Consider the following 144,179-nt stretch of genomic DNA (forward strand, 5'->3'; position numbering starts at 1 on the left):
CCACATTTTCTTTATCCATTGTTCTCTTTCCTGGGATATTTAAGGTGTACTGAAGTTGAGGTTCTTGTAAACAGAGTAGCCCTAAACTGTGGTGTGCTTGTGTCTTGTTGATTTTTAGACTTCCCTAGATATACTCCCGTGATTGGAAGTGCCCTATGCTCTGTCGCTCTGTTTTTTAGATGATTTAGGAACCACCATACACTTCTCCAGAGTGGCTCTCGGCAGTTCACACACTGTCCATCAGCGTATAAAGGCTCCCTGTTCTCCATGGCCTGTCCTGCATTTCTGGTGTTTACAATTTTTTCGGATGGCCCTTTTGACCGGTGGGAAATGAGACTTCTTTGTTGTGCACATTTGCATTGCTTGCTTGCTTGGTTGCCCATAAAGTGCGTATGCGTTTTTTCCTGGATATATTCAGGAAATAACGCATACTCCCTTTTGGGCCAACTGCATCATTGTCGAAATTCTGCCGCTTTTCATGTGCTTTAAAGGCGAGTCCAATCTATCTCTTGAAATCTGTTTCTTGCAATTCTGTCTTGCATTCAGATCCTCTTCTTTGCCTTACCTCAACATATTTTTGGACATTAGTTTTCATTTATAACTCTGCAGGTTTGTGAATTGCAGTGACCCTGAGCTCCATTTTTTAAGTTGCTCTTTTGTGAGCTGGCCTCAAAACCGCAGGATTGCTTCAGGCCCTATTTTGGCTCCGGCGAGGCGGGCTGAGCCTTTTTTTAATTCTTATTCTTAATGGGAAATTAGAGTGACATGTGCCCGTCCAAACCCCTACAACTATTCTCTCATTGTTTCCCCCTCTTCCCGTTCATCCTCCTCACAATTTGCAAAATGTGTGAAACAGAAGTTTAAATGTGCTGATTCTCTAAGTGGGGAGATTCTAAGTAACGTGGCTGGAATGATGAACAGGAGCACCAGGAGAGGATAAATGAGGTGCATTTTAGACACATCTCCCGATCACATGGTGTACAGTCCTCTGGGTTTTCCATGCATGTTTTAGCTGTAGGAAGATTCCTTGAACCTGCAGATTTGGGACCCATTGAATGGGTACCAGGTAGTATTACTTTAAAGGGTGTGCATTTCCTCACCCAACCTCACATTTCTCTTAGCGCGAACAGTTTCCAGCCTTATGTCTCATCCTGCTGTGGGTCTAGATGTGTTCAATCCATGTTGCATCACCGTCCCTGAGGAAAAGTTGTAAGAGGTTTTCTCTGTCTCTCTGTCGTTTATTTTTTTCAATTTATTACTATATTGGTTACAGCTGATTTTCAAAGCTCTGTTTCTTGCTGCTGTACATCCACTTGATTCACGTACAGAGAGACATCAATAAATTCTTTTTCAGATTCTTACCAGTCATAGATATTCTTTTCCGGTGACTTGAGTGTGCTGAGTGCAGTTCTTTTAGCTACCGTGTAGGCCTTGTTGATTATCAGTTTGGTATTTGGAATGGTATCTTTGCTAATTTCAACCTCCTGGATGATGCCTCACCCCTCCCCACCTTTCCCGTTTAGCAGCCTTACGCGTGTTTTCTACATATTTGACTATGTTTTTGTTTTGTAATTTATTTCATGTGTAGCCATTTTGGATTCCACCTTTAAGTGATATCTTATGATATGTGTCTTTTTCTTTTTGAATTATGTCACTTAGAATGATCATACGTAACTCCTCCGGAGTTGTTACAACTGGCCATATTTCATTGATTTCCAGGCTGAGTAATATTCCACTCTACATAAGTACCACATCTCTATCCATTTTTTCCCTCCAGAGACATTTAAGTTATATCCTAGTCGAGGATCTTTTAAACAGAGAGGCAGTAAACATTGGGGTGCCTGTGTCCTCTCGATTTTTGTTTTTCCCAAGATATACGCCCATGAGTGCAAGTGCCCTATGCTCTGTAGCTCATTTTTTAGATGCTTTAGTAAACACAATACACTTCTCCAGAATGGCCGTTGGCAATATACATTTCCACTATAAGCCTCACAGGGCTCCCTCTTCTCCTTGCCCTGTCCTGCATTTCTGGCGTTTACACTTTATGAGGATGGCTCTTCTGACTGATGCGAAGTGATATCTTTTGTAGTATTGATTTCCAGTGCCCACCTGTTTGGTTGGCTAAAAAAGTGTATGCCCTTTTCTTGAATATATACAGAAAAAAACGCATACAGCCTTTTTGGCCAACTGCAATGTCGGAAATGTTCAGCCCCTTTTCTTGTGCTTAATGGCGAATCCTTTCTACCTCCTCAAATCCCTTTCCTGCCATTCTCCCTTGCTTGCCAATCCTTTTCTTTGACTTTCCTCAAGACATTTTTCAGTGATAGATATTTTCAACTCTGCAGTTTCGTGAATTTTACTGCCCCTGAGTTCCATTGTTCAACTTGTGTTTATGGGAACTGGCCACAAAGCAGTGGGATTTCCTCAAGCCCTATACTGTTTCCATGGGCAACCCTAGCCTTTGGTCAATTCATCTTCCTGATTGGAAATTAGAGTGACATGTGCCTGTCTGAACACCTAGGACTTGTCTCTCATTGTTCCTCATCCTTCCGCTTCATCCTCTGGACAAATTCCAAACTGTACGCAACAGGATGTTGACAGTGTTGACATCTCCAAGTGGGGAGACTGTTAGTAAAGACGCTGGAGGGGTGAACCCGAGCACCAGGAGATGAGGAGATGAGATGCCTTTTCCAAACTCTTCCCGATCAGACGGTATACCATCCTCTGGGTGTGACAGACATGTTTTAGCAGTAGGAAGAGTCCCATTCATGTAAGGAGAACACCAGGGCTTTTTCAAAATCAGTGTCTCCCCGAAACCCAAACTGGGGAGTTTTTTAAGCTACGGCTACACATATGTTCATTAAGGGCCTTGGGAAGTAGGCAGAGTCCAAACTTTAGATGACTGAAGTCTTCAGGGTCAGAAGCACTCACCACCGGCTTCCCTTAGGTTACACTTTAACTGTCATTGATAGATGATGTCAATAAAAATATCTATTCTTTTTCCGATTATTTCCCCTTATAGGTTATTGCACAATATTGAGTGTAGTTCCCTGTGCTATACAGTAGTTCCTTGTTGATGATCTATTTTATACATAGCAGTGTGTATGTGTTAATTCCAAACTGTTAATTTATCCCTCCTCCCACCTTTCCCCTTTGGTAATAATAAATTATAAGATTTTATACTTCTCAGAAATGGGGGAGCTGAAAGAGAGGTATCATTTTCAATGGAAAAGCATTTAAAACAAGATTGAAGCTTTAACCAAGATTATTAGATGTACATCCTTGGAAAGAAATCACTTCATTTCTCTAATATTGACCTGACAAATAAGACAAACCTTTTCACTGAACTTGCTTATAATAAAGTGATGGAAATATCAAATGGAAGTGTTAGAAACATCTTATTTTACCCGAGCCTTATAAACTGTTCTATGTTAACTACAGTTTGGCTCACACATCTGTTCATTGAAGTTACAATAGTCTCAATTTCTGTTACTGATCCTCCAGAGTGGACCCCAACAAGGGTCCCCCTGCCCAGTGTCATTGGGGCCAACAGATCGAGACTGAGTTTGGTTCCCAAGCAAAGGAAACTTTATATTTTGATCAGAGAATGGAGAGGTGAGAGCATGCACTACCCCGTGGGCTGTGGGCTGGGCTGCTGTGTAGAGATCCTGTCAGAGTCAGTGAGAGGGAGGGGGCGGAGCTCTCAAGGGCCGGGTTGGCTGCAGCTCAGGCTCTATATCTCGGAGTCTGCACTGGGCCCCAGGAGCTGAGGTGTCGACCCAGCCATTCTGCACCAGGAAATCTGGTCTGAAGTGCCGGGTGTGGAACCTCTGCATGCGGGACCCTAGGAGCACGTGAAATTAGACAAAGCACAAAGGATAAAAAAGGTCAGACTTGACTTTATTGCCCACATTCTATTTTTATCTCCCAGGGATTTTTAATGGGCTTTGCTGGGGACAAACCCCTCCTCTGCCTTTTGTCCCGTTCCTCATTCTTGGAGTGCTGAGGGTGCAGACCCTTCTTCTGTAACTGCTGAGTGCTGAGTTGGGAGCCCTCATACCAGGGGACGAGGGTCAGAACTTCTCCCCAGCAGCCTCCAGGTGACGTTGATTGGCCCCAGGACCCCTGCCTCCCTGCTCGTCCGCCTGAGCACCAGCATTGGAAGTGTTATAGATTCTAATGACCTTTAAGGGTCCAGGAAAGAGATGTGCAGAGACGCTGTGGGGGCCGGTTTCACCCCACCCCACATTTGTTCGGCCACCTTAGGCTGACCGTTTCTGCCAGCCTAGATGCTCTGACCAGTAGTCTGCTCTTTCTTCAATTAGGCCCCTGAATTAACGTAAAAACAGCACCAGGTGTCAGAGCCCTGCCCGCTCAACTCCCAGACAGTCCAGGGTCAGTGGTGATCAAGGACCATGATGGCCACTGAGTCAACAGCCTTTTGAAGTAAACAGGAGTCCAGCCGGTCTTATTGGCCACCATCATCACGGTGTCTGTAGGCTTTTCTATGGTGACAGTGTGATATACGGTTCCCCCGCCAAGATTATTAGCTCCCCTCCGGGTGCAGGAAGTCCTGCAAGCAGTAGTCTACTCCTTCGGGACACACTATTGTTGTTTTATGAGAGAAACTCCAGGTCAAGTGATGTTCACACGAGTCGTCATGGTGCCCTGTTGCCCCCGGTTATCTCTCTGGATGTTGGAGTTGGAGGGCCTCCTCACTCGAGGTCGGTGTGCCCACGGAGCGAACCCTGCAACTTCAGGGCATGGTTGGTGATTAGGATCACCACGTGGGGTCCTTTTCCCTTAGGAGGGAGGTGGCCTTTTGGGCTGCTGATTTCCAGGTTTTTAGATACCGCCAGTATCTTGGCCAGATGTGGCAGTGGGCCAAGCCCCTTGGTGACTGTAGTTTATCCTACCTGGATGGCATTCTTGCGTTGTTCCATTTCAAGTGGTCCCAGTTTTTGCACTAATTCTCCAATGGCGATTCACCTTTCACCGGGAATGGAAAGGTCAAAGGGTTTAGCTCAATTAGGGAGTTCCAGGGCAAGGGTCTGAATTGACTGCTCTTTCCATTCTTGAAAGGCCACTTCTGGATTCTGTTCAAAAGGATCATCATCTTTTCCTTTCAGTGTTTCATATAGAGGCCCAGCTAGTAGACTGTAGTTAGGGATCCAGAAGCAGCAAACCCTGGCCTCCCCAGGAACCCCTAAGCTGTCTTCTAGTTTTAGAAAGGGGTAAGGCTGCAAATGGTTTCTTCCCTTTCCTGGGATGGGCTTCTCTGACCTTGTGTGAGAATGAAGCCCAGGCAGGTCACTGCAGTCTGTGATATTTGAGCTTTTTCTTGGACAACTTCTATCCTTTATTGGCTTGGTAGTTCAGAGGCCTCCTTAGTAGGGCTGGCGATCAGAATGTCGTCTGCATATTGAAGGAGGGTTTCCTTTTCCAGAGGTAGAACTTTTCGGTCTTTAGCTAAGCTTTCCCCAAAGATGGTGTGGGAATTTTTGAACCCTTGGGGCAAGACGGCCTGGAAGTATTGTTTTAGTTGTATGTTGAGTCCTGCCACTCACAAGCCAAAATTTCTTGTGACTCTGGGACTAATGGAATACAAAAGAAGGCATCATTGAAGACTAATACAGAATACCATGTCCTGGTGGTTGGTAGAATGACCAGCAGGGTGTAGGAATCAGGAGCAACTGGAGGTATATCCTCGGTGGCTTCACTGACTGTCCTGACATCCTTTACCAGGTCCCCAGCAGCCCATGGGGCTCTCGTGGTCAGGCCAATCCCAGGATATGGAGCTCTCCTGGGCAGGTACCCCACCCCCAACCCAGCCCACGGGGCTCTCATGGTCAGGCCCCTCCCAGGATACAGAGCTACCCTTGCAGGTACCGTGGCAGGGCTGGGCACACAGGAACCGTGCACATAGCCCTCATTGAAGAGCACCCCCAGCTCACCTGTCGCTCAGAGCTGACACAGAGCACCTCAGAGCAGGACTTGAACTAACAAACAGCAGCTCCGACAGGTCTGTGACCCTGGGCATCACTCTGTGTGGCCTCCCTCCACCTGGTCTTCCAGAGACTTCCACTGCACCCAGGGCACCAGGCCTCTGTCTCCAACCACCACCCACCCCTCCTCTCCCTGACTCCTGGGTTCCTCTCATTAGGAGAGGGTTTTCTTGAAGTTGTCTCCCACTCATGGGCCAGATAAAATGATTAGAAAACAAGCCAAAGCTGCAGCCCCTTGTCTATCCTGACTCTCAGGAGCCCACACCTGTTCCTTGGACCTGGCCGGTTCAGCAAGTTCCATTTTCTGCAACTGTGAGCCCCTGAGGGGTGATGATTGGCTGACCTGGGCAACCTTACCATGCCGGCCAGCCCTCCCCAGGTGTGCCTGGGTTGAGATCAATATAAATACCACTCCAGGCAGCAAAAGCCCCTGCAGCTGTGCCTGACGCCATTTTCTCTGCCCTGTCAGCAGTCTCGGGGCTGGGCTGGTGGGAGGGAGTGAGAGGCCACGGCTTTGTGGGTGGCCCAGTGTGAGTGGGGCTCTGCTGGACTTTCTGCAGCAGTTGCCAGGCTGCCACCTGCTAAAGAAGAGGATGTGTCACCCATACCTGCTGCTGGAATTTCTCCCTGGGCAGAGGTGAGGAAGGAAAAAAGCAGTGGGGGCAGGGACAGGACGGGTATCTCAGGCAGGGAAATGGAAATCTTCCAGAAGAGCACCCAGGGCCAGGACCATCCTGGCTGGCCTGCAGGCACCAAGTCAGCTGGCATGCTGTCACTCGTGTGGCTCCATGGCCCTTCCTCTAGGCTTTCAAGTCCTTGTATATATTCAGGTGTTTTACCTGGGAAGGGCGGGAACAGTTCAGCAGCAACTGGCCTGGGGCTCAGCTCACGTTTACTCACAGATGTCTCGGCACGGTGCCCCAGCTTTGCAATGAGGACGCTTGTTGTGTGGGGGCTGCTGGCTGAATGGGAGACGATTCCCCACCACTGACCAACTTCAGAATTGTTTACAACTGGAGCAAGTGCCCTGATACGGTTTTCCTCTGAGTAACTGGTGGGTTCTGTTTTTTTTTTTCTCTTTTTTGTTTTTGGTTCAAGGTAGATTTTATTCCTCTTTTTTGTATTTACAGATATAAGCATGGAAATAATTTATTCATATAAATGTATGTGAAGGGAATAATTGTTTTTTCTGTTTTATTTTTTAAATTTTATTTCTTTTTAATTTTGAATTTTATTTTATATTTTTATACAGCAGGTTCTCATTGGTTATCTATTTTATACATATAAATGTTTACATGCCAATCCCAATCTCTCAACTCCTCCCACCACCACCCCTCCAAGAGCTTTCCCCCCTTGTTGTCCATACGATTGTTGTCTACATCTGTTGCTCTATTTATGCCTTGCAAAACGGTTAATCTGTACAGTTTTTCTAGGTTCCACATATATGCATGAATATACAAGATTTGTTTTTCTCTTTCTGACTTACTTCACTCTGTATGACAGTCTCTAGATCCATCGACGTCTCTACAAATGACCCAATTTCATTCCTTTCATGGCTTAGTAATATTCCATTTTATATATGTACCACATCTTTATGCATTCGTCTGTCTGTGGGCATTTAGGTTGCTTCCATTACCTCGATATTGTAAATAGTGATGCAATGAACATTGCGGTGAATGTCTCTTTTTGATTTATGGTTTTGTCTGGGTATATGTCCAGTCCTGGGATCGCTGTATCATATGGTAATTCTATTATTAGTTTCTTAAGAAACTCCATATTGTTCTCCATAGTGACTGTATCAACTTATATTCCCAACAATAGTGGAAGAGGGTTCCTTTTCTCCACACCCTTTCCAGCATTTGTTGTTTGTAGATTTTCAGATGATGCCCATTCTAACAGGTGTGAGGTGATACCTCATTGTTGAGTCCATTTCGTTGAGCAGGGGGTAGGTCTTGTCTATTACATATTTGGCTTATGGAACGGTATCTGTGCTAATTTCAATCTCTGGTTTTATGCAGCACCCCCTTAACTCACCTTTCCCTTTAAGCAAGCATAAGTTGGTTTTCTAATCTTGAGACCCTGTTCTGTTTTGTAATTCAGTTCATGTGTAGCCAAGTTTACATTCCGTGCATTAGTGATACCTTATGATGTTTCTTTTTCTGTGTGACTTATTTCACTTAGAATCATCATGCCTCAATCCACTCATTATGCTGGTACAGGCCTGGTGACACAGATTTCATTGCTGAGTGGTATTCTGTTGTACGTAAGTACCGCAACTTCTTTATCAATTATTTGTTCTCTGGGATATTTAACTCGTACTGTAGAAGAGGTTCCTGTAAACAGAGCCGTCCCAAATTTTGGGGTGGCTGTGTCTTTTTGATTTTAATTTCCCTAAGCTATAGGACCATAAGTGGAAATGCCCTAGACTCTGTTGCTTTGTTTTTCAGATGTATCAGGAAACACCATACACTTCTCCAGAGTGGCTGTTGGCAATTTACATCCCGCCCATCAGCATAACAAGGCTCCTTTTTCCCCATGGCCTGTCTTGCCTTTCTGGATTTTACACTTTTCTCAGATGGCCCTTTAGACCGGGGGGAAGTGACACTTCATAGTAGTTCGGATTTCCATTGCAAGCTTGCTTGGTTTGCCAAAAAGGGCATATGTGTTTTTTCCTGAATATATTCAGGAACAAACTCATACGCCCTTTGTTGCCAAGTGCATCATTGTCGATGTTCTGCCTCTTTTCCTATGCTTTAAATGCAATTCCAGTCTACCTCCTGAAATCGGTTTCCTGAAATTCTGCCCCGCTTTCAAGTCCTCTTCGCAGCCTTACTTCAATATATTTTTGGACGTTATCTGTTATTTATAACTCTCCAGGTTTGTGAATTACAGGGCCCCTGAGCTCCTTTCTTCAACTCGCTTTCTTGTGAGCTGGCCGCAAACCCGCAAGACTGCTTCAGGCCCTAATCTGCTTCTGGCAGGGCACGCTGAGCCTTTGGTTAATTTCTCTTCCTGGTGGGAAATGAGTGTTAAATATACCCGTCCAGACACCTACCTCACTCTCAACCCCTTGGTGATGTGGGTCCTCTGGTTTGTGGCCACCTTTGCTGGGTTCCTCACCTTTCGATGATGTGGCCCCACTAGTGTGAGGACACTCCTGCTTGGTTCTCATCCACGTGGTTATGTGGACCCCCTGGTGAGAGTCTGTTCCTGGCTTTGTTCCTCACCCACCTGTGAGGGAGACCCTCTGCTGATAGGTCACTCCTGCATGGCTGGCACACATTGCCTTGGTGAAGTCAGCCGTGTGGTGGCAGTTGGAGCGTGCTGGGAATCTCCTCCCCCCGGTGATGAGGACCCTCTTGCGTCAGGCCCTAACTGCTGGACTCACCAACTTTTCTTAGGGAGCCCGGTGATGCTTTGGCACTCCTCTTAGGATCCCATCTCCATGGGGTTGTGGGCCTTCTGCTCTGAGGTCCCAACGGCTGGGTTGTTCACATTTTCATGATGTGGGCTCTCTGGTGTTCACAGAAGCCTGGATCCCATAGCCTCTGTGCTCTTGGCCGCCTGCTGGGAGGTTCCAACTGCTGGATTCCTCACTTTTTTAATTTTTTGGGCCCTCTGTTGTGAGGATCCTCCTGCCTGCCTCACTCCCATCCCCTTCGTGATGTGTGTCGTCTGGTTTGAGGCCACATGTGCTGGGTTCCTCACCTTTCGATGATGTGGGACCAATGGTCTTAGGAGACTCCTGCCTGGTTCACATCCCCTTGGTGATGTGGGCCCTCTGTTGAGAGTCTGATCCTGGCTGGGTTCCTCACCCATCTGTGAGGTGGGCCGTCTGATGTGAGGTCACTCCTGCCTGGCTTGCTCACCTCGCCTTGTGGACATGAGCCCTCTGGTGGCACTTGGAGCCTGCTGGGAGCCTCCTCTCCTCGGTGATGAGGGCCCTCTGGCATCAGGCCTTAACTGCTGGGCTCCCCACATTTTGTGATGTGCGCCCAGTGGTGCGAGGACACTCCAGCCAGGTTCACATCCCCATTGGGGTGTGGGCCTTCTGCTCTGAGGTCCCAAAGCCTGGGTTGCTCACAGTTTCATGATGTGGGCTCTCTGGTATTAGTTCACTCCTGCCTGCATCCCATAGCTTCTGTGCTCTGGGCCGCCTGCTGGGAGGTTCCAACTGCTGGATTCCTCACCTTTCTTATTCTTTGGGCCCTCTGATTTTAGGCTACTCCTGCCTGCCTCACTCCCATTCCCTTTGTGATATGTGTCCTCTGATTTGAGGCCACATGTGCTGGGTTCCGCACCTTTCGATGATGTGACCCCACTGGAGGGAAGACAGTCCTGACTGGTTCCCATCCCCTTGCTGATGTGGGCCCTCAGGTGAGAGTCTGATCCTGGCTGGGTTCCTCACCCTTCTGTGAGGTGGGCCCTCTGCTGTGAGGTCAATCATGCCTGTCTGGCACAGGTCACCTTGGCGACGTGGGCCCTCTGGTGGCAGTTGGAGTGTGCTGGGATCCTCCTTCCCTCAGTGATGAGGGCCCTCTTGCCTTAGGCCATAACTGCAGGGCTCCCCACATTTTCTGATGTGCGCCAAGTGAGTGAGGAGACTCTTGCCAGGTTCCCATCCCCATGGCGATATGGGCCTTCTGCTCTGAGGTCAAAACGGCTGGCTTGCTCACAGGTTCATGATGTGGGCCCTCTGCTGTGAGTTCACTGCGGCCTGGATCCCATAGCCTCGGTGCTCTGGGCCACTTGCTGGGAGGTTCCAACTGCTGGATTCCTCAACTTTTATATTCTATGGACCCTGTGTTGTGAGGCCAGTCCTGCCAGCCTCATTCCGAACCCCTTGGTGATGTGGTTCCTCTGGTTTGAGGACACATGTGCTGGGATCCTCACCTTTCGATGATGTTGTCCCACTGGTGTGGGGACACTCCTGCCTGGTTCCCATCCCCTTGGTGATGTGGGCCCTCTGGTGAGAGTCTGATCCTGGCTGTGTTCCTCACCCTTCTGTGAGGTGGGCCCTCTGCTGTGAGGTCACTCCTGCCAGGCTGGCACACATCACCTTGGCGACGTTGGCCCTCTGGTGGCAGCTGGAGCCTGCTGGGAGCCTCCTCCTCTCGGTGATGAGTGCCCTCTAGCGTCAGGCCCTAACTTCTGAGCACCCCACGTTTTCTGATGTGAGCCCAGTGATGCCAGGACACTCCTGTCATGTTCCCATCACCATGGGGATGTGGGCCTTCTGCTCTGAGGTCCCAATGTCTGGGTTGCTCACAGTTTCATGATGTGGGCTGTCTGGTGTTAGTTCACTCTGGCCTGGTTCCTCTAGCCTCTGTGCTCTGGGCCGCCTGCTGGGAGGTTCCAACTGCTGGATTCCTCACCTTTCTTATTTTTGGGCCCTCTGTTATGAGGCTCCTCCTGCCTGCCTCACTCCCAGCCCCTTGGTGATGGGTGTCCTATGGTTTGAAGCCACATGTTCTGGGTTCCTCACCTTTAGATGATGTGGCCCTACTCATGTGAGGACACTCCTGCCTGGTTCCAATCCATTTGGTGATGTGGGCCCTCTGGTGCGAGTCTGATCCTGACTGGGTTCGTCACACTTCTCTGAGGTGGGCCCTCTGCTGTGAGGTCATTCGTGCCTGGTTGGCACACATCGCCTTGGCGACGTCAGCCCTCTGGTGGCAGTTGGAGCCTGCTGGGAGCCTCCTTCCCTTGGTGATGAGGGTCCTCTGGCGTCAGGCCCTAACTGCTGGTCGCCCCAAATTTTCTGATACGTTCTCAGTGGTGCGAGGACACTCCTACCAGAATTCCATCCCCATGGGGATGTGGGCCTCCTACTCTGAGGTTCCAATGGCTGGGTTGCTCAGTTTCATGACATGGGCCCTCTTCTGTGAGTTCACTGTGGCCTGGATCTCATGGCCTCGGTGCTCTGGGCCGCCTGCTGGGAGGTTCCAACTGCTGGATTCCTCACTTTTTTATTCTATGTGCCCAGTGTTGTGAGGTTACTCCTGCCTGCCTCACTCCGAGGTCCTTGGTGATGTGGGTCCTCTGGTTTGAGGACACATGTGCTGAGTACCTCAGCTTTTGATGATGTGACCCCACTGATGTGAAGACACTCCTGCCTGGTTCCCATCCCCTTGGTGATGTGGGCCCTCTGGTGAGAGTCTGATGTTGGCTGGGTTTCTCACCCTTCTGTGAGGTGGGACCTCTGCTGTGAGGTAACTCCTGCCTGGCATGCTCACGTTGCCTTGGCAATGTGAGCCCTCAGGTGGCAGTTGGAGCCTGCTGGGAATCTCCTCCCCTCAGTTATGAGAGCTCTGGATAAAACACATATGCCCTTTTTTGCCAAGTGCATTATTTTCCAAGTTCTGTCTCTTTTCCTATGCTTTAAGAACTACTCCCGTGTACGTTCTGAAATCAGTTTCCAGCAATTCTGCCCGGCATTCAAGTCCTCATCGCAGCCTTACTTCAGTATAATTTTGGATGATAGCTGTCATATATAACTCCGCAGGTTTCTGAATTACAGTGCCCCTGAGCTGCTTTCTTCAACTCGCTTTCTTGTGAGCTGGCCGCAACACCGCAGGATCTCCTCAGGCCCTAATCTAGTTCCAGCATGGCACGCAGAGCCTTTGGTTCATTTATCTTCCTGGTGGGAAATGAGAGTTAAATTTGCCCGTCCAGACACCTACAGATAGTCTCCCATTGCTTCTCCTTATTCCTGTTCATCTTCCGAAGAAATTGCAAACTGGGCCAAACAGGAGGTTAAAGGCACTGACTCTCCAAGTGGGGAGAGTGTTAGTAAAGCGTCTGGAATGTTGCACCCGAGTACCAGGGGACGAAAACTGAGACACATTTGAACACGTTTCCCGATCACACGGTGGATCATACTCTTGGTTCCACATGCATGTTTCAGCTGAAGGAAGAATCCCTTAAACATGGAGAGTTGAGACCCATGGAATGGGTACCATGCAATATGACTTCAAAGGGTCTGCATTTGCTCACCAAACCTCACCAATCCTATCACTGCTGCGTTTATGCCACTGTACACACGCTTCATTCTCTTCCGGAGACATATAAATCCATAGGTTTTAAGATTCTTACTAGTCAGGTATATTGTTAGGCGTTTAATATGGGGTGTTGAGTCCACTTCGTTGAGCAAGGAGTAGCTCTTGTCTATTACATATTTGGCTTATGGAACGGTATCTGTGCTAATTTCAATCTCTGGTTTTATGCAGCACCCCAACTCACCTTTCCCCTTAAGCAAGTATAAGTTGGTTTTCTACATTTGACACCCTGTTCTGTTTTGTAATTCAGTTCCTGTGTAGCCAAGTTTACATTCCATGTAGTAGTGATATCTTATGATGTTTCTTTTTCTGTGTGACTTATTTCACTTATAATCATCGTACCTGAATCCACTCATTATGCTGCTACGGGCCTGATGACATAGATTTCATTGCTGAGTGATATTGCATTGTACGTAATTACCACAACTTCTTTATCCATTTTTCGCTTTCTGTGATATTGAACTTGTACCGTAAACGAGGTTCTTGTAAACAGAGCCGGCCCAAACTTTGGGGTGGCTGTGTCTTTTTGATTTTAATTTCCCTAAGCTATAGGACCATAAGTGGAAGTGCCCTAGGCTCTGTTGCTTTGTTTTTTAGATGTTTCAGGAAACACCATACACTTCTCCAGAGTGGCTGCTGGCAATTTACATCCCGCCCATCAGCATAACAAGGCTCCCAGTTCTCCATGACCTATCCTGCCTTTCTGGATTTTACACTTTTTTCAGATGGCCCTTTTGACTGGGGGGCAGTGAGACTTCATTGTAGTGCAGATTTCCTTTGCAAACTTGCTTGGTTGGCCAAAAAGTGCGTATGCGTTTTTTCCTGAATATATTCAGGAAAAAACGCATACGCCCTTTTTGGCCAAGTGCATCATTGTGGACGTTCTGCCTCTTTTCCTATGCTTTACATGCAATTCCAGTCTACCTCCTGAAATCGGTTTCCTGCAATTCTGCCCCGCTTTCAAGTCCTCTTGTCAGCCTTCCTTCAATATATTTTTGGACGATAGCTGTCATTTATAACTCTGCAGGTTTGTGAATTACAGTGCCCCTGAGCTCCTTTCTTCAACTCGCTTTCTTGTGAGCTGGCCGCAACACCGCAGGAATGCTTCGGGCCCTAGTTTGGTTCCGGCATGGCATGCTGATCCTTTGGTTAATTCCTCTTCCTGGTGGGAAATGAGAGTTAAATTTGCCCGTCCAGACACCTCCACCTAGTCTCTCATTGGTTCTCCCTATTCCTGTTCATTTTCCACAGAGATTGCAAACTGGGCCAAACAGGAGGTTAAAGTCACTGACTCTCCAAGTGGGCAGAGTGTTAGTAAAGCGTCTTGAATGTTGAACACGAGTACCAGGGGACGAAAACTGAGACACATTTGAACACGTTTCCCGATCACATGGTGGATCATACTCTGGGTTCCACATGCATGTTTTAGCTGAAGGAAGAATCCCTTAAACCTGGAGAGTTGAGACCCATGGAATGGGTACCATGCAATATGACTTCAAAGGGTCTGCATTTGCTCACCAAACTTCACCAATCCTATCACTGCTGTGTTTATGCCGCTGTACACACGCTTGATTCTCTTTCGGAGACATATAAATCCTTAGGTATTAAGATTATTACTAGTCAGGTATATTCTTAGGTGTTTAATGTGGGGTGTTGAGTCCACTTCGTTGAGCAAGGAGTAGCTCTTGTCTATTACATATTTGGCTTATGGAACGGTATCTGTGCTAATTTCAATCTCTGGTTTTATGCAGCACCCCAACTAACCTTTCCACTTAAGCAAGCATAAGTTGGTTTTCTACATTTGACACCCTGTTCTGTTTTGTAATTCAGTTCTTGTGTAGCCAAGTTTACATTCCGTGTAGTAGTGATATCTTATGATGTTTCTTTTTCTGTGTGACTTATTTCACTTAGAATCATCGTACCTGAATCCACTCATTATGCTGCTACGGGCCTGATGACATAGATTTCATTGCTGAGTGATATTGCATTGTACGTAAGTACCACAACTTCTTTATCCATTTTTCGCTTTCTGTGATATTGAACTTGTACCGTAAACGAGGTTCTTGTAAACAGAGCCGGCCGAAACTTTGGGGTGGCTGAGTCTTTTTGATTTTAATTTCCCTAAGCTATAGGACCATAAGTGGAAGTGCCCTAGGCTCTGTTGCTTTGTTTTTTTGATGTTTCAGGAAACACCATACACTTGTTCAGAGTGGCTGTTGGCAATTTATATCCCGCCCATCAGCTTAACAAGGCTCCCAGTTCTCTATGGTCTGTCCTGCCTTTCTGGATTTTACACTTTTTTCAGATAGCCCTTTTGACCGGGGGCAGTGAGACTTCACTGTAGTGCAGATTTCCTTTGCAAGCTTGCTTGGTTGGCCAAAAAGGGCGTATGCGTTTTTTCCTGAATATATTCAGGGAAAAACGCATACGCCCTTTTTGGCCAAGTGCATCATTGTGGACGTTCTGCCTCTTTTCCTATGCTTTACATGCAATTCCAGTCTACCTCCTGAAATCGGTTTCCTGCAATTCTGCCCCGCTTTCAAGTCCTCTTGGCAGCCTTCCTTCAATATATTTTTGGAAGATAGCTGTCATTTATAACTCTGCAGGATTGTGAATTACAGTGCCCCTGAGCTACTTTCTTCAACTCGCTTTCTTGTGAGCTGTCCGCAACACCGCAGGATTGCTTCAGGCCCTAGTTTGGTTCCGGCATTGCATGCTGAGCCTTTGGTTAATTCCTCTTCCTGGTTGGAAATGAGAGTTAAATTTGCCCGTCCTCACAGCTCCAGCTAGTCTCTCATTGGTTCTCCCTATTCCTGTTCATCCTACGCAGAAATTGCAAACTGGGCCAAACAGGAGGTTAAAGGCACTGACTCTCCAAGTGGGGAGAGTGTTAGTAAAGCGTCTTGAATGTTGCACCCGAGTACCAGGGGACGAAAACTGAGACACATTTGAACACGTTTCCTGATCACACGGTGGATCATACTCTGTGTTCCACATGCATGTTTCAGCTGAAGGAAGAATCCCTTAAACCTGGAGAGTTGAGACCCATGGAATGGGTACCATGCAGTATGACTTCAAAGGGTCTACATTTGCTCACCGAACCTCACCAATCCTATCACTGCTGCGTTTATGCCGCCGTACACACGCTTGATTCTCTTTCGGAGACATATAAATCCATAGGTTTTAAGATTATTTCTAGTCAGGTATATTCTTAGGCGTTTAATATGGGGTGTTGAGTCCACTTCGTTTAGCAAGGAGTAGCTCTTGTCTATTGCATATTTGGCTTATGGAACGGTATCTGTGCTAATTTCAATCTCTGGTTTCATGCAGCACCCCAACTCACCTTTCCCTTTAAGCAAGCATAAGTTGGTTTTCTACATTTGAGACCCTGTTCTGTTTTGTAATTCAGTTCCTGTGTAGCCAAGTTTACATTCCGTGTAGTATGATACCTTATGATGTTTCTTTTTCTGTGTGATTTATTTCACTTAGAATCATCGTACCTGCATCCACTCATTATGCTGCTACGGGCCTGATGACATTGATTTCATTGCTGAGTGATATTGCATTGTACGTAAGTACCACAACTTCTTTATCCATTTTTCGCTTTCTGTGATATTGAACTTGTACCGTAAACGAGGTTCTTGTCAACAGAGCCGGCCCAAACTTTTGGGTGGCTGTGTCTTTCTGATTTTAATTTCCCTAAGCTATAGGACCATAAGTTCAAGTGCCCTAGGCTCTGTTGCTTTGTTTTTTAGATGTTTCAGGAAACACCGTACACTTCTCCAGAGTGGCTGTTGGCAATTTACATCCCGCCCACCAGCCTAACAAGGCTCCCAGTTCTCCATGGCCTGTCCTGCCTTCTGGATTTTACACTTTTTTCAGATGGCCCTTTTGACCGTGGGGCAGTGAGACTTCATTGTAGTGCAGATTTCCTTTGCAAGCTTGCTTGGTTGGCCAAAAAGGGCGTATCCGTTTTTTCCTGAATATATTCAGGGAAAAACGCATACGCCCTTTTTGGCCAAGTGCATCATTGTGGACGTTCTGCCTCTTTTCCTATGCTGTACATGCAATTCCCGTCTACCTCCTGAAATCGGTTTCCTGCAATTCTGCCCCGCTTTCAAGTCCTCTTGGCAGCCTTACTTCAATATATTTTTGGACGATAGCTGTCCTTTATAACTCTGCAGGTTTGTGAATTACAGTGCCCCTGAGCTCCTTTCTTCAACTCGCTTTCTTGTGAGCTGGCCGCAACACCGCAGGATTGCTTCAGGCCCGAGTGTGGTTCCGGCACGGCACGCTGAGCCTTTGGTTAATTCCTCTTCCTGGTGGGAAATGAGAGTTAAATTTGCCCGTCCAGACACCTCCAGCTAGTTTCTCATTGGTTCTCCCTATTCCTGTACATTTTCCGCAGAAATTGCAAACTGGGCCAAACAGGAGTTTAAAGACACTGACTCTCCAAGTTGGGAGAGAGTTAGTAAAGCGTCTTGTATGTTGCACCCGAGTACCAGGGGATGAAAACTGAGACACATTTGAACACGTTTCCTGATCACACGGTGGATCATACTCTGTGTTCCACATGCATGTTTCAGCTGAAGGAAGAATCCCTTAAACCTGGAGAGTTGAGACCCATGGAATGGGTACCATGCAATATGACTTCAAAGGGTCTGCATTTGCTCACCGAACCTCACCAATCCTATCACTGCTGCGTTTATGGCGCCGTACACACGCTTGATTCTCTTTCGGAGACATATAAATCGGTAGGTTTTAATATTCTTACTAGTCAGGTATATTCTTAGGCATTTAATATGGGGTGTTGAGTCCACTTCGTTGAGCAAGGAGTAGCTCTTGTCTATTACATATTTGGCTTATGGAACGGTATCTGTGCTAATTTCAATCTCTGGTTTCATGCAGCACCCCAACTCACCTTTCCCCTCAAGCAAGCATAAGTTGGTTTTCTACATTTGAGACCCTGTTCTGTTTTGTAATTCAGTTCTTGTGTAGCCAAGTTTACCTTCCTTGTAGTAGTGATATCTTATGGTGTTTCTTTTTCTGTGTGACTTATTTCACTTAGAATCATCATACCTGAATCCACTCATTATGCTGCTACGGGCCTGATGACATAGATTTCATTGCTGAGTGATATTGCATTGTACGTAAGTACCACAACTTCTTTATCCATTTTTCGCTTTCTGTGATATTGAACATGTACCGTAAACGAGGTTCTTGTCAACAGAGCCGTCCCAAACTTTGGGGTGGCTGTGTCTTTTTGATTTTAATTTCCCTAAGCTATAGGACCATAAGTGGAAGTGCCCTAGGCTCTGTTGCTTAGTTTTTTAGATGTTTCAGGAAACACCATACACTTCCCCAGAGTGGTTGTTGGCAATTTACATCCCGCCCATCAGCATAACAAGGCTCCCAGTTCTGCATGGCCTGTCCTGCCTTTCTGGATTTTACACTTTTTTCAGATGGCCCTTTCGACTGGGGGGCAGTGAGACTTCATTGTAGTGCAGATTTCCTTTGCAAGCTTGCTTGGTTGGCCAAAAAGGGCGTATGCGTTTTTTCCTGAATATATTCAGGAAAAAACGCATACGCCCTTTTTGGCCAAGTGCATCATTGTGGACGTTCTGCCTCTTTTCCTATGCTTTACATGAAATTCCTGTCTACCTCCTGAAATCGGTTTCCTGCAATCCTGCCCCGCTTTCATGTCCTCTTGGCAGCCTTACTTCAATATATTTTTGGACGATAGCTGTCATTTATAACTCTGCTGGTTTGTGAATTACAGTGCCCCTGAGCTCCTTTCTTCAACTCGCTTTCTTGTGAGCTGTCCGCAACACCGCAGGATTGCTTCAGGCCCTAGTGTGGTTCCGGCACGGCATGCTGAGCCTTTGGTTAATTCCTCTTTCTGGTGGGAAATGAGAGTTAAATTTGCCCGTCCAGACACCTCCAGCTAGTTTCTCATTGGTTCTCCCTATTCCTGTACATTTTCCGCAGAAATTGCAAACTGGGCCAAACAGGAGTTTAAAGACACTGACTCTCCAAGTGGGGAGAGAGTTAGTAAAGCGTCTTGAATGTTGCACCCGAGTACCAGGGGATGAAAACTGAGACACATTTGAACACGTTTCCTGATCACACGGTGGATCATACTCTGTGTTCCACATGCATGTTTCAGCTGAAGGAATTATCCCTTAAACCTGGAGAGTTGAGACCCATGGAATGGGTACCATGCAGTATGACTTCAAAGGGTCTGCATTTGCTCACCGAACCTCACCAATCCTATCACTGCTGCGTTTATGCCGCTGTACACACGCTTGATTCTCTTTCGGAGACATATAAATCCACAGGTTTTAAGATTATTTCTAGTCAGGTATATTCTTAGGCGTTTAATATGGGGTGTTGAGTCCACTTCGTTGAGCAAGGAGTAGCTCTTGTCTATTACATATTTGGCTTATGGAACGGTATCTGTGCTAATTTCAATCTCTGGTTTCATGCAGCACCCCAACTCACCTTTCCCCTCAAGCAAGCATAAGTTGGTTTTCTACATTTGAGACCCTGTTCTGTTTTGTAATTCAGTTCTTGTGTAGCCAAGTTTACCTTCCGTGTAGTAGTGATATCTTATGGTGTTTCTTTTTCTGTGTGACTTATTTCACTTAGAATCATCATACCTGAATCCACTCATTATGCTGCTACGGGCCTGATGACATAGATTTCATTGCTGAGTGATATTGCATTGTACGTAAGTACCACAACTTCTTTATCCATTTTTCGCTTTCTGTGATATTGAACTTGTACCGTAAACGAGGTTCTTGTAAACAGAGCCGTCCCAAACTTTGGGGTGGCTGTGTCTTTTTGATTTTAATTTCCCTAAGCTATAGGACCATAAGTGGAAGTGCCCTAGGCTCTGTTGCTTTGTTTTTTAGATGTTTCAGGAAACACCATACACTTCTCCAGAGTGGCTGTTGGCAATTTACATCCCGCCCACCAGCATAACAAGGCTCCCAGTTCTCCATGGCCTGTCCTGCCTTTCTGGATTTTACACGTTTTTCAGATGGCCCTTTTGACCGGGGGGCAGTGAGACTTCATTGTAGTGCAGATTTCCTTTGCAAGCTTTCTTGGTTGGCCAAAAAGGGCGTATGCGTTTTTTCCTGAATATATTCAGGAAAAAACGCATACGCCCTTTTTGGCCAAGTGCATCATTGTGGACGTTCTGCCTCTTTTCCTATGCTTTACATGCAATTCCGGTCTACCTCCTGAAATCGGTTTCCTGCAATTCTGCCCCGCTTTCAAGTCCTCTTGGCAGCCTTACTTCAATATATTTTTGGACGATAGCTGTCATTTATAACTCTGCAGGTTTGTGAATTACAGTGCCCCTGAGCTCCTTTCTTCAACTCGCTTTCTTGTGAGCTGGCCGCAACACCGCAGGATTGCTTCAGGCCCTAGTGTGGTTCCGGCACGGCACGCTGAGCCTTTGGTTAATTCCTCTTTCTGGTGGGAAATGAGAGTTAAATTTGCCCGTCCAGACACCTCCGCTAGTTTCTCATTGGTTCTCCCTATTCCTGTACATTTTCCGCAGAAATTGCAAACTGGGCCATACAGGAGGTTAAAGGCACTGACTCTCCAAGTGGGGAGAGTGTTAGTAAAGCGTCTGGAGTGTTGCACCCGAGTACGAGGGGACGAAAACTGAGACACATTTGAACACGTTTCCTGATCACACGGTGGATCATAATCTGTGTTCCACATGCATGTTTTAGCTGAAGGAAGAATCCCTTATACTTGGAGAGTTGAGACCCATGGAATGGGTACCATGCAATATGACTTCAAAGGGTCTGCATTTGCTCACCGAACCTCACCAATCCTATCACTGCTGCGTTTATGCCGCTGTACACACGCTTGATTCTCTTTCGGAGACATATAAATCCGTAGTTTTTAAGATTATTTCTAGTCAGGTGTATTCTTAAGCGTTTAATATGGGGTGTTGAGTCCACTTCGTTGAGCAAGGAGTAGCTCTTGTCTATTACATATTTGGCTTATGGAACGGTATCTGTGCTAATTTCAATCTCTGGTTTCATGCAGCACCCCAACTCACCTTTCCCCTTAAGCAAGCATAAGTTGGTTTTCTACATTTGAGACCCTTTTCTGTTTTGTAATTCAGTTCTTGTGTAGCCAAGTTTTCCTTCCGTGTAGTAGTGATATCTTATGGTGTTTCTTTTCCTGTGTGACTTATTTCACTTAGAATCATCATACCTGAATCCACTCATTATGCTGCTACGGGCCTGATGACATAAATTTCATTGCTGAGTGATATTGCATTGTACGTAAGTACCACAACTTCTGTATCCATTTTTCACTTTCTGTGATATTGAACTTGTACAGTAAACGAGGTTCTTGTAAACAGAGCCGTCCCAACCTTTGGGGTGGCTGTGTCTTTTTGATTTTAATTTCCCTAAGCTATAGGACCATAAGTGGAAGTGCCCTAGGCTCTGTTGCTTTGTTTTTTAGATGTTTCAGGAAACACCATACACTTCTCCAGAGTGGCTGTTGGCAATTTACATCCCGCCCATCAGCATAACAAGGCTCCCAGTTCTCCATGCCAAGTCCTGCCTTTCTGGATATTACACTTTCTTCAGATGGCCCTTTTGACCGGGGGGCAGTGAGACTTCATTGTAGTGTAGATTTCCTTTGCAAGCCTGCTTGGTTGGCGAAAAAGGGCGTATGCGTTTTTTCCTGAATATATTCAGGAAAGAACACATACGCCCTTTTTGGCCAAGTGCATCATTGTGGACGTTCTGCCTCTTTTCCTATGCTTTACATGCAATTCCCGTCTACCTCCTGAAATCGGTTTCCTGCAATTCTGCCCCGCTTTCAAGTCCTCTTGGCAGCCTTACTTCAATATATTTTTGGACGATAGCTGTCATTTATAACTCTGCAGGTTTGTGAATTACAGTGCCCCTGAGCTCCTTTCTTCAACTCGCTTTCTTGTGAGCTGGCCGCAACACCGCAGGATTGCTTCAGGCCCTAGTGTGGTTCCGGCACGGCATGCTGAGCCTTTGGTTAATTCCTCTTTCTGGTGGGAAATGAGAGTTAAATTTGCCCGTCCAGACACCTCCAGCTAGTTTCTCATTGGTTCTCCCTATTCCTGTACATTTTCCGCAGAAATTGCAAACTTGGCCAAACAGTAGTTTAAAGACACTGACTCTCCAAGTGGGGAGAGTGTTAGTAAAGCGTCTTGAATGTTGCACCCGAGTACGAGGGGATGAAAACTGAGACACATTTGAACACGTTTCCTGATCACACGGTGGATCATACTCTGTGTTCCACATGCATGTTTCAGCTGAAGGAAGAATCCCTTAAACCTGGAGATTTGAGACCCATGGAATGGGTACCATGCAGTATGACTTCAAAGGGTCTGCATTTGCTCACCGAACCTCACCAATCCTATCACTGCTGCGTTTATGCCGCTGTACACACGCTTGATTCTCTTTCGGAGACATATAAATCCGTAGGTTTTAAGATTATTTCTAGTCAGGTATATTCTTAGGCGTTTAATATGGGGTGTTGAGTCCACTGCGTTGAGCAAGGAGTAGCTCTTGTCTATTACATATTTGGCTTATGGAACGGTATCTGTGCTAATTTCAATCTCTGGTTTTATGCAGCACCCCAACTCACCTTTCCCCTTAAGCAAGCATAAGTTGGTTTTCTACATTTGAGACCCTGTTCTGTTTTGTAATTCAGTTCTTGTGTAGCCAAGTTTACATTCCGTGTAGTAGTGATATCTTATGGTGTTTCTTTTTCTGTGTGACTTATTTCACTTAGAATCATCATACCTGAATCCACTCATTATGCTGCTACGGGCCTGATGACATAGATTTCATTACTGAGTGATATTGCATTGTACGTAAGTACCACAACTTCTTTATCCATTTTTCGCTTTCTGTGATATTGAACTTGTACCGTAAACGAGGTTCTTGTAAACAGAGCCGTCCCAAATTTGGGGTGACTGTGTCTTTTTGAATTTAATTTCCCTAAGCTATAGGACCATAAGTGGAAGTGCCCTAGGCTCTGTTGCTTTGTTTTTTAGATGTTTCAGGAAACACCATACACTTCTCCAGAGTGGCTGTTGGCAATTTACATCCCGCCCATCAGCATAACAATGCTCCCAGTTCTCCATGGCCTGTCCTGCCTTTCTGTATTTTACACTTTTTTCAGATGGCCCTTTTGACCGGGGGGCAGTGAGACTTCATTGTAGTGCAGATATCCTTTGCAAGCTTGCTTGGTTGGCCAAAAAGGGCGTATGCGTTTTTTCCTGAATATATTCAGGAAAAAACGCATACGCCCTTTTTGGCCAAGTGCATCATTGTGGACGTTCTGCCTCTTTTCCTATGCTTTACATGCAATTCCAGTCTACCTCCTGAAATCGATTTCCTGCAATTCTGCCCCGCTTTCAAGTCCTCTTGGCAGCCTTACTTCAATATATTTTTGGACGATAGCTGTCATTTATAACTCTGCAGGTTTGTGAATTACAGTGACCCTGAGCTCCTTTCTTCAACTCGCTTTCTTGTGAGCTGGCCGCAACACCGCAGGATTGCTTCAGGCCCTAGTGTGGTTCCGGCACGGCACGATGAGCCTTTGGTTAATTCCTCTTCCTGGTGGGAAATGAGAGTTAAATTTGCCCGTCCAGACACCTCCAGCTAGTCTCTCTTTCGTTCTCCCTATTCCTGTTCATTTTCCACAGAAATTACAAACTGGGCCAAACAGGAGGTTAAAGGCACTGACTCTCCAAGTGGGGAGAGTGTTAGTAAAGCATCTGGAATGTTGCACCCGAGTACCAGGGGACGAAAACGAGACACATTTGAACACGTTTCCCGATCACACGGTGGATCATACTCTGGGTTCCACATGCATGTTTTAGCTGAAGGAAGAATCCCTTAAACCTAGAGAGTTGAGACCCATGGAATGGGTACCATGCAATATGACTTCAAAGGGTCTGCATTTGCTCACTGAACCTCACCAATCCTATCACTGCTGCGTTTATGCCGCTGTACACACGCTTGATTCTCTTTCGGAGACAAATAAATCCGTAGGTTTTAAGATTATTTCTAGTCAGGTATATTCTTAGGCGTTTAATATGGGGTGTTGAGTCCACTTCGTTCAGCAAGGAGTAGCTCTTGTCTATTGCATATTTGGCTTATGGAACGGTATCTGTGCTAATTTCAATCTCTGGTTTCATGCAGCACCCCAACTCACCTTTCCCCTTAAGCAAGCATAAGTTGGTTTTCTACATTTGAGACCCTGTTCTGTTTTGTAATTCAGTTCCTTTGTAGCCAAGTTTACATTCCGTGTATTGGTGATATCTTATGATGTTTCTTTTTCTGTGTGACTTATTTCACTTAGAATCATCGTACCTGAATCCACTCATTATGCTGCTACGGGCCTGATGACATAAATTTCATTGCTGAGTGATATTGCATTGTACGTAAGTACCACAACTTCTTTATCCATTTTTCGCTTTCTGTGATATTGAACTTGTACCATAAACGAGGTTCTTGTAAACAGAGCCGTCCCAAACTTTGGGGTGGCTGTGTCTTTTTGATTTTAATTTCCCTAAGCTATAGGACCATAAGTGCAAGTGCCCTAGGCTCTGTTGCTTTGTTTTTTAGATGTTTCAGGAAACACCATACACTTCTCCAGAGTGGCTGCTGGCAATTTACATCCCGCCCATCAGCATAACAAGGCTCCCAGTTCTCCATGGCCTGTCCTGCCTTTCTGGATTTTACACTTTTTTCAGATGGCCCTTTGACCGGGGTGAAGTGAGACTTCATTGTAGTGCAGATTTCCTTTGAGAGCTTGCTTGGTTGGCCAGAAAGGGCGTATGCGTTTCTTCCTGAATATATTCAGGAAAAAACGCATACGCCCTTTTTGGCCAAGTGCATCATTGTCGACGTTCTGAGTGTTTTCATATGTTTTCAGTGCAATTCCTGTCTACCTCCTGAAATCGGTTTCCTGCAGTTCTGCCTTGCTCTCAGTGCCTCTTCATAGCCTTACCTCAATATACTTTTGGAGAATAGTTGGCCTTTATAACTCTGCAGGTTTTTGAATTGCAGTGGCCCTTAGCTCCATTTTTCAGCTCTTATTTTTGTGATCTTGCCTCATATCCACAGGATTTCTTCAGGCCCTATTCTTCTTCTGGGGTGCCTTGCTCTGCCTTTGGTTAATTCTTCTTCCTGATGTGAAATTAGAGTGACATGTGCCCATTGAAACCGCTACAGCTATTTTCTCACTGGTTCCCCCTATTCCCATTCATCCTCCGCACTAACTGCAGACTGTGCGATACCGGAACTTAAAGGCATTGACTCTCCATGTGGAGATGTTGTTAGTAAAGTGGCTGGAATGTTGATCCGGAGCCCCAGGAGAGGAAAATGAGGTGCATTTTAGAAACCTTTCCCGATCATATGGTATACCATCCGCTGGATTTCCCATGCATGGTTTAGCTGTAGGAAGATTCCCTTCAACTTGGAGTGTTGGGACCCTTGGAATAAGTAGCATGAAGTATTGCATTAAACTTTCGGCAGTTGCTCACCAAAGCTCTCCAATCCTTTCAGCCCCAAGTGTCCAGCCTTATGTCTTATCCAGCTGTGGGTTTATATGTGGTCATTCCAGGTTGCATCACAGCCCCTGAGCGAATTTTGTAAGAATTTTTCTCTCTTTCATTGTTTCTGCGTTTTGGTTTTAAAATTTATTTCTATAATGGGGTTTAGCTCATTTTCACTGCTGTGTTTGTGCTGCTCTGCGCACACTTGATTCCCTTATGGAGATATATCAATACATGGGTTTTAAGATTCTTATTACTCAGATATATTTCTCTGCGGTGTATAGGGTGTGTTGAGGCCAGTTCATTGAGCGAGGTGTAGATCTTGTCTGATACCTATTTGGTTTATTGAACGGTATCTGTGCTAATTTCAAACTCTGGTTTTATGCATCACCCCACCTCTCCTTTCCCCTTAAGCTGACATAAGTGTGTTTTCTAAATGTGAGACACTGTTCTGTTTTGTAATTCATTTTTTGTGCAGCCATATTTATCCTCCCTCTATAAGTGATATCTTATGATATGTTTCTTTTTCTGTTTGACTTATTTCAAGTAGTATTATCGGACCTCAATCCACTCTTTATCCTTCTACTAGCCTTATTACATTGATTTCATGGTGAAGAGATATTCCATTGTACATAAGTACCATATTTTCTTTATCCATTGTTCTCTTTCCTGGGATATTTAAGGTGTACTGAAGTTGAGGTTCTTGTAAACAGAGTAGCCCTAAACTGTGGTGTGCTTGTGTCTTGTTGATTTTTAGACTTCCCTAGATATACTCCCGTGATTGGAAGTGCCCTATGCTCTGTCGCTCTGTTTTTTAGATGATTTAGGAACCACCATACACTTCTCCAGAGTGGCTCTCGGCAGTTCACACACTGTCCATCAGCGTATAAAGGCTCCCTGTTCTCCATGGCCTGTCCTGCATTTCTGGTGTTTACAATTTTTTCGGATGGCCCTTTTGACCGGTGGGAAATGAGACTTCTTTGTTGTGCACATTTGCATTGCTTGCTTGCTTGGTTGCCCATAAAGTGCGTATGCGTTTTTTCCTGGATATATTCAGGAAATAACGCATACTCCCTTTTGGGCCAACTGCATCATTGTCGAAATTCTGCCGCTTTTCATGTGCTTTAAAGGCGAGTCCAATCTATCTCTTGAAATCTGTTTCTTGCAATTCTGTCTTGCATTCAGATCCTCTTCTTTGCCTTACCTCAACATATTTTTGGACGTTAGTTTTCATTTATAACTCTGCAGGTTTGTGAATTGCAGTGACCCTGAGCTCCATTTTTTAAGTTGCTCTTTTGTGAGCTGGCCTCAAAACCGCAGGATTGCTTCAGGCCCTATTTTGGCTCCGGCGAGGCGGGCTGAGCCTTTTTTTAATTCTTATTCTTAATGGGAAATTAGAGTGACATGTGCCCGTCCAAACCCCTACAACTATTCTCTCATTGTTTCCCCCTCTTCCCGTTCATCCTCCTCACAATTTGCAAAATGTGTGAAACAGAAGTTTAAATGTGCTGATTCTCTAAGTGGGGAGATTCTAAGTAACGTGGCTGGAATGATGAACAGGAGCACCAGGAGAGGATAAATGAGGTGCATTTTAGACACATCTCCCGATCACATGGTGTACAGTCCTCTGGGTTTTCCATGCATGTTTTAGCTGTAGGAAGATTCCTTGAACCTGCAGATTTGGGACCCATTGAATGGGTACCAGGTAGTATTACTTTAAAGGGTGTGCATTTCCTCACCCAACCTCACATTTCTCTTAGCGCGAACAGTTTCCAGCCTTATGTCTCATCCTGCTGTGGGTCTAGATGTGTTCAATCCATGTTGCATCACCGTCCCTGAGGAAAAGTTGTAAGAGGTTTTCTCTGTCTCTCTGTCGTTTATTTTTTTCAATTTATTACTATATTGGTTACAGCTGATTTTCAAAGCTCTGTTTCTTGCTGCTGTACATCCACTTGATTCACGTACAGAGAGACATCAATAAATTCTTTTTCAGATTCTTACCAGTCATAGATATTCTTTTCCGGTGACTTGAGTGTGCTGAGTGCAGTTCTTTTAGCTACCGTGTAGGCCTTGTTGATTATCAGTTTGGTATTTGGAATGGTATCTTTGCTAATTTCAACCTCCTGGATGATGCCTCACCCCTCCCCACCTTTCCCGTTTAGCAGCCTTACGCGTGTTTTCTACATATTTGACTATGTTTTTGTTTTGTAATTTATTTCATGTGTAGCCATTTTGGATTCCACCTTTAAGTGATATCTTATGATATGTGTCTTTTTCTTTTTGAATTATGTCACTTAGAATGATCATACGTAACTCCTCCGGAGTTGTTACAACTGGCCATATTTCATTGATTTCCAGGCTGAGTAATATTCCACTCTACATAAGTACCACATCTCTATCCATTTTTTCCCTCCAGAGACATTTAAGTTATATCCTAGTCGAGGATCTTTTAAACAGAGAGGCAGTAAACATTGGGGTGCCTGTGTCCTCTCGATTTTTGTTTTTCCCAAGATATACGCCCATGAGTGCAAGTGCCCTATGCTCTGTAGCTCATTTATTAGATGCTTTAGTAAACACAATACACTTCTCCAGAATGGCCGTTGGCAATATACATTTCCACTATAAGCCTCACAGGGCTCCCTCTTCTCCTTGCCCTGTCCTGCATTTCTGGCGTTTACACTTTATGAGGATGGCTCTTCTGACTGATGCGAAGTGATATCTTTTGTAGTATTGATTTCCAGTGCCCACCTGTTTGGTTGGCTAAAAAAGTGTATGCCCTTTTCTTGAATATATACAGAAAAAAACGCATACAGCCTTTTTGGCCAACTGCAATGTCGGAAATGTTCAGCCCCTTTTCTTGTGCTTAATGGCGAATCCTTTCTACCTCCTCAAATCCCTTTCTTGCCATTCTCCCTTGCTTGCCAATCCTTTTCTTTGACTTTCCTCAAGACATTTTTCAGTGATAGATATTTTCAACTCTGCAGTTTCGTGAATTTTACTGCCCCTGAGTTCCATTGTTCAACTTGTGTTTATGGGAACTGGCCACAAAGCAGTGGGATTTCCTCAAGCCCTATACTGTTTCCATGGGCAACCCTAGCCTTTGGTCAATTCATCTTCCTGATTGGAAATTAGAGTGACATGTGCCTGTCTGAACACCTAGGACTTGTCTCTCATTGTTCCTCATCCTTCCGCTTCATCCTCTGGACAAATTCCAAACTGTACGCAACAGGATGTTGACAGTGTTGACATCTCCAAGTGGGGAGACTGTTAGTAAAGACGCTGGAGGGGTGAACCCGAGCACCAGGAGATGAGGAGATGAGATGCCTTTTCCAAACTCTTCCCGATCAGACGGTATACCATCCTCTGGGTGTGACAGACATGTTTTAGCAGTAGGAAGAGTCCCATTCATGTAAGGAGAACACCAGGGCTTTTTCAAAATCAGTGTCTCCCCGAAACCCAAACTGGGGAGTTTTTTAAGCTACGGCTACACATATGTTCATTAAGGGCCTTGGGAAGTAGGCAGAGTCCAAACTTTAGATGACTGAAGTCTTCAGGGTCAGAAGCACTCACCACCGGCTTCCCTTAGGTTACACTTTAACTGTCATTGATAGATGATGTCAATAAAAATATCTATTCTTTTTCCGATTATTTCCCCTTATAGGTTATTGCACAATATTGAGTGTAGTTCCCTGTGCTATACAGTAGTTCCTTGTTGATGATCTATTTTATACATAGCAGTGTGTATGTGTTAATTCCAAACTGTTAATTTATCCCTCCTCCCACCTTTCCCCTTTGGTAATAATAAATTATAAGATTTTATACTTCTCAGAAATGGGGGAGCTGAAAGAGAGGTATCATTTTCAATGGAAAAGCATTTAAAACAAGATTGAAGCTTTAACCAAGATTATTAGATGTACATCCTTGGAAAGAAATCACTTCATTTCTCTAATATTGACCTGACAAATAAGACAAACCTTTTCACTGAACTTGCTTATAATAAAGTGATGGAAATATCAAATGGAAGTGTTAGAAACATCTTATTTTACCCGAGCCTTATAAACTGTTCTATGTTAACTACAGTTTGGCTCACACATCTGTTCATTGAAGTTACAATAGTCTCAATTTCTGTTACTGATCCTCCAGAGTGGACCCCAACAAGGGTCCCCCTGCCCAGTGTCATTGGGGCCAACAGATAGAGACTGAGTTTGGTTCCCAAGCAAAGGAAACTTTATATTTTCATCAGAGAATGGAGAGGTGAGAGCATGCACTACCCCGTGGGCTGTGGGCTGGGCTGCTGTGTAGAGATCCTGTCAGAGTCAGTGGGAGGGAGGGGGCGGAGCTCTCAAGGGCCGGGTTGGCTGCAGCTCAGGCTCTATATCTCGGAGTCTGCACTGGGCCCCAGGAGCTGAGGTGTCGACCCAGCCATTCTGCACCAGGAAATCTGGTCTGAAGTGCCGGGTGTGGAACCTCTGCATGTGGGACCCTAGGAGCACGTGAAATTAGACAAAGCACAAAGGATAAAAAAGGTCAGACTTGACTTTATTGCCCACATTCTATTTTTATCTCCCAGGGATTTTTAATGGGCTTTGCTGGGGACAAACCCCTCCTCTGCCTTTTGTCCCGTTCCTCATTCTTGGAGTGCTGAGGGTGCAGACCCTTCTTCTGTAACTGCTGAGTGCTGAGTTGGGAGCCCTCATACCAGGGGACGAGGGTCAGAACTTCTCCCCAGCAGCCTCCAGGTGACGTTGATTGGCCCCAGGACCCCTGCCTCCCTGCTCGTCCGCCTGAGCACCAGCATTGGAAGTGTTATAGATTCTAATGACCTTTAAGGGTCCAGGAAAGAGATGTGCAGAGACGCTGTGGGGGCCGGTTTCACCCCGCCCCACATTTGTTCGGCCACCTTAGGCTGACCGTTTCTGCCAGCCTAGATGCTCTGACCAGTAGTCTGCTCTTTCTTCAATTAGGCCCCTGAATTAACGTAAAAACAGCACCAGGTGTCAGAGCCCTGCCCGCTCAACTCCCAGACAGTCCAGGGTCAGTGGTGATCAAGGACCATGATGGCCACTGAGTCAACAGCCTTTTGAAGTAAACAGGAGTCCAGCCGGTCTTATTGGCCACCATCATCACGGTGTCTGTAGGCTTTTCTATGGTGACAGTGTGATATACGGTTCCCCCGCCAAGATTATTAGCTCCCCTCCGGGTGCAGGAAGTCCTGCAAGCAGTAGTCTACTCCTTCGGGACACACTATTGTTGTTTTATGAGAGAAACTCCAGGTCAAGTGATGTTCACACGAGTCGTCATGGTGCCCTGTTGCCCCCGGTTATCTCTCTGGATGTTGGAGTTGGAGGGCCTCCTCACTCGAGGTCGGTGTGCCCACGGAGCGAACCCTGCAACTTCAGGGCATGGTTGGTGATTAGGATCACCACGTGGGGTCCTTTTCCCTTAGGAGGGAGGTGGCCTTTTGGGCTGCTGATTTCCAGGTTTTTAGATACCGCCAGTATCTTGGCCAGATGTGGCAGTGGGCCAAGCCCCTTGGTGACTGTAGTTTATCCTACCTGGATGGCATTCTTGCGTTGTTCCATTTCAAGTGGTCCCAGTTTTTGCACTAATTCTCCAATGGCGATTCACCTTTCACCGGGAATGGAAAGGTCAAAGGGTTTAGCTCAATTAGGGAGTTCCAGGGCAAGGGTCTGAATTGACTGCTCTTTCCATTCTTGAAAGGCCACTTCTGGATTCTGTTCAAAAGGATCATCATCTTTTCCTTTCAGTGTTTCATATAGAGGCCCAGCTAGTAGACTGTAGTTAGGGATCCAGAAGCAGCAAACCCTGGCCTCCCCAGGAACCCCTAAGCTGTCTTCTAGTTTTAGAAAGGGGTAAGGCTGCAAATGGTTTCTTCCCTTTCCTGGGATGGGCTTCTCTGACCTTGTGTGAGAATGAAGCCCAGGCAGGTCACTGCAGTCTGTGATATTTGAGCTTTTTCTTGGACAACTTCTATCCTTTATTGGCTTGGTAGTTCAGAGGCCTCCTTAGTAGGGCTGGCGATCAGAATGTCGTCTGCATATTGAAGGAGGGTTTCCTTTTCCAGAGGTAGAACTTTTCGGTCTTTAGCTAAGCTTTCCCCAAAGATGGTGTGGGAATTTTTGAACCCTTGGGGCAAGACGGCCCGGAAGTATTGTTTTAGTTGTATGTTGAGTCCTGCCACTCACAAGCCAAAATTTCTTGTGACTCTGGGACTAATGGAATACAAAAGAAGGCATCATTGAAGACTAATACAGAATACCATGTCCTGGTGGTTGGTAGAATGACCAGCAGGGTGTAGGAATCAGGAGCAACTGGAGGTATATCCTCGGTGGCTTCACTGACTGTCCTGACATCCTTTACCAGGTCCCCAGCAGCCCATGGGGCTCTCGTGGTCAGGCCAATCCCAGGATATGGAGCTCTCCTGGGCAGGTACCCCACCCCCAACCCAGCCCACGGGGCTCTCATGGTCAGGCCCCTCCCAGGATACAGAGCTACCCTTGCAGGTACCGTGGCAGGGCTGGGCACACAGGAACCGTGCACATAGCCCTCATTGAAGAGCACCCCCAGCTCACCTGTCGCTCAGAGCTGACACAGAGCACCTCAGAGCAGGACTTGAACTAACAAACAGCAGCTCCGACAGGTCTGTGACCCTGGGCATCACTCTGTGTGGCCTCCCTCCACCTGGTCTTCCAGAGACTTCCACTGCACCCAGGGCACCAGGCCTCTGTCTCCAACCACCACCCACCCCTCCTCTCCCTGACTCCTGGGTTCCTCTCATTAGGAGAGGGTTTTCTTGAAGTTGTCTCCCACTCATGGGCCAGATAAAATGATTAGAAAACAAGCCAAAGCTGCAGCCCCTTGTCTATCCTGACTCTCAGGAGCCCACACCTGTTCCTTGGACCTGGCCGGTTCAGCAAGTTCCATTTTCTGCAACTGTGAGCCCCTGAGGGGTGATGATTGGCTGACCTGGGCAACCTTACCATGCCGGCCAGCCCTCCCCAGGTGTGCCTGGGTTGAGATCAATATAAATACCACTCCAGGCAGCAAAAGCCCCTGCAGCTGTGCCTGACGCCATTTTCTCTGCCCTGTCAGCAGTCTCGGGGCTGGGCTGGTGGGAGGGAGTGAGAGGCCACGGCTTTGTGGGTGGCCCAGTGTGAGTGGGGCTCTGCTGGACTTTCTGCAGCAGTTGCCAGGCTGCCACCTGCTAAAGAAGAGGATGTGTCACCCATACCTGCTGCTGGAATTTCTCCCTGGGCAGAGGTGAGGAAGGAAAAAAGCAGTGGGGGCAGGGACAGGACGGGTATCTCAGGCAGGGAAATGGAAATCTTCCAGAAGAGCACCCAGGGCCAGGACCATCCTGGCTGGCCTGCAGGCACCAAGTCAGCTGGCATGCTGTCACTCGTGTGGCTCCATGGCCCTTCCTCTAGGCTTTCAAGTCCTTGTATATATTCAGGTGTTTTACCTGGGAAGGGCGGGAACAGTTCAGCAGCAACTGGCCTGGGGCTCAGCTCACGTTTACTCACAGATGCCTCGGCACGGTGCCCCAGCTTTGCAATGAGGACGCTTGTTGTGTGGGGGCTGCTGGCTGAATGGGAGACGATTCCCCACCACTGACCAACTTCAGAATTGTTTACAACTGGAGCAAGTGCCCTGATACGGTTTTCCTCTGAGTAACTGGTGGGTTCTGTTTTTTTTTTTCTCTTTTTTGTTTTTGGTTCAAGGTAGATTTTATTCCTCTTTTTTGTATTTACAGATATAAGCATGGAAATAATTTATTCATATAAATGTATGTGAAGGGAATAATTGTTTTTTCTGTTTTATTTTTTAAATTTTATTTCTTTTTAATTTTGAATTTTATTTTATATTTTTATACAGCAGGTTCTCATTGGTTATCTATTTTATACATATAAATGTTTACATGCCAATCCCAATCTCTCAACTCCTCCCACCACCACCCCTCCAAGAGCTTTCCCCCCTTGTTGTCCATACGATTGTTGTCTACATCTGTTGCTCTATTTATGCCTTGCAAAACGGTTAATCTGTACAGTTTTTCTAGGTTCCACATATATGCATGAATATACAAGATTTGTTTTTCTCTTTCTGACTTACTTCACTCTGTATGACAGTCTCTAGATCCATCGACGTCTCTACAAATGACCCAATTTCATTCCTTTCATGGCTTAGTAATATTCCATTTTATATATGTACCACATCTTTATGCATTCGTCTGTCTGTGGGCATTTAGGTTGCTTCCATTACCTCGATATTGTAAATAGTGATGCAATGAACATTGCGGTGAATGTCTCTTTTTGATTTATGGTTTTGTCTGGGTATATGTCCAGTCCTGGGATCGCTGTATCATATGGTAATTCTATTATTAGTTTCTTAAGAAACTCCATATTGTTCTCCATAGTGACTGTATCAACTTATATTCCCAACAATAGTGGAAGAGGGTTCCTTTTCTCCACACCCTTTCCAGCATTTGTTGTTTGTAGATTTTCAGGTGATGCCCATTCTAACAGGTGTGAGGTGATACCTCATTGTTGAGTCCATTTCGTTGAGCAGGGGGTAGGTCTTGTCTATTACATATTTGGCTTATGGAACGGTATCTGTGCTAATTTCAATCTCTGGTTTTATGCAGCACCCCCTTAACTCACCTTTCCCTTTAAGCAAGCATAAGTTGGTTTTCTAATCTTGAGACCCTGTTCTGTTTTGTAATTCAGTTCATGTGTAGCCAAGTTTACATTCCGTGCATTAGTGATACCTTATGATGTTTCTTTTTCTGTGTGACTTATTTCACTTAGAATCATCATGCCTCAATCCACTCATTATGCTGGTACAGGCCTGGTGACACAGATTTCATTGCTGAGTGGTATTCTGTTGTACATAAGTACTGCAACTTCTTTATCAATTATTTGTTCTCTGGGATATTTAACTCGTACTGTAGAAGAGGTTCCTGTAAACAGAGCCGTCCCAAATTTTGGGGTGGCTGTGTCTTTTTGATTTTAATTTCCCTAAGCTATAGGACCATAAGTGGAAATGCCCTAGACTCTGTTGCTTTGTTTTTCAGATGTATCAGGAAACACCATACACTTCTCCAGAGTGGCTGTTGGCAATTTACATCCCGCCCATCAGCATAACAAGGCTCCTTTTTCCCCATGGCCTGTCTTGCCTTTCTGGATTTTACACTTTTCTCAGATGGCCCTTTAGACCGGGGGGAAGTGACACTTCATAGTAGTTCGGATTTCCATTGCAAGCTTGCTTGGTTTGCCAAAAAGGGCATATGTGTTTTTTCCTGAATATATTCAGGAACAAACTCATACGCCCTTTGTTGCCAAGTGCATCATTGTCGATGTTCTGCCTCTTTTCCTATGCTTTAAATGCAATTCCAGTCTACCTCCTGAAATCGGTTTCCTGAAATTCTGCCCCGCTTTCAAGTCCTTTTCGCAGCCTTACTTCAATATATTTTTGGACGTTATCTGTTATTTATAACTCTCCAGGTTTGTGAATTACAGGGCCCCTGAGCTCCTTTCTTCAACTCGCTTTCTTGTGAGCTGGCCGCAAACCCGCAAGACTGCTTCAGGCCCTAATCTGCTTCTGGCAGGGCACGCTGAGCCTTTGGTTAATTTCTCTTCCTGGTGGGAAATGAGTGTTAAATATACCCGTCCAGACACCTACCTCACTCTCAACCCCTTGGTGATGTGGGTCCTCTGGTTTGTGGCCACCTTTGCTGGGTTCCTCACCTTTCGATGATGTGGCCCCACTAGTGTGAGGACACTCCTGCTTGGTTCTCATCCACGTGGTTATGTGGACCCCCTGGTGAGAGTCTGTTCCTGGCTTTGTTCCTCACCCACCTGTGAGGGAGACCCTCTGCTGATAGGTCACTCCTGCATGGCTGGCACACATTGCCTTGGTGAAGTCAGCCGTGTGGTGGCAGTTGGAGCGTGCTGGGAATCTCCTCCCCCCGGTGATGAGGACCCTCTTGCGTCAGGCCCTAACTGCTGGACTCACCAACTTTTCTTAGGGAGCCTGGTGATGCTTTGGCACTCCTCTTAGGATCCCATCTCCATGGGGTTGTGGGCCTTCTGCTCTGAGGTCCCAACGGCTGGGTTGTTCACATTTTCATGATGTGGGCTCTCTGGTGTTCACAGAAGCCTGGATCCCATAGCCTCTGTGCTCTTGGCCGCCTGCTGGGAGGTTCCAACTGCTGGATTCCTCACTTTTTTAATTTTTTGGGCCCTCTGTTGTGAGGATCCTCCTGCCTGCCTCACTCCCATCCCCTTCGTGATGTGTGTCGTCTGGTTTGAGGCCACATGTGCTGGGTTCCTCACCTTTCGATGATGTGGGACCAATGGTCTTAGGAGACTCCTGCCTGGTTCACATCCCCTTGGTGATGTGGGCCCTCTGTTGAGAGTCTGATCCTGGCTGGGTTCCTCACCCATCTGTGAGGTGGGCCGTCTGATGTGAGGTCACTCCTGCCTGGCTTGCTCACCTCGCCTTGTGGACATGAGCCCTCTGGTGGCACTTGGAGCCTGCTGGGAGCCTCCTCTCCTCGGTGATGAGGGCCCTCTGGCATCAGGCCTTAACTGCTGGGCTCCCCACATTTTGTGATGTGCGCCCAGTGGTGCGAGGACACTCCAGCCAGGTTCACATCCCCATTGGGGTGTGGGCCTTCTGCTCTGAGGTCCCAAAGCCTGGGTTGCTCACAGTTTTATGATGTGGGCTCTCTGGTATTAGTTCACTCCTGCCTGCATCCCATAGCTTCTGTGCTCTGGACCGTCTGCTGGGAGGTTCCAAATGCTGGATTCCTCACCTTTCTTATTCTTTGGACCCTCTGATTTTAGGCTACTCCTGCCTGCCTCACTCCCATTCCCTTTGTGATATGTGTCCTCTGATTTGAGGCCACATGTGCTGGGTTCCGCACCTTTCGATGATGTGACCCCACTGGAGGGAAGACAGTCCTGACTGGTTCCCATCCCCTTGCTGATGTGGGCCCTCAGGTGAGAGTCTGATCCTGGCTGGGTTCCTCACCCATCTGTGAGGTGGGCCCTCTACTATCAGGTAACTCTTGCCTGGGTTGCTCACCTCGCCTTGTTGACATGAGCCCTCTGGTGGCAATTGGACCCTGCTGGGAGCCTCCTCAGCTCTGTGATGAGGGCCCTCTGACGTCAGGCCCTAACTGCTGGGCTCCCCAACTTTTCTTGGTGAGCCCAGTGTTGCTCAAGCACTCCTCTTAGGTTCCCATCCCCATGGGGATGTGGGCCTTCTGCTCTGAGGTTCCAACGGCTGGGTTGATCACAATTTCATGATGTGGGCTCTCTGGTGTTAGTTCACTGTGGCCTGGATCCCATAGCCTCTGTGGTCTTGGCTGCCTGCTGGGAGGTTCCAACTGCTCGATTCCTCAACTTTTGTATTCTATGGGTCCTGTGTTGTGATGCTCCTCCTGCCTGCCTCACTCGCAACCCCTTCGTGATGTGGGTCTTCTGGTTTGAGGCCACATGTGCTGGGTTAGGCAACTTTCAATGATGTGGCCCCACTGGTGTGAGGACACTCCTGCCTGGTTCCCATCCCCTTGGTGATGTGGGCCTTCTGGTGACAGTCTTATCCTGGCTGGGTTCCTCACTCTTCTGTGAGGTAGGCCCTCTGCTGTGAGGTCAATCCTGCCTGACTTGCACACATCACCTTGGCGACGTGGGCCCTCTGTTGGCACATGGAACCTGCTGGGAGCCTCCTCCCCTCGGTGATGATGGCCCTCTAGCATCAGGCTCTAACTGCTGGGCTCCCCACGTTTTCTGATGTGAGCCCAGTGATGCCAGGACACTCCTGTCAGGTTCCCATCCCCATGGGGATGTGGGCTTTCTGCTCTGAGGTCCCAATGCCTGGGTTGCTCACAGTTTCATGATGTGGGCTCTCTGGTGTTAGTTAACTCCTGCCTGCATCCCATAGCTTCTGTGCTCTCGGCCGCCTGCTGGGAGGTTCCAAATGCTGGATTCCTCACTTTTTTTATTCTTTGGGCCCTCTGTTTTTAGGCTACTCCTACCTGCCTCACTCCCATCCCCTTTGTGATGTATGTCCTCTGATATGAGGCCACATGTGCTGGGTTCCTCACCTTTCGATGATGTGGCCCCACTGGTGGGAGGACAGTCCTGACTGGTTCCCATCCCCTTGGTGTTGTGGGCCCTCTGGTGAGAGTCTCATCCTGCCTCGGTTCCTCACCCTTCTGTGAGATAGGCCCTCTGCTGTGAGGTCACTACTGCCTGGCTGGCGCATGCCACCTTGTAGACGTGGGCCCTCTGTTGGCAGTTGGAACCTGCTGGGAGTCTCCTCCCCTCAGTTATGAGGGCCCCCTGGCGTCAGGCCCTAACTGCTGGGCTCCTAACATTTTCTGATATGTGCTAAGTGGTGCAAAGCCACTCCTGCCAGGTTCCCATCCCAATGGGGATGTGGGCCTTCTGTTCTGAGGTCCCAACAGCTGGGCTGCTCACAGGTTCATGATGTGGGCCCTCTGCTGTGAGTTCACTGCGGCCTGGATCCCATAGCCTCGGTGCTCTGGGCCACTTGCTGGGAGGTTCCAACTGCTGGATTCCTCAACTTTTATATTCTATGGACCCTGTGTTGTGAGGCCAGTCCTGCCAGCCTCATTCCGAACCCCTTGGTGATGTGGTTCCTCTGGTTTGAGGACACATGTGCTGGGTTCCTCACCTTTCGATGATGTTGTCCCACTGGTGTGGGGACACTCCTGCCTGGTTCCCATCCCCTTGGTGATGTGGGCCCTCTGGTGAGAGTCTGATCCTGGCTGTGTTCCTCACCCTTCTGTGAGGTGGGCCCTCTGCTGTGAGGTCACTCCTGCCAGACTGGCACACATCGCCTTGGCGACGTTGGCCCTCTGGTGGCAGCTGGAGCCTGCTGGGAGCCTCCTCCTCTCGGTGATGAGTGCCCTCTAGCGTCAGGCCCTAACTTCTGAGCACCCCACGTTTTCTGATGTGAGCCCAGTGATGCCAGGACACTCCTGTCATGTTCCCATCACCATGGGGATGTGGGCCTTCTGCTCTGAGGTCCCAATGTCTGGGTTGCTCACAGTTTCATGATGTGGGCTGTCTGGTGTTAGTTCACTCTGGCCTGGTTCCTCTAGCCTCTGTGCTCTGGGCCGCCTGCTGGGAGGTTCCAACTGCTGGATTCCTCACCTTTCTTATTTTTGGGCCCTCTGTTATGAGGCTCCTCCTGCCTGCCTCACTCCCAGCCCCTTGGTGATGGGTGTCCTATGGTTTGAAGCCACATGTTCTGGGTTCCTCACCTTTAGATGATGTGGCCCTACTCATGTGAGGACACTCCTGCCTGGTTCCAATCCATTTGGTGATGTGGGCCCTCTGGTGCGAGTCTGATCCTGACTGGGTTCGTCACACTTCTCTGAGGTGGGCCCTCTGCTGTGAGGTCATTCGTGCCTGGTTGGCACACATCGCCTTGGCGACGTCAGCCCTCTGGTGGCAGTTGGAGCCTGCTGGGAGCCTCCTTCCCTTGGTGATGAGGGTCCTCTGGCGTCAGGCCCTAACTGCTGGTCGCCCCAAATTTTCTGATACGTTCTCAGTGGTGCGAGGACACTCCTACCAGAATTCCATCCCCATGGGGATGTGGGCCTCCTGCTCTGAGGTCCCAATGGCTGGTTTGCTCAGTTTCATGACATGGGCCCTCTTCTGTGAGTTCACTGTGGCCTGGATCCCATAGCCTCGGTGCTCTGGGCCGCCTGCTGGGAGGTTCCAACTGCTGGATTCCTCACTTTTTTATTCTATGTGCCCAGTGTTGTGAGGTTACTCCTGCCTGCCTCACTCCGAGGTCCTTGGTGATGTGGGTCCTCTGGTTTGAGGACACATGTGCTGAGTACCTCAGCTTTCGATGATGTGGCCCCACTGATGTGAAGACACTCCTGCCTGGTTCCCATCCCCTTGGTGATGTGGGCCCTCTGGTGAGAGTCTGATGTTGGCTGGGTTTCTCACCCTTCTGTGAGGTGGGACCTCTGCTGTGAGGTAACTCCTGCCTGGCATGCTCACGTTGCCTTGGCAATGTGAGCCCTCAGGTGGCAGTTGGAGCCTGCTGGGAATCTCCTCCCCTCAGTTATGAGAGCTCTGGATAAAACACATATGCCCTTTTTTGCCAAGTGCATTATTTTCCAAGTTCTGTCTCTTTTCCTATGCTTTAAGAACTACTCCCGTGTACGTTCTGAAATCAGTTTCCAGCAATTCTGCCCGGCATTCAAGTCCTCATCGCAGCCTTACTTCAGTATAATTTTGGATGATAGCTGTCATTTATAACTCCGCAGGTTTCTGAATTACAGTGCCCCTGAGCTGCTTTCTTCAACTCGCTTTCTTGTGAGCTGGCCACAACACCGCAGGATCTCCTCAGGCCCTAATCTAGTTCCAGCATGGCACGCAGAGCCTTTGGTTCATTTATCTTCCTGGTGGGAAATGAGAGTTAAATTTGCCCGTCCAGAAACCTACAGATAGTCTCCCATTGCTTCTCCTTATTGCTGTTCATCTTCCGAAGAAATTGCAAACTGGGCCAAACAGGAGGTTAAAGGCACTGACTCTCCAAGTGGGGAGAGTGTTAGTAAAGTGTCTGGAATGTTGCACCCGAGTACCAGGGGACGAAAACTGAGACACATTTGAACACGTTTCCCAATCACACGGTGGATCATACTCTTGGTTCCACATGCATGTTTTAGCTGAAGGAAGAATCCCTTAAACATGGAGAGTTGAGACCCATGGAATGGGTACCATGCAATATGACTTCAAAGGGTCTGCATTTGCTCACCAAACCTCACCAATCCTATCACTGCTGCGTTTATGCCACTGTACACACGCTTCATTCTCTTCCGGAGACATATAAATCCATAGGTTTTAAGATTCTTACTAGTCAGGTATATTGTTAGGCGTTTAATATGGGGTGTTGAGTCCACTTCGTTGAGCAAGGAGTAGCTCTTGTCTATTACATATTTGGCTTATGGAACGGTATCTGTGCTAATTTCAATCTCTGGTTTTATGCAGCACCCCAACTCACCTTTCCCCTTAAGCAAGTATAAGTTGGTTTTCTACATTTGACACCCTGCTCTGTTTTGTAATTCAGTTCCTGTGTAGCCAAGTTTACATTCCATGTAGTAGTGATATCTTATGATGTTTCTTTTTCTGTGTGACTTATTTCACTTAGAATCATCGTACCTGAATCCACTCATTATGCTGCTACGGGCCTGATGACATAGATTTCATTGCTGAGTGATATTGCATTGTACGTAATTACCACAACTTCTTTATCCATTTTTCGCTTTCTGTGATATTGAACTTGTACCATAAACGAGGTTCTTGTAAACAGAGCCGGCCCAAACTTTGGGGTGGCTGTGTCTTTTTTATTTTAATTTCCCTAAGCTATAGGACCATAAGTGGACGTGCCCTAGGCTCTGTTGCTTTGTTTTTTAGATGTTTCAGGAAACACCATACACTTCTCCAGAGTGGCTGCTGGCAATTTACATCCCGCCCATCAGCATAACAAGGCTCCCAGTTCTCCATGACCTATCCTGCCTTTCTGGATTTTACACTTTTTTCAGATGGCCCTTTTGACTGGGGGGCAGTGAAACTTCATTGTAGTGCAGATTTCCTTTGCAAACTTGCGTGGTTGGCCAAAAAGTGCGTATGCGTTTTTTCCTGAATATATTCAGGAAAAAACGCATACGCACTTTTTGGCCAAGTGCATCATTGTGGACGTTCTGCCTCTTTTCCTATGCTTTACATGCAATTCCAGTCTACCTCCTGAAATCGGTTTCCTGCAATTCTGCCCCGCTTTCAAGTCCTCTTGTCAGCCTTCCTTCAATATATTTTTGGACGATAGCTGTCATTTATAACTCTGCAGGTTTGTGAATTACAGTGCCCCTGAGCTCCTTTCATCAACTCGCTTTCTTGTGAGCTGGCCGCAACACCGCAGGATTGCTTCAGGCCCTAGTATGGTTACGGCACGGCATGCTGAGCCTTTGGTTAATTCCTCTTCCTGGTGGGAAATGAGAGTTAAATTTGCCCGTCCAGACACCTCCACCTAGTCTCTCATTGGTTCTCCCTATTCCTGTTCATTTTCCAAAGAAATTGCAAACTGGGCCAAACAGAAGGTTAAAGGCACTGACTCTCCAAGTGGGGAGAGTGTTAGTAAAGCGTCTGGAATGTTGCATCCGAGTACCAGGGGACGAAAACTGAGACACATTTGAACACGTTTCCCGATCACATGGTGGATCATACTCTGGGTTCCACATGCATGTTTTAGCTGAAGGAAGAATCCCTTAAACCTGGAGAGTTGAGACCCATGGAATGGGTACCATGCAATATGACTTCAAAGGGTCTGCATTTGCTCACCGAACCTCACCAGTCCTATCACTGCTGCGTTTATGCCGCTGTACACACGCTTGATTCTCTTTTAGAGACATATAAATCCAAAGGTTTTAAGATTCTTAATAGTCAGGTATATTCTTAGGCGTTTATTATGGGGTGTTGAGTCCACTTCGTTGAGCAAGGAGTAGCTCTTGTCTATTACATATTTGGCTTATGGAACGGTATCTGTGCTAATTTCAATCTCTGGTTTTATGCAGTATCCCAACTCACCTTTCCCCTTAAGCAAGCATAAGTTGGTTTTCTACATTTGAGACCCTGTTTTGCTTTGTAATTCAGTTCCTGCGTAGCCAAGTTTACATTGCGTGTATTAGTGATACCTTATGATGTTTCTTTTTCTGTGTGACTTATTTCACTTAGAATCATCGTACCTGAATCCACTCATTATGCTGCTACGGGCCTGATGACATAGATTTCATTGCTGAGTGATATTGCATTGTACGTAAGTACCACAACTTCTTTATCCATTTTTCGCTTTCTGTGATATTGAACTTGTACTGTAAACGAGGTTCTTGTAAACAGAGCCGTCCCAAACTTTGGGGTGGCTGTGTCTTTTTGATTTTAATTTCCCTAAGCTATAGGACCATAAGTGGAATTGCCCTAGGCTCTGTTGCTTTGTTTTTTAGATGTTTCAGGAAACACCATACACTTCTCCAGAGTGGCTGCTGGCAATTTACATCCCGCCCATCAGCATAACAAGGCTCCCAGTTCTTCATGGCCTGTCCTGCCTTTCTGGATTTTACACTTTTTTCATATGGCCCTTTTGACCGGGGGGCAGCGAGACTTCATTGTAGTGCAGATTTCCTTTGCAAGCTTGCTTGGTTGGCCAAAAAGGGCGTATGCGTTTTTTCCTGAATATATTCAGGAAAAAACGCATACGCCCTTTTTGGCCAAGTGCATCATTGTGGACGTTCTGCCTCTTTTCCTATGCTTTACATGCAATTCCAGTCTACCTCCTGAAATCGGTTTCCTGCAATTCTGCCCCGCTTTCAACTCCTCTTGGCAGCCTTACTTCAATATATTTTTGGAAGATAGCTGTCATTTATCTCTGCAGGTTTGTGAATTACAGTGCCCCTGAGCTCCTTTCTTCAACTCGCTTTCTTTTGAGCTGGCCGCAACACCGCAGGATTGCTTTAGGCCCTAGTGTGCTTCCGGCATGGCATGCTGAGCCTTTGGTTAATTCTTCTTCTTGGTGGGAAATGAGAGTTAAATTTGCCCGTCCAGACACCTCCACCTAGTCTCTCATTGGTTCTCCCTATTCCTGTTCATTTTCCACAGAAATTGCAAACTGGGCCATACAGGAGGTTAAAGGCACTGACTCTCCAAGTGGGGAGAGTGTTAGTAAAGCGTCTGGAATGTTGCATCCGAGTACCAGGGGACGAAAACTGAGACACATTTGAACACGTTTCCCGATCACACGGTGGATCATACTCTGGGTTCCACATTCATGTTTTAGCTGAAGGAAGAATCCCTTAAACCTGGAGAGTTGAGACCCATGGAATGGGTACCATGCAATATGACTTCAAAGGGTCTGCATTTGCTCACCGAACCTCACCAATCCTATCACTGCTGCGTTTATGCCACTGTACACACGCTTGATTCTCTTTCGGAGACTTATAAATCCATAGGTTTTAAGATTCTTACTAGTCAGGTATATTGTTAGGCGTTTAATATGGGGTGTTGAGTCCACTTCGTTGAGCAAGGAATAGCTCTTGTCTATTATATATTTGGCTTATGGAACAGTATCTGTGCTAATTTCAATCTCTGGTTTTATGCAGCACCACAACTCACCTTTCCCCTTAAGCAAGCATAAGTTGGTTTTCTACATTTGACACCCTCTTCTGATTTGTAATTCAGTTCCTGTGTAGCCAAGTTTACATTCCGTGTAGTAGTGATATCTTATGATGTTTCTTTTTCTGTGTGACTTATTTCACTTAGAATCATCGTACCTGAATCCACTCATTATTCTGCTACGGTCTTGATGACATAGATTTCATTGCTGAGTTATATTGCATTGTACATAAGTACCACAACTTCTTTATCCATTTTTCGCTTTCTGTGATATTGAACTTGTACCATAAACGAGGTTCTTGTAAACAGAGCCGTCCCAAACTTTGGGGTGGCTGTGTCTTTTTGATTTTAATTTCCCTAAGCTGTAGGACCATAAGTGGAAGTGCCCTAGGCTCTGTTGCTTTGTTTTTTGGATGTTTCAGGAAACACCATACACTTCTCCAGAGTGGCTGCTGGCAGTTTTCATCCCAACCATCAGCATAACAAGGCTCCCAGTTCTCCATGGCCTGTCCTGCCTTTCTGGATTTTACACTTTTTTCAGATGGCCCTTTTGACCAGGGGGCAGTGAGACTTCATTGTAGTGCAGATTTCCTTTGCAAGCTTGCTTGGTTGGCCAAAAAGGGCGTATGCGTTTTTTCCTGAATATATTCAGGAAAAAACGCATACGCCCTTTTTGGCCAAGTGCATCATTGTGGACGTTCTGCCTCTTTTCCTATGCTTTACATGCAATTCCAGTCTACCTCCTGAAATCGGTTTCCTGCAATTCTGCCCCGCTTTCAACTCCTCTTGGCAGCCTGACTTCAATATATTTTTGGAAGATAGCTGTCATTTATAACTCTGCAGGTTTGTGAATTACAGTGCCCCTGAGCTCCTTTCTTCAACTCGCTTTCTTGTGAGCTGGCCGCAACTCCGCAGGATTGCTTCAGGCCTTAGTGTGCTTCTGGCATGGCACGCTGAGCCTTTGGTTACTTCCTCTTCCTGGTGGGAAATGAGAGTTAAATTTGCCCGTCCAGACACCTCCAGCTAGTCTCTCATTGGTTCTCCCTATTCCTGTTCATCTTACGCAGAAATTGCAAACTGGGCCAAACAGGAGGTTAAAGGCACTGACTTTACAAGTGGGGAGAGTGTTAGTAAACCGTTTGGAATGTTGTACCCGAGTACCAGGGGATGAAAACTGAGACACATTGGAACACGTTTCCCGATCACACGGTGGATCATACTCTGGGTTCCACATGCATGTTTTAGCTGAAGGAAGAATCCCTTAAACATGCAGAGTTGAGACCCATGGAATGGGTACCATGCAATATGACTTCAAAGGGTCTGCATTTGCTCACCGAACCTTACCAATCCTATCACTGCTGCGTTTATGCCGCTGTACACACGCTTCATTCTCTTTCGGAGACATATAAATCCATAGGTTTTAAGATTCTTACTAGTCAGGTATATTGTTAGGCGTTTAATATGGGGTGTTGAGTCCACTTCGTTGAGCAAGGAGTAGCTCTTGTGTATTACATATTTGGCTTATGGAACGGTATCTGTGCTAATTTCAATCTCTGGTTTTATGCAGCACCCCAACTCACCTTTCCCCTTAAGCAAGCATAAGTTGGTTTTCTACATTTGACACCCTGTTCTGTTTTGTAATTCAGTTCCTGTGTAGCCAAGTTTACATTCCGTGTAGTAGTGATATCTTATGATATTTCTTTTTCTGTGTGACTGATTTCACTTAGAATCATCGTACCTGAATCCACTCATTATGCTGCTATGTGCCTGATGACATAGATTTCATTGCTGAGTGATATTGCATTGTACGTAAGTACCACAACTTCTTTATCCATTTTTCGCTTTCTGTGATATTGAACTTGTACCGTAAACGAGGTTCTTGTAAACAGAGCCATCCCAAACTTTGGGGTGGCTGTTTCTTTTTGATTTTAATTTCCCTAAGCTATAGGACCATAAGTGGAAGTGCCCTAGGCTCTGTTGCTTTGTTTTTTGAATGTTTCAGGAAACACCATACACTTCTCCAGAGTGGCTGCTGGCAATTTACATCCCGCCCATCAGCATAACAAGGCTCCTAGTTCTCCTTGGTCTGTCCTGCCTTTCTGGATTTTACACTTTTTTCAGATGGCCCTTTTGACCGGGGGGCAGTGAGACTTCATTGTAGTGCAGATTTCCTTTGCAAGCTTGCTTGGTTGGCCAAAAAGGGCGTATGCGTTTTTTCCTGAATATATTCAGGTAAAAACACATATGCCCTTTTTGGCCAAGTGCATCATTGTGGACGTTCTGCCTCTTTTCCTATGCTTTACATGCAATTCCAGTCTACCTCCTGAAATCGGTTTCCTGCAATTCTGCCCCGCTTTCAACTCCTCTTGGCAGCCTTACTTCAATATATTTTTGGAAGATAGCTGTCATTTATCTCTGCAGGTTTGTGAATTACAGTGCCCCTGAGCTCCTTTCTTCAACTCGCTTTCTTTTGAGCTGGCCGCAACACCGCAGGATTGCTTCAGGCCCTAGTGTGCTTCCGGCATGGCATGCTGAGCCTTTGGTTAATTCTTCTTCTTGGTGGGAAATGAGAGTTAAATTTGCCCGTCCAGACACCTCCACCTAGTCTCTCATTGGTTCTCCCTATTCCTGTTCATTTTCCACAGAAATTGCAAACTGGGCCAAACAGGAGGTTAAAGGCACTGACTCTCCAAGTGGGGAGAGTGTTAGTAAAGCGTCTGGAATGTTGCATCCGAGTACCAGGGGACGAAAACTGAGACACATTTGAACACGTTTCCCCATCACACGGTGGATCATACTCTGGGTTCCACATGCATGTTTTAGCTGAAGGAAGAATCCCTTAAACCTGGAGAGTTGAGACCCATGGAATGGGTACCATGCAATATGACTTCAAAGGGTCTGCATTTGCTCACCGAACCTCACCAATCCTATCACTGCTGCGTTTATGCCGCTGTACACACGCTTGATTCTCTTTCGGAGACTTATAAATCCATAGGTTTTAAGATTCTTACTAGTCAGGTATATTGTTAGGCGTTTAATATGGGGTGTTGAGTCCACTTCGTTGAGCAAGGAGTAGCTCTTGTCTATTACATATTTGGCTTATGGAACGGTATCTGTGCTAATTTCAATCTCTGGTTTTATGCAGCACCCCAACTCACCTTTCCCCTTAAGCAAGCATAAGTTGGTTTTCTACATTTGAGACCCTGTTCTGTTTTGTAATTCAGTTCCTGTGTAGCCAAGTTTACATTCCGTGTAGTAGTGATATATTATGATGTTTCTTTTTCTGTGTGACTTATTTCACTTAGACTCATCATACCTGCATCCACTCATTATGCTGCTACGGGCCTGATGACATAGATTTCATTGCTGAGTGATATTGCATTGTACGTAAGTACCACAACTTCTTTATCCATTTTTTGCTTTCTGTGATATTGAACTTGTACTGTAAACGAGGTTCTGTAAACAGAGCCGTCCCAAACTTTGGGGTGACCGTGTCTTTTTGATTTTAATTTCCCTAAGCTATAGGACCATAAGTGGAAGTGCCCTAGGCTCTGTTGCTTTGTTTTTTAGATGTTTCAGGAAACACCATACACTTCTCCAGAGTGGCTGTTGGCAATTTACATCCTGCCTACCAGCATAACAAGGCTCCCAGTTCTCCATGGCCTGTCCTGCCTTTCTGGATTTTACACTTTTTTCAGATGGCCCTTTTGACCGGGGGGCAGTGAGACTTCATTGTAGTGCAGATATCCTTTGCAAGCTTGCTTGGTTGGCCAAAAAGGGCGTATGCGTTTTTTCCTGAATCAGGAAAAAACGCATACGCCCTTTTTGGCCAAGTGCATCATTGTGGACGTTCTGCCTCTTTTCCTATGCTTTACATGCAATTCCCGTCTACCTCCTGAAATCGGTTTCCTGCAATTCTGCCCCGCTTTCAAGTCCTCTTGGCAGCCTTACTTCAATATATTTTTGGACGATAGCTGTCATTTATAACTCTGCAGGTTTGTGAATTACAGTGTCCCTGAGCTCCTTTCTTCAACTCGCTTTCTTGTGAGCTGGCCGCAACACCGCAGGATTGCTTCCGGCCCTAGTGTGGTTCCGGCACGGCACGCTGAACCTTTGGTTAATTCCTCTTCCTGGTGGGAAATGAGAGTTAAATTTGCCCGTCCAGACACCTCCAGCTAGTCTCTCTTTCGTTCTCCCTATTCCTGTTCATTTTCCACAGAAACTGCAAACTGGGCCAAACAGGAGGTTAAAGGCACTGACACTCCAAGTGGGGAGAGTGTTAGTAAAGCATCTGGAATGTTGCACTCGAGTACCAGGGGACGAAAACGAGACACATTTGAACACGTTTCCCGATCACACGCTGGATCATAGTCTGGGTTCCACATGCATGTTTTAGCTGAAGGAAGAATCCCTTAAACCTGGAGAGTTGAGACCCATGGAATGGGTACCATGCAATATGACTTCATAGGGTCTGCATTTGCTCACCGAACCTCACCAATCCTATCACCGCTGCGTTTATGTCGCTGTACACACGCTTGATTCTCTTTCGGAGACATATAAATCGGTAGGTTTTTAGATTATTTCTAGTCAGGTATATTGTTAGGCGTTTAATATGGGGTGTTGAGTACACTTCGTTGAGCAAGGAGTAGCTCTTGTCTATTACATATTTGGCTTATGGAACGGTATCTGTGCTAATTTCAATCTGTGGTTTCATGCAGCACCCCAACTCACCTTTCCCCTTAAGCAAGCATAATTTGGTTTTCTACATTTGAGACCCTGTTCTGTTTTGTAATTCAGATCCTGTGTAGCCAAGTTTACATTCCGTGTAGTAGTGATATCTTATGATGTTTCTTTTTCTGTGTGACTTATTTCACTTAGAATCATCGTACCTGAATCCACTCATTATGCTGCTACGGGCCTGATGACATAGATTTCATTGCTGAGTGATATTGCATTGTACGTAAGTACCACAACTTCTGTATCCGTTTTTCGCTTTCTGTGATATTGAACTTGTACCATAAACGAGGTTCTTGTAAACAGAGCCGTCCCAAAGTTTGGGGAGGCTGTGTCTTTTTGATTTTAATTTCCCTAAGCTATAGGACCATAAGTGGAAGTGCCCTAGGCTCTGTTGCTTTGTTTTTTAGATGTTTCAGGAAACACCATACACTTCTCCAGAGTGGCTGTTGGCAATTTACATCCCGCCCATCAGCATAACAAGGCTCCCAGTTCTCCATGGCCTGTCCTGCCTTTCTGGATATTACACTTTTTTCAGATGGCCCTTTTGACCGGGGGGCAGTGAGACTTCATTGTAGTGTAGATTTCCTTTGCAAGCCTGCTTGGTTGGCCAAAAAGGGCATATGCGTTTTTTCCTGAATATATTCAGGAAAGAACACATACGCCCTTTTTGGCCAAGTGCATCATTGTGGACGTTCTGCCTCTTTTCCTATGCTTTACATGCAATTCCCGTCTACCTCCTGAAATCGGTTTCCTGCAATTCTGCCCCGCTTTCAAGTCCTCTTGGCAGCCTTACTTCAATATATTTTTGGACGATAGCTGTCATTTATAACTCTGCAGGTTTGTGAATTACAGTGCCCCTGATCTCCTTTCTTCAACTCGCTTTCTTGTGAGCTGGCCGCAACACCGTAGGATTGCTTCAGGCCCTATTGTGGTTCTGGCACGGCATGCTGAGCCTTTGGTTAATTCCTCTTTCTGGTGGGAAATGAGAGTTAAATTTGCCCGTCCAGACACCTCCAGCTAGTTTCTCATTGGTTCTCCCTATTCCTGTACATTTTCCGCAGAAATTGCAAACTGGGCCATACAGGAGGTTAAAGGCACTGACTCTCCAAGTGGGGAGAGTGTTAGTAAAGCGTCTGGAGTGTTGCACCCGAGTACCAGGGGACGAAAACTGAGACACATTTGAACACGTTTCCTGATCACACGGTGGATCATACTCTGTGTTCCACATGCATGTTTTAGCTGAAGGAAGAATCCCTTAAACCTGGAGAGTTGAGACCCATGGAATGGGTACCATGCAATATGACTTCATAGGGTCTGCATTTGCTCACCGAACCTCACCAATCCTATCACTGCTGCGTTTATGCCGCTGTACACACGCTTGATTCTCTTTCGGAGACATATAAATCCGTAGGTTTTAAGATTATTTCTAGTCAGGTATATTCTTAGGCGTTTAATATGGGGTGTTGAGTCCACTTCGTTCAGCAAGGAGTAGCTCTTGTCTATTGCATATTTGTCTTATGGAATGGTATCTGTGCTAATTTCAATCTCTGGTTTCATGCAGCACCCCAACTCACCTTTCCCCTTAAGCAAGCATAAGTTGGTTTTCTACATTTGAGACCCTGTTCTGTTTTGTAATTCAGATCCTGTGTAGCCAAGTTTACATTCCGTGTAGTAGTGATATCTTATGATGTTTCTTTTTCTGTGTGACTTATTTCACTTAGAATCATCGTACCTGAATCCACTTATTATGCTGCTACAGGCCTGATGACATAGATTTCATTGCTGAGTGATATTGCATTGTACGTAAGTACCACAACTTCTTTATCCATTTTTCGCTTTTGTGATATTGAACTTGTACCGTAAACAAGATTCTTGTAAACAGAGCCGTCCCAAACTTTGGGGTGGCTGTGTCTCTTTGATTTTAATTGCCCTAAGCTATAGGACCATAAGTGGAAGTGCCCTAGGCTCTGTTGCTTAGTTTTTTAGATGTTTCAGGAAACACCATACACTTCTCCAGAGTGGCTGTTGGCAATTTACATCCCGCCCATCAGCATAACAAGGCTCCCAGTTTTCATGGCCTGTCCTGCCTTTCTGGATTTTACACTTTTTTCATATGTCCCTTTTGACCGGGGGGCAGTGAGACTTCATTGTAGTGCAGATTTCCTTTGCAAGCTTGCTTGGTTGGCCAAAAAGGGCGTATGCGTTTTTTCCTGAATATATTCAGGAAAGAACACATACGCCCTTTTTGGCCAAGTGCATCATTGTGGACGTTCTGCCTCTTTTCCTATGCTTTACATGCAATTCCCGTCTACCTCCTGAAATCGGTTTCCTGCAATTCTGCCCCGCTTTGAAGTCCTCTTGGCAGCCTTACTTCAATATATTTTTGGACGATAGCTGTCATTTATAACTCTGCAGGTTTGTGAATTACAGTGCCCCTGAGCTCCTTTCTTCAACTCGCTTTCTTGTGAGCTGGCCGCAACACCGCAGGATTGCTTAAGGCCCTAGTGTAGTTCCGGCACGGCACGCTGAGCCTTTGGTTAATTCCTCTTCCTGGTGGGAAATGAGAGTTAAATTTGCCCTTCCAGACACCTCCAGCTAGTCTCTCTTTCGTTCTCCCTATTCCTGTTCATTTTCCACAGAAATTGCAAACTGGGCCAAACAGGAGGTTAAAGGCACTGACTCTCCAAGTGGGGAGAGTGTTAGTAAAGCATCTGGAATGTTGCACTCGAGTACCAGGGGACGAAAACGAGACACATTTGAACACGTTTCCCGATCACACGCTGGATCATACTCTGGGTTCCACATGCATGTTTCAGCTGAAGGAAGAATCCCTTAAACCTGGAGAGTTGAGACCCATGGAATGGGTACCATGCAATATGACTTCAAAGGGTCTGCATTTGCTCACCGAACCTCACCAATCCTATCACTGCTGCGTTTATGCCGCTGTACACACCCTTGATTCTCTTTCGGAGACATATAAATCCGTAGGTTTTAAGATTATTTCTAGTCAGGTATATTCTTAGGCATTTAATATGGGGTGTTGAGTCCACTTCGTTGAGCATGGAGTAGCTCTTGTCTATTACATATTTGGCTTATGGAACGGTATCTGTGCTAATTTCAATCTCTGGTTTCATGCAGCACCCCAACTCACCTTTCCCCTTAAGCAAGCATAAGTTGGTTTTCTACATTTGAGACCCTGTTCTGTTTTGTAATTCAGTTCCTTTGTAGCCAAGTTTACATTCCGTGTATTGGTGATATCTTATGATGTTTCTTTTTCTGTGTGACTTATTTCACTTAGAATCATCGTACCTGAATCCACTCATTATGCTGCTACGGGCCTGATGACATAGATTTCATTGCTGAGTGATATTGCATTGTACGTAATTACCACAACTTCTTTATCCATTTTTCGCTTTCTGTGATATTGAACTTGTACCATAAACGAGGTTCTTGTAAACAGAGCCGTCCCAAACTTTGGGGTGACTGTGTCTTTTTGATTTTAATTTCCCTAAGCTATAGGACCATAAGTGGAAGTGCCCTAGGCTCTGTTGCTTTGTTTTTTAGATGTTTCAGGAAACACCATACACTTCTCCAGAGTGGCTGTTGGCAATTTACATCCCGCCCATCAGCATAACAAGGCTCCCAGTTCTCCATGGCCTGTCCTGCCTTTCTGGATTTTACACTTTTTTCAGATGGCCCTTTTGACCGGGCGGCAGTGAGACTTCATTGTAGTGCAGATATCCTTTGCAAGCTTGCTTGGTTGGCCAAAAAGGGCGTATGCGTTTTTTCCTGAATATATTCTGGAAAAAACGCATACGCCCTTTTTGGCCAAGTGCATCATTGTGGACGTTCTGCCTCTTTTCCTATGCTTTACATGCAATTCCAATCTACCTCCTGAAATCGATTTCGTGCAATTCTGCCCCGCTTTCAAGTCCTCTTGGCAGCCTTACTTCAATATATTTTTGGACGATAGCTGTCATTTATAACTCTGCCGGTTTGTGAATTACACTGCCCCTGAGCTCGTTTCTTCAACTCGCTTTCTTGTGAGCTGGCCGCAACACCGCAGGATTGCTTCAGGCCCTAGTGTAGTTCCGGCACGGCACGCTGAGCCTTTGGTTAATTCCTCTTCCTGGTGGGAAATGAGAGTTAAATTTGCCCGTCCAGACACCTCCAGCTAGTCTCTCTTTCGTTCTCCCTCTTCCTGTTCATTTTCCACAGAAATTACAAACTGGGCCAAACAGGAGGTTAAAGGCACTGACTCTCCAAGTGGGGAGAGTGTCAGTAAAGTATCTGGAATGTTGCACCCGAGTACCAGGGGACGAAAACGAGACACATTTGAACACGTTTCCCGATCACACGGTGGATCATACTCTGGGTTCCACATGCATGTTTTAGCTGAAGGAAGAATCCCTTAAACCTGGAGAGTTGAGACCCATGGAATGGGTACCATGCAATATGACTTCAAAGGGTCTGCATTTGCTCACCGAACCTCACCAATCCTATCACTGCTGCGTTTATGCCGCTGTACACACGCTTGATTCTCTTTCGGAGACATATAAATCCGTAGGTTTTAAGATTATTTCTAGTCAGGTATATTCTTAGGCGTTTAATATGGGGTGTTGAGTCCACTTCGTTCAGCAAGGAGTAGCTCTTGTCTATTGCATATTTGGCTTATGGAACGGTATCTGTGCTAATTTCAATCTCTGGTTTCATGCAGCACCCCAACTCACCTTTCCCCTTAAGCAAGCATAAGTTGGTTTTCTACATTTGAGACCCTGTTCTGTTTTGTAATTCAGTTCCTGTGTAGCCAAGTTTACATTCCGTGTATTGGTGATATCTTATGATGTTTCTTTTTCTGTGTGACTTATTTCACTTAGAATCATCGTACCTGAATCCACTCATTATGCTGCTACGGGCCTGATGACATAGATTTCATTGCTGAGTGATATTGCATTGTACGTAAGTACCACAACTTCTTTATCCATTTTTCGCTTTCTGTGATATTGAACTTGTACCATAAACGAGGTTCTTGTAAACAGAGCCGTCCCAAACTTTTGGGTGGCTGTGTCTTTTTTATTTTAATTTCCCTAAGCTATAGGACCATAAGTGGAAGTGCCCTAGGCTCTGTTGCTTTGTTTTTTAGATGTTTCAGGAAACACCATACACTTCTCCAGAGTGGCTGTTGGCAATTGACATCCCGCCCATCAGCATAACAAGGCTCCCAGTTCTCCATGGCCTGTCCTGCCTTTTTGGATTTTACACATTTTTCAGATGGCCCTTTTGATTGGGCGGCAGTGAGACTTCATTGTAGTGCAGATTTCCTTTGCAAGCTTTCTTGGTTGGCCAAAAAGGGCGTATGCGTTTTTTCCTGAATATATTCAGGAAAAAACGCATACGCCCATTTTGGCCAAGTGCATCATTGTGGACGTTCTGCCTCTTTTCCTATGCTTTACATGCAATTCCAGTCTACCTCCTGAAATCGGTTTCGTGCAATTCTGCACCACTTTCAAGTCCTCTTGGCAGCCTTACTTCAATATATTTTTGGACGATAGCTGTCATTTATAACTCTGCAGGTTTGTGAATTACAGTGCCCCTGAGCTCCTTTCTTCAACTCGCTTTCTTGTGAGCTGGCCGCAACACCGCAGGATTGCTTCAGGCCCTAGTGTGGTTCCGGCATGGCACGCTGAACCTTTGGTTAATTCCTCTTCCTGGTGGGAAATGAGAGTTAAATTTGCCCGTCCAGACACCTCCAGCTAGTCTCTCATTGGTTCTCCCTATTCCTGTTCATCTTACGCAGAAATTGCAAACTGGGCCAAACAGGAGGTTAAAGGCACTGACTCTCCAAGTGGGGAGAGTGTTAGTAAAGCATCTGGAATGTTGCACTCGAGTACCAGGGTACGAAAACGAGACACATTTGAACACGTTTCCCGATCACACGGTGGATCATACTCTGGGTTCCACATGCATGTTTTAGCTGAAGGAAGAATCCCTTAAACCTGGAGAGTTGAGACCCATGGAATGGGTACCATGCAATATGACTTCAAAGGGTCTGCATTTGCTCACCGAACCTCACCAATCCTATCACTGCTGCGTTTATGCTGTAGTACACATGCTTGATTCTCTTTTGGAGACATATAAATCCACAGGTTTTAATATTCTTACTAGTCAGGTATATTCTTAGGCATTTAATATGGGGTGTTGAGTCCACTGCGTTGAGCAAGGAGTAGCTCTTGTCTATTACATATTTGGCTTATGGAACGGTATCTGTGCTAATTTCAATCTCTGGTTTCATGCAGCACCCCAACTCACCTTTCCCCTTAAGCAAGCATAAGTTGGTTTTCTACATTTGAGACCCTGTTCTGTTTTGTAATTCAGTTCCTGTGTAGCCAAGTTTACATTCCGTGTAGTAGTGATACCTTATGATGTTTCTTTTTCTGTGTGACTTATTTCACTTAGACTCATCATACCTGCATCCACTCATTATGCTGCTACGGGCCTGATGACATAGATTTCATTGCTGAGTGATATTGCATTGTACGTAAGTACCACAACTTCTTTATCCATTTTTCGCTTTCTGTGATATTGATCTTGTACCGTAGACGAGGTTCTTGTAAACAGAGCCGGCCCAAACTTTGGGGTGGCTGTGTCTTTTTGATTTTAATATTCCTAAGCTATAAGACCATAAGTGGAAGTGCCCTAGGCTCTGTTGCTTTGTTTTTTAGATGTTTCAGGAAACACCATACACTTCTCCAGAGTGGCTGTTGGCAATTTACATCCCGCCCACCAGCATAACAAGGCTCCCAGTTCTCCATGGCCTGTCCTGCCTTTCTGGATTTTACACTTTTTTCAGATGGCCCTTTTGACCGGGGGGCAGTGAGACTTCATTGTAGTGCAGATTTCCTATGCAAGCTTGCTTGGTTGACCAAAAAGGGCGTATGCGTTTTTTCCTGAATATATTCAGGAAAAAACGCATACGCCCTTTTTAGCCAAGTGCATCATTGTGGACGTTCTGCCTCTTTTCCTATGCTTTACATGCAATTCCCGTCTACCTCCTGAAATCGGTTTCCTGCAATTCTGCCCCGCTTTCAAGTCCTCTTGGCAGCCTTACTTCAATATATTTTTGGACGATAGCTGTCATTTATAACTGTGCAGGTTTGTGAATTACAGTGCCCCTGAGCTCCTTTCTTCAACTCGCTTTCTTGTGAGCTGGCCGCAACACCGCAGGATTGCTTCAGGCCCTAGTGTGGTTCCGGCACGGCACGCTGAGCCTTTGGTTAATTCCTCTTCCTGGTGGGAAATGAGAGTTTAATTTGCCCGTCCACACACCTCCAGCTAGTCTCTCATTGGTTCTCCCTATTCCTGTACATTTTCCGCAGAAATTGCAAACTGGGCCAAACAGGAGTTTAAAGACACTGACTCTCCAAGTGGGGAGAGTGTTAGTAAAGCGTCTTGAATGTTGCACCCGAGTACCAGGGGACGAAAACTGAGACACATTTGAACACGTTTCCTGATCACACGGTGGATCATACTCTGTGTTCCACATGCATGTTTCAGCTGAAGGAAGAATCCCTTAAATCTGGAGAGTTGAGACCCATGGAATGGGTACCATGCAGTATGACTTCAAAGGGTCTGCATTTGCTCACCGAACCTCACCAATCCTATCACTGCTGCGTTTATGCCGCCAGACACACGCTTGATTCTCTTTCGGAGACAAATAAATCCGTAGGTTTTAAGATTATTTCTAGTCAGGTATATTCTTAGGCATTTAATATGGGGTGTTGAGTCCACTGCGTTGAGCAAGGAGTAGCTCTTGTCTATTACATATTTGGCTTATGGAACGGTATCTGTGCTAATTTCAATCTCTGGTTTTATGCAGCACCCCAACTCACCTTTCCCCTTAAGCAAGCATAAGTTGTTTTTCTACATTTGAGACCCTGTTCTGTTTTGTAATTCAGTTCCTGTGTAGCCAAGTTTACATTCCGTGTAGTAGTGATACCTTATGATGTTTCTTTTTCTGTGTGACTTATTTCACTTAGACTCATCATACCTGCATCCACTCATTATGCTGCTACGGGCCTGATGACATAGATTTCATTGCTGAGTGATATTGCATTGTATGTAAGTACCACAACTTCTTTATCCATTTTTCGCTTTCTGTGATATTGATCTTGTACCGTAGACGAGGTTCTTGTAAACAGAGCCGGCCCAAACTTTGGGGTGGCTGTGTCTTTTTGATTTTAATATTCCTAAGCTATAGAACCATAAGTGGAAGTGCCCTAGGTTCTGTTGCTTTGTTTTTTAGATGTTTCAGGAAACACCATACACTTCTCCAGAGTGGCTGTTGGCAATTTACATCCCGCCCACCAGCATAACAAGGCTCCCAGTTCTCCATGGCCTGTCCTGCCTTTCTGGATTTTACACTTTTTTCAGATGGCCCTTTTGACCGGGGGGCAGTGAGACTTCATTGTAGTGCAGATTTCCTATGCAAGCTTGCTTGGTTGACCAAAAAGGGCGTATGCGTTTTTTCCTGAATATATTCAGGAAAAAACGCATACGCCCTTTTTAGCCAAGTGCATCATTGTGGACGTTCTGCCTCTTTTCCTATGCTTTACATGCAATTCCCGTCTACCTCCTGAAATCGGTTTCCTGCAATTCTGCCCCGCTTTCAAGTCCTCTTGGTAGCCTTACTTCAATATATTTTTGGACGATAGCTGTCATTTATAACTCTGCAGGTTTGTGAATTACAGTGCCCCTGAGCTCCTTTCTTCAACTCGCTTTCTTGTGAGCTGGCCGCAACACCGCAGGATTGCTTCAGGCCCTAGTGTGGTTCCGGCACGGCACGCTGAGCCTTTGGTTAATTCCTCTTCCTGGTGGGAAATGAGAGTTTAATTTGCCCGTCCAGACACCTCCAGCTAGTCTCTCTTTGGTTCTCCCTATTCCTGTTCATTTTCCACAGAAATTGCAAACTGGGCCAAACAGGAGGTTAAAGGCACTGACTCTCCAAGTGGGGAGAGTGTTAGTAAAGCATCTGGAATGTTGCACCCGAGTTCCACGGGACGAAAACTGAGACACATTTGAACACGTTTCCCGATCACACGGTGGATCATACTCTGGGTTCCACATGCATGTTTTAGCTGAAGGAAGAATCCCTTAAACCTGGAGAGTTGAGACCCATGGAATGGGTACCATGCAATATGACTTCAAAGGGTCTGCATTTGCTCACCGAACTTCACCAATCCTATCACTGCTGCGTTTATGCCGCCGTACACACGCTTGATTCTCTTTCGGAGACATATAAATCGGTAGGTTTTAATATTCTTACTAGTCAGGTATATTCTTAGGCGTTTAATATGGGGTGTTGAGTCCACTTCGTTGAGCAAGGAGTAGCTCTTGTCTATTACATATTTGGCTTATGGAACGGTATCTGTGCTAATTTCAATCTCTGGTTTCATGCAGCACCCCAACTCACCTTTCCTCTTAAGCAAGCATAAGTTGGTTTTCTACATTTGAGACCCTGTTCCGTTTTGTAATTCAGTTCTTGTGTAGCCAAGTTTACCTTCCGTGTAGTAGTGATATCTTATGGTGTTTCTTTTTCTGTGTGACTTATTTCACTTAGAATCATCATACCTGAATCCACTCATTATGCTGCTACGGGCCTGATGACATAGATTTCATTGCTGAGTGATATTGCATTGTACGTAAGTACCACAACTTCTTTATACATTTTTCGCTTTCTGTGATATTGAACTTGTACCGTAAACGAGGTTCTTGTAAACAGAGCCGTCCCAAACTTTGGGGTGGCTGTGTCTGTTTGATTTTAATTTCCCTAAGCTATAGGACCATAAGTGGAAGTGCCCTAGTCTCTGTTGCTTAGTTTTTTAGATGTTTCAGGAAACAGCATACACTTCTCCAGAGTGGCTGTTGGCAATTTACATCCCGCCCATCAGCATAACAAGGCTCCCAGTTCTCCATGGCCTGTCCTGCCTTTCTGGATTTTACACTTTTTTCATATGGCCCTTTTGACTGGGGGGCAGCGAGACTTCATTGTAGTGCAGATTTCCTTTGCAAGCTTGCTTGGTTGGCCAAAAAGGGCGTATGCGTTTTTTCCTGGAAAAAACGCATACGCCCTTTTTGGCCAAGTGCATCATTGTGGACGTTCTTCCTCTTTTCCTATGCTTTACATGCAATTCCCGTCTACCTCCTGAAATCGGTTTCCTGCAATTCTGCCCCGCTTTCAAGTCCTCTTGGCAGCCTTACTTCAATATATTTTTGGACGATAGCTGTCATTTATAACTCTGCAGGTTTGTGAATTACAGTGCCCCTGAGCTCCTGTCTTCAACTCGCTTTCTTGTGAGCTGGCCGCAACACCGCAGGATTGCTTCAGGCCCTAGTGTGGTTCCGGCACGGCACACTGAGCCTTTGGTTAATTCCTCTTCCTGGTGGGAAATGAGAGTTAAATTTGCCCGTCCTGACACCCCCAGCTAGTCTCTCATTGGTTCTCCCTATTCCTGTACATTTTCCGCAGAAATTGCAAACTGGGCCAAACAGGAGGTTAAAGGCACTGACTCTCCAATTGGGGAGAGTGTTAGTAAAGCGTCTGGAGTTTGCACCCGAGTACCAGGGGACGAAAACTGAGACACATTTGAACACGTTTTCCGATCACACGGTGGATCATACTCTGGGTTCCACATGCATGTTTTAGCTGAAGGAAGAATCCCTTAAACCTGGAGAGTTGAGACCCATGGAATGGGTACCATGCAATATGACTTCAAAGGGTCTGCATTTGCTCACCGAACCTCACCAATCCTATCACTGCTGCGTTTATGCCGCTGTACACACGCTTGATTGTCTTTCTGGGACATATAAATCCGTAGGTTTTAAGATTATTTCTAGTCAGGTATATTCTTAGGCGTTTAATATGGGGTGTTGAGTCCACTTCGTTGAGCAAGGAGTAGCTCTTGTCTATTACATATTTGGCTTATGGAACGGTATCTGTGCTAATTTCAATCTCTGGTTTCATGCAGCACCCCAACTCACCTTTCCCCTTAAGCTAGCGTAAGTTGGTTTTCTACATTTGAGACCCTGTTCTGTTTTGTAATTCAGTTCCTGTGTAGCCAAGTTTACATTCCGTGTAGTAGTGATATCTTATGATGTTTCTTTTTCTGTGTGACTTATTTCACTTACAATCATCGTACCTTAATCCACTCATTATGCTGCTACGGGCCTGATGACATAGATTTCATTGCTGAGTGATATTGCATTGTACGTAAGTACCACAACTTCTTTATCCATTTTTCGCTTTCTGTGATATTGAACTTGTACCATAAACGAGGTTCTTGTAAACAGAGCCGTCCCAAACTTTGGGGTGGCTGTGTCTTTTTGATTTTAATTTCCCTAAGCTATAGGACCATAAGTGCAAGTGCCCTAGGCTCTGTTGCTTTGTTTTTTAGATGTTTCAGGAAACACCATACACTTCTCCAGAGTGGCTGCTGGCAATTTACATCCCGCCCATCAGCATAACAAGGCTCCCAGTTCTCCATGGCCTGTCCTGCCTTTCTGGATTTTACACTTTTTTCAGATGGCCCTTTGACCGGGGTGAAGTGAGACTTCATTGTAGTGCAGATTTCCTTTGAGAGCTTGCTTGGTTGGCCAGAAAGGGCGTATGCGTTTCTTCCTGAATATATTCCGGAAAAAACGCATACGCCCTTTTTGGCCAAGTGCATCATTGTCGACGTTCTGAGTGTTTTCATATGTTTTCAGTGCAATTCCTGTCTACCTCCTGAAATCGGTTTCCTGCAGTTCTGCCTTGCTCTCAGTGCCTCTTCATAGCCTTACCTCAATATACTTTTGGAGAATAGTTGGCCTTTATAACTCTGCAGGTTTTTGAATTGCAGTGGCCCTTAGCTCCATTTTTCAGCTCTTATTTTTGTGATCTTGCCTCATATCCACAGGATTTCTTCAGGCCCTATTCTTCTTCTGGGGCGCCTTGCTCTGCCTTTGGTTAATTCTTCTTCCTGATGTGAAATTAGAGTGACATGTGCCCATTGAAACCGCTACAGCTATTTTCTCACTGGTTCCCCCTATTCCCATTCATCCTCCGCACTAACTGCAGACTGTGCGATACCGGAACTTAAAGGCATTGACTCTCCATGTGGAGATGTTGTTAGTAAAGTGGCTGGAATGTTGATCCGGAGCCCCAGGAGAGGAAAATGAGGTGCATTTTAGAAACCTTTTCCGATCATATGGTATACCATCCGCTGGATTTCCCATGCATGGTTTAGCTGTAGGAAGATTCCCTTCAACTTGGAGTGTTGGGACCCTTGGAATAAGTAGCATGAAGTATTGCATTAAACTTTCGGCAGTTGCTCACCAAAGCTCTCCAATCCTTTCAGCCCCAAGTGTCCAGCCTTATGTCTTATCCAGCTGTGGGTTTATATGTGGTCATTCCAGGTTGCATCACAGCCCCTGAGCGAATTTTGTAAGAATTTTTCTCTCTTTCATTGTTTCTGCGTTTTGGTTTTAAAATTTATTTCTATAATGGGGTTTAGCTCATTTTCACTGCTGTGTTTGTGCCGCTCTGCGCACACTTGATTCCCTTATGGAGATATATCAATACATGGGTTTTAAGATTCTTATTACTCAGATATATTTCTCTGCGGTGTATAGGGTGTGTTGAGGCCAGTTCATTGAGCGAGGTGTAGATCTTGTCTGATACCTATTTGGTTTATTGAACGGTATCTGTGCTAATTTCAAACTCTGGTTTTATGCATCACCCCACCTCTCCTTTCCCCTTAAGCTGACATAAGTGTGTTTTCTAAATGTGAGACACTGTTCTGTTTTGTAATTCATTTTTTGTGCAGCCATATTTATCCTCCCTCTATAAGTGATATCTTATGATATGTTTCTTTTTCTGTTTGACTTATTTCAAGTAGTATTATCGGACCTCAATCCACTCTTTATCCTTCTACTAGCCTTATTACATTGATTTCATGGTGAAGAGATATTCCATTGTACATAAGTACCACATTTTCTTTATCCATTGTTCTCTTTCCTGGGATATTTAAGGTGTACTGAAGTTGAGGTTCTTGTAAACAGAGTAGCCCTAAACTGTGGTGTGCTTGTGTCTTGTTGATTTTTAGACTTCCCTAGATATACTCCCGTGATTGGAAGTGCCCTATGCTCTGTCGCTCTGTTTTTTAGATGATTTAGGAACCACCATACACTTCTCCAGAGTGGCTCTCGGCAGTTCACACACTGTCCATCAGCGTATAAAGGCTCCCTGTTCTCCATGGCCTGTCCTGCATTTCTGGTGTTTACAATTTTTTCGGATGGCCCTTTTGACCGGTGGGAAATGAGACTTCTTTGTTGTGCACATTTGCATTGCTTGCTTGCTTGGTTGCCCATAAAGTGCGTATGCGTTTTTTCCTGGATATATTCAGGAAATAACGCATACTCCCTTTTGGGCCAACTGCATCATTGTCGAAATTCTGCCGCTTTTCATGTGCTTTAAAGGCGAGTCCAATCTATCTCTTGAAATCTGTTTCTTGCAATTCTGTCTTGCATTCAGATCCTCTTCTTTGCCTTACCTCAACATATTTTTGGACGTTAGTTTTCATTTATAACTCTGCAGGTTTGTGAATTGCAGTGACCCTGAGCTCCATTTTTTAAGTTGCTCTTTTGTGAGCTGGCCTCAAAACCGCAGGATTGCTTCAGGCCCTATTTTGGCTCCGGCGAGGCGGGCTGAGCCTTTTTTTAATTCTTATTCTTAATGGGAAATTAGAGTGACATGTGCCCGTCCAAACCCCTACAACTATTCTCTCATTGTTTCCCCCTCTTCCCGTTCATCCTCCTCACAATTTGCAAAATGTGTGAAACAGAAGTTTAAATGTGCTGATTCTCTAAGTGGGGAGATTCTAAGTAACGTGGCTGGAATGATGAACAGGAGCACCAGGAGAGGATAAATGAGGTGCATTTTAGACACATCTCCCGATCACATGGTGTACAGTCCTCTGGGTTTTCCATGCATGTTTTAGCTGTAGGAAGATTCCTTGAACCTGCAGATTTGGGACCCATTGAATGGGTACCAGGTAGTATTACTTTAAAGGGTGTGCATTTCCTCACCCAACCTCACATTTCTCTTAGCGCGAACAGTTTCCAGCCTTATGTCTCATCCTGCTGTGGGTCTAGATGTGTTCAATCCATGTTGCATCACCGTCCCTGAGGAAAAGTTGTAAGAGGTTTTCTCTGCCTCTCTGTCGTTTATTTTTTTCAATTTATTACTATATTGGTTACAGCTGATTTTCAAAGCTCTGTTTCTTGCTGCTGTACATCCACTTGATTCACGTACAGAGAGACATCAATAAATTCTTTTTCAGATTCTTACCAGTCATAGATATTCTTTTCCGGTGACTTGAGTGTGCTGAGTGCAGTTCTTTTAGCTACCGTGTAGGCCTTGTTGATTATCAGTTTGGTATTTGGAATGGTATCTTTGCTAATTTCAACCTCCTGGATGATGCCTCACCCCTCCCCACCTTTCCCGTTTAGCAGCCTTACGCGTGTTTTCTACATATTTGACTATGTTTTTGTTTTGTAATTTATTTCATGTGTAGCCATTTTGGATTCCACCTTTAAGTGATATCTTATGATATGTGTCTTTTTCTTTTTGAATTATGTCACTTAGAATGATCATACGTAACTCCTCCGGAGTTGTTACAACTGGCCATATTTCATTGATTTCCAGGCTGAGTAATATTCCACTCTACATAAGTACCACATCTCTATCCATTTTTTCCCTCCAGAGACATTTAAGTTATATCCTAGTCGAGGATCTTTTAAACAGAGAGGCAGTAAACATTGGGGTGCCTGTGTCCTCTCGATTTTTGTTTTTCCCAAGATATACGCCCATGAGTGCAAGTGCCCTATGCTCTGTAGCTCATTTTTTAGATGCTTTAGTAAACACAATACACTTCTCCAGAATGGCCGTTGGCAATATACATTTCCACTATAAGCCTCACAGGGCTCCCTCTTCTCCTTGCCCTGTCCTGCATTTCTGGCGTTTACACTTTATGAGGATGGCTCTTCTGACTGATGCGAAGTGATATCTTTTGTAGTATTGATTTCCAGTGCCCACCTGTTTGGTTGGCTAAAAAAGTGTATGCCCTTTTCTTGAATATATACAGAAAAAAACGCATACAGCCTTTTTGGCCAACTGCAATGTCGGAAATGTTCAGCCCCTTTTCTTGTGCTTAATGGCGAATCCTTTCTACCTCCTCAAATCCCTTTCCTGCCATTCTCCCTTGCTTGCCAATCCTTTTCTTTGACTTTCCTCAAGACATTTTTCAGTGATAGATATTTTCAACTCTGCAGTTTCGTGAATTTTACTGCCCCTGAGTTCCATTGTTCAACTTGTGTTTATGGGAACTGGCCACAAAGCAGTGGGATTTCCTCAAGCCCTATACTGTTTCCATGGGCAACCCTAGCCTTTGGTCAATTCATCTTCCTGATTGGAAATTAGAGTGACATGTGCCTGTCTGAACACCTAGGACTTGTCTCTCATTGTTCCTCATCCTTCCGCTTCATCCTCTGGACAAATTCCAAACTGTACGCAACAGGATGTTGACAGTGTTGACATCTCCAAGTGGGGAGACTGTTAGTAAAGACGCTGGAGGGGTGAACCCGAGCACCAGGAGATGAGGAGATGAGATGCCTTTTCCAAACTCTTCCCAATCAGACGGTATACCATCCTCTGGGTGTGACAGACATGTTTTAGCAGTAGGAAGAGTCCCATTCATGTAAGGAGAACACCAGGGCTTTTTCAAAATCAGTGTCTCCCCGAAACCCAAACTGGGGAGTTTTTTAAGCTACGGCTACACATATGTTCATTAAGGGCCTTGGGAAGTAGGCAGAGTCCAAACTTTAGATGACTGAAGTCTTCAGGGTCAGAAGCACTCACCACCGGCTTCCCTTAGGTTACACTTTAACTGTCATTGATAGATGATGTCAATAAAAATATCTATTCTTTTTCCGATTATTTCCCCTTATAGGTTATTGCACAATATTGAGTGTAGTTCCCTGTGCTATACAGTAGTTCCTTGTTGATGATCTATTTTATACATAGCAGTGTGTATGTGTTAATTCCAAACTGTTAATTTATCCCTCCTCCCACCTTTCCCCTTTGGTAATAATAAATTATAAGATTTTATACTTCTCAGAAATGGGGGAGCTGAAAGAGAGGTATCATTTTCAATGGAAAAGCATTTAAAACAAGATTGAAGCTTTAACCAAGATTATTAGATGTACATCCTTGGAAAGAAATCACTTCATTTCTCTAATATTGACCTGACAAATAAGACAAACCTTTTCACTGAACTTGCTTATAATAAAGTGATGGAAATATCAAATGGAAGTGTTAGAAACATCTTATTTTACCCGAGCCTTATAAACTGTTCTATGTTAACTACAGTTTGGCTCACACATCTGTTCATTGAAGTTACAATAGTCTCAATTTCTGTTACTGATCCTCCAGAGTGGACCCCAACAAGGGTCCCCCTGCCCAGTGTCATTGGGGCCAACAGATCGAGACTGAGTTTGGTTCCCAAGCAAAGGAAACTTTATATTTTGATCAGAGAATGGAGAGGTGAGAGCATGCACTACCCCGTGGGCTGTGGGCTGGGCTGCTGTGTAGAGATCCTGTCAGAGTCAGTGAGAGGGAGGGGGCGGAGCTCTCAAGGGCCGGGTTGGCTGCAGCTCAGGCTCTATATCTCGGAGTCTGCACTGGGCCCCAGGAGCTGAGGTGTCGACCCAGCCATTCTGCACCAGGAAATCTGGTCTGAAGTGCCGGGTGTGGAACCTCTGCATGCGGGACCCTAGGAGCACGTAAAATTAGACAAAGCACAAAGGATAAAAAAGGTCAGACTTGACTTTATTGCCCACATTCTATTTTTATCTCCCAGGGATTTTTAATGGGCTTTGCTGGGGACAAACCCCTCCTCTGCCTTTTGTCCCGTTCCTCATTCTTGGAGTGCTGAGGGTGCAGACCCTTCTTCTGTAACTGCTGAGTGCTGAGTTGGGAGCCCTCATACCAGGGGACGAGGGTCAGAACTTCTCCCCAGCAGCCTCCAGGTGACGTTGATTGGCCCCAGGACCCCTGCCTCCCTGCTCGTCCGCCTGAGCACCAGCATTGGAAGTGTTATAGATTCTAATGACCTTTAAGGGTCCAGGAAAGAGATGTGCAGAGACGCTGTGGGGGCCGGTTTCACCCCACCCCACATTTGTTCGGCCACCTTAGGCTGACCGTTTCTGCCAACCTAGATGCTCTGACCAGTAGTCTGCTCTTTCTTCAATTAGGCCCCTGAATTAACGTAAAAACAGCACCAGGTGTCAGAGCCCTGCCCGCTCAACTCCCAGACAGTCCAGGGTCAGTGGTGATCAAGGACCATGATGGCCACTGAGTCAACAGCCTTTTGAAGTAAACAGGAGTCCAGCCGGTCTTATTGGCCACCATCATCACGGTGTCTGTAGGCTTTTCTATGGTGACAGTGTGATATACGGTTCCCCCGCCAAGATTATTAGCTCCCCTCCGGGTGCAGGAAGTCCTGCAAGCAGTAGTCTACTCCTTCGGGACACACTATTGTTGTTTTATGAGAGAAACTCCAGGTCAAGTGATGTTCACACGAGTCGTCATGGTGCCCTGTTGCCCCCGGTTATCTCTCTGGATGTTGGAGTTGGAGGGCCTCCTCACTCGAGGTCGGTGTGCCCACGGAGCGAACCCTGCAACTTCAGGGCATGGTTGGTGATTAGGATCACCACGTGGGGTCCTTTTCCCTTAGGAGGGAGGTGGCCTTTTGGGCTGCTGATTTCCAGGTTTTTAGATACCGCCAGTATCTTGGCCAGATGTGGCAGTGGGCCAAGCCCCTTGGTGACTGTAGTTTATCCTACCTGGATGGCATTCTTGCGTTGTTCCATTTCAAGTGGTCCCAGTTTTTGCACTAATTCTCCAATGGCGATTCACCTTTCACCGGGAATGGAAAGGTCAAAGGGTTTAGCTCAATTAGGGAGTTCCAGGGCAAGGGTCTGAATTGACTGCTCTTTCCATTCTTGAAAGGCCACTTCTGGATTCTGTTCAAAAGGATCATCATCTTTTCCTTTCAGTGTTTCATATAGAGGCCCAGCTAGTAGACTGTAGTTAGGGATCCAGAAGCAGCAAACCCTGGCCTCCCCAGGAACCCCTAAGCTGTCTTCTAGTTTTAGAAAGGGGTAAGGCTGAAAATGGTTTCTTCCCTTTCCTGGGATGGGCTTCTCTGACCTTGTGTGAGAATGAAGCCCAGGCAGGTCACTGCAGTCTGTGATATTTGAGCTTTTTCTTGGACAACTTCTATCCTTTATTGGCTTGGTAGTTCAGAGGCCTCCTTAGTAGGGCTGGCGATCAGAATGTCGTCTGCATATTGAAGGAGGGTTTCCTTTTCCAGAGGTAGAACTTTTTGGTCTTTAGCTAAGCTTTCCCCAAAGATGGTGTGGGAATTTTTGAACCCTTGGGGCAAGACGGCCCGGAAGTATTGTTTTAGTTGTATGTTGAGTCCTGCCACTCACAAGCCAAAATTTCTTGTGACTCTGGGACTAATGGAATACAAAAGAAGGCATCATTGAAGACTAATACAGAATACCATGTCCTGGTGGTTGGTAGAATGACCAGCAGGGTGTAGGAATCAGGAGCAACTGGAGGTATATCCTCGGTGGCTTCACTGACTGTCCTGACATCCTTTACCAGGTCCCCAGCAGCCCATGGGGCTCTCGTGGTCAGGCCAATCCCAGGATATGGAGCTCTCCTGGGCAGGTACCCCACCCCCAACCCAGCCCACGGGGCTCTCATGGTCAGGCCCCTCCCAGGATACAGAGCTACCCTTGCAGGTACCGTGGCAGGGCTGGGCACACAGGAACCGTGCACATAGCCCTCATTGAAGAGCACCCCCAGCTCACCTGTCGCTCAGAGCTGACACAGAGCACCTCAGAGCAGGACTTGAACTAACAAACAGCAGCTCCGACAGGTCTGTGACCCTGGGCATCACTCTGTGTGGCCTCCCTCCACCTGGTCTTCCAGAGACTTCCACTGCACCCAGGGCACCAGGCCTCTGTCTCCAACCACCACCCACCCCTCCTCTCCCTGACTCCTGGGTTCCTCTCATTAGGAGAGGGTTTTCTTGAAGTTGTCTCCCACTCATGGGCCAGATAAAATGATTAGAAAACAAGCCAAAGCTGCAGCCCCTTGTCTATCCTGACTCTCAGGAGCCCACACCTGTTCCTTGGACCTGGCTGGTTCAGCAAGTTCCATTTTCTGCAACTGTGAGCCCCTGAGGGGTGATGATTGGCTACCTGGGCAACCTTACCATGCCGGCCAGCCCTCCCCAGGTGTGCCTGGGTTGAGATCAATATAAATACCACTCCAGGCAGCAAAAGCCCCTGCAGCTGTGCCTGACGCCATTTTCTCTGCCCTGTCAGCAGTCTCGGGGCTGGGCTGGTGGGAGGGAGTGAGAGGCCACGGCTTTGTGGGTGGCCCAGTGTGAGTGGGGCTCTGCTGGACTTTCTGCAGCAGTTGCCAGGCTGCCACCTGCTAAAGAAGAGGATGTGTCACCCATACCTGCTGCTGGAATTTCTCCCTGGGCAGAGGTGAGGAAGGAAAAAAGCAGTGGGGGCAGGGACAGGACGGGTATCTCAGGCAGGGAAATGGAAATCTTCCAGAAGAGCACCCAGGGCCAGGACCATCCTGGCTGGCCTGCAGGCACCAAGTCAGCTGGCATGCTGTCACTCGTGTGGCTCCATGGCCCTTCCTCTAGGCTTTCAAGTCCTTGTATATATTCAGGTGTTTTACCTGGGAAGGGCGGGAACAGTTCAGCAGCAACTGGCCTGGGGCTCAGCTCACGTTTACTCACAGATGCCTCGGCACGGTGCCCCAGCTTTGCAATGAGGACGCTTGTTGTGTGGGGGCTGCTGGCTGAATGGGAGACGATTCCCCACCACTGACCAACTTCAGAATTGTTTACAACTGGAGCAAGTGCCCTGATACGGTTTTCCTCTGAGTAACTGGTGGGTTCTGTTTTTTTTTTTCTCTTTTTTGTTTTTGGTTCAAGGTAGATTTTATTCCTCTTTTTTGTATTTACAGATATAAGCATGGAAATAATTTATTCATATAAATGTATGTGAAGGGAATAATTGTTTTTTCTGTTTTATTTTTTAAATTTTATTTCTTTTTAATTTTGAATTTTATTTTATATTTTTATACAGCAGGTTCTCATTGGTTATCTATTTTATACATATAAATGTTTACATGCCAATCCCAATCTCTCAACTCCTCCCACCACCACCCCTCCAAGAGCTTTCCCCCCTTGTTGTCCATACGATTGTTGTCTACATCTGTTGCTCTATTTATGCCTTGCAAAACGGTTAATCTGTACAGTTTTTCTAGGTTCCACATATATGCATGAATATACAAGATTTGTTTTTCTCTTTCTGACTTACTTCACTCTGTATGACAGTCTCTAGATCCATCGACGTCTCTACAAATGACCCAATTTCATTCCTTTCATGGCTTAGTAATATTCCATTTTATATATGTACCACATCTTTATGCATTCGTCTGTCTGTGGGCATTTAGGTTGCTTCCATTACCTCGATATTGTAAATAGTGATGCAATGAACATTGCGGTGAATGTCTCTTTTTGATTTATGGTTTTGTCTGGGTATATGTCCAGTCCTGGGATCGCTGTATCATATGGTAATTCTATTATTAGTTTCTTAAGAAACTCCATATTGTTCTCCATAGTGACTGTATCAACTTATATTCCCAACAATAGTGGAAGAGGGTTCCTTTTCTCCACACCCTTTCCAGCATTTGTTGTTTGTAGATTTTCAGATGATGCCCATTCTAACAGGTGTGAGGTGATACCTCATTGTTGAGTCCATTTCGTTGAGCAGGGGGTAGGTCTTGTCTATTACATATTTGGCTTATGGAACGGTATCTGTGCTAATTTCAATCTCTGGTTTTATGCAGCACCCCCTTAACTCACCTTTCCCTTTAAGCAAGCATAAGTTGGTTTTCTAATCTTGAGACCCTGTTCTGTTTTGTAATTCAGTTCATGTGTAGCCAAGTTTACATTCCGTGCATTAGTGATACCTTATGATGTTTCTTTTTCTGTGTGACTTATTTCACTTAGAATCATCATGCCTCAATCCACTCATTATGCTGGTACAGGCCTGGTGACACAGATTTCATTGCTGAGTGGTATTCTGTTGTACGTAAGTACCGCAACTTCTTTATCAATTATTTGTTCTCTGGGATATTTAACTCGTACTGTAGAAGAGGTTCCTGTAAACAGAGCCGTCCCAAATTTTGGGGTGGCTGTGTCTTTTTGATTTTAATTTCCCTAAGCTATAGGACCATAAGTGGAAATGCCCTAGACTCTGTTGCTTTGTTTTTCAGATGTATCAGGAAACACCATACACTTCTCCAGAGTGGCTGTTGGCAATTTACATCCCGCCCATCAGCATAACAAGGCTCCTTTTTCCCCATGGCCTGTCTTGCCTTTCTGGATTTTACACTTTTCTCAGATGGCCCTTTAGACCGGGGGGAAGTGACACTTCATAGTAGTTCGGATTTCCATTGCAAGCTTGCTTGGTTTGCCAAAAAGGGCATATGTGTTTTTTCCTGAATATATTCAGGAACAAACTCATACGCCCTTTGTTGCCAAGTGCATCATTGTCGATGTTCTGCCTCTTTTCCTATGCTTTAAATGCAATTCCAGTCTACCTCCTGAAATCGGTTTCCTGAAATTCTGCCCCGCTTTCAAGTCCTCTTCGCAGCCTTACTTCAATATATTTTTGGACGTTATCTGTTATTTATAACTCTCCAGGTTTGTGAATTACAGGGCCCCTGAGCTCCTTTCTTCAACTCGCTTTCTTGTGAGCTGGCCGCAAACCCGCAAGACTGCTTCAGGCCCTAATCTGCTTCTGGCAGGGCACGCTGAGCCTTTGGTTAATTTCTCTTCCTGGTGGGAAATGAGTGTTAAATATACCCGTCCAGACACCTACCTCACTCTCAACCCCTTGGTGATGTGGGTCCTCTGGTTTGTGGCCACCTTTGCTGGGTTCCTCACCTTTCGATGATGTGGCCCCACTAGTGTGAGGACACTCCTGCTTGGTTCTCATCCACGTGGTTATGTGGACCCCCTGGTGAGAGTCTGTTCCTGGCTTTGTTCCTCACCCACCTGTGAGGGAGACCCTCTGCTGATAGGTCACTCCTGCATGGCTGGCACACATTGCCTTGGTGAAGTCAGCCGTGTGGTGGCAGTTGGAGCGTGCTGGGAATCTCCTCCCCCCGGTGATGAGGACCCTCTTGCGTCAGGCCCTAACTGCTGGACTCACCAACTTTTCTTAGGGAGCCCGGTGATGCTTTGGCACTCCTCTTAGGATCCCATCTCCATGGGGTTGTGGGCCTTCTGCTCTGAGGTCCCAACGGCTGGGTTGTTCACATTTTCATGATGTGGGCTCTCTGGTGTTCACAGAAGCCTGGATCCCATAGCCTCTGTGCTCTTGGCCGCCTGCTGGGAGGTTCCAACTGCTGGATTCCTCACTTTTTTAATTTTTTGGGCCCTCTGTTGTGAGGATCCTCCTGCCTGCCTCACTCCCAGCCCCTTCGTGATGTGTGTCGTCTGGTTTGAGGCCACATGTGCTGGGTTCCTCACCTTTCGATGATGTGGGACCAATGGTCTTAGGAGACTCCTGCCTGGTTCACATCCCCTTGGTGATGTGGGCCCTCTGTTGAGAGTCTGATCCTGGCTGGGTTCCTCACCCATCTGTGAGGTGGGCCGTCTGATGTGAGGTCACTCCTGCCTGGCTTGCTCACCTCGCCTTGTGGACATGAGCCCTCTGGTGGCACTTGGAGCCTGCTGGGAGCCTCCTCTCCTCGGTGATGAGGGCCCTCTGGCATCAGGCCTTAACTGCTGGGCTCCCCACATTTTGTGATGTGCGCCCAGTGGTGCGAGGACACTCCAGCCAGGTTCACATCCCCATTGGGGTGTGGGCCTTCTGCTCTGAGGTCCCAAAGCCTGGGTTGCTCACAGTTTCATGATGTGGGCTCTCTGGTATTAGTTCACTCCTGCCTGCATCCCATAGCTTCTGTGCTCTGGGCCGCCTGCTGGGAGGTTCCAACTGCTGGATTCCTCACCTTTCTTATTCTTTGGGCCCTCTGATTTTAGGCTACTCCTGCCTGCCTCACTCCCATTCCCTTTGTGATATGTGTCCTCTGATTTGAGGCCACATGTGCTGGGTTCCGCACCTTTCGATGATGTGACCCCACTGGAGGGAAGACAGTCCTGACTGGTTCCCATCCCCTTGTTGATGTGGGCCCTCAGGTGAGAGTCTGATCCTGGCTGGGTTCCTCACCCTTCTGTGAGGTGGGCCCTCTGCTGTGAGGTCAATCATGCCTGTCTGGCACACGTCACCTTGGCGACGTGGGCCCTCTGGTGGCAGTTGGAGTGTGCTGGGATCCTCCTTCCCTCAGTGATGAGGGCCCTCTTGCCTTAGGCCATAACTGCAGGGCTCCCCACATTTTCTGAAGTGCGCCAAGTGAGTGAGGAGACTCTTGCCAGGTTCCCATCCCCATGGCGATATGGGCCTTCTGCTCTGAGGTCAAAACGGCTGGCTTGCTCACAGTACCATGATGTGGGCCCTCTGCTGTGAGTTCACTCCGGCAAGGATCCCTTATCATCGGTGCTCTGAGCCGCCTGCTGGGAGGTTCCAACTGCTGGATTCCTCAACTTTTTTATTCTATGTGCCCTCTGTTGTGAGGCTCCTCCTGCCTGCCTCACTGCCAGCCCCTTGGTGATGACTGTCCTATGGCTTGAGGCCACATGTGCTGCGTTCCTCACCTTTCGATGATGTGACCCCACTCGTGTGAGGACACTCCTGCCTGGTTCCCATCCCCTTGGTGAGGTGGGCCCTCTGGCGAGAGTCTAATCCTGGCTGGGTTCCTCAACGTTCTGTGAGGTAGGCCCTCTGCTGTGAGGTCACTCCTGCCTGGCTGGCACACGTCACCTTGGAGACGTGAGCCCTCTGGTGGCAGTTGGAGCGTGCAGGGCACCTCCTCCTCTCGGTGATGACGGCCCTCTGGCGTCAGGCCCTAAATGGTGGGCTCCCCACATTTTCTGATGTGCGCCCAGTGGTGCGAGGACACTCCAGCCAGGTTCCCATTCCCATGGGGATGTGGGCCTTCTGCGCTGAGGTCTCAACTCCTGGGTTGCTCACAGTTTTGTGATGTGGGCCCTCTGCTGTGAGTTCACTGTGGCCTGGATCCCATAGCCTCGGTGTTCTGGGCCGCCTGCTAGAAGGTCTAAATGCTGGAATTCTCACGTTTTTTATATTATGTGCCCTGTGTTGTGAGGCTACTCCTGCCTGCCTCACTCCAAGGCCCTTGGTGATGTGGGTCCTCTGGTTTGAGGACACATGTGCTGGGTTCCTCACCTTAAGATGATGAGGCCCCACTGGTGTGAGGATAATCCTGACTGGGTCCCATCCCCTTTGTGATGTGGGCCCTCTGGTGAGAGTCTGATCCTGGCTGGGTTCCTCACCCATCTGTGAGGTGGGCCCTCTACTATCAGGTAACTCTTGCCTGGGTTGCTCACCTCGCCTTGTTGACATGAGCCCTCTGGTGGCAATTGGACCCTGCTGGGAGCCTCCTCAGCTCTGTGATGAGGGCCCTCTGACGTCAGGCCCTAACTGCTGGGCTCCCCAACTTTTCTTAGTGAGCCCAGTGTTGCTCAAGCACTCCTCTTAGGTTCCCATCCCCATGGGGATGTGGGCCTTCTGCTCTGAGGTTCCAACGGCTGGGTTGATCACAATTTCATGATGTGGGCTCTCTGGTGTTAGTTCACTGTGGCCTGGATCCCATAGCCTCTGTGGTCTTGGCTGCCTGCTGGGAGGTTCCAACTGCTCGATTCCTCAACTTTTGTATTCTATGGGTCCTGTGTTGTGATGCTCCTCCTGCCTGCCTCACTCGCAACCCCTTCGTGATGTGGGTCTTCTGGTTTGAGGCCACATGTGCTGGGTTAGGCAACTTTCAATGATGTGGCCCCACTGGTGTGAGGACACTCCTGCCTGGTTCCCATCCCCTTGGTGATGTGGGCCTTCTGGTGACAGTCTTATCCTGGCTGGGTTCCTCACTCTTCTGTGAGGTAGGCCCTCTGCTGTGAGGTCAATCCTGCCTGACTTGCACACATCACCTTGGCGACGTGGGCCCTCTGTTGGCACATGGAACCTGCTGGGAGCCTCCTGCCCTCGGTGATGACGGCCCTCTAGCATCAGGCTCTAACTGCTGGGCTCCCCACGTTTTCTGATGTGAGCCCAGTGATGCCAGGACACTCCTGTCAGGTTCCCATCCCCATGGGGATGTGGGCTTTCTGCTCTGAGGTCCCAATGCCTGGGTTGCTCACAGTTTCATGATGTGGGCTCTCTGCTGTTAGTTCACTCCTGCCTGCATCCCATAGCTTCTGTGCTCTCGGCCGCCTGCTGGGAGGTTCCAAATGCTGGATTCCTCACTTTTTTTATTCTTTGGGCCCTCTGTTTTTAGGCTACTCCTACCTGCCTCACTCCCATCCCCTTTGTGATGTATGTCCTCTGATATGAGGCCACATGTGCTGGGTTCCTCACCTTTCGATGATGTGGCCCCACTGGTGGGAGGACAGTCCTGACTGGTTCCCATCCCCTTGGTGTTGTGGGCCCTCTGGTGAGAGTCTCATCCTGCCTCGGTTCCTCACCCTTCTGTGAGATAGGCCCTCTGCTGTGAGGTCACTACTGCCTGGCTGGCGCATGCCACCTTGTAGACGTGGGCCCTCTGTTGGCAGTTGGAACCTGCTGGGAGTCTCCTCCCCTCAGTTATGAGGTCCCCCTGGCGTCAGGCCCTAACTGCTGGGCTCCTAACATTTTCTGATATGTGCTAAGTGGTGCAAAGCCACTCCTGCCAGGTTCCCATCCCAATGGGGATGTGGGCCTTCTGTTCTGAGGTCCCAACAGCTGGGCTGCTCACAGGTTCATGATGTGGGCCCTCTGCTGTGAGTTCACTGCGGCCTGGATCCCATAGCCTCGGTGCTCTGGGCCACTTGCTGGGAGGTTCCAACTGCTGGATTCCTCAACTTTTATATTCTATGGACCCTGTGTTGTGAGGCCAGTCCTGTCAGCCTCATTCCGAACCCCTTGGTGATGTGGTTCCTCTGGTTTGAGGACACATGTGCTGGGATCCTCACCTTTCGATGATGTTGTCCCACTGGTGTGGGGACACTCCTGCCTGGTTCCCATCCCCTTGGTGATGTGGGCCCTCTGGTGAGAGTCTGATCCTGGCTGTGTTCCTCACCCTTCTGTGAGGTGGGCCCTCTGCTGTGAGGTCACTCCTGCCAGGCTGGCACACATCGCCTTGGCGACGTTGGCCCTCTGGTGGCAGCTGGAGCCTGCTGGGAGCCTCCTCCTCTCGGTGATGAGTGCCCTCTAGCGTCAGGCCCTAACTTCTGAGCACCCCACGTTTTCTGATGTGAGCCCAGTGATGCCAGGACACTCCTGTCATGTTCCCATCACCATGGGGATGTGGGCCTTCTGCTCTGAGGTCCCAATGTCTGGGTTGCTCACAGTTTCATGATGTGGGCTGTCTGGTGTTAGTTCACTCTGGCCTGGTTCCTCTAGCCTCTGTGCTCTGGGCCGCCTGCTGGGAGGTTCCAACTGCTGGATTCCTCACCTTTCTTATTTTTGGGCCCTCTGTTATGAGGCTCCTCCTGCCTGCCTCACTCCCAGCCCCTTGGTGATGGGTGTCCTATGGTTTGAAGCCACATGTTCTGGGTTCCTCACCTTTAGATGATGTGGCCCTACTCATGTGAGGACACTCCTGCCTGGTTCCAATCCATTTGGTGATGTGGGCCCTCTGGTGCGAGTCTGATCCTGACTGGGTTCGTCACACTTCTCTGAGGTGGGCCCTCTGCTGTGAGGTCATTCGTGCCTGGTTGGCACACATCGCCTTGGCGACGTCAGCCCTCTGGTGGCAGTTGGAGCCTGCTGGGAGCCTCCTTCCCTTGGTGATGAGGGTCCTCTGGCGTCAGGCCCTAACTGCTGGTCGCCCAAAATTTTCTGATACGTTCTCAGTGGTGCGAGGACACTCCTACCAGAATTCCATCCCCATGGGGATGTGGGCCTCCTGCTCTGAGGTCCCAATGGCTGGGTTGCTCAGTTTCATGACATGGGCCCTCTTCTGTGAGTTCACTGTGGCCTGGATCCCATGGCCTCGGTGCTCTGGGCCGCCTGCTGGGAGGTTCCAACTGCTGGATTCCTCACTTTTTTATTCTATGGGCCCAGTGTTGTGAGGCTACTCCTGCCTGCCTCACTCCGAGGTCCTTGGTGATGTGGGTCCTCTGGTTTGAGGACACATGTGCTGAGTACCTCAGCTTTTGATGATGTGGCCCCACTGATGTGAAGACACTCCTGCCTGGTTCCCATCCCCTTGGTGATGTGGGCCCTCTGGTGAGAGTCTGATGTTGGCTGGGTTTCTCACCCTTCTGTGAGGTGGGACCTCTGCTGTGAGGTAACTCCTGCCTGGCATGCTCACGTTGCCTTGGCAATGTGAGCCCTCAGGTGGCAGTTGGAGCCTGCTGGGAATCTCCTCCCCTCAGGTATGAGAGCTCTGGATAAAACACATATGCCCTTTTTTGCCAAGTGCATTATTTTCCAAGTTCTGTCTCTTTTCCTATGCTTTAAGAGCTACTCCCGTGTACGTTCTGAAATCAGTTTCCAGCAATTCTGCCCCGCATTCAAGTCCTCTTCGCAGCCTTACTTCAGTATAATTTTGGATGATAGCTGTCATTTATAACTCCGCAGGTTTCTGAATTACAGTGCCCCTGAGCTCCTTTCTTCAACTCGCTTTCTTGTGAGCTGGCCGCAACACCGCAGGATCTCCTCAGGCCCTAATCTAGTTCCAGCATGGCACGCGGAGCCTTTGGTTCATTTATCTTCCTGGTGGGAAATGAGAGTTAAATTTGCCCGTCCAGACACCTACAGATAGTCTCCCATTACTTCTCCTTATTGCTGTTCATCTTCCGAAGAAATTGCAAACTGGGCCAAACAGGAGGTTAAAGGCACTGACTCTCCAAGTGGGGAGAGTGTTAGTAAAGCGTCTGGAATGTTGCACCCGAGTACCAGGGGACGAAAACTGAGACACATTTGAACACGTTTCCCGATCACACGGTGGATCATACACTCCGTTCCACATGCATGTTTTAGCTGAAGGAAGAATCCCTTAAACCTGGAGAGTTGAGACCCATGGAATGGGTACCATGCAATATGACTTCAAAGGGTCTGCATTTGCTCACCGAACCTCACCAATCCTATCACTGCTGCGTTTATGCTGCTGTACAGACGCTTGATTCTCTTTCGGAGACATATAAATCCATAGGTTTTAAGATTCTTACTAGTCAGGTATATTCTTAGGCGTTTAATATGGGGTGTTGAGTCCACTTCGTTGAGCAAGGAGTAGCTCTTGTCTATTACATATTTGGCTTATGGAACGGTATCTGTGCTAATTTCAATCTCTGGTTTCATGCAGCACCCCAACTCACCTTTCCCCTTAAGCAAGCATAAGTTGGATTTCTACATTTGACACCCTGTTCTGTTTTGTAATTCAGTTCCTGTGTAGCCAAGTTTACATTCCGTGTATTAGGGATATCTTATGATGTTTCTTTTTCTGTGTGACTTATTTCACTTAGAATCATCGTACCTGAATCCACTCATTATGCTGCTATGGGCCTGATGACATAGATTTCATTGCTGAGTGATATTGCATTGTACGTAAGTACCACAACTTCTTTATCCATTTTTCGCTTTCTGTGATATTGAACTTGTACCGTAAACGAGGTTCTTGTAAACAGAGCCGTCCCAAACTTTGGGGTGGCTGTGTCTTTTGATTTTAATTTCCCTAAGCTATAGGACCATAAGTGGAAGTGCCCTAGGCTCTGTTGCTTTGTTTTTTGGATGTTTCAGGAAACACCATACACTTCTCCAGAGTGGCTGCTGGCAATTCACATCCCGATCATCAGCATAACAAGGCTCCCAGTTCTCCATGGCCTGTCCTGCCTTTCTGGATTTTACACTTTTTTCAGATGGCCCTTTTGACCGGGGGGCAGTGAGACTTCATTGTAGTGCAGATTTCATTTGCAAGCTTGCTTGTTTGGCCAAAAAGGGCGTATGCGTTTTTTCCTGAATATATTCAGGAAAAAACGCATACACCCTTTTTGACCAAGAGCATCATTGTGGACATTCTGCCTCTTTTCCTATGCGTTACATGCAATTCCTGTCTACCTCCTGAAATCGGTTTCCTGCAATTCTGCCCCGCTTTCAAGTCCTCTTGGCAGCCGTACTTCAATATATTTTTGGACGATAGCTATCAATTATAACTCTGCAGGTTTGTGAATTACAGTGCCCCTGAGTTCCTTTCTTCAACTCGCTTACTTGTGAGCTGGCTGCAACACCTCAGGATTGCTTCAGGCCCTAGTGTGCTTCCTGCATGGCACGTTGAGCCTTTGGTTAATTCCTCTTCCTGGTGGGAAATGAGGGTTAAATTTGCCCGTCCAGACACCTCCACCTAGTCTCTCATTGGTTCTCCCTATTCCTGTACATTTTCCACAGAAATTGCAAACTGGGCCAAACAGGAGGTTAAAGGCACTGAGTCTCCAAGTGGGGAGAGTGTTAGTAAAGCGTCTGGAATGTTGCACCCGAGTAGCAGGGGACGAAAACTGAGACACATTTGAACACGTTTTCCGATCACACGGTGGATCATACTCTGGGTTCCACATGCATGTTTTAGCTGAAGGAAGAATCTCTTAAACATGGAGAGTTGAGACCCATGGAATGGGTACCATGCAATATGACTTCAAAGGGTCTGCATTTGCTCACCGAACCTCACGAATCCTATCACTGCTGCGTTTATGCCGCTGTACACATGCTTGATTCTCTTTCGGAGACATATAAATCCATAGGTTTTAAGATTCTTACTAGTCAGGTATATTGTTAGGCGTTTAATATGGGGTGTTGAGTCTACTTCGTTGAGCAAGGAGTAGCTCTTGTCTATTACATATTTGGCTTATGGTACGGTATCTGTGCTAATTTCAATCTCTTGTTGTATGCAGCACCCCAACTCACCTTTCCCCTTAAGCAAGCATAATTTGGTTTTCTACATTTGACACTCTGTTCTGTTTAGTAATTTAGTTCCTGTGTAGCCAAGTTTACATTCCGTGTAGTAGTGATATCTTATGATGTTTCTTTTTCTGTGTGACTTATTTCACTTAGAATCATCGTACCTGAATCCACTCATTATGCTGCTATGTGCCTGATGATATAGATTTCATTGCTGAGTGATATTGCATTGTACGTAAGTACCACAACTTCTTTATCCATTTTTCGCTTTCTGTGATATTGAACTTGTACGGTGAACAAGGTTCTTGTAAACAGAGCCGTCCCAAACTTTGGGGTGGCTGTGTCTTTTTGATTTTAATTTCCCTAAGCTATAGGACCATAAGTGGAAGTGCCCTAGGCTCTGTTGCTTGGTTTTTTGGATGTTTCAGGAAACACCATACACTTTTCCAGAGTGGCTGCTGGTAATTTACATCCCGCCCATCAGCATAACAAGGCTCCCAGTTCTCCATGGCCTGTCCTGCCTTTCTGGATTTTACACTTTTTTCAGATGGCCCTTTTGACCGGGGGGCAGTGAGACTTCATTGTAGTGCAGATTTCCTTTGCAAGCTTGCTTGGTTGGCCAAAAAGGGCGTATGCGTTTTTTCCTGAATATATTCAGGAAAAAACGCATACGCCCTTTTTGGCCAAGTGCATCATTGTGGACGTTCTGCCTCTTTTCCTATGCTTTACATGCAATTCCAGTCTACCTCCTGAAATCGGTTTCCTGCAATTCTGCCCCGATTTCAAGTCCTCTTGGCAGCCTTACTTCAATATATTTTTGGAAGATAGCTGTCATTTATAACTCTGCAGGTTTGTGAATTACAGTGCACCTGAGCTCCTTTCTTCAACTCGCTTTCTTGTGAGCTGGCCGCAACACCGCAGGATTGCTTCAGGCCCTAGTTTGGTTCCGGCACGGCATGCTGAGCCTTTGGTTAATTCCTCTTCCTGGTGGGAAATGAGAGTTAAATTTGCCCGTCCAGACAGCTCCAGCTAGTCTCTCATTGGTTCTCCCTATTCCTGTTCATTTTCCACAGAAATTGCAAACTGGGCCAAACAGGAGTTTAAAGGCACTGACTCTCCAAGTGGGGAGAGTGTTAGTAAAGCGTATGGAATGTTGCACCCGAGTACCAGGGGACGAAAACTGAGACACATTTGAACACGTTTCCCGATCACACGGTGGATCATACTCTGGGTTCCACATGCATGTTTTAGCTGAAGGAAGAATCCCTTAAACCTGGAGAGTTGAGACCCATGGAATGGATACCATGCAATATGACTTCAAAGTGTCTGCATTTGCTCACCGAACCTCACCAATCCTATCGCTGCTGCGTTTATGCCGCTGTACACACGCTTGATTCTCTTTCGGAGACATATAAATCTATAGGTTTTAAGATTCTTACTAGTCAGGTATATTGTTAGGCGTTTAATATGGGGTGTTGAGTCCACTTCGTTGAGCAAGGTGTAGCACTTGTCTATTATATATTTGGGTTATGGAACGGTATCTGTGCTAATTTCCATCTCTTGTTGTATGCAGCACCCCAACTCACCTTTCCCCTTAAGCAAGCATAATTTGGTTTTCTACATTTGACACTCTGTTCTGTTTAGTAATTTAGTTCCTGTGTAGCCAAGTTTACATTCCGTGTAGTAGTGATATCTTATGATGTTTCTTTTTCTGTGTGACTTATTTCACTTAGAATCATCGTACCTGAATCCACTCATTATGCTGCTATGTGCCTGATGATATATATTTCATTGCTGAGTGATATTGCATTGTACGTAAGTACCACAACTTCTTTATCCATTTTTCGCTTTCTGTGATATTGAACTTGTACGGTGAACAAGGTTCTTGTAAACAGAGCCGTCCCAAACTTTGGGGTGGCTGTGTCTTTTTGATTTTAATTTCCCTAAGCTATAGGACCATAAGTGGAAGTGCCCTAGGCTCTGTTGCTTTGTTTTTTGGATGTTTCAGGAAACACCATACACTTCTCCAGAGTGGCTGCTGGTAATTTACATCCCGCCCATCAGCATAACAAGGCTCCCAGTTCTCCATGGTCTGTCCTGCCTTTCTGGATTTTACACTTTTTTCAGATGGCCCTTTTGACCGGGGGGCAGTGAGACTTCATTGTAGTGCAGATTTCCTTTGCAAGCTTGCTTGGTTGGCCAAAAAGGGCGTATGCGTTTTTTCCTGAATATATTCAGGAAAAAACGCATACGCCCTTTTTGGCCAAGTGCATCATTGTGGACGTTCTGCCTCTTTTCCTATGCTTTACATGCAATTCCAGTCTACCTCCTGAAATCGGTTTCCTGCAATTCTGCCCCGCTTTCAAGTCCTCTTGGCAGCCTTACTTCAATATATTTTTGGAAGATAGCTGTCATTTATAACTCTGCAGGTTTGTGAATTACAGTGCACCTGAGCTCCTTTCTTCAACTCGCTTTCTTGTGAGCTGGCCGAAACACCGCAGGATTGCTTCAGGCCCTAGTTTGGTTCCGGCACGGCATGCTGAGCCTTTGGTTAATTCCTCTTCCTGGTGGGAAATGAGAGTTAAATTTGCCCGTCCAGACAGCTCCAGCTAGTCTCTCATTGGTTCTCCCTATTCCTGTTCATTTTCCACAGAAATTGCAAACTGGGCCAAACAGGAGTTTAAAGGCACTGACTCTACAAGTGGGGAGAGTGTTAGTAAAGCGTCTGGAATGTTGCACCCGAGTAGCAGGGGACGAAAACTGAGACACATTTGAACACGTTTCCCGATCACACGGTGGATCATACTCTGGGTTCCACATGCATGTTTTAGCTGAAGGAAGAATCCCTTAAACCTGGAGAGTTGAGACCCATGGAATGGATACCATGCAATATGACTTCAAAGTGTCTGCATTTGCTCACCGAACCTCACCAATCCTATCGCTGCTGCGTTTATGCCGCTGTACACACGCTTGATTCTCTTTCGGAGACATATAAATCCGTAGTTTTTAAGATTATTTCTAGTCAGGTGTATTCTTAAGCGTTTAATATGGGGTGTTGAGTCCACTTCGTTGAGAAAGGAGTAGCTCTTGTCTATTACATATTTGGCTTATGGAACGGTATCTGTGCTAATTTCAATCTCTGGTTTTATGCAGCACCCCAACTCACCTTTCCCCTTAAGCAAGCATAAGTTGGTTTTCTACATTTGAGAACCTGTTCTGTTTTGTAATTCAGTTCCTGTGTAGCCAAGTTTACATTCCGTGTAGTAGTGGTATTTTATGATGTTTCTTTTTCTGTGTGACTTATTTCACTTAGACTCATCATACCTGCATCCACTCATTATGCTGCTACGGGCCTGATGACATAGATTTCATTGCTGAGTGATATTGCATTGTACGTAAGTACCACAACTTCTTTATCCATTTTTCGCTTTCTGTGATATTGAACTTGTACCGTAAACGAGGTTCTTGTAAACAGAGCCGTCCCAAACTTTGGCGTGACCGTGTCTTTTTGATTTTAATTTCCCTAAGCTATAGGACCATAAGTGGAAGTGCCCTAGGCTCTGTTGCTTTGTTTTTTAGATGTTTCAGGAAACAGCATACACTTCTCCAGAGTGGCTGTTGGCAATTTACATCCCGCCCATCAGCATAACAAGGCTCCCAGTTCTCCATGGCCTGTCCTGCCTTTCTGGATTTTACACTTTTTTTAGATGGCCCTTTTGACCGGGGGGCAGTGATACTTCATTGTAGTGCAGATATCCTTTGCAAGCTTGCTTGGTTGGACAAAAAGGGCGTATGCGTTTTTTCCTGAATATATTCAGGAAAAAACGCATACGCCCTTTTCGGCCAAGTGCATCATTGTGGACGTTCTGCCTCTTTTCTATGCTTTACATTCAATTCCAGTGTACCTCCTGAAATCGATTTCCTGCAATTCTGCCCCGCTTTCAAGTCCTCTTGGCAGCCTTACTTCAATATATTTTTGGAAGATAGCTGTCATTTATAACTCTGCAGGTTTGTGAATTACAGTGCCCCTGAGCTCCTTTCTTCAACTCGCTTTCTTGGGAGCTGGCCGCAACACCGCAGGATTGCTTCAGGCCCTAGTGTGGTTCCGGCACGGCATGCTGAGCCTTTGGTTAATTCCTCTTTCTGGTCGGAAATGAGAGTTAAATTTGCCCGTCCAGACACCTCCAGCTAGTTTCTCATTGGTTCTCCCTATTCCTGTACATTTTCCGCAGAAATTGCAAACTGGGCCAAACAGGAGGTTAAAGGCACTCACTCTCCAAGTGGGGAGAGTGTTAGTAAAGCGTCTGGAGTGTTGCACCCGAGTACCAGGGGACGAAAACTGAGACACATTTGAACACGTTTCCCGATCACACGGTGGATCATACTCTGGGTTCCACATGCATGTTTTAGCTGAAGGAAGAATCCCTTAAACATGGAGAGTTGAGACCCATGGAATGGGTACCATGCAATATGACTTCAAAGGGTCTGCATTTGCTCACCGAACCTCATCAATCCTATCACTTCTGCGTTTATGCCACTGTACACACGCTTGATTCTCTTTCGGAGACATATAAATTCGTAGTTTTTAAGATTATTTCTAGTCAGGTGTATTCTAAAGCGTTTAATATGGGGTGTTGAGTCCACTTCGTTGAGCAAGGAGTAGCTCTTGTCTATTACATATTTGGCTTATGGAATGGTATCTGTGCTAATTTCAATCTCTGGTTTCATGCAGCACCCCAACTCACCTTTCCTCTTAAGCAAGCATAAGTTGGTTTTCTACATTTGAGACCCTGTTCTGTTTTGTAATTCAGTTCTTGTGTAGCCAAGTTTACCTTCCGTGTAGTAGTGATATCTTATGATGTTTCTTTTTCTGTGTGACTTATTTCACTTAGAATCATCATACCTGAATCCACTCATTATGCTGCTACGGGCCTGATGACATAGATTTCATTGCTGAGTGATATTGCATTGTACGTAAGTACCACAACTTCTTTATACATTTTTCGCTTTCTGTGATATTGAACTTGTACCGTAAACGAGGTTCTTGTAAACAGAGCCGTCCCAAACTTTGGGGTGGCTGTGTCTGTTTGATTTTAATTTCCCTAAGCTATAGGACCATAAGTGGAAGTGCCCTAGGCTCTGTTGCTTAGTTTTTTAGATGTTTCAGGAAACAGCATACACTTCTCCAGAGTGGCTGTTGGCAATTTACATCCCGCCCATCAGCATAACAAGGCTCCCAGTTCTCCATGGCCTGTCCTGCCTTTCTGGATTTTACACTTTTTTCATATGGCCCTTTTGACCGGGGGGCAGCGAGACTTCATTGTAGTGCAGATTTCCTTTGCAAGCTTGCTTGGTTGGCCAAAAAGGGCGTATGCGTTTTTTCCTGGAAAAAATGCATACGCCCTTTTTGGCCAAGTGCATCATTGTGGACGTTCTTCCTCTTTTCCTATGCTTTACATGCAATTCCCGTCTACCTCCTGAAATCGGTTTCCTGCAATTCTGCCCCGCTTTCAAGTCCTCTTGGCAGCCTTACTTCAATATATTTTTGGACGATAGCTGTCATTTATAACTCTGCAGGTTTGTGAATTACAGTGCCCCTGAGCTCCTTTCTTCAACTCGCTTTCTTGTGAGCTGGCCGCAACACCGCAGGGTTGCTTCAGGCCCTAGTGTGGTTCCGGCACGGCACGCTGAGCCTTTGGTTAATTCCTCTTCCTGGTGGGAAATGAGAGTTAAATTTGCCCGTCCTGACACCCCCAGCTAGTCTCTCATTGGTTCTCCCTATTCCTGTATATTTTCCGCAGAAATTGCAAACTGGGCCAAACAGGAGGTTAAAGGCACTGACTCTCCAATTGGGGAGAGTGTTAGTAAAGAGTCTGGAGTTTGCACCCGAGTACCAGGGGACGAAAACTGAGACACATTTGAACACGTTTTCCGATCACACGGTGGATCATACTCTGGGTTCCACATGCATGTTTTAGCTGAAGGAAGAATCCCTTAAACCTGGAGAGTTGAGACCCATGGAATGGGTACCATGCAATATGACTTCAAAGGGTCTGCATTTGCTCACCGAACCTCACCAATCCTATCACTGCTGCGTTTATGCCGCTGTACACACGCTTGATTGTCTTTCTGGGACATATAAATCCGTAGGTTTTAAGATTATTTCTAGTCAGGTATATTCTTAGGCGTTTAATATGGGGTGTTGAGTCCACTTCGTTGAGCAAGGAGTAGCTCTTGTCTATTACATATTTGGCTTATGGAACGGTATCTGTGCTAATTTCAATCTCTGGTTTCATGCAGCACCCCAACTCACCTTTCCCCTTAAGCTAGCGTAAGTTGGTTTTCTACATTTGAGACCCTGTTCTGTTTTGTAATTCAGTTCCTGTGTAGCCAAGTTTACATTCCGTGTAGTAGTGATATCTTATGATGTTTCTTTTTCTGTGTGACTTATTTCACTTACAATCATCGTACCTTAATCCACTCATTATGCTGCTACGGGCCTGATGACATAGATTTCATTGCTGAGTGATATTGCATTGTACGTAAGTACCACAACTTCTTTATCCATTTTTCGCTTTCTGTGATATTGAACTTGTACTGTAAACAAGGTTCTTGTAAACAGAGCCGTCCCTAACTTTGGGGTGGCTGTGTCTTTTTGATTTTAATTTCCCTAAGCTATAGGACCATAAGTGGAAGTGCCCTAGGCTCTGTTGCTTTGTTTTTTAGATGTTTCAGGAAACAGCATACACTTCTCCAGAGTGGCTGTTGGCAATTTACATCCCACCCATCAGCATAACAAGGCTCCCAATTCTCCATGTCCTGTCTTGCCTTTCTGGATTTTACACTTTTTTCAGATGGCCCTTTTGACCGGGGGGCAGTGAGACTTCATTGTAGTGCAGATTTCCTTTGCAAGCTTGCTTGGTTGGCCAAAAAGGGCGTATGCGTTTTTTCCTGAATATATTCAGGAAAAAACGCATACGCCATTTTTGGCCAAGTGCATCATTGTGGACGTTCTGCCTCTTTTCCTATGCTTTACATGCAATTCCCGTCTACCTCCTGAAATCGGTTTCCTGCAATTCTGCCCTGCTTTCAAGTCCTCTTGGCAGCCTTACTTCAATATATTTTTGGACGATAGCTGTCATTTATAACTCTGCAGGTTTGTGAATTACAGTGCCCCTGAGCTCCTTTCTTCAACTCGCTTTCTTGTGAGCTGGCCGCAACACCGCAGGATTGCTTCAGGTCCTAGTGTGGTTCCGGCACGGCACGCTGAACCTTTGGTTAATTCCTCTTCCTGGTGGGAAATGAGAGTAAAATTTGCCCGTCCAGACACCCCCAGCTAGTCTCTCATTGGTTCTCCCTATTCCTGTACATTTTCCGCAGAAATTGCAAACTGGGCCAAACAGGCGGTTAAAGGCACTGACTCTCCAAGTGGGGAGAGTGTTAGTAAAGCATCTGGAATGTTGCACCCGAGTTCCACGGGACGAAAACTGAGACACATTTGAACACGTTTCCCGATCACACGGTGGATCATACTCTGGGTTCCACATGCATGTTTTAGCTGAAGGAAGAATCCCTTAAAACTGGAGAGTTGAGACCCATGGAATGGGTACCATGCAATATGACTTCAAAGGGTCTGCATTTGCTCACCGAACTTCACCAATCCTATCACTGCTGCATTTATGCCGCCGTACACACGCTTGATTCTCTTTCGGAGACATATAAATCGGTAGGTTTTAATATTCTTACTAGTCAGGTATATTCTTAGGCGTTTAATATGGGGTTTTGAGTCCACTTCGTTGAGCAAGGAGTAGCTCTTGTCTATTACATATTTGGCTTATGGAACGGTATCTGTGCTAATTTCAATCTCTGGTTTCATGCAGCACCCCAACTCACCTTTCCTCTTAAGCAAGCATAAGTTGGTTTTCTGCATTTGAGACCCTGTTCTGTTTTGTAATTCAGTTCTTGTGTAGCCAAGTTTACCTTCCCTGTAGTAGTGATATCTTATGGTGTTTCTTTTTCTGTGTGACTTATTTCACTTAGAATCATCATACCTGAATCCACTCATTATGCTGCTACGGGCCTGATGACATAGATTTCATTGCTGAGTGATATTGCATTGTACGTAAGTACCACAACTTCTTTATCCATTTTTCGCTTTCTGTGATATTGAACTTGTACCGTAAACGAGGTTCTTGTAAACAGAGCCGTCCCAAACTTTGGGGTGGCTGTGTCTGTTTGATTTTCATTTCCCTAAGCTATAGGACCATAAGTGGAAGTGCCCTAGGATCTGTTGCTTAGTTTTTTAGATGTTTCAGGAAACAGCATACACTTCTCCAGAGTGGCTGTTGGCAATTTACATCCCGCCCATCAGCATAACAAGGCTCCCAGTTCTCCATGGCCTGTCCTGCCTTTCTGGATTTTACACTTTTTTCATATGGCCCTTTTGACCGGGGGGCAGCGAGACTTCATTGTAGTGCAGAGTTCCTTTGCAAGCTTGCTTGGTTGGCCAAAAAGGGCGTATGCGTTTTTTCCTGGAAAAAATGCATACGCCCTTTTTGGCCAAGTGCATCATTGTGGACGTTCTGCCTCTTTTCCTATGCTTTACATGCAATTCCCGTCTACCTCCTGAAATCGGTTTCCTGCAATTCTGCCCCGCTTTCAAGTCCTCTTGGCAGCCTTACTTCAATATATTTTTGGACGATAGCTGTCATTTATAACTCTGCAGGTTTGTGAATTACAGTGCCCCTGAGCTCCTTTCCTCAACTCGCTTTCTTGTGAGCTGGCCGCAACACCGCAGGATTTCTTCAGGCCCTAGTGTGGTTCTGGCACGGCACGCTGAACCTTTGGTTAATTCCTCTTCCTGGTGGGAAATGAGAGTTAAATTTGCCCGTCCAGACACCTCCAGCTAGTCTCTCATTGGTTCTCCCTATTCCTGTACATTTTCCGCAGAAATTGCAAACTGGGCCAAATAGGAGTTTAAAGGCACTGACTCTCCAAGTGGGGAGAGTGTTAGTAAAGCGTCTTGAATGTTGCACCCGAGTACCAGGGGACGAAAACTGAGACACATGTGAACACGTTTCCCGATCACACGGTGGATCATACTCTGGGTTCCACATGCATGTTTTAGCTGAAGGAAGAATCCCTTAAACCTGGAGAGTTGAGACCCATGGAATGGGTACCATGCAATATGACTTCAAAGGGTCTGCATTTGCTCACCGAACCTCACCAATCCTATCACTGCTGCGTTTATGCCGCCGTACACACGCTTGATTCTCTTTCGGAGACATATAAATCCACAGGTTTTAAGATTCTTACTAGTCAGGTGTATTCTTAGGCGTTTAATATGGGGTGTTGAGTACACTTCGTTTAGCAAGGAGTAGCTCTTGTCTATTACATATTTGGCTTATGGCACGGTATCTGTGCTAATTTCAATCTCTGGTTTCATGCAGCACCCCAACTCACCTTTCCCCTTAAGCAAGCATAAGTTGGTTTTCTACATTTGAGACCCTGTTCTGTTTTGTAATTCAGTTCCTGTGTAGCCAAGTTTACATTCCGTGTAGTAGTGATATCTTATGATGTTTCTTTTTCTGTGTGACTTATTTCACTTAGAATAATCGTACCTGAATCCACTCATTATGCTGTGACGGGCCTGATGACATAGATTTCATTGCTGAGTGATATTGCATTGTACGTAAGTACCACAACTTCTTTATCCATTTTTCGCTTTCTGTGATATTAAACATGTACCGTAAACGAGGTTCTTGTAAACAGAGCCGTCCCAAACTTTGGGGTGGCTGTGTCTTTTTGATTTTAATTTCCCTAAGCTATAGGACCATAAGTGGACGTGCCCTAGGCTCTGTTGCTTTGTTTTCTAGATGTTTCAGGAAACAGCATACACTTCTCCAGAGTGGCTGTTGGCAATTTACATCCCGCCCATCAGCATAACAAGGCTCCCAATTCTCCATGTCCTGTCTTGCCTTTCTGTATTTTACACTTTTTTCAGATGGCCCTTTTGACCGGGGGGCAGTGAGACTTCATTGTAGTGCAGATTTCCTTTGCAAGCTTGCTTGGTTGGCCAAAAAGGGCGTATGCGTTTTTTCCTGAATATATTCAGGAAAAAACGCATACGCCCTTTTTGGCCAAGTGCATCATTGTGGACGTTCTGCCTCTTTTCCTATGCTTTACATGCAATTCCTGTCTACCTCCTGAAATCGGTTTCCTGCAATTCTGCCCCGCTTTCAAGTCCTCTTGGCAGCCTTACTTCAATATATTTTTGGACGATAGCTGTCATTTATAACTCTGCAAGTTTGTGAATTACAGTGCCCCTGAGCTCCTTTCTTCAACTCGCTTTCTTGTGAGCTGGCCGCAACACCGTAGGATTGCTTCAGGCCCTAGTGTGGTTCCGGCACGGCATTCTGAGCCTTTGGTTAATTCCTCTTTCTGGTGGGAAATGAGAGTTAAATTTGCCCGTCCAGACACCTGCAGCTAGTTTCTCATTGGTTCTCCCTATTCCTGTACATTTTCCGCAGAAATTGCAAACTGGGCCATACAGGAGGTTAAAGGCACTGACTCTCCAAGTGGGGAGAGTGTTAGTAAAGTGTCTGGAGTGTTGCACCCGAGTACCAGGGGACGAAAACTGAGACACATTTGAACACGTTTCCTGATCACACGGTGGATCATACTCTGTGTTCCACATGCATGTTTTAGCTGAAGGAAGAATCCCTTAAACTTGGAGAGTTGAGACCCATGGAATGGGTACCATGCAATATGACTTCAAAGGGTCTGCATTTGCTCACCGAACCTCACCAATCCTATCACTGCTGCGTTTATGCCGCTGTACACACGCTTGATTCTCTTTCAGAGACATATAAATCCGTAGTTTTTAAGATTATTTCTAGTCAGGTGTATTCTTAAGCGTTTAATATGGGGTGTTGAGTCCACTTCGTTGAGCAAGGAGTAGCTCTTGTCTATTACATATTTGGCTTATGGAACGGTATCTGTGCTAATTTCAATCTCTGGTTTCATGCAGCACCCCAACTCACCTTTCCTCTTAAGCAAGCATAAGTTGGTTTTCTACATTTGAGACCCTGTTCTGTTTTGTAATTCAGTTCTTGTGTAGCCAAGTTTACCTTCCGTGTAGTAGTGATATCTTATGGTGTTTCTTTTTCTGTGTGACTTATTTCACTTAGAATCATCATACCTGAATCCACTCATTATGCTGCTACGGGCCTGATGACATAGATTTCATTGCTGAGTGATATTGCATTGTACGTAAGTACCACAACTTCTTTATACATTTTTCGCTTTCTGTGATATTGAACTTGTACCGTAAACGAGGTTCTTGTAAACAGAGCCGTCCCAAACTTTGGGGTGCCTGTGTCTGTTTGATTTTAATTTCCCTAAGCTATAGGACCATAAGTGGAAGTGCCCTAGGCTCTGTTGCTTAGTTTTTTAGATGTTTCAGGAAACAGCATACACTTCTCCAGAGTGGCTGTTGGCAATTTACATCCCGCCCATCAGCATAACAAGGCTCCCAGTTCTCCATGGCCTGTCCTGCCTTTCTGGATTTTACACTTTTTTCATATGGCCCTTTTGACCGGGGGGCAGCGAGACTTCATTGTAGTGCAGATTTCCTTTGCAAGCTTGCTTGGTTGGCCAAAAAGGGCGTATGCGTTTTTTCCTGGAAAAAACGCATACGCCCTTTTTGGCCAAGTGCATCATTGTGGACGTTCTTCCTCTTTTCCTATGCTTTACATGCAATTCCCGTCTACCTCCTGAAATCGGTTTCCTGCAATTCTGCCCCGCTTTCAAGTCCTCTTGGCAGCCTTACTTCAATATATTTTTGGACGATAGCTGTCATTTATAACTCTGCAGGTTTGTGAATTACAGTGCCCCTGAGCTCCTTTCTTCAACTCGCTTTCTTGTGAGCTGGCCGCAACACCGCAGGGTTGCTTCAGGCCCTAGTGTGGTTCCGGCACGGCACGCTGAGCCTTTGGTTAATTCCTCTTCCTGGTGGGAAATGAGAGTTAAATTTGCCCGTCCTGACACCCCCAGCTAGTCTCTCATTGGTTCTCCCTATTCCTGTACATTTTCCGCAGAAATTGCAAACTGGGCCAAACAGGAGGTTAAAGGCACTGACTCTCCAATTGGGGAGAGTGTTAGTAAAGAGTCTGGAGTTTGCACCCGAGTACCAGGGGACGAAAACTGAGACACATTTGAACACGTTTTCCGATCACACGGTGGATCATACTCTGGGTTCCACATGCATGTTTTAGCTGAAGGAAGAATCCCTTAAACCTGGAGAGTTGAGACCCATGGAATGGGTACCATGCAATATGACTTCAAAGGGTCTGCATTTGCTCACCGAACCTCACCATTCCTATCACTGCTGCGTTTATGCCGCTGTACACACGCTTGATTGTCTTTCTGGGACATATAAATCCGTAGGTTTTAAGATTATTTCTAGTCAGGTATATTCTTAGGCGTTTAATATGGGGTGTTGAGTCCACTTCGTTGAGCAAGGAGTAGCTCTTGTCTATTACATATTTGGCTTATGGAACGGTATCTGTGCTAATTTCAATCTCTGGTTTCATGCAGCACCCCAACTCACCTTTCCCCTTAAGCTAGCGTAAGTTGGTTTTCTACATTTGAGACCCTGTTCTGTTTTGTAATTCAGTTCCTGTGTAGCCAAGTTTACATTCCGTGTAGTAGTGATATCTTATGATGTTTCTTTTTCTGTGTGACTTATTTCACTTACAATCATCGTACCTGAATCCACTCATTATGCTGTTACGGGCCTGATGACATAGATTTCATTGCTGAGTGATATTGCATTGTACGTAAGTACCACAACTTCTTTATCCATTTTTCGCTTTCTGTGATATTGAACTTGTACTGTAAACAAGGTTCTTGTAAACAGAGCCGTCCCTAACTTTGGGGTGGCTGTGTCTTTTTGATTTTAATTTCCCTAAGCTATAGGACCATAAGTGGAAGTGCCCTAGGCTCTGTTGCTTTGTTTTTTAGATGTTTCAGGAAACAGCATACACTTCTCCAGAGTGGCTGTTGGCAATTTACATCCCACCCATCAGCATAACAAGGCTCCCAATTCTCCATGTCCTGTCTTGCCTTTCTGGATTTTACACTTTTTTCAGATGGCCCTTTTGACCGGGGGGCAGTGAGACTTCATTGTAGTGCAGATTTCCTTTGCAAGCTTGCTTGGTTGGCCAAAAAGGGCGTATGCGTTTTTTCCTGAATATATTCAGGAAAAAACGCATACGCCCTTTTTGGCCAAGTGCATCATTGTGGACGTTCTGCCTCTTTTCCTATGCTTTACATGCAATTCCCGTCTACCTCCTGAAATCGGTTTCCTGCAATTCTGCCCTGCTTTCAAGTCCTCTTGGCAGCCTTACTTCAATATATTTTTGGACGATAGCTGTCATTTATAACTCTGCAGGTTTGTGAATTACAGTGCCCCTGAGCTCCTTTCTTCAACTCGCTTTCTTGTGAGCTGGCCGCAACACCGCAGGATTGCTTCAGGTCCTAGTGTGGTTCCGGCACGGCACGCTGAACCTTTGGTTAATTCCTCTTCCTGGTGGGAAATGAGAGTAAAATTTGCCCGTCCAGACACCCCCAGCTAGTCTCTCATTGGTTCTCCCTATTCCTGTACATTTTCCGCAGAAATTGCAAACTGGGCCAAACAGGCGGTTAAAGGCACTGACTCTCCAAGTGGGGAGAGTGTTAGTAAAGCATCTGGAATGTTGCACCCGAGTTCCACGGGACGAAAACTGAGACACATTTGAACACGTTTCCCGATCACACGGTGGATCATACTCTGGGTTCCACATGCATGTTTTAGCTGAAGGAAGAATCCCTTAAACCTGGAGAGTTGAGACCCATGGAATGGGTACCATGCAATATGACTTCAAAGGGTCTGCATTTGCTCACCGAACCTCACCAATCCTATCACTGCTGCGTTTATGCCGCCGTACACACGCTTGATTCTCTTTCGGAGACATATAAATCCACAGGTTTTAAGATTCTTACTAGTCAGGTGTATTCTTAGGCGTTTAATATGGGCTGTTGTGTACACTTCGTTTAGCAAGGAGTAGCTCTTGTCTATTACATATTTGGCTTATGGCACGGTATCTGTGCTAATTTCAATCTCTGGTTTCATGCAGCACCCCAACTCACCTTTCCCCTTAAGCAAGCATAAGTTGGTTTTCTACATTTGAGACCCTGTTCTGTTTTGTAATTCAGTTCCTGTGTAGCCAAGTTTACATTCCGTGTAGTAGTGATATCTTATGATGTTTCTTTTTCTGTGTGACTTATTTCACTTAGAATCATCGTACCTGAATCCACTCATTATGCTGCGACGGGCCTGATGACATAGATTTCATTGCTGAGTGATATTGCATTGTACGTAAGTACCACAACTTCTTTATCCATTTTTCGCTTTCTGTGATATTGAACTTGTACCGTAAACGAGGTTCTTGTAAACAGAGCCGTCCCAAACTTTGGGGTGGCTGTGTCTGTTTGATTTTCATTTCCCTAAGCTATAGGACCATAAGTGGAAGTGCCCTAGGATCTGTTGCTTAGTTTTTTAGATGTTTCAGGAAACAGCATACACTTCTCCAGAGTGGCTGTTGGCAATTTACATCCCGCCCATCAGCATAACAAGGCTCCCAGTTCTCCATGGCCTGTCCTGCCTTTCTGGATTTTACACTTTTTTCATATGGCCCTTTTGACCGGGGGGCAGCGAGACTTCATTGTAGTGCAGAGTTCCTTTGCAAGCTTGCTTGGTTGGCCAAAAAGGGCGTATGCGTTTTTTCCTGGAAAAAATGCATACGCCCTTTTTGGCCAAGTGCATCATTGTGGACGTTCTGCCTCTTTTCCTATGCTTTACATGCAATTCCCGTCTACCTCCTGAAATCGGTTTCCTGCAATTCTGCCCCGCTTTCAAGTCCTCTTGGCAGCCTTACTTCAATATATTTTTGGACGATAGCTGTCATTTATAACTCTGCAGGTTTGTGAATTACAGTGCCCCTGAGCTCCTTTCCTCAACTCGCTTTCTTGTGAGCTGGCCGCAACACCGCAGGATTTCTTCAGGCCCTAGTGTGGTTCTGGCACGGCACGCTGAACCTTTGGTTAATTCCTCTTCCTGGTGGGAAATGAGAGTTAAATTTGCCCGTCCAGACACCTCCAGCTAGTCTCTCATTGGTTCTCCCTATTCCTGTACATTTTCCGCAGAAATTGCAAACTGGGCCAAATAGGAGTTTAAAGGCACTGACTCTCCAAGTGGGGAGAGTGTTAGTAAAGCGTCTTGAATGTTGCACCCGAGTACCAGGGGACGAAAACTGAGACACATGTGAACACGTTTCCCGATCACACGGTGGATCATACTCTGGGTTCCACATGCATGTTTTAGCTGAAGGAAGAATCCCTTAAACCTGGAGAGTTGAGACCCATGGAATGGGTACCATGCAATATGACTTCAAAGGGTCTGCATTTGCTCACCGAACCTCACCAATCCTATCACTGCTGCGTTTATGCCGCCGTACACACGCTTGATTCTCTTTCGGAGACATATAAATCCACAGGTTTTAAGATTCTTACTAGTCAGGTGTATTCTTAGGCGTTTAATATGGGGTGTTGAGTACACTTCGTTTAGCAAGGAGTAGCTCTTGTCTATTACATATTTGGCTTATGGCACGGTATCTGTGCTAATTTCAATCTCTGGTTTCATGCAGCACCCCAACTCACCTTTCCCCTTAAGCAAGCATAAGTTGGTTTTCTACATTTGAGACCCTGTTCTGTTTTGTAATTCAGTTCCTGTGTAGCCAAGTTTACATTCCGTGTAGTAGTGATATCTTATGATGTTTCTTTTTCTGTGTGACTTATTTCACTTAGAATAATCGTACCTGAATCCACTCATTATGCTGTGACGGGCCTGATGACATAGATTTCATTGCTGAGTGATATTGCATTGTACGTAAGTACCACAACTTCTTTATCCATTTTTCGCTTTCTGTGATATTGAACTTGTACCGTAAACGAGGTTCTTGTAAACAGAGCTGTCCCAAACTTTGGGGTGGATGTGTCTTTTTGATTTTAATTTCCCTAAGCTATAGGACCATAAGTGGAAGTGCCCTAGGCTCTGTTGCTTTGTTTTCTAGATGTTTCAGGAAACAGCATACACTTCTCCAGAGTGGCTGTTGGCAATTTACATCCCGCCCATCAGCATAACTAGGCTCCCAATTCTCCATGTCCTGTCTTGCCTTTCTGTATTTTACACTTTTTTCAGATGGCCCTTTTGACCGGGGGGCAGTGAGACTTCATTGTAGTGCAGATTTCCTTTGCAAGCTTGCTTGGTTGGCCAAAAAGGGCGTATGCGTTTTTTCCTGAATATATTCAGGAAAAAACGCATACGCCCTTTTTGGCCAAGTGCATCATTGTGGACGTTCTGCCTCTTTTCCTATGCTTTACATGCAATTCCTGTCTACCTCCTGAAATCAGTTTCCTGCAATTCTGCCCCGCTTTCAAGTCCTCTTGGCAGCCTTACTTCAATATATTTTTGGACGATAGCTGTCATTTATAACTCTGCAGGTTTGTGAATTACAGTGCCCCTGAGCTCCTTTCTTCAACTCGCTTTCTTGTGAGCTGGCCGCAACACCATAGGATTGCTTCAGGCCCTAGTGTGGTTCCGGCACGGCATTCTGAGCCTTTGGTTAATTCCTCTTTCTGGTGGGAAATGAGAGTTAAATTTGCCCGTCCAGACACCTGCAGCTAGTTTCTCATTGGTTCTCCCTATTCCTGTACATTTTCCGCAGAAATTGCAAACTGGGCCATACAGGAGGTTAAAGGCACTGACTCTCCAAGTGGGGAGAGTGTTAGTAAAGCGTCTGGAGTGTTGCACCCGAGTACCAGGGGACGAAAACTGAGACACATTTGAACACGTTTCCTGATCACACGGTGGATCATACTCTGTGTTCCACATGCATGTTTTAGCTGAAGGAAGAATCCCTTAAACTTGGAGAGTTGAGACCCATGGAATGGGTACCATGCAATATGACTTCAAAGGGTCTGCATTTGCTCACCGAACCTCACCAATCCTATCACTGCTGCGTTTATGCCGCTGTACACACGCTTGATTCTCTTTCAGAGACATATAAATCCGTAGTTTTTAAGATTATTTCTAGTCAGGTGTATTCTTAAGCGTTTAATATGGGGTGTTGAGTCCACTTCGTTGAGCAAGGAGTAGCTCTTGTCTATTACATATTTGGCTTATGGAACGGTATCTGTGCTAATTTCAATCTCTGGTTTCATGCAGCACCCCAACTCACCTTTCCCCTTAAGCAAGCATAAGTTGGTTTTCTACATTTGAGACGCTGTTCTGTTTTGTAATTCAGTTCTTGTGTAGCCAAGTTTACCTTCCGTGTAGTAGTGATATCTTATGGTGTTTCTTTTTCTGTGTGACTTATTTCACTTAGAATCATCATACCTGAATCCACTCATTATGCTGCTACGGGCCTGATGACATAGATTTCATTGCTGAGTGATATTGCATTGTACGTAAGTACCACAACTTCTTTATCCATTTTTCCCTTTCTGTGATATTGAACTTGTACCGTAAACGAGGTTCTTGTAAACAGAGCCGTCCCAAACTTTGGGGTGACCGTGTCTTTTTGATTTTAATTTCCCTAAGCTATAGGACCATAAGTGGAAGTGACCTAGGCTCTGTTGCTATGTTTTTTAGATGTTTCAGGAAACACCATAGACTTCTCCAGAGTGGCTGTTGGCAATTTACATCCCGCCCATCAGCATAACAAGCTCCCAGTTCTCCATGGCCTGTCCTGCCTTTCTGGATTTTACACTTTTTTCAGATGGCCCTTTTGACCGGGGGGCAGTGAGACTTCATTGTAGTGCAGATATCATTTGCAAGCTTGCTTGGTTGGCCAAAAAGGGCGTATGCGTTTTTTCCTGAATATATTCAGGAAAAACCGCATACGCCCTTTTTGGCCAAGTGCATCATTGTGGACGTTCTGCCTCTTTTCTATGCTTTACATGCAATTCCAGTGTACCTCCTGAAATCGATTTCCTGCAATTCTGCCCCGCTTTCAAGTCCTCTTGGCAGCCTTACTTCAATATATTTTTGGACGATAGCTGTCATTTATAACTCTGCAAGTTTGTGAATTACAGTGCCCCTGAGCTCCTTTCTTCAACTCGCTTTCTTGTGAGCTGGCCGCAACACCGCAGGATTTCTTCAGGCCCTAGTGTGGTTCTGGCACGGCACGCTGAACCTTTGGTTAATTCCTCTTCCTGGTGGGAAATGAGAGTTAAATTTGCCCGTCCAGACACCTCCAGCTAGTCTCTCATTGGTTCTCCCTATTCCTGTACATTTTCCGCAGAAATTGCAAACTGGGCCAAATAGGAGTTTAAAGGCACTGACTCTCCAAGTGGGGAGAGTGTTAGTAAAGCGTCTTGAATGTTGCACCCGAGTACCAGGGGACGAAAACTGAGACACATGTGAACACGTTTCCCGATCACACGGTGGATCATACTCTGGGTTCCACATGCATGTTTTAGCTGAAGGAAGAATCCCTTAAACCTGGAGAGTTGAGACCCATGGAATGGGTACCATGCAATATGACTTCAAAGGGTCTGCATTTGCTCACCGAACCTCACCAATCCTATCACTGCTGCGTTTATGCCGCCGTACACACGCTTGATTCTCTTTCGGAGACATATAAATCCACAGGTTTTAAGATTCTTACGAGTCAGGTGTATTCTTAGGCGTTTAATATGGGGTGTTGAGTACACTTCGTTTAGCAAGGAGTAGCTCTTGTCTATTACATATTTGGCTTATGGCACGGTATCTGTGCTAATTTCAATCTCTGGTTTCATGCAGCACCCCAACTCACCTTTCCCCTTAAGCAAGCATAAGTTGGTTTTCTACATTTGAGACCCTGTTCTGTTTTGTAATTCAGTTCCTGTGTAGCCAAGTTTACATTCCGTGTAGTAGTGATATCTTATGATGTTTCTTTTTCTGTGTGACTTATTTCACTTAGAATCATCGTACCTGAATCCACTCATTATGCTGCGACGGGCCTGATGACATAGATTTCATTGCTGAGTGATATTGCATTGTACGTAAGTACCACAACTTCTTTATCCATTTTTCGCTTTCTGTGATATTGAACTTGTACCGTAAACGAGGTTCTTGTAAACAGAGCCGTCCCAAACTTTGGGGTGGCTGTGTCTTTTTGATTTTAATTTCCCTAAGCTATAGGACCATAAGTGGAAGTGCCCTAGGCTCTGTTGCTTTGTTTTCTAGATGTTTCAGGAAACAGCATACACTTCTCCAGAGTGGCTGTTGGCAATTTACATCCCGCCCATCAGCATAACAAGGCTCCCAATTCTCCATGTCCTGTCTTGCCTTTCTGTATTTTACACTTTTTTCAGATGGCCCTTTTGACCGGGGGGCAGTGAGACTTCATTGTAGTGCAGATTTCCTTTGCAAGCTTGCTTGGTTGGCCAAAAAGGGCGTATGCGTTTTTTCCTGAATATATTCAGGAAAAAACGCATACGCCCTTTTTGGCCAAGTGCATCATTGTGGACGTTCTGCCTCTTTTCCTATGCTTTACATGCAATTCCAGTGTACCTCCTGAAATCGGTTTCCTGCAATTCTGCCCCGCTTTCAAGTCCTCTTGGCAGCCTTACTTCAATATATTTTTGGACGATAGCTGTCATTTATAACTCTGCAGGTTTGTGAATTACAGTGCCCCTGAGCTCCTTTCTTCAACTCGCTTTCTTGTGAGCTGGCCGCAACACCGTAGGATTGCTTCAGGCCCTAGTGTGGTTCCGGCATGGCATTCTGAGCCTTTGGTTAATTCCTCTTTCTGGTGGGAAATGAGAGTTAAATTTGCCCGTCCAGACACCTGCAGCTAGTTTCTCATTGGTTCTCCCTATTCCTGTACATTTTCCGCAGAAATTGCAAACTGGGCCATACAGGAGGTTAAAGGCACTGACTCTCCAAGTGGGGAGAGTGTTAGTAAAGCGTCTGGAATGTTGTACCCGAGTACCAGGGGACGAAAACTGAGACACATTTGAACACGTTTCCTGATCACACCGTGGATCATACTCTGGGTTCCACATGCATGTTTTAGCTGAATGAAGAATCCCTTAAACCTGGAGAGTTGAGACCATGGAATGGGTACCATGCAATATGACTTCAAAGGGTCTGCATTTGCTCACCGAACCTCACCAATCCTATCACTGCTGCGTTTATGCCGCTGTACACATGCTTGATTCTCTTTCGGAGACATATAAATCCATAGGTTTTAAGATTCTTACTAGTCAGGTATATTCTTAGGCTTTTAATATGGGATGTTGAGTCCACTTCGTTGAGCAAGGAGTAGCTCTTGTCTATTACATGTTTGTCTTATGGAACGGTATCTGCTAATTTCAATTTCTGGTTTTATGCAGCACCCCAACTCACCTTTCCCCTTAAGCAAGCATAAGTTGGTTTTCTACATTTGAGACGCTGTTCTGTTTTGTAATTCAGTTCCTGTGTAGCCAAGTTTACATTCCGTGTAGTAGTGATATCTTATGATGTTTCTCTTTCTGTGTGACTTATTTCACTTAGAATCATCGTACCTGAATCCACTCATTATGCTGCTACGGGCCTGATGACATAGATTTCATTGCTGAGTGATATTGCATTGTACGTAAGTACCACAACTTCTTTATCCATTTTTCGCTTTTTGCGATATTGAACTTGTACCGTAAACGAGGTTCTTGTAAACAGAGCCATCCCAACCTTTGGGGTGGCTGTGTCTTTTTGATTTTAATTTCCCTAAGCTATAGGACCATAAGTGGAAGTGCCCTAGGCTCTGTTGCTTAGTTTTTTGGATGTTTCAGGAAACACCATACACTTCTCCAGAGTGGCCGTTGGCAATTTACATCTCGCCCATCAGCATAACAAGGCTCCCAGTTCTCCATGGCCTTTCCTGCCTTTCTGGATTTTACTCTTTTTTCAGAAGGCCCTTTGACCGGGGGGCAGTGAGACTTCACTGTAGTGCAGATTTCCTTTGCGAGCTTGCTTGGTTGGCCAGAAAGGGCGTATGCGTTTCTTCCTGAATATATTCAGGAAAGAACGCATACGCCCTTTTTAGCCAAGTGCATCATTGTCGACGTTCTGTGTCTTTTCATATGTTTTCAGTGCAATTCCAGTCTACCTCCTGAAATAGGTTTCCTGCAGTTCTGCCTTGCTCTCAGTGCCTCTTCATAGCCTTACTTCAATATACTTTTGGAAAATAGTTGGCCTTTATAACTCTGCAGGTTTTTGAATTGCAGTGGCCCTTAGCTCCATTTTTCAGCTCTTATTTTTGTGATCTTGCCTCATATCCACAGGATTTCTTCAGGCCCTATTCTTCTTCTGGGGCGCCTTGCTCTGCCTTTGGTTAATTCTTCTTCCTGAATTGAAATTAGAGTGACATGTGCCCATTGAAACCGCTACAGCTATTTTCTCACTGGTTCCCCCTATTCCCATTCATCCTCCGCACTAACTGCAGACTGTGTGATACCGGAACTTAAAGGCATTGACTCTCCATGTGGAGATGTTGTTAGTAAAGTGGCTGGAATGTTGATCCGGAGCCCCAGGAGAGGAACATGAGGTGCATTTTAGAAACCTTTCCCGGTCATATGGTATACCATCCGCTGGATTTCCCATGCATGGTTTAGCTGTAGGAAGATTCCCTTCAACTTGGAGTGTTGGGACCCTTGGAATAAGTAGCATGAAGTATTGCATTAAACTTTCGGCAGTTGCTCACCAAAGCTCTCCAATCCTTTCAGCCCCAAGTGTCCAGCCTTATGTCTTATCCAGCTGTGGGTTTATATGTGGTCATTCCAGGTTGCATCACAGCCCCTGAGCGAATTTTGTAAGAATTTTTCTCTCTTTCATTGTTTCTGCGTTTTGGTTTTAAAATTTATTTCTATAATGGGGTTTAGCTCATTTTCACTGCTGTGTTTGTGCCGCTCTGCTCACACTTGATTCCCTTATGGAGATATATCAATACATGGGTTTTAAGATTCTTATTACTCAGATATATTTCTCTGCGGTTTATAGGGTGTGTTGAGGCCAGTTCATTGAGCAAGGTGTAGATCTTGTCTGATACCTATTTGGTTTATTGAACGGTATCTGTGCTAATTTCAAACTCTGGTTTTATGCATCACCCCACCTCTCCTTTCCCCTTAAGCTGACATAAGTGTGTTTTCTAAATGTGAGACACTGTTCTGTTTTGTAATTCATTTTTTGTGCAGCCATATTTATCCTCCCTCTATAAGTGATATCTTATGATATGTTTCTTTTTCTGTTTGACTTATTTCAAGTAGTATTATCGGACCTCAATCCACTCTTTATCCTTCTACTAGCCTTATTACATTGATTTCATGGTGAAGAGATATTCCATTGTACATAAGTACCACATTTTCTTTATCCATTGTTCTCTTTCCTGGGATATTTAAGGTGTACTGAAGTTGAGGTTCTTGTAAACAGAGTAGCCCTAAACTGTGGTGTGCTTGTGTCTTGTTGATTTTTAGACTTCCCTAGATATACTCCCGTGATTGGAAGTGCCCTATGCTCTGTCGCTCTGTTTTTTAGATGATTTAGGAACCACCATACACTTCTCCAGAGTGGCTCTCGGCAGTTCACACACTGTCCATCAGCGTATAAAGGCTCCCTGTTCTCCATGGCCTGTCCTGCATTTCTGGTGTTTACAATTTTTTCGGATGGCCCTTTTGACCGGTGGGAAATGAGACTTCTTTGTTGTGCACATTTGCATTGCTTGCTTGCTTGGTTGCCCATAAAGTGCGTATGCGTTTTTTCCTGGATATATTCAGGAAAAAACGCATACTCCCTTTTGGGCCAACTGCATCATTGTCGAAATTCTGCCGCTTTTCATGTGCTTTAAAGGCGAGTCCAATCTATCTCTTGAAATCTGTTTCTTGCAATTCTGTCTTGCATTCAGATCCTCTTCTTTGCCTTACCTCAACATATTTTTGGACGTTAGTTTTCATTTATAACTCTGCAGGTTTGTGAATTGCAGTGACCCTGAGCTCCATTTTTTAAGTTGCTCTTTTGTGAGCTGGCCTCAAAACCGCAGGATTGCTTCAGGCCCTATTTTGGCTCCGGCGAGGCGGGCTGAGCCTTTTTTTAATTCTTATTCTTAATGGGAAATTAGAGTGACATGTGCCCGTCCAAACCCCTACAACTATTCTCTCATTGTTTCCCCCTCTTCCCGTTCATCCTCCTCACAATTTGCAAAATGTGTGAAACAGAAGTTTAAATGTGCTGATTCTCTAAGTGGGGAGATTCTAAGTAACGTGGCTGGAATGATGAACAGGAGCACCAGGAGAGGATAAATGAGGTGCATTTTAGACACATCTCCCGATCACATGGTGTACAGTCCTCTGGGTTTTCCATGCATGTTTTAGCTGTAGGAAGATTCCTTGAACCTGCAGATTTGGGACCCATTGAATGGGTACCAGGTAGTATTACTTTAAAGGGTGTGCATTTCCTCACCCAACCTCACATTTCTCTTAGCGCGAACAGTTTCCAGCCTTATGTCTCATCCTGCTGTGGGTCTAGATGTGTTCAATCCATGTTGCATCACCGTCCCTGAGGAAAAGTTGTAAGAGGTTTTCTCTGTCTCTCTGTCGTTTATTTTTTTCAATTTATTACTATGTTGTTTACAGCTGATTTTCAAAGCTCTGTTTCTTGCTGCTGTACATCCACTTGATTCACGTACAGAGAGACATCAATAAATTCTTTTTCAGATTCTTACCAGTCATAGATATTCTTTTCCGGTGACTTGAGTGTGCTGAGTGCAGTTCTTTTAGCTACCGTGTAGGCCTTGTTGATTATCAGTTTGGTATTTGGAATGGTATCTTTGCTAATTTCAACCTCCTGGATGATGCCTCACCCCTCCCCACCTTTCCCGTTTAGCAGCCTTACGCGTGTTTTCTACATATTTATGTCACTTAGAATGATCATACGTAACTCCTCCGGAGTTGTTACAACTGGCCATATTTCATTGATTTCCAGGCTGAGTAATATTCCACTCTACATAAGTACCACATCTCTATCCATTTTTTCCCTCCAGAGACATTTAAGTTATATCCTAGTCGAGGATCTTTTAAACAGAGAGGCAGTAAACATTGGGGTGCCTGTGTCCTCTCGATTTTTGTTTTTCCCAAGATATACGCCCATGAGTGCAAGTGCCCTATGCTCTGTAGCTCATTTTTTAGATGCTTTAGTAAACACAATACACTTCTCCAGAATGGCCGTTGGCAATATACATTTCCACTATAAGCCTCACAGGGCTCCCTCTTCTCCTTGCCCTGTCCTGCATTTCTGGCGTTTACACTTTATGAGGATGGCTCTTCTGACTGATGCGAAGTGATATCTTTTGTAGTATTGATTTCCAGTGCCCACCTGTTTGGTTGGCTAAAAAAGTGTATGCCCTTTTCTTGAATATATACAGAAAAAAACGCATACAGCCTTTTTGGCCAACTGCAATGTCGGCAATGTTCAGCCCCTTTTCTTGTGCTTAATGGCGAGTCCTTTCTACCTCCTCAAATCCCTTTCCTGCCATTCTCCCTTGCTTGCCAATCCTTTTCTCTGACTTTCCTCAAGACATTTTTCAGTGATAGATATTTTCAACTCTGCAGTTTCGTGAATTTTACTGCCCCTGAGTTCCATTGTTCAACTTGTGTTTATGGGAACTGGCCACAAAGCAGTGGGATTTCCTCAAGCCCTATACTGTTTCCATGGGCAACCCTAGCCTTTGGTCAATTCATCTTCCTGATTGGAAATTAGAGTGACATGTGCCTGTCTGAACACCTAGGACTTGTCTCTCATTGTTCCTCATCCTTCCGCTTCATCCTCTGGACAAATTCCAAACTGTACGCAACAGGATGTTGACAGTGTTGACATCTCCAAGTGGGGAGACTGTTAGTAAAGACGCTGGAGGGGTGAACCCGAGCACCAGGAGATGAGGAGATGAGATGCCTTTTCCAAACTCTTCCCGATCAGACGGTATACCATCCTCTGGATGTGACAGACATGTTTTAGCAGTAGGAAGAGTCCCATTCATGTAAGGAGAACACCAGGGCTTTTTCAAAATCAGTGTCTCCCCGAAACCCAAACTGGGGAGTTTTTTAAGCTACGGCTACACATATGTTCATTAAGGGCCTTGGGAAGTAGGCAGAGTCCAAACTTTAGATGACTGAAGTCTTCAGGGTCAGAAGCACTCACCACCGTCTTCCCTTAGGTTACACTTTAACTGTCATTGATAGATGATGTCAATAAAAATATCTATTCTTTTTCTGATTATTTCCCCTTATAGGTTATTGCACAATATTGAGTGTAGTTCCCTGTGCTATACAGTAGTTCCTTGTTGATGATCTATTTTATACATAGCAGTGTGTATGTGTTAATTCCAAACTGTTAATTTATCCCTCCTCCCACCTTTCCCCTTTGGTAATAATAAATTATAAGATTTTATACTTCTCAGAAATGGGGGAGCTGAAAGAGAGGTATCATTTTCAATGGAAAAGCATTTAAAACAAGATTGAAGCTTTAACCAAGATTATTAGATGTACATCCTTGGAAAGAAATCACTTCATTTCTCTAATATTGACCTGACAAATAAGACAAACCTTTTCACTGAACTTGCTTATAATAAAGTGATGGAAATATCAAATGGAAGTGTTAGAAACATCTTATTTTACCCGAGCCTTATAAACTGTTCTATGTTAACTACAGTTTGGCTCACACATCTGTTCATTGAAGTTACAATAGTCTCAATTTCTGTTACTGATCCTCCAGAGTGGACCCCAACAAGGGTCCCCCTGCCCAGTGTCATTGGGGCCAACAGATCGAGACTGAGTTTGGTTCCCAAGCAAAGGAAACTTTATATTTTCATCAGAGAATGGAGAGGTGAGAGCATGCACTACCCCGTGGGCTGTGGGCTGGGCTGCTGTGTAGAGATCCTGTCAGAGTCAGTGGGAGGGAGGGGGCGGAGCTCTCAAGGGCCGGGTTGGCTGCAGCTCAGGCTCTATATCTCGGAGTCTGCACTGGGCCCCAGGAGCTGAGGTGTCGACCCAGCCATTCTGCACCAGGAAATCTGGTCTGAAGTGCCGGGTGTGGAACCTCTGCATGCGGGACCCTAGGAGCACGTGAAATTAGACAAAGCACAAAGGATAAAAAAGGTCAGACTTGACTTTATTGCCCACATTCTATTTTTATCTCCCAGGGATTTTTAATGGGCTTTGCTGGGGACAAACCCCTCCTCTGCCTTTTGTCCCGTTCCTCATTCTTGGAGTGCTGAGGGTGCAGACCCTTCTTCTGTAACTGCTGAGTGCTGAGTTGGGAGCCCTCATACCAGGGGACGAGGGTCAGAACTTCTCCCCAGCAGCCTCCAGGTGACGTTGATTGGCCCCAGGACCCCTGCCTCCCTGCTCGTCCGCCTGAGCACCAGCATTGGAAGTGTTATAGATTCTAATGACCTTTAAGGGTCCAGGAAAGAGATGTGCAGAGACGCTGTGGGGGCCGGTTTCACCCCACCCCACATTTGTTCGGCCACCTTAGGCTGACTGTTTCTGCCAGCCTAGATGCTCTGACCAGTAGTCTGCTCTTTCTTCAATTAGGCCCCTGAATTAACGTAAAAACAGCACCAGGTGTCAGAGCCCTGCCCGCTCAACTCCCAGACAGTCCAGGGTCAGTGGTGATCAAGGACCATGATGGCCACTGAGTCAACAGCCTTTTGAAGTAAACAGGAGTCCAGCCGGTCTTATTGGCCACCATCATCACGGTGTCTGTAGGCTTTTCTATGGTGACGGTGTGATATACGGTTCCCCCGCCAAGATTATTAGCTCCCCTCCGGGTGCAGGAAGTCCTGCAAGCAGTAGTCTACTCCTTCGGGACACACTATTGTTGTTTTATGAGAGAAACTCCAGGTCAAGTGATGTTCACACGAGTCGTCATGGTGCCCTGTTGCCCCCGGTTATCTCTCTGGATGTTGGAGTTGGAGGGCCTCCTCACTCGAGGTCGGTGTGCCCACGGAGCGAACCCTGCAACTTCAGGGCATGGTTGGTGATTAGGATCACCACGTGGGGTCCTTTTCCCTTAGGAGGGAGGTGGCCTTTTGGGCTGCTGATTTCCAGGTTTTTAGATACCGCCAGTATCTTGGCCAGATGTGGCAGTGGGCCAAGCCCCTTGGTGACTGTAGTTTATCCTACCTGGATGGCATTCTTGCGTTGTTCCATTTCAAGTGGTCCCAGTTTTTGCACTAATTCTCCAATGGCGATTCACCTTTCACCGGGAATGGAAAGGTCAAAGGGTTTAGCTCAATTAGGGAGTTCCAGGGCAAGGGTCTGAATTGACTGCTCTTTCCATTCTTGAAAGGCCACTTCTGGATTCTGTTCAAAAGGATCATCATCTTTTCCTTTCAGTGTTTCATATAGAGGCCCAGCTAGTAGACTGTAGTTAGGGATCCAGAAGCAGCAAACCCTGGCCTCCCCAGGAACCCCTAAGCTGTCTTCTAGTTTTAGAAAGGGGTAAGGCTGCAAATGGTTTCTTCCCTTTCCTGGGATGGGCTTCTCTGACCTTGTGTGAGAATGAAGCCCAGGCAGGTCACTGCAGTCTGTGATATTTGAGCTTTTTCTTGGACAACTTCTATCCTTTATTGGCTTGGTAGTTCAGAGGCCTCCTTAGTAGGGCTGGCGATCAGAATGTCATCTGCATATTGAAGGAGGGTTTCCTTTTCCAGAGGTAGAACTTTTCGGTCGTTAGCTAAGCTTTCCCCAAAGATGGTGTGGGAATTTTTGAACCCTTGGGGCAAGACGGCCCGGAAGTATTGTTTTAGTTGTATGTTGAGTCCTGCCACTCACAAGCCAAAATTTCTTGTGACTCTGGGACTAATGGAATACAAAAGAAGGCATCATTGAAGACTAATACAGAATACCATGTCCTGGTGGTTGGTAGAATGACCAGCAGGGTGTAGGGATCAGGAGCAACTGGAGGTATATCCTCGGTGGCTTCACTGACTGTCCTGACATCCTTTACCAGGTCCCCAGCAGCCCATGGGGCTCTCGTGGTCAGGCCAATCCCAGGATATGGAGCTCTCCTGGGCAGGTACCCCACCCCCAACCCAGCCCACGGGGCTCTCATGGTCAGGCCCCTCCCAGGATACAGAGCTACCCTTGCAGGTACCGTGGCAGGGCTGGGCACACAGGAACCGTGCACATAGCCCTCATTGAAGAGCACCCCCAGCTCACCTGTCGCTCAGAGCTGACACAGAGCACCTCAGAGCAGGACTTGAACTAACAAACAGCAGCTCCGACAGGTCTGTGACCCTGGGCATCACTCTGTGTGGCCTCCCTCCACCTGGTCTTCCAGAGACTTCCACTGCACCCAGGGCACCAGGCCTCTGTCTCCAACCACCACCCACCCCTCCTCTCCCTGACTCCTGGGTTCCTCTCATTAGGAGAGGGTTTTCTTGAAGTTGTCTCCCACTCATGGGCCAGATAAAATGATTAGAAAACAAGCCAAAGCTGCAGCCCCTTGTCTATCCTGACTCTCAGGAGCCCACACCTGTTCCTTGGACCTGGCCGGTTCAGCAAGTTCCATTTTCTGCAACTGTGAGCCCCTGAGGGGTGATGATTGGCTGACCTGGGCAACCTTACCATGCCGGCCAGCCCTCCCCAGGTGTGCCTGGGTTGAGATCAATATAAATACCACTCCAGGCAGCAAAAGCCCCTGCAGCTGTGCCTGACGCCATTTTCTCTGCCCTGTCAGCAGTCTCGGGGCTGGGCTGGTGGGAGGGAGTGAGAGGCCACGGCTTTGTGGGTGGCCCAGTGTGAGTGGGGCTCTGCTGGACTTTCTGCAGCAGTTGCCAGGCTGCCACCTGCTAAAGAAGAGGATGTGTCACCCATACCTGCTGCTGGAATTTCTCCCTGGGCAGAGGTGAGGAAGGAAAAAAGCAGTGGGGGCAGGGACAGGACGGGTATCTCAGGCAGGGAAATGGAAATCTTCCAGAAGAGCACCCAGGGCCAGGACCATCCTGGCTGGCCTGCAGGCACCAAGTCAGCTGGCATGCTGTCACTCGTGTGGCTCCATGGCCCTTCCTCTAGGCTTTCAAGTCCTTGTATATATTCAGGTGTTTTACCTGGGAAGGGCGGGAACAGTTCAGCAGCAACTGGCCTGGGGCTCAGCTCACGTTTACTCACAGATGCCTCGGCACGGTGCCCCAGCTTTGCAATGAGGACGCTTGTTGTGTGGGGGCTGCTGGCTGAATGGGAGACGATTCCCCACCACTGACCAACTTCAGAATTGTTTACAACTGGAGCAAGTGCCCTGATACGGTTTTCCTCTGAGTAACTGGTGGGTTCTGTTTTTTTTTTCTCTTTTTCGTTTTTGGTTCAAGGTAGATTTTATTCCTCTTTTTTGTATTTACAGATATAAGCATGGAAATAATTTATTCATATAAATACATGTATGTGAAGGGAATAATTGTTTTTTCTGTTTTATTTTTTAAATTTTATTTCTTTTTAATTTTGAATTTTATTTTATATTTTTATACAGCAGGTTCTCATTGGTTATCTATTTTATACATATAAATGTTTACATGCCAATCCCAATCTCTCAACTCCTCCCACCACCACCCCTCCAAGAGCTTTCCCCCCTTGTTGTCCATACGATTGTTGTCTACATCTGTTGCTCTATTTATGCCTTGCAAAACGGTTAATCTGTACAGTTTTTCTAGGTTCCACATATATGCATGAATATACAAGATTTGTTTTTCTCTTTCTGACTTACTTCACTCTGTATGACAGTCTCTAGATCCATCGACGTCTCTACAAATGACCCAATTTCATTCCTTTCATGGCTTAGTAATATTCCATTTTATATATGTACCACATCTTTATGCATTCGTCTGTCTGTGGGCATTTAGGTTGCTTCCATTACCTCGATATTGTAAATAGTGATGCAATGAACATTGCGGTGAATGTCTCTTTTTGATTTATGGTTTTGTCTGGGTATATGTCCAGTCCTGGGATTGCTGTATCATATGGTAATTCTATTATTAGTTTCTTAAGAAACTCCATATTGTTCTCCATAGTGACTGTATCAATTTATATTCCCAACAATAGTGGAAGAGGCTTCCTTTCCTCCACACCCTTTCCAGCATTTGTTGTTTGTAGATTTTCAGATGATGCCCATTCTAACAGGTGTGAGGTGATACCTCATTGTTGAGTCCATTTCATTGAGTGAGGGGTAGGTCTTGTCTATTACGTATTTGGCTTATGGAACGGTATCTGTGCTAATTTCAAACTCTGGTTTTATGCAGCACCCCAACTCACCTTTCCCCTTAAGCAAGCATAAGTTGGTTTTCTAAACTTGAGACCCTGTTCTGTTTTGTAATTCAGTTCATGTGTAGCCAAGTTTACATTCCGTGCATTAGTGATACCTTATGATGTTTCTTTTTCTGTGTGACTTATTTCACTTAGAATCATCATGCCTCAATCCACTCATTATGCTGGTACAGGCCTGGTGACACAGATTTCATTGCTGAGTGGTATTCTGTTGTACATAAGTACCGCAACTTCTTTATCAATTATTTGTTCTCTGGGATATTTAACTTGTACTGTAGAAGAGGCTCCTGTAAACAGAGCCGTTGTAAATTTTGGGGTGGCTGTGTCTTTTTGATTTTAATTTCCCTAAGCTATAGGACCATAAGTGGAAATGCCCTAGACTCTGTTGCTTTGTTTTTCAGATGTATCAGGAAACACCATACACTTCTCCAGAGTGGCTGTTGGCAATGTACATCCCGCCCATCAGCATAACAAGGCTCCTTTTTCCCCATGGCCTGTCTTGCCTTTCTGGATTTTACACTTTTCTCAGATGGCCCTTTAGACCGGGGGGAAGTGACACTTCATAGTAGTTCGGATTTCCATTGCAAGCTTGCTTGGTTTGCCAAAAAGGGCGTATGTGTTTTTTCCTGAATATATTCAGGAACAAACTCATACGCCCTTTGTTGCCAAGTGCATCATTGTCGATGTTCTGCCTCTTTTCCTATGCTTTAAATGCAAATCCAGTCTACCTCCTGAAATCGGTTTCCTGCAATTCTGCCCCGCTTTCAAGTCCTCTTCGCAGCCTTACTTCAATATATTTTTGGACGTTATCTGTCATTTATAACTCTGCAGGTTTGTGAATTACAGGGCCCCTGAGCTCCTTTCTTCAACTCGCTTTCTTGTGAGCTGGCCGCAAACCCGCAAGACTGCTTCAGGCCCTAATCTGCTTCTGGCAGGGCACGCTGAGCCTTTGGTTAATTCCTCTTCCTGGTGGGAAATGAGTGTTAAATATGCCCGTCCAGACACCTACCTCACTCTCAACCCCTTGGTGATGTGGGTCCTCTGGTTTGTGGCCACTTTTGCTGGGTTCCTCACCTTTCGATGATGTGGCCCCACTAGTGTGAGGACACTCCTGCTTGGTTCTCATCCACGTGGTTATGTGGACCCCCTGGTGAGAGTCTGTTCCTGGCTTTGTTCCTCACCCACCTGTGAGGGAGACCCTCTGCTGATAGGTCACTCCTGCATGGCTGGCACACATTGCCTTGGTGAAGTCAGCCGTGTGGTGGCAGTTGGAGCGTGCTGGGAATCTCTTCCCCCCGGTGATGAGGGCCCTCTTGCATCAGGCCCTGACTGCTGGGCTCACCAACTTTTCTTAGTGAGCCCAGTGATGCTTTGGCACTCCTCTTAGGATCCCATCTCCATGGGGATGTGGGCCTTCTGCTCTGAGGTCCCAACGGCTGGGTTGTTCACATTTTCATGATGTGGGCTCTCTGGTGTTAGTTCACAGAAGCCTGGATCCCATAGCCTCTGTGCTCTTGGCCGCCTGCTGGGAGGTTCCAACTGCTGGATTCCTCACTTTTTTAAATTTTTGGGCCCTCTGTTGTGAGGATCCTCCTGCCTGCCTCACTCCCAGCCCCTTCGTGATGTGTGTCGTCTGGTTTGAGGCCACATGTGCTGGGTTCCTCACCTTTCGATGATGTGGGACCAATGGTCTTAGGAGACTCCTGCCTGGTTCACATCCCCTTGGTGATGTGGGCCCTCTGTTGAGAGTCTGATCCTGGCTGGGTTCCTCACCCATCTGTGAGGTAGGCCGTCTGATGTGAGGTCACTCTTGCCTGGCTTGCTCACCTCGCCTTGTGGACATGAGCCCTCTGGTGGCACTTGGAGCCTGCTGGGAGCCTCCTCTCCTCGGTGATGAGGGCCCTCTGGCATCAGGCCCTAACTGCTGGGCTCCCCACATTTTGTGATGTGTGCCCAGTGGTGCGAGGACACTCCAGCCAGGTTCACATCCCCATTGGGGTGTGGGCCTTCTGCTCTGAGGTCCCAAAGCCTGGGTTGCTCACAGTTTCATGATGTGGGCTCTCTGCTGTTAGTTCACTCCTGCCTGCATCCCATAGCTTCTGTGCTCTGGACCGCCTGCTGGGAGGTTCCAACTGCTGGATTCCTCACCTTTCTTATTCTTTGGGCCCTCTGTTTTTAGGCTACTCCTGCCTGCCTCACTCCCATTCCCTTTGTGATATGTGTCCTCTGATTTGAGGCCACATGTGCTGGGTTCCGCACCTTTCGATGATGTGACCCCACTGGAGGGAAGACAGTCCTGACTGGTTCCCATCCCCTTGCTGATGTGGGCCCTCAGGTGAGAGTCTGATCCTGGCTGGGTTCCTCACCCTTCTGTGAGGTGGGCCCTCTGCTGTGAGGTCAATCATGTCTGTCTGGCACACGTCACCTTGGCGACGTGGGCCCTCTGGTGGCAGTTGGAGTGTGCTGGGATCCTCCTCCCCTCGGTGATGAGGGCCCTCTTGCCTTAGGCCATAACTGCTGGGCTCCTCACATTTTCTGATGTGCGCCAAGTGAGTGAGGAGACTCTTGCCAGGTTCCCATCCCCATGGCGATATGGGCCTTCTGCTCTGAGGTCAAAACGGCTGGCTTGCTCACAGTACCATGATGTGGGCCCTCTGCTGTGAGTTCACTCCGGCAAGGATCCCTTATCATCGGTGCTCTGGGCCGCCTGCTGGGAGGTTCCAACTGCTGGATTCCTCAACTTTTTTATTCTATGTGCCCTCTGTTGTGAGGCTCCTCCTGCCTGCCTCACTGCCAGCCCCTTGGTGATGACTGTCCTATGGCTTGAGGCCACATGTGCTGCGTTCCTCACCTTTCGATGATGTGACCCCACTCGTGTGAGGACACTCCTGCCTGGTTCCCATCCCCTTGGTGAGGTGGGCCCTCTGGCGAGAGTCTAATCCTGGCTGGGTTCCTCAACGTTCTGTGAGGTAGGCCCTCTGCTGTGAGGTCACTCCTGCCTGGCTGGCACACGTCACCTTGGAGACGTGAGCCCTCTGGTGGCAGTTGGAGCGTGCAGGGCGCCTCCTCCTCTCGGTGATGACGGCCCTCTGGCGTCAGGTCCTAATTGGTGGGCTCCCCACATTTTCTGATGTGCGCCCAGTGGTGCGAGGACACTCCAGCCAGGTTCCCATTCCCATGGGGATGTGGTCCTTCTGCGCTGAAGTCTCAACTCCTGGGTTGCTCACAGTTTTGTGATGTGGGCCCTCTGCTGTGAGTTCACTGTGGCCTGGATCCCATAGCCTCGGTGTTCTGGGCCGCCTGCTGGAAGGTCTAAATGCTGGAATCCTCACGTTTTTTATATTATGTGCCCTGTGTTGTGAGGCTACTCCTGCCTGCCTCACTCCAAGGCCCTTGGTGATGTGGGTCCTCTGGTTTGAGGACACATGTGCTGGGTTCCTCACCTTAAGATGATGAGGCCCCACTGGTGTGAGGATAATCCTGACTGGGTCCCATCCCCTTTGTGATGTGGGCCCTCTGGTGAGAGTCTGATCCTGGCTGGGTTCCTCACCCATCTGTGAGGTGGGCCCTCTACTATCAGGTAACTCTTGCCTGGGTTGCTCACCTCGCCTTGTTGACATGAGCCCTCTGGTGGCAATTGGACCCTGCTGGGAGCCTCCTCAGCTCTGTGATGAGGGCCCTCTGACGTCAGGCCCTAACTGCTGGGCTCCCCAACTTTTCTTAGTGAGCCCAGTGTTGCTCAAGCACCCCTCTTAGGTTCCCATCCCCATGGGGATGTGGGCCTTCTGCTCTGAGGTTCCAACGGCTGGGTTGATCACAATTTCATGATGTGGGCTCTCTGGTGTTAGTTCACTGTGGCCTGGATCCCATAGCCTCTGTGGTCTTGGCTGCCTGCTGGGAGGTTCCAACTGCTCGATTCCTCAACTTTTGTATTCTATGGGTCCTGTGTTGTGATGCTCCTCCTGCCTGCCTCACTCGCAACCCCTTCGTGATGTGGGTCTTCTGGTTTGAGGCCACATGTGCTGGGTTAGGCAACTTTCAATGATGTGGCCCCACTGGTGTGAGGACACTCCTGCCTGGTTCCCATCCCCTTGGTGATGTGGGCCTTCTGGTGACAGTCTTATCCTGGCTGGGTTCCTCACTCTTCTGTGAGGTAGGCCCTCTGCTGTGAGGTCAATCCTGCCTGACTTGCACACATCACCTTGGCGACGTGGGCCCTCTGTTGGCACATGGAACCTGCTGGGAGCCTCCTGCCCTCGGTGATGACGGCCCTCTAGCATCAGGCTCTAACTGCTGGGCTCCCCACGTTTTCTGATGTGAGCCCAGTGATGCCAGGACACTCCTGTCAGGTTCCCATCCCCATGGGGATGTGGGCTTTCTGCTCTGAGGTCCCAATGCCTGGGTTGCTCACAGTTTCATGATGTGGGCTCTCTGCTGTTAGTTCACTCCTGCCTGCATCCCATAGCTTCTGTGCTCTCGGCCGCCTGCTGGGAGGTTCCAAATGCTGGATTCCTCACTTTTTTTATTCTTTGGGCCCTCTGTTTTTAGGCTACTCCTACCTGCCTCACTCCCATCCCCTTTGTGATGTATGTCCTCTGATATGAGGCCACATGTGCTGGGTTCCGCACCTTTCGATGATGTGGCCCCACTGGTGGGAGGACAGTCCTGACTGGTTCCCATCCCCTTGGTGTTGTGGGCCCTCTGGTGAGAGTCTCATCCTGCCTCGGTTCCTCACCCTTCTGTGAGATAGGCCCTCTGCTGTGAGGTCACTACTGCCTGGCTGGCGCATGCCACCTTGTAGACGTGGGCCCTCTGTTGGCAGTTGGAACCTGCTGGGAGTCTCCTCCCCTCAGTTATGAGGGCCCCCTGGCGTCAGGCCCTAACTGCTGGGCTCCTAACATTTTCTGATATGTGCTAAGTGGTGCAAAGCCACTCCTGCCAGGTTCCCATCCCAATGGGGATGTGGGCCTTCTGTTCTGAGGTCCCAACAGCTGGGCTGCTCACAGGTTCATGATGTGGGCCCTCTGCTGTGAGTTCACTGCGGCCTGGATCCCATAGCCTCGGTGCTCTGGGCCACTTGCTGGGAGGTTCCAACTGCTGGATTCCTCAACTTTTATATTCTATGGACCCTGTGTTGTGAGGCCAGTCCTGCCAGCCTCATTCCGAACCCCTTGGTGATGTGGTTCCTCTGGTTTGAGGACACATGTGCTGGGATCCTCACCTTTCGATGATGTTGTCCCACTGGTGTGGGGACACTCCTGCCTGGTTCCCATCCCCTTGGTGATGTGGGCCCTCTGGTGAGAGTCTGATCCTGGCTGTGTTCCTCACCCTTCTGTGAGGTGGGCCCTCTGCTGTGAGGTCACTCCTGCCAGGCTGGCACACATCGCCTTGGCGACGTTGGCCCTCTGGTGGCAGCTGGAGCCTGCTGGGAGCCTCCTCCTCTCGGTGATGAGTGCCCTCTAGCGTCAGGCCCTAACTTCTGAGCACCCCACGTTTTCTGATGTGAGCCCAGTGATGCCAGGACACTCCTGTCATGTTCCCATCACCATGGGGATGTGGGCCTTCTGCTCTGAGGTCCCAATGTCTGGGTTGCTCACAGTTTCATGATGTGGGCTGTCTGGTGTTAGTTCACTCTGGCCTGGTTCCTCTAGCCTCTGTGCTCTGGGCCGCCTGCTGGGAGGTTCCAACTGCTGGATTCCTCACCTTTCTTATTTTTGGGCCCTCTGTTATGAGGCTCCTCCTGCCTGCCTCACTCCCAGCCCCTTGGTGATGGGTGTCCTATGGTTTGAAGCCACATGTTCTGGGTTCCTCACCTTTAGATGATGTGGCCCTACTCATGTGAGGACACTCCTGCCTGGTTCCAATCCATTTGGTGATGTGGGCCCTCTGGTGCAAGTCTGATCCTGACTGGGTTCGTCACACTTCTCTGAGGTGGGCCCTCTGCTGTGAGGTCATTCGTGCCTGGTTGGCACACATCGCCTTGGTGACGTCAGCCCTCTGGTGGCAGTTGGAGCCTGCTGGGAGCCTCCTTCCCTTGGTGATGAGGGTCCTCTGGCGTCAGGCCCTAACTGCTGGTCGCCCAAAATTTTCTGATACGTTCTCAGTGGTGCGAGGACACTCCTACCAGAATTCCATCCCCATGGGGATGTGGGCCTCCTGCTCTGAGGTCCCAATGGCTGGGTTGCTCAGTTTCATGACATGGGCCCTCTTCTGTGAGTTCACTGTGGCCTGGATCCCATGGCCTCGGTGCTCTGGGCCGCCTGCTGGGAGGTTCCAACTGCTGGATTCCTCACTTTTTTATTCTATGGGCCCAGTGTTGTGAGGCTACTCCTGCCTGCCTCACTCCGAGGTCCTTGGTGATGTGGGTCCTCTGGTTTGAGGACACATGTGCTGAGTACCTCAGCTTTTGATGATGTGGCCCCACTGATGTGAAGACACTCCTGCCTGGTTCCCATCCCCTTGGTGATGTGGGCCCTCTGGTGAGAGTCTGATGTTGGCTGGGTTTCTCACCCTTCTGTGAGGTGGGACCTCTGCTGTGAGGTAACTCCTGCCTGGCATGCTCACGTTGCCTTGGCAATGTGAGCCCTCAGGTGGCAGTTGGAGCCTGCTGGGAATCTCCTCCCCTCAGGTATGAGAGCTCTGGATAAAACACATATGCCCTTTTTTGCCAAGTGCATTATTTTCCAAGTTCTGTCTCTTTTCCTATGCTTTAAGAGCTACTCCCGTGTACGTTCTGAAATCAGTTTCCAGCAATTCTGCCCCGCATTCAAGTCCTCTTCGCAGCCTTACTTCAGTATAATTTTGGATGATAGCTGTCATTTATAACTCCGCAGGTTTCTGAATTACAGTGCCCCTGAGCTCCTTTCTTCAACTCGCTTCCTTGTGAGCTGGCCGCAACACCGCAGGATCTCCTCAGGCCCTAATCTAGTTCCAGCATGGCACGCGGAGCCTTTGGTTCATTTATCTTCCTGGTGGGAAATGAGAGTTAAATTTGCCCGTCCAGACACCTACAGATAGTCTCCCATTGCTTCTCCTTATTGCTGTTCATCTTCCGAAGAAATTGCAAACTGGGCCAAACAGGAGGTTAAAGGCACTGACTCTCCAAGTGGGGAGAGTGTTAGTAAAGCGTCTGGAATGTTGCACCCGAGTACCAGGGGATGAAAACTGAGACACATTTGAACACGTTTCCCGATCACACGGTGGATCATACACTCCGTTCCACATGCATGTTTTAGCTGAAGGAAGAATCCCTTAAACCTGGAGAGTTGAGACCCATGGAATGGGTACCATGCAATATGACTTCAAAGGATCTGCATTTGCTCACCGAACCTCACCAATCCTATCACTGCTGCGTTTATGCTGCTGTACACACGCTTGATTCTCTTTCGGAGACATATAAATCCAAAGGTTTTAAGATTATTACTAGTCAGGTATATTCTTAGGCGTTTAATATGGGGTGTTGAGTCCACTTCGTTCAGCAAGGAGTAGCTCTTGTCTATTGCATATTTGGCTTATGGAACGGTATCTGTGCTAATTTCAATCTCTGGTTTCATGCAGCACCCCAACTCACCTTTCCCCTTAAGCAAGCATAAGTTGGTTTTCTACATTTGAGACCCTGTTCTGTTTTGTAATTCAGTTCCTGTGTAGCCAAGTTTACATTCCGTGTATTAGGGATATCTTATGATGTTTCTTTTTCTGTGTGACTTATTTCACTTAGAATACTCGTACCTGATTCCACTCACTATGCTGCTACGGGCCTGATGACATAGATTTCATTGCTGAGTGATATTGCATTGTACGTAAGTACCACAACTTCTTTATCCATTTTTCGCTTTCTGTGATATTGAACTTGTACCGTAAACGAGGTTCTTGTAAACAGAGCCGTCCCAAACTTTGGGGTGGATGTGTCTTTTGATTTTAATTTCCCTAAGCTATAGGACCATAAGTGGAAGTGCCCTAGGCTCTGTTGCTTTGTTTTTTGGATGTTTCAGGAAACACCATACACTTCTCCAGAGTGGCTGCTGGCAATTCACATCCCGATCATCAGCATAACAAGGCTCCCAGTTCTCCATGGCCTGTCCTGCCTTTCTGGATTTTACACTTTTTTCAGATGGCCCTTTTGACCGGGGGGCAGTGAGACTTCATTGTAGTGCAGATTTCCTTTGCAAGCTTGCTTGTTTGGTCAAAAAGGGCGTATGCGTTTTTTCCTGAATATATTCAGGAAAAAACGCATACGCCCTTTTTGGCCAAGAGCATCATTGTGGACATTCTGCCTCTTTTCCTATGCGTTACATGCAATTCCTGTCTACCTCCTGAAATCGGTTTCCTGCAATTCTGCCCCGCTTTCAAGTCCTCTTGGCAGCCTTACTTCAATATATTTTTGGACGATAGCTATCAATTATAACTCTGCAGGTTTGTGAATTACAGTGCCCCTGAGCTCCTTTCTTCAACTCGCTTTCTTGTGAGCTGGCCACAACACCGCAGGATTGCTTCAGGCCCTTGTTTGGTTCCGGCATGGCACGCTGAGCCTTTGGTTAATTCCTCTTCCTGATGGGAAATTAGAGTTAAATTTGCGCGTCCGGACACCTCCACCTAGTCTCTCATTGGTTCTCCCTATTCCTGTTCATCTTCCACAGAAATTGCAAACTGGGCCAAACAGGAGGTTAAAGGCACTGACTCTCCAATTGGGGAGAGTGTTAGTAAAGTGTCTGGAATGTTGCACCCGAGTACCAGGGGACGAAAACTGAGACACATTTGAACACGTTTCCCGATCACACGGTGGATCATACTCTGGGTTCCACATGCATGTTTTAGCTGAAGGAAGAATCTCTTAAACCTGGAGAGTTGAGACCCATGGAATGGGTACCATGCAATATGACTACAAAGGGTCTGCATTTGCTCACCGAACCTCACCAATCCTATCACTGCTGCGTTTATGCCGCTGTACACACGCTTGATTCTCTTTCGGAGACATATAAATCCATAGGTTTTAAGATTCTTACTAGTCAGGTATATTCTTAGGCGTTTAATATGGGGTGTTGAGTCCACTTCGTTGAGCAAGGAGTAGCTCTTGTCTATTACATATTTGGCTTATGGAACGGTATCTGTGCTAATTTCAATGTGTGGTTTTATGCTGCACCCCAACTCACCTTTCCCCTTAAGCAAGCATAAGTTGGTTTTCTACATCTGAGACACTGTTCTGTTTTGTAATTCAGTTCCTGTGTAGCCAAGTTTACATTCCGTGTAGTAGTGATATCTTATGATGTTTCCTTTTCTGTGTGACTTATTTCACTTAGAATCATCGTACCTGAATCCACTCATTATGCTTCTACGGGCCTGATGACATTGATTTCATTGCTGAGTGATATTGCATTGTACGTAAGTACCACAACTTCTTTATCCATTTTTCGCTTTCTGTGATATTGAACTTGTACCGTAAACGAGTTTCTTGTAAACAGAGCCGGCCCAAACTTTGGGGTGGCTGTGTCTTTTGGATTTTAATTTCCCTAAGCTATAGGACCATAAGTGGAAGTGCCCTAGGCTCTGTTGCTTGTTTTTTAGATGTTTCTGGAAACACCATACACTACTCCAGAGTGGCTGTTGGCAATTTACATCCCGCCCATCAGCATAACAAGGCTCCCAGTTCTCCATGGCCTGTCCTGCCTTTCTGGATTTTACACTTTTTTCAGATAGCCCTTTTGACCGGGGGGCAGTGAGACTTCATTTTAGTGCAGATTTCCTTTGCAAGCTTGCTTGGTTGGCCAAAAAGGGCGTATGCGTTTTTTCCTGTATATATTCAGGAAAAAACGCATACACCCTTTTTGGCCAAGTGCATCATTGTGGACGTTCTGCCTCTTTTCCTATGCTTTACATGCAATTCCAGTGTACCTCCTGAAATCGGTTTCCTGCAATTCTGCCCCGCTTTCAAGTCCTCTTGGCAGCCTTCCTTCAATATATTTTTGGACGATAGCTGTCATTTATAACTGCAGGTTTGTGAATTACAGTGCCCCTGAGCTCCTTTCTTCAACTCGCTTTCTTGTGAGCTGGCCGCAACACCGCAGGATTGCTTCTGGCCCTAGTGTGGTTCCGGCATGGCACGCTGAGCCTTTGGTTAATTCCTCTCTCTGGTGGGAAATGAGAGTTAAATTTGCCCGTCCAGACGCCTCCAGCTAGTCTCTCATTGGTTCTCCCTATTCCTGTTCATTTTCCACAGAAATTGCAAACTGGGCCAAACAGGAGGTTAAAGGCACTGACTCTCCAAGTGGGGAGAGTGTTAGTAAAGCGTCTGGAGTGTTGCACCCGAGTACCAGGGGACGAAAACTGAGACATATTTGAACACGTTTTCCGATCACACGGTGGATCGTACTCTGGGTTCCACATGCATGTTTTAGCTGAAGGAAGAATCCCTTAAACATGGAGAGTTGAGACCCATGGAATGGGTACCATGCAATATGACTTCAAAGGGTCTGCATTTGCTCACCGAACCTCACCAATCCTATCACTGCTGCGTTTATGCCGCTGTACACACGCTTGATTCTCTTTCGGAGACATATAAATCCATAGGTTTTAAGATTCTTACTAGTCAGGTATATTGTTAAGCGTTTAATATGGGGTGTTGAGTCCACTTCGTTGAGCAAGGAGTAGCTCTTGTCTATTACATATTTGGCTTATGGAATGGTATCTGTGCTAATTTCAATCTCTGGTTTTATGCAGCACCCCAACTCACCTTTCCCCTTAAGCAAGCATAAGTTGGTTTTCTACATTTGACACCCTGTTCTGTTTTGTAATTCAGTTCCTGTGTAGCCAAGTTTACATTCCGTGTATTAAAGATATATTATGATGTTTGTTTTTCTGTGTGACTTATTTCTCTTAGAATCATCGTACCTGAATCCCCTCATTATGCTGCTACGGGCCTGATGACATAGATTTCATTGCTGAGTGATATTGCATTGTACGTAAGTACCACAACTTCTTTATCCATTTTTCGCTTTCTGTGATATTGAACTTGTACCGTAAACGAGGTTCTTTTAAACAGAGCCGTCCCAAACTTTGGGGTGGCTGTGTCTTTTTGATTTTAATTTCCCTAAGCTATAGGACCATAAGTGGAAGTGCCCTAGGCTCTGTTGCTTTGTTTTTTGGATGTTTCAGGAAACACCATACACTTCTCCAGAGTGGCTGCTGGCAATTTACATCCCGCCCATCAGCATAACAAGGCTCCCAGTTCTCCTTGGCCTGTCCTGCCTTTCTGGATTTTACACTTTTTTCAGATGGCCCTTTTGACCGGGGGGCAGTGAGACTTCATTGTAGTGCAGATTTCCTTTGCAAGCTTGCTTGGTTGGCCAAAAAGGGCGTATGCGTTTTTTCCTGAATATATTCAGGAAAAAACGCATACGCCCTTTTTGGCCAAGTGCATCATTGTGGACATTGTGCCTCTTTTCCTATGCTTTACATGCAATTCCAGTCTCCCTCCTGAAATCGGTTTCCTGCAATTCTGCCCCGCTTTCAAGTCCTCTTGGCAGCCTTACTTCAATATATTTTTGGAAGATAGCTGTCATTTATAACTCTGCAGGTTTGTGAATTACAGTGCCCCTGAGCTCCTTTCTTCAACTCGCTTTCTTGTGAGCTGGCCGCAACACCGCAGGATTGCTTCAGGCCCTAGTTTGGTTCCGGCACCGCATGCTGAGCCTTTGGTTAATTCCTCTTCCTGGTGGGAAATGAGAGTTAAATTTGCCCGTCCAGACACCTCCACCTAGTCTCTCATTGGTTCTCCCTATTCCTGTTCATTTTCCACAGAAATTGCAAACTGGGCCAAACAGGAGGTTAAAGGCACTGACTCTCCAAGTGGGGAGAGTGTTAGTAAAGCGTCTGGAATGTTGCACCCGAGTAGCAGGGGACGAAAACTGAGACACATTTGAACACGTTTTCCGATCACACAGTGGATCATACTCTGGGTTCCACATGCATGTTTTTGCTGACGGAAGAATCCCTTAAACATGGAGAGTTGAGACCCATGGAATGGGTACCATGCAATATGACTTCAAAGGGTCTGCATTTGCTCACCGAACCTCACCAATCCTATCACTGCTGCGTTTATGACGCTGTACACACGCTTGATTCTCTTTCAGAGACATATAAATCCATAGGTTTTAAGATTCTTACTAGTCAGGTATAATGTTAGGCGTTTAATATGGGGTGTTGAGTCCACTTCGTTGAGCAAGGAGTAGCTCTTGTCTATTACATATTTGGCTTATGGAATGGTATCTGTGCTAATTTCAATCTCTGGTTTCATGCAGCACCCCAACTCACCTTTCCCCTTAAGCAAGCATAAGTTGGTTTTCTACATTTGACACCCTGTTCTGTTGAGTAATTCAGTTCCTGTGTAGCCAAGTTTACATTACGTGTAGTAGTGATATCTTATGATGCTTCTTTTTCTGTGTGACTTATTTCACTTAAAATCATCGTACCTGAATCCACTCATTATGCTGCTATGGCCCTGATGACATAGATTTCATTGCTGAGTGATATTGCATTGTACGTAAGTACCACAACTTCTTTATCCATTTTTCGCTTTCTGTGATATTGAACTTGTACCGTAAACGAGTTTCTTGTAAACAGAGCCGTCCCAAACTTTGGGGTGGCTGTGTCTTTTTGGTTTTAATTTCCCTAAGCTATAGGACCATAAGTGGAAGTGCCCTAGGCTCTGTTGCTTTGTTTTTTGGATGTTTCAGGAAACACCATACACTTCTCCAGAGTGGCTGCTGGCAATTTACATCCCAACCATCAGCATAACAAGGCTCCTAGTTCTCCTTGGCCTGTCCTGCCTTTCTGGATTTTACACTTTTTTCAGATAGCCCTTTTGACTGGGGAGCAGTGAGACTTCATTGTAGTGCAGATTTCCTTTGCAAGCTTGCTTGGTTGGCCAAAAAGTGCGTATGCGTTTTTTCCTGAATATATTCAGGAAAAAACGCATACGCACTTTTTGGCCAAGTGCATCATTGTGGACGTTCTGCCTCTTTTCCTATGCTTTACATGCAATTCCAGTCTACCTCCTGAAATCGGTTTCCTGCAATTCTGCCCCGCTTTCAACTTCTCTTGGCTGCCTTACTTCAATATATTTTTGGAAGATAGCTGTCATTTATAACTCTGCAGTTTTGTGAATTACAGTGCCCCTGAGCTCCTTTCTTCAACTCGCTTTCTTGTGAGCTGGCCGCAACACCGCAGGATGGCTTCAGGCCCTAGTTTGGTTCTGGCACGGCATGTTGAGCCTTTGGTTAATTCCTCTTCCTGGTGGGAAATGAGAGTTAAATTTGCCCGTTCAGACACCTCCACCTAGTCTCTCATTGATTCTCCCTATTCCTGTTCATTTTCCACAGAAATTGCAAACTGGGCCAAACAGGAGTTTAAAGGCACTGACTGTCCAAGTGGGGAGAGTGTTAGTAAAGCGTCTGGAATGTTGCACCCGAGTACCAGGGGACGAAAACTCAGACACATTTGAACACGTTTCCCGATCACACGGTTGATCATACTCTGGGTTCCACATGCATGTTTTAGCTGAAGGAAGAATCCCTTAAAACTGGAGAGTTGAGACCCATGGAATGGATACCATGCAATATGACTTCAAAGTGTCTGCATTTGTTCACCGAACCTCACCAATCCTATCGCTTCTGCGTTTATGCCGCTGTACACACGCTTGATTCTCTTTCGGAGACATATAAATCTATAGGTTTTAAGATTCTTACTAGTCAGGTATATTGTTAGGCGTTTAATATGGGGTGTTGAGTCCACTTCGTTGAGCAAGGAGTAGCACTTGTCTATTATATATTTGGCTTATGGAACGGTATCTGTGCTAATTTCAATCTCTTGTTGTATGCAGCACCCCAACTCACCTTTCCCCTTAAGCAAGCATAAATTGGTTTTCTACATTTGACACTCTGTTCTGTTTAGTAATTTAGTTCCTGTGTAGCCAAGTTTACATTCCGTGTAGTAGTGATACCTTATGATGTTTCTTTTTCTGTGTGACTGATTTCACTTAGAATCATCCTACCTGAATCCACTCATTATGCTGCTACGGGCCTGATGACATAGATTTCATTGCTGAGTGATATTGCATTGTACGTAATTCCCACAACTTCCTTATCCATTTTTCTCTTTCTGTGATATTGAACTTGTACCGTAAACGAGGTTCTTGTAAACAGAGCCGGCCCAAACTTTGGGGTGGCTGTGTCTTTTTGATTTTAATTTCCCTAAGCTATAGGACCATAAGTGGAAGTGCCCTAGGCTCTGTTGCTTTGTTTTTTAGATGTTTCAGGAAACACAATACACTTCTCCAGAGTGGCTGTTGGCAATTTACATCCCGCCCATCAGCATAACAAGGTTCCCAGTTCTCCATGGCCTGTCCTGCCTTTCTGGATTTTACACTTTTTTCAGATAGCCCTTTTGACCTGGGGGGCAGTGAGACTTCATTGTAGTGCAGATTTCCTTTGCAAACTTGCTTGGTTGGCCAAAACGGGCGTATGCGTTTTTTCCTGTATATATTCAGGAAAAAACGCATATGCACTTTTTAGCCAAGTGCATCATTGTGGACGTTCTGCCTCTTTTCCTATGCTTTACATGCAATTCCAGTCTACCTCCTGAAATCGGTTTCCTGCAATTCTGCCCCGCTTTCAAGTCCTCTTGGCAGCCTTCCTTCAATATATTTTTGGAAGATAGCTGTCATTTATAACTCTGCAGGATTGTGAATTACAGTGCTCCTGAGCTACTTTCTTCAACTCGCTTTCTTGTGAGCTGGCCGCAACACCGCAGGATTGCTTCAGGCCCTAGTTTGGTTCCGGCATTGCATGCTGAGCCTTTGGTTAATTCCTCTTCCTGGTTGGAAATGAGAGTTAAATTTGCCCGTCCTCACAGCTCCAGCTAGTCTCTCATTGGTTCTCCCTATTCCTGTTCATCCTACGCAGAAATTGCAAACTGGGCCAAACAGGAGGTTAAAGGCACTGACTCTCCAAGTGGGGAGAGTGTTAGTAAAGCGTCTTGAATGTTGCACCCGAGTACCAGGGGACGAAAACTGAGACACATTTGAACACGTTTCCTGATCACACGGTGGATCATACTCTGTGTTCCACATGCATGTTTCAGCTGAAGGAAGAATCCCTTAAACCTGGAGAGTTGAGACCCATGGAATGGGTACCATGCAGTATGACTTCAAAGGGTCTACATTTGCTCACCGAACCTCACCAATCCTATCACTGCTGCGTTTATGCCGCCGTACACACGCTTGATTCTCTTTCGGAGACATATAAATCCATAGGTTTTAAGATTATTTCTAGTCAGGTATATTCTTAGGCGTTTAATATGGGGTGTTGAGTCCACTTCGTTCAGCAAGGAGTAGCTCTTGTCTATTGCATATTTGGCTTATGGAATGGTATCTGTGCTAATTTCAATCTCTGGTTTCATGCAGCACCCCAACTCACCTTTCCCCTTAAGCAAGCATAAGTTGGTTTTCTACATTTGAGACCCTGTTCTGTTTTGTAATTCAGTTCCTGTGTAGCCAAGTTTACATTCCGTGTAGTAGTGATACCTTATGATGTTTCTTTTTCTGTGTGATTTATTTCACTTAGAATCATCGTACCTGCATCCACTCATTATGCTGCTACGGGCCTGAAGACATTGATTTCATTGCTGAGTGATATTGCATTGTACGTAAGTACCACAACTTCTTTATCCATTTTTCGCTTTCTGTGATATTGAACTTGTACCGTAAACGAGGTTCTTGTCAAGAGAGCCGGCCCAAACTTTTGGGTGGCTGTGTCTTTCTGATTTTAATTTTCCTAAGCTATAGGACCATAAGTGGAAGTGCCCTAGGCTCTCTTGCTTTGTTTTCTAGATGTTTCAGGAAACAGCATACACTTCTCCAGAGTGGCTGTTGGCAATTTACATCCCGCCCACCAGCATAACAAGGCTCCCAGTTCTCCATGGCCTGTCCTGCCTTCTGGATTTTACACTTTTTTCAGATGGCCCTTTTGAACGTGGGGCAGTGAGACTTCATTGTAGTGCAGATTTCCTTTGCAAGCTTGCTTGGTTGGCCAAAAAGTGCGTATGCGTTTTTTCCTGAATATATTCAGGGAAAAACGCATACGCCCTTTTTGGCCAAGTGCATCATTGTGGACGTTCTGCCTCTTTTCCTATGCTGTACGTGCAATTCCCGTCTACCTCCTGAAATCGGTTTCCTGCAATTCTGCCCCGCTTTCAAGTCCTCTTGGCAGCCTTACTTCAATATATTTTTGGACGATAGCTGTCCTTTATAACTCTGCAGGTTTGTGAATTACAGTGCCCCTGAGCTCCTTTCTTCAACTCGCTTTCTTGTGAGCTGGCCGCAACACCGCAGGATTGCTTCAGGCCCGAGTGTGGTTCCGGCACGGCACGCTGAGCCTTTGGTTAATTCCTCTTCCTGGTGGGAAATGAGAGTTAAATTTGCCCGTCCAGACACTTCCAGCTAGTTTCTCATTGGTTCTCCCTATTCCTGTACATTTTCCGCAGAAATTGCAAACTGGGCCAAACAGGAGTTTAAAGACACTGACTCTCCAAGTGGGGAGAGAGTTAGTAAAGCGTCTTGAATGTTGCACCCGAGTACCAGGGGATGAAAACTGAGACACATTTGAACACGTTTCCTGATCACACGGTGGATCATACTCTGTGTTCCACATGCATGTTTCAGCTGAAGGAAGAATCCCTTAAACCTGGAGAGTTGAGACCCATGGAATGGGTACCATGCAATATGACTTCAAAGGGTCTGCATTTGCTCACCGAACCTCACCAATCCTATCACTGCTGCGTTTATGCCGCCGTGCACACGCTTGATTCTCTTTCGGAGACATATAAATCGGTAGGTTTTAATATTCTTACTAGTCAGGTATATTCTTAGGCATTTAATATGGGGTGTTGAGTCCACTTCGTTGAGCAAGGAGTAGCTCTTGTCTATTACATATTTGGCTTATGGAACGGTATCTGTGCTAATTTCAATCTCTGGTTTCATGCAGCACCCCAACTCACCTTTCCCCTCAAGCAAGCATAAGTTGGTTTTCTACATTTGAGACCCTGTTCTGTTTTGTAATTCAGTTCTTGTGTAGCCAAGTTTACCTTCCTTGTAGTAGTGATATCTTATGGTGTTTCTTTTTCTGTGTGACTTATTTCACTTAGAATCATCATACCTGAATCCACTCATTATGCTGCTACGGGCCTGATGACATAGATTTCATTGCTGAGTTATATTGCATTGTACGTAAGTACCACAACTTCTTTATCCATTTTTCGCTTTCTGTGATATTGAACTTGTACCGTAAACGAGGTTCTTGTCAACAGAGCCGTCCCAAACTTTGGGGTGGCTGTGTCTTTTTGATTTTAATTTCCCTAAGCTATAGGACCATAAGTGGAAGTGCCCTAGGCTCTGTTGCTTAGTTTTTTAGATGTTTCAGGAAACACCATACACTTCCCCAGAGTGGCTGTTGGCAATTTACATCCCGCCCATCAGCATATCAAGGCTCCCAGTTCTGCATGGCCTGTCCTGCCTTTCTGGATTTTACACTTTTTTCAGATGGCCCTTTTGACCGGGGGGCAGTGAGACTTCATTGTAGTGCAGATTTCCTTTGCAAGCTTGCTTGGTTGGCCAAAAAGGGCGTATGCGTTTTTTCCTGAATATATTCAGGAAAAAACGCATACGCCCTTTTTGGCCAAGTGCATCATTGTGGACGTTCTGCCTCTTTTCCTATGCTTTACATGCAATTCCTGTCTACCTCCTGAAATCGGTTTCCTGCAATCCTGCCCCGCTTTCATGTCCTCTTGGCAGCCTTACTTCAATATATTTTTGGACGATAGCTGTCATTTATAACTCTGCTGGTTTGTGAATTACAGTGCCCCTGAGCTCCTTTCTTCAACTCGCTTTCTTGTGAGCTGGCCGCAACACCGCAGGATTGCTTCAGGCCCTAGTGTGGTTCCGGCACGGCATGCTGAGCCTTTGGTTAATTCCTCTTTCTGGTGGGAAATGAGAGTTAAATTTGCCCGTCCAGACACCTCCAGCTAGTTTATCATTGGTTCTCCCTATTCCTGTACATTTTCCGCAGAAATTGCAAACTGGGCCAAACAGGAGTTTAAAGACACTGACTCTCCAAGTGGGGAGAGAGTTAGTAAAGCGTCTTGAATGTTGCACCCGAGTACCAGGGGATGAAAACTGAGACACATTTGAACACGTTTCCTGATCACACGGTGGATCATACTCTGTGTTCCACATGCATGTTTCAGCTGAAGGAATTATCCCTTAAACCTGGAGAGTTGAGACCCATGGAATGGGTACCATGCAGTATGACTTCAAAGGGTCTGCATTTGCTCACCGAACCTCACAAATCCTATCACTGCTGCGTTTATGCCGCCGTACACACGCTTGATTCTCTTTCGGAGACATATAAATCCACAGGTTTTAAGATTCTTACTAATCAGGTGTATTCTTAGGCGTTTAATATGGGGTGTTGAGTACACTTCGTTTAGCAAGGAGTAGCTCTTGTCTATTACATATTTGGCTTATGGCACGGTATCTGTGCTAATTTCAATCTCTGGTTTCATGCAGCACCCCAACTCACCTTTCCCCTCAAGCAAGCATAAGTTGGTTTTCTACATTTGAGACCCTGTTCTGTTTTGTAATTCAGTTCTTGTGTAGCCAAGTTTACCTTCCGTGTAGTAGTGGTATCTTATGGTGTTTCTTTTTCTGTGTGACTTATTTCACTTAGAATCATCATACCTGAATCCACTCATTATGCTGCTACGGGCCTGATGACATAGATTTCATTGCTGAGTGATATTGCATTGTACGTAAGTACCACAACTTCTTTATCCATTTTTCGCTTTCTGTGATATTGAACTTGTACCGTAAACGAGGTTCTTGTAAACAGAGCCGTCCCAAACTTTGGGGTGGCTGTGTCTTTTTGATTTTAATTTCCCTAAGCTATAGGACCATAAGTGGAAGTGCCCTAGGCTCTGTTGCTTTGTTTTTTAGATGTTTCAGGAAACACCATACACTTCTCCAGAGTGGCTGTTGGCAATTTACATCCCGCCCACCAGCATAACAAGGTTCCCAGTTCTCCATGGCCTGTCCTGCCTTTCTGGATTTTACACTTTTTTCAGATGGCCCTTTTGACCGGGGGGCAGTGAGAATTCATTGTAGTGCAGATTTCCTTTGCAAGCTTTCTTGGTTGGCCAAAAAGGGCGTATGCGTTTTTTCCTGAATATATTCAGGAAAAAACGCATACGCCCTTTTTGGCCAAGTGCATCATTGTGGACGTTCTGCCTCTTTTCCTATGCTTTACATGCAATTCCCGTCTACCTCCTGAAATCGGTTTCCTGCAATTCTGCCCCGCTTTCAAGTCCTCTTGGCAGCCTTACTTCAATATATTTTTGGACGATAGCTGTCATTTATAACTCTGCAGGTTTGTGAATTACAGTGCCCCTGAGCTCCTTTCTTCAACTCGCTTTCTTGTGAGCTGGCCGCAACACCGCAGGATTGCTTCAGGCCCTAGTGTGGTTCCGGCACGGCACGCTGAGCCTTTGGTTAATTCCTCTTTCTGGTGGGAAATGAGAGTTAAATTTGCCCGTCCAGACACCTCCAGCTAGTTTCTCATTGGTTCTCCCTATTCCTGTTCATTTTTCACAGAAATTACAAACTGGGCCAAACAGGAGGTTAAAGGCACTGACTCTCCAAGTGGGGAGAGTGTTAGTAAAGCATCTGGAATGTTGCACCCGAGTACCAGGGACGAAAACGAGACACATTTGAACACGTTTCCCGATCACACGGTGGATCATACTCTGGGTTCCACATGCATGTTTTAGCTGAAGGAAGAATCCCTTAAACCTGGAGAGTTGAGACCCATGGAATGGGTACCATGCAATATGACTTCAAAGGGTCTGCATTTGCTCACCGAACCTCACCAATCCTATCACTGCTGCGTTTATGCCGCTGTACACACGCTTGATTCTCTTTCGGAGACATATAAATCCGTAGGTTTTAAGATTATTTCTAGTCAGGTATATTCTTAGGCGTTTAATATGGGGTGTTGAGTCCACTTCGTTCAGCAAGGAGTAGCTCTTGTCTATTGCATATTTGGCTTATGGAACGGTATCTGTGCTAATTTCAATCTCTGGTTTCATGCAGCACCCCAACTCACCTTTCCCCTTAAGCAAGCATAAGTTGGTTTTCTACATTTGACACCCTGTTCTGTTTTGTAATTCAGTTCCTGTGTAGCCAAGTTTACATTCCGTGTAGTAGTGATATCTTATGATGTTTCTTTTTCTGTGTGACTTATTTCACTTAGAATCATCGTACCTGAATCCACTCATTATGCTGCTACGGGCCTGATGACATAGATTTCATTGCTGAGTGATATTGCATTGTACGTAAGTACCACAACTTCTTTATCCATTTTTTGCTTTCTGTGATATTGAACTTGTACCGTAAACGAGGTTCTTGTAAACAGAGCCGTCCCAACCTTTGGGGTGGCTGTGTCTTTTTGATTTTAATTTCCCTAAGCTATAGGACCATAAGTGGAAGTGCCCTAGGCTCTGTTGCTTTGTTTTTTAGATGTTTCAGGAAACGCCATACACTTCTCCAGAGTGGCTGTTGGCAATTTACATCCCGCCCACGAGCATAACAAGGCTCCCAGTTCTCCATGGCCTGTCCTGCCTTTCTGGATTTTACACTTTTTTCAGATGGCCCTTTTGACCGGGGGGCAGTGAGACTTCATTGTAGTGCAGATTTCCTTTGCAAGCTTGCTTGGTTGGCCAAAAAGGGCGTATGCGTTTTTTCCCAGGAAAAAACGCATACGCCCTTTTTGGCCAAGTGCATCATTGTGGACGTTCTGCCTCTTTTCCTATGCTTTACATGCAATTCCAGTGTACCCCCTGAAATCGATTTCCTGCAATTCTGCCCCGCTTTCAAGTCCTCTTGGCAGCCTTACTTCAATATATTTTTGGACGATAGCTGTCATTTATAACTCTGTAGGTTTGTGAATTACAGTGCCCCTGAGCTCGTTTCTTCAACTCGCTTTCTTGTGAGCTGTCCGCAACACCGCAGGATTGCTTCAGGCCCTAGTGTAGTTCCGGCACGGCACGCTGAGCCTTTGGTTAATTCCTCTTCCTGGTGGGAAATGAGAGTTAAATTTGCCCGTCCAGACACCTCCAGCTAGTCTCTCTTTCGTTCTCCCTATTCCTGTTCATTTTCCACAGAAATTACAAACTGGGCGAAACAGGAGGTTAAAGGCACTGACTCTCCAAGTGGGGAGAGTGTTAGTAAAGCATCTGGAATGTTGCACCCGAGTACCAGGGAAGAAAACGAGACACATTTGAACACGTTTCCCGATCACACGGTGGATCATACTCTGGGTTCCACATGCATGTTTTAGCTGAAGGAAGAATCCCTTAAACTTGGAGAGTTGAGACCCATGGAATGGGTACCATGCAATATGACTTCAAAGGGTCTGCATTTGCTCACTGAACCTCACCAATCCTATCACTGCTGCGTTTATGCCGCTGTACACACGCTTGATTCTCTTTCGGAGACATATAAATCCGTAGTTTTTAAGATTATTTCTAGTCAGGTGTATTTTTAAGCGTTTAATATGGGGTGTTTAGTCCACTTCGTTGAGCAAGGAGTAGCTCTTGTCTATTACATATTTGGCTTATGGAACGGTATCTGTGCTAATTTCAATCTCTGGTTTTATGCAGCACCCCAACTCACCTTTCCCCTTAAGCAAGCATAAGTTGGTTTTCTACATTTGAGACCCTGTTCTGTTTTGTAATTAGAATCATCGTACCTGAATCCACTCATTATGCTGCTATGTGCCTGATGATATAGATTTCATTGCTGAGTGATATTGCATTGTACGTAAGTACCACAACTTCTTTATCCATTTTTCGCTTTCTGTGATATTGAACTTGTACGGTGAACAAGGTTCTTGTAAACAGAGCCGTCCCAAACTTTGGGGTGGCTGTGTCTTTTTGATTTTAATTTCCCTAAGCTATAGGACCATAAGTGGAAGTGCCCTAGGCTCTGTTGCTTTGTTTTTTGGATGTTTCAGGAAACACCATACACTTCTCCAGAGTGGCTGCTGGTAATTTACATCCCACCCATCAGCATAACAAGGCTCCCAGTTCTCCATGGCCTGTCCTGCCTTTCTGGATTTTACACTTTTTTCAGATGGCCCTTTTGACCGGGGGGCAGTGAGACTTCATTGTAGTGCAGATTTCCTTTGCAAGCTTGCTTGGTTGGCCAAAAAGGGCGTATGCGTTTTTTCCTGAATATATTCAGGAAAAAATGCATACGCCCTTTTTGGCCAAGTGCATCATTGTGGACGTTCTGCCTCTTTTCCTATGCTTTACATGCAATTCCCGTCTACCTCCTGAAATCGGTTTCCTGCAAGTCTGCCCCGCTTTCAAGTCCTCTTGGCAGCCTTACTTCAATATATTTGTGGACGATAGCTGTCATTTATAACTCTGCAGGTTTGTGAATTACAGTGCCCCTGAGCTCCTTTCTTCAACTCGCTTTCTTGTGAGCTGGCCGCAACACCGCAGGATTGCTTCGGGCCCTAGTTTGGTTCCGGCATGGCACGCTAAGCCTTTGGTTAATTCCTCTTCCTGGTGGGAAATGAGAGTTAAATTTGCGCGTCCGGACACCTCCAGCTAGTCTCTCATTGGTTCTCCCTATTCCTGTTCATTTTCCACAGAAATTGCAAACTGGGCCAAACAGGAGGTTAAAGGCACTGACTCTCCAAGTGGGGAGAGTGTTAGTAAAGCGTCTGGAATGTTGGACCCGAGTACCAGGGGACGAAAACTGAGACACATTTGAACACGTTTCCTGATCACATGGTGGATCATAATCTATGTTCCACATGCATGTTTTAGCTGAAGGAAGAATCCCTTAAACTTGGAGAGTTGAGACCCATGGATTGGGTACCATGCAATATGACTTCAAAGGGTCTGCATTTGCTCACCGAACCTCACCAATCCTATCACTGCTGCGTTTATGCCGCTGTACACACGCTTGATTCTCTTTCGGAGACATATAAATCCGTAGTTTTTAAGATTATTTCTAGTCAGGTGTATTCTTAAGCGTTTAATATGGGGTGTTGAGTCCACTTCGTTGAGCAAGGAGTAGCTCTTGTCTATTACATATTTGGCTTATGGAACGGTATCTGTGCTAATTTCAATCTCTGGTTTTATGCAGCACCCCAACTCACCTTTCCCCTTAAGCAAGCATAAGTTGGTTTTCTACATTTGAGACCCTGTTCTGTTTTGTAATTCAGTTCCTGTGTAGCCAAGTTTACATTCCGTGTAGTAGTGGTATTTTATGATGTTTCTTTTTCTGTGTGACTTATTTCACTTAGACTCATCATACCTGCATCCACTCATTATGCTGCTACGGGCCTGATGACATAGATTTCATTGCTGAGTGATATTGCATTGTACGTAAGTACCACAACTTCTTTATCCATTTTTCGCTTTCTGTGATATTGAACTTGTACCGTAAACGAGGTTCTTGTAAACAGAGCCGTCCCAAACTTTGGCGTGACCGTGTCTTTTTGATTTTAATTTCCCTAAGCTATAGGACCATAAGTGGAAGTGCCCTAGGCTCTGTTGCTTTGTTTTTTAGATGTTTCAGGAAACAGCATACACTTCTCCAGAGTGGCTGTTGGCAATTTACATCCCGCCCATCAGCATAACAAGGCTCCCAGTTCTCCATGGCCTGTCCTGCCTTTCTGGATTTTACACTTTTTTCAGATGGCCCTTTTGACCGGGGGGCAGTGAGACTTCATTGTAGTGCAGATATCCTTTGCAAGCTTGCTTGGTTGGACAAAAAGGGCATATGCGTTTTTTCCTGAATATATTCAGGAAAAAACGCATACGCCCTTTTCGGCCAAGTGCATCATTGTGGACGTTCTGCCTCTTTTCTATGCTTTACATTCAATTCCAGTGTACCTCCTGAAATCGATTTCCTGCAATTCTGCCCCGCTTTCAAGTCCTCTTGGCAGCCTTACTTCAATATATTTTTGGAAGATAGCTGTCATTTATAACTCTGCAGGTTTGTGAATTACAGTGCCCCTGAGCTCCTTTCTTCAACTCGCTTTCTTGGGAGCTGGCCGCAACACCGCAGGATTGCTTCAGGCCCTAGTGTGGTTCCGGCACGGCATGCTGAGCCTTTGGTTAATTCCTCTTTCTGGTCGGAAATGAGAGTTAAATTTGCCCGTCCAGACACCTCCAGCTAGTTTCTCATTGGTTCTCCCTATTCCTGTACATTTTCCACAGAAATTGCAAACTGGGCCAAACAGGAGGTTAAAGGCACTGACTCTCCAAGTGGGGAGAGTGTTAGTAAAGCGTCTGGAGTGTTGCACCCGAGTACCAGGGGACGAAAACTGAGACACATTTGAACACGTTTCCCGATCACACGGTGGATCATACTCTGGGTTCCACATGCATGTTTTAGCTGAAGGAAGAATCCCTTAAACATGGAGAGTTGAGACCCATGGAATGGGTACCATGCAATATGACTTCAAAGGGTCTGCATTTGCTCACCGAACCTCATCAATCCTATCACTTCTGCGTTTATGCCACTGTACACACGCTTGATTCTCTTTCGGAGACATATAAATTCGTAGTTTTTAAGATTATTTCTAGTCAGGTGTATTCTAAAGCGTTTAATATGGGGTGTTGAGTCCACTTCGTTGAGCAAGGAGTAGCTCTTGTCTATTACATATTTGGCTTATGGAATGGTATCTGTGCTAATTTCAATCTCTGGTTTCATGCAGCACCCCAACTCACCTTTCCTCTTAAGCAAGCATAAGTTGGTTTTCTACATTTGAGACCCTGTTCTGTTTTGTAATTCAGTTCTTGTGTAGCCAAGTTTACCTTCCGTGTAGTAGTGATATCTTATGGTGTTTCTTTTTCTGTGTGACTTATTTCACTTAGAATCATCATACCTGAATCCACTCATTATGCTGCTACGGGCCTGATGACATAGATTTCATTGCTGAGTGATATTGCATTGTACGTAAGTACCACAACTTCTTTATCCATTTTTCGCTTTCTGTGATATTGAACTTGTACCGTAAACGAGGTTCTTGTAAACACAGCCGTCCCAAACTTTGGGGTGGCTGTGTCTGTTTGATTTTAATTTCCCTAAGCTATAGGACCATAAGTGGAAGTGCCCTACGCTCTGTTGCTTAGTTTTTTAGATGTTTCAGGAAACACCATACACTTCTCCAGAGTGGCTGTTGGCAATTTACATCCTGCCCATCAGCATAACAAGGCTCCCAGTTCTCCATGGCCTGTCCTGCCTTTCTGGATTTTACACTTTTTTCAGATGGCCCTTTTGACCGGGGGGCAGCGAGACTTCATTGTAGTGCAGATTTCCTTTGCAAGCTTGCTTGGTTGGCCAAAAAGGGCATATGCGTTTTTTCCTGAATATATTCAGGAAAAAACGCATACGCACTTTTTGGCCAAGTGCATCATTGTGGACGTTCTGCCTCTTTTCCTATGCTTTACATGCAATTCCCGTCTACCTCCTGAAATCGGTTTCCTACAATTCTGCCCCGCTTTCAAGTCCTCTTGGCAGCCTTACTTCAATATATTTTTGGACGATAGCTGTCATTTATAACTCTGCAGGTTTGTGAATTACAGTGCCCCTGAGCTCCTTTCTTCAACTCGCTTTCTTGTGAGCTGGCTGCAACACCGCAGGATTGCTTCAGGCCCTAGTGTGGTTCCGGCACGGCACGCTGAGCCTTTGGTTAATTCCTCTTCCTGGTGGGAAATGAGAGTTAAATTTGCCCGTCCACACACCTCCAGCTAGTCTCTCATTGGTTCTCCCTATTCCTGTACATTTTCCGCAGAAATTGCAAACTGGGCCAAACAGGAGTTTAAAGACACTGACTCTCCAAGTGGGGAGAGTGTTAGTAAAGCGTCTTGAATGTTGCACCTGAGTACCAGGGGACGAAAACTGAGACACATTTGAACACGTTTCCTGATCACACGGTGGATCATACTCTGTGTTCCACATGCATGTTTCAGCTGAAGGAAGAATCCCTTAAACCTGGAGAGTTGAGACCCATGGAATGGGTACCATGCAGTATGACTTCAAAGGGTCTGCATTTGCTCACCGAACCTCACCAATCCTATCACTGCTGCGTTTATGCCGCCAGACACACGCTTGATTCTCTTTCGGAGACAAATAAATCCGTAGGTTTTAAGATTATTTCTAGTCAGGTATATTCTTAGGCATTTAATATGGGGTGTTGAGTCCACTGCGTTGAGCAAGGAGTAGCTCTTGTCTATTACATATTTGGCTTATGGAACGGTATCTGTGCTAATTTCAATCTCTGGTTTTATGCAGCACCCCAACTCACCTTTCCCCTTAAGCAAGCATAAGTTGGTTTTCTACATTTGAGACCCTGTTCTGTTTTGTAATTCAGTTCCTGTGTAGCCAAGTTTACATTCCGTGTAGTAGTGATACCTTATGATGTTTCTTTTTCTGTGTGACTTATTTCACTTAGACTCATCATACCTGCATCCACTCATTATGCTGCTACGGGCCTGATGACATAGATTTCATTGCTGAGTGATATTGCATTGTACGTAAGTACCACAACTTCTTTATCCATTTTTCGCTTTCTGTGATATTGATCTTGTACCGTAGACGAGGTTCTTGTAAACAGAGCCGGCCCAAACTTTGGGGTGGCTGTGTCTTTTTGATTTTAATATTCCTAAGCTATAGGACCATAAGTGGAAGTGCCCTAGGCTCTTTTGCTTTGTTTTTTAGATGTTTCAGGAAACACCATACACTTCTCCAGAGTGGCTGTTGGCAATTTACATTCCGCCCACCAGCATAACAAGGCTCCCAGTTCTCCATGGCCTGTCCTGCCTTTCTGGATTTTACACTTTTTTCAGATGGCCCTTTTGACCGGGGGGCAGTGAGACTTCATTGTAGTGCAGATTACCTATGCAAGCTTGCTTGGTTGGCCAAAAAGGGCGTATGCGTGTTTTCCTGGAAAAAACGCATACGCCCTTTTTGGCCAAGTGCATCATTGTGGACGTTCTTCCTCTTTTCCTATGCTTTACATGCAATTCCCGTCTACCTCCTGAAATCGGTTTCCTGCAATTCTGCCCCGCTTTCAAGTCCTCTTGGCAGCCTTACTTCAATATATTTTTGGACGATAGCTGTCATTTATAACTCTGCAGGTTTGTGAATTACAGTGCCCCTGAGCTCCTTTCTTCAACTCGCTTTCTTGTGAGCTGGCCGCAACACTGCAGGATTGCTTCAGGCCCTAGTGTGGTTCCGGCACGGCACGCTGAGCCTTTGGTTAATTCCTCTTCCTGGTGGGAAATGAGAGTTAAATTTGCCCGTCCTGACACCCCCAGCTAGTCTCTCATTGGTTCTCCCTATTCCTGTACATTTTCCGCAGAAATTGCAAACTGGGCCAAACAGGAGGTTAAAGGCACTGACTCTCCAATTGGGGAGAGTGTTAGTAAAGCGTCTGGAGTTTGCACCCGAGTACCAGGGGACGAAAACTGAGACACATTTGAACACGTTTTCCGATCACACGGTGGATCATACTCTGGGTTCCACATGCATGTTTTAGCTGAAGGAAGAATCCCTTAAACCTGGAGAGTTGAGACCCATGGAATGGGTAACATGCAATATGACTTCAAAGGGTCTGCATTTGCTGACCGAACCTCACCAATCCTATCACTGCTGCGTTTATGCCGCTGTACACAAGCTTGATTGTCTTTCTGGGACATATAAATCCGTAGGTTTTAAGATTATTTCTAGTCAGGTATATTCTTAGGCGTTTAATATGGGGTGTTGAGTCCACTTCGTTGAGCAAGGAGTAGCTCTTGTCTATTACATATTTGGCTTATGGAACGGTATCTGTGCTAATTTCAATCTCTGGTTTCATGCAGCACCCCAACTCACCTTTCCCCTTAAGCTAGCGTAAGTTGGTTTTCTACATTTGAGACCCTGTTCTGTTTTGTAATTCAGTTCCTGTGTAGCCAAGTTTACATTCCGTGTAGTAGTGATATCTTATGATGTTTCTTTTTCTGTGTGACTTATTTCACTTACAATCATCGTACCTTAATCCACTCATTATGCTGCTACAGGCCTGATGACATAGATTTCATTGCTGAGTGATATTGCATTGTACGTAAGTACCACAACTTCTTTATCCATTTTTCGCTTTCTGTGATATTGAACTTGTACTGTAAACAAGGTTCTTGTAAACAGAGCCGTCACTAACTTTGGGTTGGCTGTGTCTTTTTTATTTTAATTTCCCTAAGCTATAGGACCATAAGTGGAAGTGCCCTAGGCTCTGTTGCTTTGTTTTTTAGATGTTTCAGGAAACAGCATACACTTCTCCAGAGTGGCTGTTGGCAATTTACATCCCACCCATCAGCATAACAAGGCTCCCAATTCTCCATGTCCTGTCTTGCCTTTCTGGATTTTACACTTTTTTCAGATGGCCCTTTTGACCAGGGGCAGTGAGACTTCATTGTAGTGCAGATTTCCTTTGCAAGCTTGCTTGGTTGGCCAAAAATGGCGTATGCGTTTTTTCCTGAATATATTCAGGAAAAAACGCATACGCCCTTTTTGGCCAAGTGCATCATTGTGGACGTTCTGCCTCTTTTCCTATGCTTTACATGCAATTCCCGTCTACCTCCTGAAATCGGTTTCCTGCAATTCTGCCCCGCTTTCAAGTCCTCTTGGCAGCCTTACTTCAATATATTTTTGGACGATAGCTGTCATTTATAACTCTGCAGGTTTGTGAATTACAGTGCCCCTGAGCTCCTTTCTTCAACTCGCTTTCTTGTGAGCTGGCCGCAACACCGCAGGATTGCTTCAGGTCCTAGTGTGGTTCCGGCACGGCACGCTGAACCTTTGGTTAATTCCTCTTCCTGGTGGGAAATGAGAGTAAAATTTGCCCGTCCAGACACCCCCAGCTAGTCTCTCATTGGTTCTCCCTATTCCTGTACATTTTCCGCAGAAATTGCAAACTGGGCCAAACAGGCGGTTAAAGGCACTGACTCTCCAAGTGGGGAGAGTGTTAGTAAAGCATCTGGAATGTTGCACCCGAGTTCCACGGGACGAAAACTGAGACACATTTGAACACGTTTCCCGATCACACGGTGGATCATACTCTGGGTTCCACATGCATGTTTTAGCTGAAGGAAGAATCCCTTAAAACTGGAGAGTTGAGACCCATGGAATGGGTACCATGCAATATGACTTCAAAGGGTCTGCATTTGCTCACCGAACTTCACCAATCCTATCACTGCTGCATTTATGCCGCCGTACACACGCTTGATTCTCTTTCGGAGACATATAAATCGGTAGGTTTTAATATTCTTACTAGTCAGGTATATTCTTAGGCGTTTAATATGGGGTTTTGAGTCCACTTCGTTGAGCAAGGAGTAGCTCTTGTCTATTACATATTTGGCTTATGGAACGGTATCTGTGCTAATTTCAATCTCTGGTTTCATGCAGCACCCCAACTCACCTTTCCTCTTAAGCAAGCATAAGTTGGTTTTCTGCATTTGAGACCCTGTTCTGTTTTGTAATTCAGTTCTTGTGTAGCCAAGTTTACCTTCCCTGTAGTAGTGATATCTTATGGTGTTTCTTTTTCTGTGTGACTTATTTCACTTAGAATCATCATACCTGAATCCACTCATTATGCTGCTACGGGCCTGATGACATAGATTTCATTGCTGAGTGATATTGCATTGTACGTAAGTACCACAACTTCTTTATCCATTTTTCGCTTTCTGTGATATTGAACTTGTACCGTAAACGAGGTTCTTGTAAACAGAGCCGTCCCAAACTTTGGGGTGGCTGTGTCTGTTTGATTTTCATTTCCCTAAGCTATAGGACCATAAGTGGAAGTGCCCTAGGATCTGTTGCTTAGTTTTTTAGATGTTTCAGGAAACAGCATACACTTGTCCAGAGTGGCTGTTGGCAATTTACATCCCGCCCATCAGCATAACAAGGCTCCCAGTTCTCCATGGCCTGTCCTGCCTTTCTGGATTTTACACTTTTTTCATATGGCCCTTTTGACCGGGGGGCAGCGAGACTTCATTGTAGTGCAGAGTTCCTTTGCAAGCTTGCTTGGTTGGCCAAAAAGGGCGTATACGTTTTTTCCTGGAAAAAACGCATACTCCCTTTTTGGCCAAGTGCATCATTGTGGACGTTCTGCCTCTTTTCCTATGCTTTACATGCAATTCCCGTCTACCTCCTGAAATCGGCTTCCTGCAATTCTGCCCCGCTTTCAAGTCCTCTTGGCAGCCTTACTTCAATATATTTTTGGACGATAGCTGTCATTTATAACTCTGCAGGTTTGTGAATTACAGTGCCCCTGAGCTCCTTTCTTCAACTCGCTTTCTTGTGAGCTGGCCGCAACACCGCAGGATTGCTTCAGGCCCTAGTGTGGTTCTGGCACGGCACGCTGAACCTTTGGTTAATTCCTCTTCCTGGTGGGAAATGAGAGTTAAATTTGCCCGTCCAGACACCTCCAGCTAGTCTCTCATTGGTTCTCCCTATTCCTGTACATTTTCCGCAGAAATTGCAAACTGGGCCAAATAGGAGTTTAAAGGCACTGACTCTCCAAGTGGGGAGAGTGTTAGTAAAGTGTCTTGAATGTTGCACCCGAGTACCAGGGGACGAAAACTGAGACACATGTGAACACGTTTCCCGATCACACGGTGGATCATACTCTGGGTTCCACATGCATGTTTTAGCTGAAGGAAGAATCCCTTAAACCTGGAGAGTTGAGACCCATGGAATGGGTACCATGCAATATGACTTCAAAGGGTCTGCATTTGCTCACCGAACCTCACCAATCCTATCACTGCTGCGTTTATGCCGCCGTACACACGCTTGATTCTCTTTCGGAGACATATAAATCCACAGGTTTTAAGATTCTTACTAGTCAGGTGTATTCTTAGGCGTTTAATATGTGGTGTTGAGTACACTTCGTTTAGCAAGGAGTAGCTCTTGTCTATTACATATTTGGCTTATGGCACGGTATCTGTGCTAATTTCAATCTCTGGTTTCATGCAGCACCCCAACTCACCTTTCCCCTTAAGCAAGCATAAGTTGGTTTTCTACATTTGAGACCCTGTTCTGTTTTGTAATTCAGTTCCTGTGTAGCCAAGTTTACATTCCGTGTAGTAGTGATATCTTATGATGTTTCTTTTTCTGTGTGACTTATTTCACTTAGAATCATCGTACCTGAATCCACTCATTATGCTGCGACGGGCCTGATGACATAGATTTCATTGCTGAGTGATATTGCATTGTACGTAAGTACCACAACTTCTTTATCCATTTTTCGCTTTCTGTGATATTGAACTTGTACCGTAAACGAGGTTCTTGTAAACAGAGCCGGCCCAAACTTTGGGGTGGCTGTGTCTTTTTGATTTTAATTTCCCTAAGCTATAGGACCATAAGTGGAAGTGCCCTAGGCTCTGTTGCTTTGTTTTCTAGATGTTTCAGGAAACAGCATACACTTCTCCAGAGTGGCTGTTGGCAATTTACATCCCGCCCATCAGCATAACAAGGCTCCCAATTCTCCATGTCCTGTCTTGCCTTTCTGTATTTTACACTTTTTTCAGATGGCCCTTTTGACCGGGGGGCAGTGAGACTTCATTGTAGTGCAGATTTCCTTTGCAAGCTTGCTTGGTTGGCCAAAAAGGGCGTATGTGTTTTTTCCTGAATATATTCAGGAAAAAACGCATACGCCCTTTTTGGCCAAGTGCATCATTGTGGACGTTCTGCCTCTTTTCCTATGCTTTACATGCAATTCCTGTCTACCTCCTGAAATCGGTTTCCTGCAATTCTGCCCCGCTTTCAAGTCCTCTTGGCAGCCTTACTTCAATATATTTTTGGACGATAGCTGTCATTTATAACTCTGCAGGTTTGTGAATTACAGTGCCCCTGAGCTCCTTTCTTCAACTCGCTTTCTTGTGAGCTGGCCGCAACACCGTAGGATTGCTTCAGGCCCTAGTGTGGTTCCGGCACGGCATTCTGAGCCTTTGGTTAATTCCTCTTTCTGGTGGGAAATGAGAGTTAAATTTGCCGGTCCAGACACCTCCAGCTAGTTTCTCATTGGTTCTCCCTATTCCTGTACATTTTCCGCAGAAATTGCAAACTGGGCCATACAGGAGGTTAAAGGCACTGACTCTCCAAGTGGGGAGAGTGTTAGTAAAGCGTCTGGAGTGTTGCACCCGAGTACCAGGGGACGAAAACTGAGACACATTTGAACACGTTTCCTGATCACACGGTGGATCATACTCTGTGTTCCACATGCATGTTTTAGCTGAAGGAAGAATCCCTTAAACTTGGAGAGTTGAGACCCATGGAATGGGTACCATGCAATATGACTTCAAAGGGTCTGCATTTGCTCACCGAACCTCACCAATCCTATCACTGCTGCGTTTATGCCGCTGTACACACGCTTGATTCTCTTTCAGAGACATATAAATCCGTAGTTTTTAAGATTATTTCTAGTCAGGTGTATTCTTAAGCGTTTAATATGGGGTGTTGAGTCCACTTCGTTGAGCAAGGAGTAGCTCTTGTCTATTACATATTTGGCTTATGGAACGGTATCTGTGCTAATTTCAATCTCTGGTTTCATGCAGCACCCCAACTCACCTTTCCCCTTAAGCAAGCATAAGTTGGTTTTCTACATTTGAGACGCTGTTCTGTTTTGTAATTCAGTTCTTGTGTAGCCAAGTTTACCTTCCGTGTAGTAGTGATATGTTATGGTGTTTCTTTTTCTGTGTGACTTATTTCACTTAGAATCATCATACCTGAATCCACTCATTATGCTGCTACGGGCCTGATGACATAGATTTCATTGCTGAGTGATATTGCATTGTACGTAAGTACCACAACTTCTTTATCCATTTTTCCCTTTCTGTGATATTGAACTTGTACCGTAAACGAGGTTCTTGTAAACAGAGCCGTCCCAAACTTTGGGGTGACCGTGTCTTTTTGATTTTAAATTCCCTAAGCTATAGGACCATAAGTGGAAGTGACCTAGGCTCTGTTGCTATGTTTTTTAGATGTTTCAGGAAACACCATAGACTTCTCCAGAGTGGCTGTTGGCAATTTACATCCCGCCCATCAGCATAACAAGCTCCCAGTTCTCCATGGCCTGTCCTGCCTTTCTGGATTTTACACTTTTTTCAGATGGCCCTTTTGACCGGGGGGCAGTGAGACTTCATTGTAGTGCAGATATCATTTGCAAGCTTGCTTGGTTGGCCAAAAAGGGCGTATGCGTTTTTTCCTGAATATATTCAGGAAAAAACGCATACGCCCTTTTTGGCCAAGTGCATCATTGTGGACGTTCTGCCTCTTTTCTATGCTTTACATGCAATTCCAGTGTACCTCCTGAAATCGATTTCCTGCAATTCTGCCCCGCTTTCAAGTCCTCTTGGCAGCCTTACTTCAATATATTTTTGGACGATAGCTGTCATTTATAACTCTGCAGGTTTGTGAATTACAGTGCCCCTGAGCTCCTTTCTTCAACTCGCTTTCTTGTGATCTGGCTGCGACACCAAAGGATTGCTTTTGGTCCTAGTGTGGTTCCGGCATGGCACGCTGAGCCTTTGGTTAATTCCTCTTCCTGGTGGGAAATGAGAGTTAAATTTGCCCGTCTGGACACCTCCACCTAGTCTCTCATTGGTTCTCCTTATTCCTGTTCATTTTTCACAGAAATTGCAAACTGGGCCAAACAGGAGGTTAAAGGCAGTGACTCTCCAAGTGGGGAGAGTGTTAGTAAAGCGTCTGGAATGTTGCACCCGAGTACCAGGGGAAGAAAACTGAGACACATTTGAACACGTTTCCCGATCACACGGTGGATCATACTCTGGGTTCCACATGCATGTTTTAGCTGAAGGAAGAATCCCTTAAACCTGGAGAGTTGAGACCCATGGAATGGGTACCATGCAATATGACTTCAAAGGGTCTGCATTTGCTCACCGAAACTCACCAATCCTATCACTGCTGCATTTATGCCGCTGTACACACGCTTGATTCTCTTTCGGAGACATATAAATCCATAGGTTTTAAGATTCTTACTAGATAGGTAGATTCTTACTAGTCAGGTATATTCTTAGGGGTTTAATATGGGGTGTTGAGTCCACTTCGTTGAGCAAGGAGTAGCTCTTGTCTATTACATATTTGGCTTATGGAACGGTATCTGTGCTAATTTCAATCTCTGGTTTTATGCAGCACCCCAACTCACCCTTCCCCTTAAGCAAGCCTAAGTTGGTTTTCTACATTTGACACTCTGTTCTGTTTTGTAATTCAGTTCTTGTGTAGCCAAGTTTACATTCCATGTATTAGTGATATCTTATGATGTTTCTTTTTCTGTGTGACTTATTTCACTTAGAATCATCGTACCTGAATCCATTCATTATGCTGCTACGGGCCTGATGACATAGATTTCATTGCTGACTGATATTGCATTGTACGTAAGTACCACAACTTCTTTATCCATTTTTCGCTTTCTGTGATATTGAACTTGTACCGTAAACGAGGTTCTTGCAAACAGAGCCGTCCCAAACTTTAGGGTGGCTGTGTCTTTTTGATTTTAATTTCCCTAAGCTATAGGACCATAAGTGGAAGTGCCCTAGGCTCTGTTGCTTTGTTTTTTGGATGTTTCAGGAAACACCATACACTTCTCCAGAGTGGCTGTTGGCAATTTACATCACGCCGATCAGCATAACAAGGCTCCCAGTTCTCCATGGCCTATCCTGCCTTTCTGGATTTTACACTTTTTTCAGATGGCCCTTTTGACCGGGGGACAGTGAGACTTCATTGTAGTGCAGATTTCCTTTGCAAGCT

Source organism: Leucopleurus acutus (genome assembly GCF_964270905.1).
Source record: "Leucopleurus acutus genome assembly, chromosome: 1".
Classification (NCBI taxonomy): domain Eukaryota; kingdom Metazoa; phylum Chordata; class Mammalia; order Artiodactyla; family Delphinidae; genus Leucopleurus; species Leucopleurus acutus.